The 109067-nt window shown below is 34.0% G+C and overlaps 10 protein-coding genes and 1 long non-coding RNA gene across 15 annotated transcripts; 3 read left to right on the top strand and 8 right to left on the bottom strand.

Annotated features, from left to right (window-relative positions):
- Positions 1 to 17530: 17530 nt before the first annotated feature.
- On the top strand, positions 17531 to 20494 carry LOC112792180 (uncharacterized). Its single transcript, XM_025835311.3, has 2 exons — positions 17531 to 18127; positions 18891 to 20494. Exons 1-2 carry the CDS (start codon positions 18047 to 18049, stop codon positions 19983 to 19985), a joined length of 1176 nt encoding a protein of 391 aa, XP_025691096.1. The 5' UTR covers positions 17531 to 18046; the 3' UTR covers positions 19986 to 20494.
- A 22351-nt stretch (positions 20495 to 42845) lies between these two features.
- On the bottom strand, positions 42846 to 46897 carry LOC112792178 (uncharacterized). Of its 2 annotated transcripts, none has more exons than XM_025835309.3 (14): positions 46410 to 46897; positions 46108 to 46219; positions 45932 to 46024; positions 45740 to 45844; positions 45585 to 45668; positions 45381 to 45496; positions 45155 to 45256; positions 44956 to 45072; positions 44809 to 44865; positions 44649 to 44715; positions 44510 to 44563; positions 44192 to 44266; positions 44085 to 44120; positions 42846 to 43996 (listed from the first exon to the last, which is right to left on the bottom strand). In XM_025835309.3, exons 1-14 carry the CDS (start codon positions 46448 to 46450, stop codon positions 43880 to 43882), a joined length of 1176 nt encoding a protein of 391 aa, XP_025691094.1. In that variant the 5' UTR covers positions 46451 to 46897; the 3' UTR covers positions 42846 to 43879. The 2 variants fall into 2 exon arrangements, with proteins under 2 accessions (XP_025691094.1, XP_025691095.1); XM_025835310.3 differs by having other exon boundaries at positions 46302 to 46439.
- A 798-nt stretch (positions 46898 to 47695) lies between these two features.
- On the bottom strand, positions 47696 to 52727 carry LOC112792177 (uncharacterized). 2 transcript variants are annotated; one of them, XM_025835308.3, is made up of 15 exons: positions 52314 to 52727; positions 50846 to 50967; positions 50606 to 50714; positions 50357 to 50491; positions 49880 to 49984; positions 49511 to 49594; positions 49310 to 49425; positions 49116 to 49217; positions 48870 to 48983; positions 48722 to 48778; positions 48585 to 48651; positions 48446 to 48499; positions 48283 to 48357; positions 48145 to 48180; positions 47696 to 48060 (listed from the first exon to the last, which is right to left on the bottom strand). In XM_025835308.3, the coding sequence occupies exons 2-15, from the start codon at positions 50863 to 50865 to the stop codon at positions 47944 to 47946; spliced, it is 1191 nt and encodes a 396-aa protein (XP_025691093.1). In that variant the 5' UTR covers positions 50866 to 50967; positions 52314 to 52727; the 3' UTR covers positions 47696 to 47943. The 2 variants fall into 2 exon arrangements, with proteins under 2 accessions (XP_025691093.1, XP_072068949.1); XM_072212848.1 differs by having other exon boundaries at positions 50846 to 52180; positions 52314 to 52581.
- A 1090-nt stretch (positions 52728 to 53817) lies between these two features.
- On the bottom strand, positions 53818 to 57594 carry LOC112792174 (chloroplast sensor kinase, chloroplastic-like). The gene is given in 10 exon segments (XM_025835304.3): positions 53818 to 54371; positions 54374 to 54428; positions 54522 to 54795; positions 55083 to 55297; positions 55620 to 55712; positions 55844 to 55912; positions 56001 to 56066; positions 56346 to 56666; positions 56769 to 56942; positions 57021 to 57594. Coding segments are annotated over 10 exon segments (1770 nt in total). The 5' UTR covers positions 57474 to 57594; the 3' UTR covers positions 53818 to 54321.
- Position 57595: 1 nt separating this feature from the next.
- LOC112792175 (GDSL esterase/lipase At3g26430) lies at positions 57596 to 59859 on the bottom strand. Of its 2 annotated transcripts, none has more exons than XM_072212847.1 (4): positions 59719 to 59859; positions 58949 to 59188; positions 58534 to 58743; positions 57596 to 58463 (listed from the first exon to the last, which is right to left on the bottom strand). In XM_072212847.1, the coding sequence occupies exons 1-4, from the start codon at positions 59741 to 59743 to the stop codon at positions 57766 to 57768; spliced, it is 1173 nt and encodes a 390-aa protein (XP_072068948.1). In that variant the 5' UTR covers positions 59744 to 59859; the 3' UTR covers positions 57596 to 57765. The 2 variants fall into 2 exon arrangements, with proteins under 2 accessions (XP_072068948.1, XP_025691090.1); XM_025835305.3 differs by lacking the exon at positions 59719 to 59859 and adding an exon at positions 59314 to 59472.
- Positions 58190 to 59421, top strand: LOC112792176 (uncharacterized). Its single transcript, XR_003197361.3, has 2 exons — positions 58190 to 58328; positions 58550 to 59421. It is a non-coding gene; the product is annotated as an uncharacterized lncRNA (long non-coding RNA).
- Positions 59860 to 69520: 9661 nt separating the features above from the next.
- On the bottom strand, positions 69521 to 73429 carry LOC112792172 (eukaryotic translation initiation factor 4B2). Its single transcript, XM_072212846.1, has 3 exons — positions 71897 to 73429; positions 70084 to 70518; positions 69521 to 69858 (listed from the first exon to the last, which is right to left on the bottom strand). The coding sequence occupies exons 1-3, from the start codon at positions 73066 to 73068 to the stop codon at positions 69834 to 69836; spliced, it is 1632 nt and encodes a 543-aa protein (XP_072068947.1). The 5' UTR covers positions 73069 to 73429; the 3' UTR covers positions 69521 to 69833.
- A 3544-nt stretch (positions 73430 to 76973) lies between these two features.
- LOC112792171 (large ribosomal subunit protein P3z) lies at positions 76974 to 78306 on the bottom strand. The gene is made up of 2 exons (XM_025835301.3): positions 77626 to 78306; positions 76974 to 77319 (listed from the first exon to the last, which is right to left on the bottom strand). The coding sequence occupies exons 1-2, from the start codon at positions 77821 to 77823 to the stop codon at positions 77158 to 77160; spliced, it is 360 nt and encodes a 119-aa protein (XP_025691086.1). The 5' UTR covers positions 77824 to 78306; the 3' UTR covers positions 76974 to 77157.
- A 3164-nt stretch (positions 78307 to 81470) lies between these two features.
- On the bottom strand, positions 81471 to 87307 carry LOC112792170 (uncharacterized). Of its 2 annotated transcripts, none has more exons than XM_072212845.1 (15): positions 86818 to 87307; positions 85696 to 85771; positions 85119 to 85278; positions 84734 to 84991; positions 84419 to 84593; positions 83845 to 83906; positions 83558 to 83721; positions 83316 to 83413; positions 83114 to 83172; positions 82876 to 83010; positions 82527 to 82780; positions 82272 to 82431; positions 82043 to 82118; positions 81927 to 81977; positions 81471 to 81828 (listed from the first exon to the last, which is right to left on the bottom strand). In XM_072212845.1, the coding sequence occupies exons 2-15, from the start codon at positions 85758 to 85760 to the stop codon at positions 81611 to 81613; spliced, it is 1935 nt and encodes a 644-aa protein (XP_072068946.1). In that variant the 5' UTR covers positions 85761 to 85771; positions 86818 to 87307; the 3' UTR covers positions 81471 to 81610. The 2 variants fall into 2 exon arrangements, with proteins under 2 accessions (XP_072068946.1, XP_025691085.1); XM_025835300.3 differs by having other exon boundaries at positions 85696 to 85774; positions 86818 to 87265.
- A 9148-nt stretch (positions 87308 to 96455) lies between these two features.
- On the top strand, positions 96456 to 97022 carry LOC140177779 (uncharacterized). Its single transcript, XM_072210946.1, has one exon. The coding sequence runs from the start codon at positions 96456 to 96458 to the stop codon at positions 97020 to 97022; it is 567 nt and encodes a 188-aa protein (XP_072067047.1).
- A 5875-nt stretch (positions 97023 to 102897) lies between these two features.
- On the bottom strand, positions 102898 to 105059 carry LOC112792169 (protein-tyrosine-phosphatase MKP1). The gene has a single exon (XM_025835298.3). The coding sequence runs from the start codon at positions 105057 to 105059 to the stop codon at positions 103131 to 103133; it is 1929 nt and encodes a 642-aa protein (XP_025691083.1). The 3' UTR covers positions 102898 to 103130.
- Positions 105060 to 109067: the final 4008 nt, after the last annotated feature.

Here is a 109067-nt window from a genome sequence, read left to right as displayed (position 1 = left end):
TGGTTTTTCATAATTGATTTGTTGTATGTATGTTGGTTATGATTATATAATATGCTGCATCTACTTATTTATTCAAAATTGTATACAGGTCAGGCACACAGTCCGGATGACAATGTCAAAGGTTACAATCTACGGATCGATCCGCCACGTCGGAATGCTAATCGTTCCACTCCATCTGTCTTCAAAAAAGCGGCAAAGAAATGCAAGAAATTTGTGAAGGATGTAAAGTGGGCAATGAGAAAGTAATTGTGGAGTTATTTTTAGAGTAATTTGTATTTGTTGGAAATTATGTACTAATGACTTTATGTAATGTTTAGAATAATTTGTATGTGTTGGACTTTGTATAAAGTAACTTCTATGTGTTGGACATTATGTAATAATACATTGCACTAATGGGAAGATTAGTTTGTATGTTTATTGTACTTATGTTGTAGTGATATTATTGATGTATTAATCATCTGGAGTATGTAATAATGTTTCACAAAATCTTAATATGCTCATACAGATATTGATGTATTGATGTATTAACCATCATATTATATAATGCTACAGATAAGTTATATAACTAGATTGTCATAATTTATAAGGTTACATATAGCAGGTCATGTTACCTAAATTTGCTCATTCATGTTATATTATACAATATCATCTTAAAACTGTAAATCTAGGGGGCACCTCTGTTGGTATTTGAACCAGTTGACTGACGGCATCTGCTACGACTATGTCCCTCAGCCCCACATACAGTACATCGCCTAGGACGACGTAACATCTGCGTGTCCATCTCATTTAGAAAGCGTGTCATCCTGGGGCGACCTTTCGTGACCCGTCTCAGGTAGGGATTCGGTATGAAACGAGGTCCGTTGTAAGCAGGCCATGTAGCAGGATTACCTAGTGGCCTAAACCTGACTCGGTACACCCGCCGCACTTGGTCCATCTTATACACATCATGCACATACAGTTGCCAATCCAGTCGCTGGTTGGCACAGCATGCGAACACATGTCTGCAGGGGATCCTGTCCATCTAGAACTCACCACAGTCACATCGTACGCCATGTAGATCGACTGCAAACTCCAGTCCGCTTGGCATCTCACGAACCTCAAAGACCTCATTCTGGCGGTCAAAGCAACTAACCTGAATATTTCCTGATGCAAGTTGGTTTGCATGCAACTTCGAGGTCACTATCTCAGAGAAGACATGGCCAGCATTGATCCGGACTTCCGCCTCCGCTCTTTTTCGGGTGAACAACTCATTTAGCCGGTAGAATGTTGCCTTCACAAGAGCAGTAATGGGGAGATTGCGTGCACCCTTCAAAACAGAATTGATGCACTCTACCAGATTCGTTGTCATGTGGCCCCATCGATACCCACCATCGAAGGCCAATGCGTACTGCTCGCGTGGAATTCGGTCTAACCAGTTTGTGTACGCCTGGCCACGATCCCGTAACCGCTGGTAACGCACTTCGTACTCCCGCACCGTCTTCGAATATCCTATTATATCACAACATATAAAAAGCAAACGAATGCACGTCAATAGATTTTTTTAACGAAAAAATTTTAATAAATTGGAGTAATTTCATAAATGGTTACCGATGTTGACGACCAATTTTTGGAGGTACGGTGCCTTGAACTTTCTCAAAAAATTTGACTCTATATGCCTGATGCAAAACATATGAAAAGCTCTAAGAGGTGACCACGCTCCGTTACTAGTTCCACAGCTGCATTGATGGACTCGTGCCTGTCAGATATTAGACCCACACCATCACGAGTTACAACATGTTGACGCAGGTTACTAAGGAAAAAATGCCATGCATCAGAAGTCTCTCCCTCCACAATAGCAAACGCAATTGGGACGATATTGTTGTTGTCGTCCTGTGAAACTGCCACAAGCAGACAACCCTTATATTTTCCGTATAAGTGAGTCACATCCACCTGGACAATTGGTTTACAATGTCTGAATGCCCTAATACAAGGGTAATAACTCCAAAATACACGATGCATTACCCGAATATCACCTACCAACTCATCGCCTTGATATGCAGGCATAGTCTCAAAATGGACAACAGCCGATGGCTCCTTATGACACATGGCCTCAAACCATATAGGCAACGCTTCATACGATGCTTCCCAACCACCGAATATTTTTTCTACTGCCTTTTGCTTAGCCAACAATGCTTTTCGATAACTGACGGTGTAGTTGAACTTCGATTGCACCTCTGCTATAACCGATTTGACCGTTAAGGATGGGTCAGCCTCAACCAGTGGCTTTATTGCTTCTGCAATTGTGATAGAATCCAACTTCGAATGATTTTGTGAAATGGTGGCTCTTGTACATGTGTGACAACCATTATACCTCCTTATAACCCAACAGTACTTCCTGCTGATCAAGCTAGCCCTAATAAGCCAATCACACCCTGACCCGTACTGTGTACACTTGGCATAAAAAGTCAACGGCTCAGACTCATACACCCGGTAATCTACGCTTCGTCGTATGTTATAGTCTTTTACCGCCTTAATAACAGCTTCTCTGGAACTGAACTCCATACCTACAACAAATTCACCGTCTGCGACAATAGAAACTTCTGCTGGGACAACAAGCACAGGAAAAGTTTGATTAACACGCAGAAGTTTCAAAAACGATTGTAAAGGTAAATCAAATTTCACTTTTTCCAGTATGCTATAACTCCAAACCTAACAACATGTTATGATGTCACTCTAGACAAAATAAGAACATCACCAGCAAATCTAAAAACCAAACCGACCCGGCCGGTTCGACCGACAAACCAAATAAACCAAACCGATTCAACTGGTTCGACCGGCCAATCAAACAAACCGAACCGGTCCGGTCCGGTTCATGGGGTTTGAACCGTACAAAGGATATAGCCTACGCAAATAATAGTTACAGACCCATGCAATTCTTAATAACAATATCGTAGACAATGTAATTATTATTTTCTACTTAATACTCGTAGCATGTAACGGTAAAAAAAATTACACTTTAACGGTTCGAGCACCGGTTCGATCCTAACGACTACCACATTCAACGCATGATTAAATAATGCTAAATAACGCTAAATAAAAAGTAGCTTATTCATAACTCAATCAATGTCTAAATTAAAAAACGCTAATACCACGATTACGTACCTGCAGTCATATATTTCGGAAATTCGGAAACATGCATGGCTTCCAAGTCTAAAACTCGCATGAAAGATGGCTCCTCAAATGGCACTTCGTTCGCGAGTGCATTTGCCACTTCTGTCGCATATGGGGCCATGGTTCCATCACCTTGATCTTCATCTCCATCTGGACCAAGAAATTCATAGTTGCTTTTGAACTCTTCTTCACTGTCACTATTATAATCTTCTTGTAGAATATTCTGGTCAGCCTCAGATTGTTCAAACTCAACATACAACTCGATGAACGAGATCTGAGACCAGTTTTCAATATACATTGAAAACATCTCCTGCATGCTCGCTTCGCCCGTCACATATTTGGTTTGATACTGGACAAATCCACCAAACACGGGTATGGGATATCTGTATAGAATACATGATATCTTTCTTGCCCTCTCAAAATCAATCTTTTCACATATTACACCTTTCAACTCTTCAAATGAGATAATAAAAGGAATAACAACATCTAATGGATTTTCACAAATAAACTTTACTCCTTCAATTGTTTGTAACAAAATCTGACCAAAATAGTATATTTTTAGTAACACTCTGTCATTCATTTTCTTCACTCAGCACAAAAGAAGCATAGCATTACTCTTAACTACTAGATTTTCAAGACTAAATCTGAAAAAACCTGATAGAAGAAATAGAAGAAGCTGTGCCGTTGAAGAACGAGGAAGACACTATTAAGCTCCCACCAGTTCACTTCACACTTTTATATCAGCATCTTCAACGAACTCGCACCCTTCGACTAGGTTAACCATGAAAAAAAAACTTAAAGACTCGAATTCGGACCATCCAAGTTCCCTTACGCTTTCAGAAAACATTGGGTCCGAGTTCATTCTTCTCCAACTCAAATTCTCATCTACGAACTCGGACCCTGTGATTTGCACTCAAATTCCATACTTATGAAATCGTAGGGTCCGATTTCAATTTCAAGAATTCTTACCCTTTCCAAACAAACCGGACCGTGCGATTTGTTATTAAAAAATTGAAAGCCAAAGAACACGCACGGTCCGACTTGTTCTTGCTCACACTGACAAAAAATATGTCCCACATTTGTGTCTGTTCCCCAGGAATCCATATCCAAGCAAAGCACACACATGCCCCCATTTCCAAAAAATTGAGCCCACAAGGAACAAGTTGACAATATTAATAACTACTGATAGATGATGGTTATTTTTATGTATTGTAAATCTTAATATTTTGTGTTATTAGTCATTATAATTAAGACTATAAATTAATATTTTATATTTAGAATGCATAAAACTTTAGACTAATATATATTATTGTATTATTTGTATTGACTTAAATATTTAGTGTTATTAGACAATATTAATATTGATTGTGGTTATACTTTAGTATTGATTGTGATTATGTTTTAATTTTAAAGAATGGTTGGTTCTTGTTATATTTTTTTAAGTGAATTTTACTATGTTAAATAATAGTTAGAGTCTTAAAAATTTGAATATTTTTACATGTTAACTTACAAGAAAATATCAATATAATGTATTGTTAATGACCCGATTTTTACCCGATTTTCATCCAATATAATTATGGCTCAAAAATGTGTTGATTTTATCGGGTCTATAACCAAATTCAAATCTAATAAATAGATCTAGTATATATTTTAAATCACATTAAACTCGATTTCACTCTACTCATATACACCCTAACTTCAAGTACGAACCGATTAATTATGAATGGTTCTGCGTCTCCTCCGCGTAGACATTTCTGCCATTTTGACTCGTATAGAGAGTGGACTTCATTATGACTACTTTTCAAGCTTCCTTAATCTTCCTGTGAACTTCGTTCAGGGTGCTATGCGCGTTTTGCTGAATTTAAACTTCCCCTTTCCGTCTAGATTAGTGTTATCATTTTAATTTTTACTAACTATCCTCTTCATTGTTGAATTATATGAGTGTAAATAAATTATAGGTGCAGATTCTAATTGCAAAGTGGAATAATTCCACGCTGTTTCCCACGTGTTATCGGGTGTAATTATTCTGCCATTTGCATCGTTATTGGAATTGGACCATATAATAAGAATATCAATATCAATATTAGTAGCATTTAAGAGGAAAGATATTTGTTAACGAGTTATAATACAATAAGCATAATTTTTTTATATTCATTTAAAAATCACAAATTCAAATTTTATATCTAATTTTTATTTAAAAAAAAATATTTGTGTATAATTAGTGATGACACTGATCTTAAAATGTGTTGGACAAATTTAGATCTATTTAGATTTATTTGACACTAAATTTTTTTTTTTAAATTTAGACAAAATTCTTTTAATACGAGAGAGAGATTGATGATAAAATAAATAGAAATTAATTATTCTTAAATTAAGATTGAAGTTTAATTTTGATACATGTATAATATAAAATATTTTTATATAATTGTATAATTATATTTAATTTTTTAAATAATTATTTCTATAATTTATAAAAAAATATTTTTATTAATGTATATTAAAATTAAATTCTTAAAATAATTTAATTCATATATAATAAGAATTATAAATTCAACAATAATTAATCAGTTATTTTATTATTTTATTAATTTTTTTACTTTAAAAATCTAAATTCACAATGAGTTGCTGACATGGTAAACAAATATAATTTCACTTATATTTATTTACACTAAGCTTCCGAGAAAATTAGCAGGTATGAAATTGGGAACCAAAGGTTACATTTTGAAAATTTTGACAGCGTTGGCCTTTAATTAATTATGTGTTGTTGCAGATGGACTCTAATTTAATTAATTGTTCCCGTTGAAAGAGTAAATAAGAGAGTACTTATGCGTAGAAATTTATGCATTGACTCGGAGAGTGTGCTAAGTCATTAGTTTCTTTCAATTATGCGATGTGATTTGGAAATGAGTAATACATGGGGGATACTATACTATTCACATAATATTATAATAAACTTGAGAGTTGAGACCACTACAATGTATAACAAATTATATATGGACCCATTCAGCCATTACTTTCCAACCATGCTTACTTTTGCAGCGACAATTCTTCATTTCTGTTTTCTGGTCCTATATGCGCGTATAATTGTATATTTGTATTTGGACTGGGACATTCTCCGTAAATAATTTTAAATGGACTAGTTAAGTGTGGGGTGTCTTTGAAAAGCTTTTAAGGTGAAAATCAAATCAACATCAAACAAAATAGGTGAACACAAAATTATTAATCTTTTCTTTTTTATGAAAAACCCTAGTGATAACTGGGGAGAGAAATCTGGAAAAAAGAGGAGCAGTGTAATAACCTATTTATTAATTCATTTTTCATTTTATTATTTATCTTATGGTATCAAAATTATTTTTTTATGGACAATATATAATTATGTGTTGTACAGTTATATTTAATGATAAATTTTACCACATTTCCTATACCAACTCGCTGGTAACGTGTTGCATGGAAGTAGAACACTTGTCCTTGTCTAACACGCATGTACCGTGATATATGCGATGAAAGTAGTTTTTTTAATAGGAAAAGTATATTTATATAATAAAAATATTAAATAATGTGAATAATAAATATATTAAATATTCATTTCACTAGATGTATAAATAATTATTCTAATAGTAAAATTTAGATAAATAATTTAAAAATATAGTATACTTTTATTTTATTAATAATTGTTTATGTTGTTCAAAAAAATTACTGATTCCTTGTATCATCCGTTTTTAATATGGTTGCTGCGTGTTGTACTAGCTTTCGATTCGTTTGCATTTTTCCAAGAAATTGGTAGCTTTTTAGAGATTTTTTTACCAACACATTACCTGCATGCTGCATGGTGCCCAAATGTTTGCATGCACGGAGTAGCTGCGGCTCCGAAAACACACGAAGACGTAGAGATTGGCCTTTAAAGCCTCCCATTCAGCTCCCTTCCTCACTCACTACTTAACACATTATGAAGAGAGGTGAGAAAGTGTTTAGTTCAATGAATATTAGAGTATGAGTGTTCTTTTGAGAGTATTTTAGTGTATTATATGTGAGATTTATACATAATAAATTTTAAACGCATATTTAGTAAAAATGGTCCGTGATTATATATCGACAGTAAAATATATTATCAACTATTTAAGATAATATAATAATATAAATTTATTATTTTTGCTAATTTAAAATTTATTATTTGATTAATATGTTAAATGTAATTATTTTGGTTAATATTATTATTAACAATATTAGTACAATTAATCATTTGATTTATTATTTTTTTGTAGATTTCATGTGATGATATTATTGTTATTTTTTTAATTTTTTATTATTATTTTTTATTGTGTTATTATTGAATTACTTATTAATAAATATATTTATTAGATATGTTATAATTTTTTTTTCTGCTGTAATATAATATGTTATATTTCTTTTAATTATTAATATTAATAAAAATATACATAAAAGGATTTCAGAATTCTGTATAGTAATTTTTTTATTTTCTGTTATAATATTATTATATTATTTTAATTTTTAATTATTAAAATTAATAAATAATATAAATATTAATAAAAATATTCAAAATTTTTGTAAGTATTTTTTATTTTATTTTGTGTTATAATATTATTGTTTTATTCTAATTTGCATTGGTATTTACTAAACGTAATATATAATATAAATATAAAACATATGTTTTTTGAGTTTATCATAATTATATTTTCTCTTCTGTTTTAATATTAACTTTATTTTCTTTTAATTTAAAATTATTAAAACAAACTAATATTTTCATAAATATTAATAAAAAATTTGAATTTTTTGTAGTTATATTTTATTATTATTTTAATATTAATATAGAAAATTAAATTTTATTCGAATTTTATATAATATTTTTATTTTCTTTTTTAATTTTATTAATTTATTTTATTTTTTAATTATTAAAACTATTATTTTTATAAATATTAATAAACAATTTCGAATTTTTGGCTATTATTTGTTATTTTATTTTCTGTTGTAATTTTATTATTTTTTTAATTGATATTTATTAAAATTAATAAATTATATAAATATATAAAATTAATTTTTTTCTATTTTTTCATTATTTTTATTTTCTGTTTCAATATTACTAATTTATTCAATTTTGTAATTATTAAAATTAATATTTTTATAAATATTAATAAAAAGATACAAGTTTTCGGTAATTATTTTTTATTGTATTCTCCATCATAATATTATTGTTTTTGTTGTAATTGGTATTTATTAAAATTATTAAATAATATAAATATAAATTTTTTTTCAAATTTCATTTAATTATTTCTTATATTCTGTTTTAATAGTATTAATTTATTTTATTTTGTAATTACTAATTTTAATAAATAATATAAAATTTAATATTACTTATTTTTTGTATTTTGGTGAATCTGGCTAATAGAAACATTTTGTCCCAGAAACTTAATCCATTATAGAAGTAACATTTGACGGTTGATCAAACCTTACAAACAATCGGATTCTACCACGTATCAAGAGTTGGAGAGATCAGTGGAAATGGCGCGTTGCTATCTGCTCTTGTAAAAATGTAGAGGCCGGAGACTTACACCTTCACATTGCTAGTGGGTAAGGTTACGGTGATACTCGAAGACGTGACACATACATATGGCCTGCCGATTGATGGAGCGGTTGTGACTGGTTGGACCGATAACAATCATGATTTTTTGGTCAACCACAGCCTAACGATTTTCGCAACAAACCCGTTGTGAGTAGTTTCTCCAAAAGTTACATAAAGTTGTCATGGATTCGCTATATCAGAGACACACAACCTTTAAACATTTAGGAGTCTGTTCAGTGATACGTTAGGTGTTACATCTTCGATTTGTTGGGTACCATGCTCTTCGCGGATAAGTTGTCACATCAAACCGGTGCACAACTATGTTTCCTGCACGTTGCATATTTGTTTCTATCCGTTGAGTGGCAAATTCAGAGTAAATGAATCCAACATGCTTGCGTTGGTGACCCTCAGTACTCTTTTGCGTAAATAGCTAGTTGAACCAATAATATGTTGCTCGGACGAGCGTCAACACAGGAAGATTTTGGGCACTTTTCAACACTGAATTGATGCACTCAACAAGGTTTGTCGTCATGTGACTCCATTGATGTCCCTCATCAAATTTCAGTACCCACTGGAGAAGTTTAATGTTATCGCATCACTGAACATATGTCTCGCCTTGTTCTTGCAACTTCTTTTAGTTGATATTGTATTATTCCACTGTTCTTGAATACCCTAAGTTGACAACAAATTTTTGCAAGTACGGGATGTTAAATTCACTTAAGAAGTGACTACCGATGTGCTGAATACAAAACATCCACCATGTTCTTAGAGATTTTCAATCACCTCCGCTACAATTTATTGCTGCTTAGATTGACTCATGACGATTAGAGATTATACCCACTCTGTCTCTTCTAATAACATGTCTTTGTAAATTACTGAGGAAAAAGCGTCACGCATCAACAATCTACCACTCTGCGATGGTAAAAACAATCGACACAATGTTTTGGTTCCCATCTTGCGCGACTGCAACCAAAATGTAACCTTTATATTTTCCAAAAAGGTGGGTGTCGTCAACTTGAACTAGCGGCTTGCAATATTTGAACGCTCTAATGCATGGATTGAAACATTAGAATATCCGGTGAAATATCCTAACATCGGCCATTTCTTGACTCTCGTTATACAGGGGTCATATTTCTATTTGGACTTATAAACCAGGCTTCTTCTGAACCATGCCGAGAACCACAATGACAAAACTTTGTAAGATTCTTTCCATCCACCGAAAATTTGGCTATCGACTTTTGCTTTGCCAATAAAGCCTTTCAGTAACTAATGGTGTAGTTGAACCTCACCTGGACTTTTGCAATTATAGATTTCACCTTTATGGATGGGTCGGATTCAACCAATGGCTTCATAGTCTCAGCAACTATGTCCGAGTCCAACTTGAAGTGATCCTGTAAAATCGTTCTCATGAAACATGTATGCCTCCCATTATATTTCTGAATCTTTCAATAACCTTTCTTCTATATCAATCTGGCTTGGATAAACCAATCACACTCACGTTCATAAGTCTGACATTTTGCATAGAACGTCTATGGCTCAGAGTCATAAACAACGTAATTGACTCTTATGGAGATAGTGTAACTCCAAATTGTCGTAATAACCGATTTTTTAGAACTCTATTCCATTTCGATCCTGAATTGTCGGTCCTCAAGATCAGCAACACCTATAAAAAAATAAATTATCACTCATACCTATATTCACATATTCGGGAAACTCCAGTGCATGCATGACGTCAAGTTCCAGGCTATGCATAAAAGGTAAAACGTGCATGGATTGACTGATTACGGGTGGAACCACTAAAGTTTCCACGACTGTCTCACCTCCCCATCGCCGTCCTCGTCCTCGTCACCGGCTTCGTACATAGCTTCGAACTCTTCTTCACTATTATTATTCATTCTTTCGTACGCTTCACCTTTGTCATCTTGCACGTCTGACTCATGTTGAATCTCATCCGTATCTATTTGTTCAAATTCAACATATAACTCAATCATTGGATGTTGAACTTGAATTTGCTGGTGAATATGAAACATTCACTGAATACTTGTTTCGTCAACGATCGACATAATCTCAAACTATATTAGGCCGCCAAATACGATAACTGGACTCTTGTAAAAAAATATTGCTAAACTTCTTTAAAATGTCACTCTTTATGCTTTGACAGTGACTGTACTATAGTTCCACGAACGTCATGGTGCATGGAATCACAAACGAAAATGAATTCTCATACGCAAAGCTCACCCTCTCATATGTATTTCATATAATCTCACAGTTGTGATAAACAACTATATTTGCATTGTCCTCCATAACACCAACAAGGCACTAAAAAGATAAATCTCACAATGAAGTAAAATGATAACGAGTTTCAATTTTATAGGCAGAAGACCCACCTTACAGATTACGTATTGAAATCACAACAAATCGGCAATTGACACGTGTACAACACGCATATAGTGTGTTTTTCCTATGTCTGTCACGTGTCAAATACGCATGTATTGTGTTACCTGATGTCTGTCACGTGTCCAACAAGCATGTAGTGTGTTGCTCTTAATGTTGTCACGCGTCTAGCACATTGCAAGCGTGCTGAGTTAGCACGTTTTTGGAGTGTTAGGTCTGTCATATTTGCAGCATTCATCACTTAGTATATACACAAAAAAGTCCATTTTAAACGAAAACACATATATCTTTTTCATATTAAAAAAAAATGAGCCTATAAAAATAGTTTTTTTTTGTTTGCGGTATCTCTCAACTTGGAAGGTTAAAGATTAATCCCCGACACTTGCTGATACGTGTTTCGAATGTTCGAATATGAAGAGTTCAAGTTATTATTTAGAAGTTATCAGTTTATGTTTTCATGATTTAAATTTTTTTGTTTGCTTTTCACAGTAGTATTTTTCAGTTTGACAAGTCAAAAACTAATCTTTAACATTTGCTTAAACTGACTAGTAAACTAATTATTAGACTAACAAAACTTGATTTATAAAAAAGTTAATGAGAAATAATAATAATCAATATAAAACTAATAATATTTTAAATTTAATTATTTTCATAACCAATGGCCAAGATGTAAAACCAAATTAAGTATATCAATTCTCTTTAATTTGTGTATAAACATAGATTATATCAATGGATATCGAATTTTTTTTAAATAAATAAATTTTTTATTTACATATATAGGTAATTTATAGTTTTTTATCAAAGTTTTTGAGTCGCACTGTGTTGCCAAACTCAGCCTCCTTCAAGTAAGGGAGAATGACTTCCGATAATGCTAAAGTGTAGCTCACTCGATTAGGGAGAAATAGGCGAGATCTATGATAAAAAAATAAAAAAATTAATAACAAATCTATTTGAAAAGTAAATATTTAAATGTCGAAACAAAATAAAAGATAAAAAAATATACTAAATAAGTATTTCCTATTTCATAATTTAGTTGAAAACAGAATAATTAATTTTTAAAAAACAAATATCGAAAAAACATATCGAACAAATGCAATAAATATTAAAACATTTAATAAGAGTAAAAAAATTATCTACCACAAGCAAAACTAAATTTATATATATAAAATTCAAATTTAAAGAAATATAAAATGTAATAAACATTTACTTAATAAAATAATTAATGAATAAGTTAAATTATACCTATCAATTAACACTTACTAATAATACATTCTATCACCTAATAGATACTATATCTATTATTAAAGTATCCTAACCGTGATTATGAGCTTGTTTGGGTGTTATTATCAAAAAAGATCTTTTTTATAAATGATATTTTTTTAAAAGACCTTTTACAAAAGTAAAAGTGATTTTATATTTAGATATCTCATATAAAAAGATCTTTTTATTTATCAATTATGTTAGATAAAATAAGATAAAAGTATTTTTTTGTTCATTTATTATGTAAAAAATATAATTTTTTAAGGAAAAAAGATCTTTTAAAAAAATGTAAATTGTAACTTCTCAAAAAAGATTTTTTTTTTAATTTTTTTAGTGCTTTTACTTTTATTATTAGAAATTTGCCAAACATACTAAAAAATAAAAAAAATTTATCAATTTAATAGCGTCCAAACAAGCACTATAACTATATGCTTATTTGACTTAAATAAAAAAATAACAACACTAATTTAGAATTGATTGCTCTAGCAATATGTCACGTTGCATGCAGGCAGTTGATGTCATCATCTCGTGCATCTGTACACATCATAATCTCTGAGTACCTCGATAATATAAATAAAAATAGCTACAGGTGGTAGAAAATAAGTAGAAATAGTTCAAAAGTGACTTCAAGTAACGAGAAAAACGAGTTTAATATATAGATGTGACCATTACTTATCTCGTTTACAATTGGGTATTTATTATTTGTACTGTAAACGAGATAAGCACGTTTTACACCACGTAAACGTGGTATGTACATGTAGAATTCTGTCTTATCTCGTTTACAGTATAAACGAAACATACACAATATTATTTTATTTACATTGTAAATAAGATAAATAAGAGTGTAATTCGATAGAAATGTTATAAATTATTTATATCTATAAATAAAAAATTTATTTTATTTATTTAAAAAAAATCCAATGGATCTCCCAATTTATTGTTCCTTTATTTTCAATATTTTAAACTATTTAGCGTTGGTTAAATATTTGTATAGATTCAAAACTTAATCCCATTTTTTTCATCACTAATATAAATCTAACGCATAACATTATTATGTGAAACATTTCCATATATAATATAATTCTTAATCGATAATATTTTTGTGACCGACCTAAATATTTTAAAGTGATTTTAATTACTTATCATTTATGCCTAATGGTTTTAGCTAATGATTAAGTTAAAATTTAAAAACTAGTTTGTCAATGAGGTTTATATGGATGTCTTGACTGTTGAGAGTGTATTTTATTTACATTTATAAATGCACTCAACTTTTATTGTTTGTTAATTATGACAAGGATTTACCAATTTAGCTATTTTGTATTTTAAAGGCATATTTTAAGATTATAATGCTATATTTTTAAAATTTTTTATGTATTTAATGTATTGAAAATATAAAAAATTATTTTAAATATTTTTTAATAAAATATATTTTTATAATAATTTTAAAATGTGTTTTTAGAGTATATATTAAAAAAAATTATTTTAAGAAAAAATATAAAAAATTTATGATTATATAATTCTTTTGGAGTATATATTATCCTAATAATAGGATTTGAATATTAGTTACAAAGACAAATAAATAAAGTAATTAAGTTTTGGGGCCTGTTTAGAGACGTTGGTTAAAAGTATGGCATGGTTGGCAGTTGGAGTGTTGGCCCACATGCGAACAAATTGGACGAAAACATTGGGAGAAGCTCGTGGTGGGGGCCCACCTCACAGCCCAGCTTCCACCTCATTGCTTGGCTGGGTCCACATCCAAATGTGTTCCAATGTTCTGTTCTGTTTTCTTCCTCCCCCTAACTGTTGCAGATGCTGATAGTACATTAGTAGTTGAATTCAATGTTTTTCTTCTCTGCCTTCTCCTTATCCCCATCAATATTCACTTATACTCTCTGCTAAAAGCCTAAAGGTGTTTGTAGTTGCTTTGGATGAATTTTGATTTTAAGTGTTCAATCTAACTAAACACTAGGTATAAATGTATAATTGCAATAGTTTATGATATGTTTGTCTAGTTAAATTTTAAAGTAATCTCTAAAATTAATTGCATGTATCAATAAATTTTTAAATTTTAATTATATTAATTATATTTTTTAGATTGACAAAATATATTATGTTAATTATTAAATTATTTTTTATCAAATGATACATCACATGAAATTAAAATAGTATATTTTTGTCAATTTTAAAAATATAATTAGTAAAAAGTAAAATTTTAGAAGCTATTTTAATATATATGACTAATCTTAATAGTACTTTAAGATTTAACTTTATAGTAATAATTTCTTACTAATAAAACTTAACACGTGAAATATAGTATTTGTTTCACTCGAATCAAGTTTGTATCAAGATCTCAATTTGAATAGTAGATACGATTTTTTTTAAAAAAATGAGTAAATGTAGGTATCGAAATTGTGAAATTGTGTATGTCAAAATATTTATAATAAATTGTAAAATAAGAAGACAAATAAAGCCAAATAAAAATTTGGAAATAAAATGCTCAAAAGAAAAAAAAATTAGAAAATGACAAGAAAAAAAAAATAACAACAATGCTAAGGAATCAAAAGGATATTAGCAAAAAATCAGCCAAATATCTCTCAATGAATCCAAAATCTCTATGAGTTAATATATATGGATGTTCCTTCTGCTAAGTAACATAATGTTTCTTTTTCATACTAAATGAATGTCTTTTTATATATTTTTCGAATTTTTTTGAATTACAAATGTGAACGTCTCTATTTATTTAAAAATTTCATAATTTTTTTAAATTTTATATATATCTAATTATTTTTGTTAAAATATAACTGGATATTTCTTTTTTTAAATATTAGGATGTTTTTTTTTTCATATTAAATGAATATTTTTTTTTATATTTTTGTAATTGTTCAAGGACTCCTTTTAACTAAGATCAAGTGTGTAGTTTGCAGTCTTTTTAATCATTAACTACAAACGTGAAACGTGACTGTTATCCCTTTAATGAATGTGGTAAAGACAATGTCTAATATTGTTGCTGGTGTAGTGGTGTGCGCCTAGTATAGCTTTTGTGTGCCAGCTGGCACTTGGAAAACCTGGGGTCGCTCACCTTCTTACACTCCTCCTCCTCCATTCCAATCTTGATGAGATCGTCTACCTGGTGGACGTTGGTGTCATAGGCCACGTGGTACGACTCCAAACCGGAAATCCTCTACTAGACTTGGTCGATCCAGGCCTTGTCCTCCTCCAGGAACATGGTGCGCCCGCCGTAGTTGAAGGACGTCCACATGAGGCTGTTGTGGCCCAGGCCGAACAAGTTCAATTCCAACTACAACGGTGGCTCCGGTAACACATCTGGTTCATAAAAGAGAAGCGGTTTTTGTCGATAGTGGCGAATACGACGAGCTAGATGTCGGTGATAGAAGAGGAGTGGGTCGCGGTGGGGAGGTGGAGAGGGCCTGAGGGTGAGAGAGAGGAGTTTGTGTGTGTGATTGTTGGAGGTGGGTATGTTAATGTGGGAGAGAAGATGAAGATTTTTATAGGTTTTAATTAAGTTTACTTAATTAATTATTAATATAAATTAATGTGGTTTTGTTTAATTTTTGGCTGGTAATCTTTTGGTTCCATATACTTTTCCATAAAATAAATAAGAACTGTAACTGAAATAACAAACAAATTGAAGTTTAAAATAAACGAACAGAAAATAAAAGGAATTATCAACGACAAATAAAAAAAAATAAAATAATAAAAATAAAATGAACAAAAAAAGAAATTTGCCTCCACACACTTATACAAACTTGCACTCCATAAATTTCTTTAGTGTCAATGTAATTTTGGATTTTGTAGAGTTTTATATGATGGGATAATGTCCAAATTAAAATCCCTTTTTATTTCTGTTTTTCTTTTATTTATAGATCATAAGAAAATTTAAAAGATGTCCTTCTCTTTTTATAATCTAGTTTTCTCTATTTATCAGGTCACCATATTATTTTGATCATAAAAAATGTTCTTTTAAATTTGATATTTCACATTTTTTTTTACCTTAATCTTTAAATTTCACATTCTATAAAGTATTTTTGGATGAAGTTTTAGTGTAATTTATTTTATTTCAATTTTTAAAATTTACCGACTCGGCTCTTTTCAAGATAAGTCAAATTCTTGTACTAATACTTATAATATAACCTATATTATAATACTTCGACTACATTTTTATGGAATAATTCACGTACTACAAAATTTTGATCAAACTATCATGGTCGAATTATTTAAACTCTTGAAATTTTGTGTTAATAGTATCAAGTTAGATTTTAGTTGTATTGACTTTTAAACACAATTTGTTTTTTCTGTCATGTAATTTAAAATTTGATCAAAACCATTCTGTTGTCAAAAATAAGATTCAATCAATTTTATTTCAAAAAGTTGTATTTTTAACTGATTTTAATTTAAATTGAATAATATTATATTTTAACCATCTTCATTGAATTCTAACTCTCGTATATGGATAGATAAATTGGGAAAAGGAAAAAAAAATCCTTGCCTCGGCACTTTCCTCATCGTTGCAACTACCGTGCCACTTTTGGATTGGTCGATTCTTATTCTACACGCCGGTGCATCCAAAACCGACCTTTGTTCCATACAAAACGACGACGTCACCAACTTTTCCACCCCTAGCCTAAGTCCCTTCACCCAAGTAATCTTCAATATGATGAAGATGATTAAAAATTAGATTAAGATGAATATTATAATGCAACTCCGGGCACCCATGAGCTGGCTGCCACGTGTCTTGTTGGACCCCGAAAAACAACGAAATTGTCAAGAGAATAAATGCCCCTGGTTTACAATTTTTTTTAGTTATCTTAATTATCTAATCTAATCTAATGTTTTTTCTTTATTTTTTCATGATCATCTTATCTAAATTCTAACCGATAATTTGCTGCTACTAAAAGCATTTGTCAACGCGTGTTGGCTATAAATTATAAATTTAAATTTATCTAATCTAATTATTATTTTCACTCATTATCATTAGATAAAATATCTTATCCTGTAAATATATCAAAATTAAACACTTAACTTTTATACCGTCGGACAGTTAAAATTAAAATCATAAATTTATACATTAAAGAAAAACAAATAAAGAAACAACAGCAATATACACAAAGAACCAGTTGTCGCGATCCCGTCAATACAACGCGTGAGGGAGGGACTAAGTAAGAGATATCGTAAGCGGAATGACAATTTAGCCCCTAAGCATAGGAGATGCGATTCCAGGTTAAGCGAGTGCTTTTGCGTAATTGCGGGATGAATAGCATATGTTTATATAAATATTTGGGGTGGCAATAACAGAGGGAGAATATCAATAATTATAATTATAAAAAATTGAAAAGCGGCATCGAGAACATAAACATCATAGGAAGGAGAGAGAGGAGGGGGTTGTGTAATGTAACGGAACTTTTGAGAGTGTGTGTGGAGAAGACAACTGCCACCCGTTCCAAGGAGACAGAAGAAGAGAAGAGAGCCACCTCGTTGCTTGTTCCTCTTTTATATTCTATCTATCTATCAATCGCGCCTGCAAGATTAGATAGTATAATTAACCTACCCTCTAATTTGTGTGTCTTCACGAGTTGAGTTTTCCTTTCAAGGCCCTCATACGGCAACTCGATCTGCTTTTTGTTCATCCGCAAACCCTAACACAAAATGTGGTGGATGATGAACGAGACCGGGGGCAACTACTGTTCAAAGAAGAGCGATGATTTGTGCAGCAAAGTTTGTGGCCAGGTATCTATCTATATATCTTCGATTATACTTTTCTTTTTAAAAGTTTTCTTTTTTCTGGTTCCATCAAAACTTATAAGTTGCTTTCTTTTATTTATTTATTTATTTATTTATTATTTTGTTCTTGCTGTTCCGAATCGCGCTTTATGGTTTCCGCGATTCTTAAAATTAATGATAATGAAAACAAAAATAAAATCGGATGCAGATGGGTTAGTGATTTAATCTCTCAGCGGGTGGTTATGGAATTTTTCGTCTTAGATTTACTATTTTTTCTTTCTCTTTTTGTTCTTTTTTTCTACGACATATTTGTGATCTGAATTTGGGTCCAGGAGTAAGGTGGTGTTTTTTTTTAGGCTTTTAGTATACGCCTTTGCTAATTTGAGCAAATCTGGTGAATTTTTTGTTGGTTTGTATGCAAGGGCACCTTTTTTACCCTATTTCCGTATTGTTCCTATCTTTGGGCTTGGTTTCTGAGAGGGCAGAGATCTCTATTGCTGCCATAGTTGGATTTGAACTGCTACTTGCATTTTCGGGATCTTTATTCTTGCATGTTCTAATCTCTTCATGATGAAGATACTAGTTAACTTGTATCAGAATTGAAAGTTTTGGCCAAGGGAGAGGGTAATTAGCAATTTTGATTTATGCTATGGGTTGTCTGTGTTTGGAGGGCTGAATGAAGCTGCATTGTGTAGTTATTTACCAGTTTTCTTATATAATTCCTTTTAGCTTTGCTGGTTTCATAGATATTTGTTTCTCAATTATGCAGGAATCAAGTCAAGTTTCTGGCATGTCAAGAATCCGCTGCATTTTGCGTGGCTTGGATGTAAAGACCTACATATTCATATTTGCTGTTATCCCAATGTGCATATTTGGAATATACCTGCATGGCCAGAAAATCTCGTACTTTCTGCGACCCCTGTGGGAAAAACCACCGAAGCCATTCCATGTCATCCCCCATTACTATAACCAGAATGTGTCCATGGAGAATCTATGCAAACTTCATGGATGGGGAGTCCGTGAGTTTCCAAGGCGTGTTTACGATGCTGTGTTGTTCAGTAACGAGATTGAAATACTTAACTTGCGTTGGAGAGAATTGTACCCTTACGTTAACGAGTTTGTGCTCCTTGAATCAAATTCTACATTCACTGGATTGCCTAAGCCTCTGGTTTTTAAGAGCCATCGCCACGAGTTCGAGTTTGCAGAGCCTCGGTTAACTTATGGAACTATTGGTGGCAGATTTAGGAAAGGAGAAAACCCATTTGTTGAGGAGGCATATCAGCGTGTAGCATTGGACCAGCTCCTCAGGATAGCCGGTATAACAGATGATGATTTGTTGATCATGTCTGATGTTGACGAGATACCAAGTGCCCACACTATTAATCTCCTGAGATGGTGTGATGAAATTCCTTCAATCATTCATCTCCAGCTGAAGAACTATCTATACTCATTTGAGTTTCGTTTGGATGATAAGAGCTGGAGGGCTTCGGTTCATAGGTATCAGACTGGGAAGACAAGGTATGCTCATTATCGCCAGTCGGATATCTTATTGGCAGATTCTGGGTGGCATTGTAGCTTTTGCTTCAGGCGCATCAGTGATTTTGTTTTCAAGATGAAAGCCTACAGCCATTATGATAGAGTCAGGTTCTCTCATTATTTAAATCCAGATAGAATCCAGAGTGTTATCTGCTCTGGGGCTGATTTATTCGACATGCTGCCTGAGGAGTACACTTTCAAGGAAATCATTGGCAAAATGGGACCGATACCCCATTCCTATTCTGCAGTTCATCTTCCTGCTTATCTCTTGGAAAATGCAGATAAGTATAAGTTCTTGTTACCCGGAAACTGCATGAGAGAGAGATGATCCTGGAAACTCATCCATGAGACTGATTTTCTTGCTAAGCTTTTTGTTAGCTTGTGCAGCAGCTTAAGGTGGTGACTCCTCTCAGGTGTGTGAACTGAGGTTCTGTTCTGGTGATTGTGTCACTTCTATAGGGCTGTATCATTGTCCAGTGAGATATTCTTTGAGAAATTCCTTGAGTTCAGACAAATTCTTTTGACTTTGAGGTGAGGAACTCTTGTACATAGCTTAGAGGTGTACCTCATTCAAGGGGGGGAGCAGTATCTATTCTTCTGAAGAGCGATTTGAAAGTGCTGTTTAGGAACATGCTTGCCATGATTGAACTCCGTGTTTATTTGGTATTTTAGTGTGGCTGTGATCCCCAAATATACCATAGAGTAGCTTAAAGTTTCCCTACCTTTTTCCCGGTTGGGAATTTTTGTTCTGCCAGACCAATTCATTGTCTTCTATTCTTTAGTTGGTTATCATGTTAAATATGTCGCTAATCTTATTGCTTGTCCTATATTTTACAACAGCACTGACTCAGTTTTTCTGAATTATTTAGTATAATTCATGGTTGCTATGAAACTTGCATCAGCTTACTTGCTTCGATGCTTGTTTGGTGAAAAGTAACAAAAAAAAGACGCGTTTAGAATAATTCAGTGTACTGCAAGAAACTAAATAGAGAGAAGTAGAAAACTCTAGATGATAGATATCCTTTATCTTGTACCTGTCGCAGTGCAGCAGAAGTTGGTATCTTATAACGAACCTCATGCCTGCTTCTTGAATCTCAGCCACAAGTACTGCAGTTCCCTTCTTTCCTTCCTCTCTTCCTTTCTCTCTTTCTTTTTTCTCCTTTGTTTTTTCTCTCCTTTGTTTTTTTTTTGTGAAATATCAATCCAAAAGAATTTAAACAAATAGTAATTTTTATTTTGTCATATTAACAAAAGTAATAATAAACTATTTTAAAATAATTGTGCTATGCACACATAAAAAATCAGTCATTTATATAAAATGTATATTAAAATATAAATTTATATTAAAAATAAGTTAAATAATAAATATATTTATGCATAAATATATAATTATTGATTTGATAGTTATTTTTTGTGTGCATATAACATTTTTACTTAAAAAATCATATGAATATATGAATTTTATTAGATGCTCGTATAAAGTTAAATTATATTTTTAATATTCTATCCGTAACTAAATTAATAAATGACACTGAAAAGTTACCAATAGAATAAGCTATTTGAATTTGATTAAATTTCTTTTAAAAATTTGATCTAATTCATGCCTTTCATTTTTTTCAAAGAGGAGCTAATATTATTTGAGCTTGTTATTCCTTTGACCAAATCTAAAAGGGTCATTCTATGTTTTTTTTTTTGTTGATTACGCTACGGTGTTGACACTAATTATAGTGCCTATAGCGTTTTAAAATATATTACTAAAATTAAAATAATACTTTTTATCGTTAAATAATATTTTTTTAAAAAGGTTGTTAAAAAAATATTGGGCAATTTATGTTTTTAAATTGTTTCAACCCCAAATTTACGCAAATGCATTGTTTTAAAAATGGCTACACAATTACGTTGTTTCACTATATTATATAAACCGTTACTGGCAGTAGCGGTTTATAATTGCACAGAAACCGTTAGAACCTGCAGCGGATTCTGTTTATTTATGGTTCTTCATAAACCGCTGCTGCCAGCAGCTGTTTATGTTTGTTGAAATGCGTGCGTAAACTGCTGGTGGTCATAGCGGTTTACGTGTATTCTGTGTTATTGGGTTCTCTATATAAACCATGGAGGGGTCAAATGTGGAGAGGTAGAGTGTTATTCACAAATGGATGGGGAGGATAGTTTTGTGGCTCTGGTCCATTGCTCTGGAAAAATTCAAAAAGAGCAAACGCCACGGTGTGAAATTCACAGATAGAGAACCGGTTAGTATTTTTATTCGATCTTCAAGTACATTGGTAGAGATTAAGCTCAGCATACTACAGAAGCTTGGTACCTGTGGTACGAAGCAGGTTAAAAAGTTGTTTTACAAGATTTCCATTACCGTTGTGTCAACCGGTGTATGGTTTGAGACCTTTGTGATAGGGTCGGATGAAGACCTGCATGTCTTGTTTCACTGCAGGTGTAGTTTTCCGGAGGTGAGGATACCTGAGATGTTTGCGAAGTTGGAAGATCGTGTGGATAGCTCTGGGGCATCGGCACCGGGTCCTCAGTCGACCACACGGGGCGGTGCATCGACATCACTGCCTGTGGTAGCAGCGGTAGTTCTACCTCCCGAGCCAGAACGTGCTGAGGTTGAGTTTGAGGTTGGACCGGATCGAGTTGAGAATGCGCTTTGTGATGATGATTCCGATGAGGAGCCGCTCGATATTGGTGGGGACAGTGAAGATGATATACCAATAGGTGCAGCCCATGGAGGTTCCGGTTCTGGAACACAAGAGTACCCTCCGCACCTGTCGTCTTTGAACTTGGAGGCCATCGGTCAACACCAGAATGTTGAGGCAACATTCGATGGACAGGGTATGCATGATGGGACAGGTTTGACTGAATTTCAGATTGGCCAATCGTTCCAGAGTAAGGAGGAAGATGTGCTGAGCGTGAAAGATTACAGCATTCGGCGTGGAGTTGAGTACAGGGTTATGGAGTCAGACAGTCTAAAATACCAAGGAAGATGCAAGGAGTTCGGTAACGGATGCATGTGGTTGATCCGGATAGTCATGCGAAAAAGGAAGAGCACATGGGAAGTTAGGAGGTACAACGGACCACACACGTGTATGGCCACATCGATTTCGAGCGACCACAGGCAACTTGATTATCATGTGATTTGTGCAAGAATCTTTCCATTGGTTAGAGCTGATGTGTCGGTATTGATTAAGGTGTTGCAAGAGGCAACAGAGGCAACATATGGTTTCAAGCCAAGTTATCGAAAAGTGTGGTTGGCAAAGCAAAAGGCAGTAGCACAGATCTACGACAATTGGGAGGAGTCATATGCGGATCTGCCCCGATGGATTCTTGGGGTGACATCCACCATGGACGGTTCCATTGCCCTGTTGAAGACCTCCCCGATTATAGTGGGTGACCAGGTTGATGAAGATAGAGTCTACTTTCATCGCATGTTTTGGACATTCCCTCCATGTGTTGAGGCATTCTGCCACTGTAAGCCACTCGTCAGTATCGATGGGACACACCTCTATGGTAAGTATGGAGGGACCTTGTTGTAGGCGATTGCTCAGGATGAGAATTCGAATATTTTGCCTGTTGTGTTTGCACTAGTGGAGGGGAAAATACTGAGTCCAAAAACCACTCCCAGGCTGGTCGACCACCCTCAATGTATGTATCAAACTCACCAAGGCAACCACTCACAGCCTCCCCATCGACAGGCAACCCAAGCTGAAAAGCCACGTCCTGCAATGTCACTGTGCACTCTTCAAAAGGCATGTGGAACGTGTGCGTCTCAGGACGCCACCTCTCAACGAACGCACTAACCAATGGCTCATCCAACCAGAACCAATGGCTGTTTAGCCTGGCCAAATGGTACAATCCAGCCCTCTCTAAATACGGGATGATCCTATCATGCATGGGCATATTCTGTTGCCGTCTCACACTGTATATACACCTAGTGGGCTGCAAAAAACAGCACAATAAATGCAGGATACAATTAAATTCTCCAATTCATAACGAAATTCCCTATCTAATAATAACACATATCTTAAAAATGTCAACAAATTTTTGACCGGTAAACAAATTAATCCCTAAAACCTATAAATAAGTAGTCAATAAACCAACGAAATTAATTTGTAAAATACTTACTATAATAGCACAAATGACAACAAACTTAACTTATTAGATAACACCCACAATTATAAAAGTATTACAAATCTTAAACAATAAAATTCCAAAAAAAAAATTCTTTATATTCTAACCTTCATACTATTTTTAAAACTAAAAGGGACTAATTTATAAAATCCGTATATGCTTGTGTTCATATCATTTTTTCTAGCTAAAAAATTGCTAAGCCTAAAAAAATACCAAAATAATTAACTAACCTCGTCACCAATGGAACCGGCAACATGCGCAACACCGTTCAGTCGGTACATGCTCCTTCTGTCTTCTGCCATGATATCCCGCCGGAAGTCGCAGCTCAAATACCTCGGACCCCCTCTCAACTTGCTCTGACCTCTCTCTAGAATTTCCTCTCCCAACCTCCAATTGCATAATCTGCGGCTGGCTCAGCGGTTTATATAGTCATGCATACTTAACGTAAACCACTATAGCCTCTAGCGGTTTACGCACACATCCCCACGCACATAACCGCTGCTGGCAGTAGCGGTTTATGACCAACTTCTCTCAAACATAAACCGCGATGGGCTGCCGCGGTTTTCATGCTGCACTTTTTGAACAGAATCCGCTGCAGGCTCTAGCGGTTTCTGTGCAATTGCCAGTAGCGGTTTATATAATATAGTGAAACAACGTAATTGCGTAATCATTTTTGAAACAATGCATTTGCGTAAATTTGGGGTTGAAACAATTTAAAAACGTAAATTGCCCAAAAATATTTGCATAATCACAATAGCATTGATATACTAAAATTCACTGTTTAGATATCGCTAAATCTAATGGTATATTATTAAAATTTTTTTTGTACGGTTATCATTTATCATCTTAAAAGTTTCTGAAATATAAACACATATGTGGTTAGGGTAGTAATGGGGTAGATAGGAATAGATTTTTGCTCTATTCAACTCTGTCTCGTTGTACAATAATTTGTGTAGAATTCGTCTCGTTTTTATCTACGGATAGTAAAATATTGAATTCTAACCTGCTTCTGCGGGTGTTTATTCCGCCCCTATAATTATTAAAATTCAATAAATAAAATTAAATTTCAAAATTTATATAACCATCATCACATACATAACATAAATTAAAGTAAACATTTAAATATGATACAATATTATTAATCATTTACTAATTATTTTACATGTATTATATATATTATATATTAAAATTATATATATTATATATATACTGGGGCCGTGGGGCGGGTATTACCTAAATCCGATCCCGTCCCGCCCCTCCTAAAAATCCGTCCCACTAAAATCTCGTCCCGGTACGGTGCGGTGCGGGATACTTATCCGCAGATTCGGTTTCTGTCCAATCTTACGAAAAATAAAGTAATTTCTATAAAAAATAGATAGTTTGATCCTCAATTCTTTTATTTTGAGATAATATAATTTATTTATTAAAAAATCTGTTAAATAATAAAAAAACAAAAAATAGTTTTGTGGAAATATGTTATTTTATTATATTTAAAATATATTATTTGAAATAATTATATTATTTTAGTTAATATATATTATTTAAAAGAATATTTAAAATTTATTATTTTGTATTAAAAATATTATTAAAAATATATTATTAATTTTTTTAAAAATAATATTTTTTTGTTCAAATACTATGACAAAAAATTTTACGTAGAAGTTCGTCGTCAAAGAAAGAAATACTCTTAATTATATATTAAATAAAATAATTATTTATTAGACTCATTTTGATACAAATAAAATTTTTTATTAGTTTTATATTTGTAATATTTTATACCAATTAACTTTAAAGTTTAATTATTTTTTGAATAAATTAATAAAAAAGTAATACAAATCATTGTTTAAATATAATTGTATTTTAATTTTTCATTCTATTACGTGCACGTCGAGGATAATTTGAAATAAAAAATAATGGACTTGTTGTAATTGTCATGTATTTTGTGCTTTGATTGCGTCGTCATCTGAGAATTATGGTATCTTAATAGAGACCGGGGTTATTTACAGAATAATGGAAGAATTCGATCAAGTTTTTCGAGTACTTTTGTGGTGTAAAGATCGCCCGGTGGAATTAGTTTTTTTTGTCAGTGTCAATCTGTTTATTCAGACCATGACAAAAAAATAATAATAACAATAATAAATAAATTTAATTTACCTGATAACTTTTGATAGTAGGTTAATTTTTAAAGAGTACTGCACTCTCTATTTTACCTGGAGTGCACTAGCTTTCGCCCTAACTATGACTATTACTACTATTATATTTTTCATCGTCATCATTATTTACTTCTACCTCTATTATTTCTATTGTGTAATTATACTTTATTATCATCGACTCATCGTTATCTCCTCTACTGTTATCATCACCAATACTAATATTATCAATATTAATGTTCTTTCCTTTCATTTCTTATTCAATATTATTTTTTCCTTTAAAAGATATTCGTACTACAATTACTTTTTTTCTTGCGATATTATTTTCATCAATGATCTTTTTTCATTTAATCACCTGCAGAAAATTTTCAAAAATAAATTTATTAGTAGTTTATGAGAATTTAAAACTCCATAAAATACAGATAAAATCTCCACAAAATTAATTTTTGTTATTATCGTGGGAGTTTAAAATCTCATAAAAAATAAATAAAATCTCCACAAAACTAATTTCTATTATTATTTAACGAATTTTTTAACAGATAAATCGTATTATCTCAAAATAAAAAAGTTGCGAATTTCTCTTTTTTTTAAACAAAAATCACTTTATCTTTTATAAAAATAAATAAGGATCGAATTAGATATTTACTCATTACTAATAAATAATAGGGTAAAAAACCCAAATGAGCCAAGGGAAGCTCATTTTTACTCAAATCCGCCAAAACAAATTTTGATACATCAATCCACCAGAACACATTTTTATATAATTCGAATCAATAGGATTCGAATTAGCTTTGCACATAATTCGAATTGATTCAATTCGAATTATGACCAAATACTCTTCCCACGTAGTTCGAATCAATTAGATATATCAATTCGAATCTAATTGATTCGAACTACGTGGGAAGAGTATTTGGTCATAATTCGAATTGAATCAATTCGAATTATGTGCAAAGCTAATTCGAATCCTATTGATTCGAATTATATAAAAATGTGTTTTGATGGATTGATGTATCAAAATTTGTTTTGGCGGATTTAGGTAAAAATGAGCCCCCCTTGGCTCATTTGGATTTTTTACCCTAAATAATAATTCTCTCTATAATCAAACTAATATGATATCAACTTGAAAATACGAGGGCTAAACATATACTTCTGCATTAAAATAAGTGTCTAATTTAAAATGTTAACTTTTTATAATTTAGTAACTAGCTAAGGAATTAATATAATATTACATTTTTCTGCCACACCTCTTATCAGAGAAAAAAATGGATAAAACAAATTATTTTTAATTTTTTGCAACTAACACATTCCAATAATTCTTTCCTCAATACAAGTAAACATTTAAAAGTAGATATTTAAAAACAGAGAATATTATAACTACAACAAATCAACAATAAAAAAATAATATACACAAAAACTCAATTATTAAATTATTTATTTATATAAAATATATATTAAAAATAAATTAAAAATTATGTATTTATACATAAATACATTATGAATAATTTGATAGTTAATTTTTAGTGTAGTACGTAATAATTTTTAAAAAATTAGGTAATTAATAATATTTTAATCAATAGGTATAAGTAATTTTATTTTCACTCTTTCTTATTCATAAAAAGAAAAAAGGAAAAGAGAGAAGACATATTTGATTAGTTAAATTTCTTATATTGACTTATATATTATCATATGACACGACTAATGAAAAAATCCTTTGATAAATTCCACTAAGGAAGAAGATTGAAGAATTGTTACATTGGTAGCTAAGTTGTAAAAGCGTTCCACCTAATAATAATCTGGAGTTTTCGTCAAAACAAACGCTGTTAAGTGGCGAGTCCAGAAGTGCAGATCCAACCCACCACATGCCACATGCCTCTTAACCATCGCTATACTCCAATCTTCTTTGTTTTATTTTTTTTTTTACATTTCCTTTTTGTTCGTTTCTTATTTTGAAAAAGATTAAAACACCACTCTATCTACTGTTGGGTTATCTGCAATTTAGAGTTTACTATACTGATGGGTGATGGTTGGTGAAAAATATTATGATTGAAGGAGGAGAAGAAGTAAACTAGGATAGTGTTATGAGAAAAATATTACTGTATCCAAGTATATATTACCATAAGCTAAGTGCCAGGTAAGAAAATACTACCTATATTCTTGACTAAAATTTATTTAAAATATTCACAAAACGAGTTATTTATTTTTTATGCTTTAATTATTTTAAAAATAATTAATTTGATACAATATCAATACTATGATTTAATTGTATAGTTTTGTTTTTAGATTTTTAAGATGCAATTGAAAAATTGGATAGTTTATTAATACGATAATACATAAATTATTGTTACATGTTGAAACTATATTGAGTAAATTAAAATTTTTTGGTAGAAATTAAATACTTGATCGGAAAATTGATTAAAAAAATAACAATATATCATAAATGAAGAATTTTAAGAGACTGGGAATTTAAATAGGAGGACAAAACATTTATGATTTTTTTTTCATTTGATAAGGAATGCCATGCGTTTGAATCTATCCCTAAATTAAGAAGTTATATAATTTGGGGCTATATTTACACAAAATAGATAGACTTACTTGAATTTAAGAATTTCAAATTCAACTTCTTAATCAATGAATATTTTGAATCTAATTATATAGAAGAGTAAAGTATTACGTTAATTCTTAATGTTTGAGCTAAATTTTAATTTAATTTTTAATATTTTTAAATATTTTATTTTTATTTCAAAAAATTTTAAACAAATTTAAATAAAGCTTTTCACAAAAGTATTTGTGCTTTTTAAAAATATAAGTAAGTTTGTTTTTGTATTTGATAAATAAAAAGCTCATGTATTTATGTTTAATTGTTTATAGCTTTTAAAAATTAGGAATATTTTTGAAAGTACTTAAGGGAGAGTCGTTCAAAGTTAGCTTATACTTATCAAAATTAAAAAATCTAATATAATCTCGTACATCAATTAATATTCAAATTTAATTCTTATATATATTAATGTCTATTATAATATTTTTAAATTTTAAAAGTTATTTTACCGAACACACTTGTTGCTTATGTTTATTAAAAAGTAATTTTTAATTTAATTTACCAAACACAGATGCTACGACTTTTAAAAAATAAAAATTTTACCAAACTAAAACTTAATATTATCATACCGTTAAATTTGACATGAATAGTTAATTGAGCAAGTGATATAAATTATCTAAATATTAATAACTTTATTAGTTAAATCATATATATTTTCTTCCATACAATAGAAAAACATAATAAAAATCTTCTTATAATACTTCTTTCTTCTCAATTTTTTTGGGTACAAAATTTTAGATTCTAATAATCAATTATCAACACTCTAAGATTAAAGAAAAAACTTTTACAATGGTAATTGTTAATGGGTTAATTTTACTTACATACTGAAATCGAATGTTATTAATTTTTCAATATGCGAATTTTTTATGTTAAATTTAACAATAAAATAATATTGAGCCCGTTTATTTTTTTTTTGGAATTGAGATATGGTCTTTGAAAGTTTTTAGAATTAAAATAGAATGTTTGAAATGGTGAAAACCAAATTTAAATTTAATCCAAATATTGGAAATTAAAATAATACTTTATCTCTACATAAATTAAAAGAAGGAGTATTATTTTTTTAAATATTCTATTATAATTGATTATTTAATAATATTATATAATTGTGGATAAAATAAAAAAATAATGATAAAAAGAAAAATATGCATTAATAAATTAAATAAATTTTTGACAAGTATTACTTTTATAGGATTAGAAGAATAATTAAACTTTGTCGGTCTTTCCAATCATGTGGTAGTGGGAATAAATTGGTATGCATGTCTTGAAGAGAATCAGACAATAATTAAATTAAACTAAACCATGTAAATTTACTTTATATTATCATCGTCCGAGCCATCATTATTATTAGGGCAATTCACGTTGATAAGTCAAGGAAGGAAAAAATTTATATAAATTCGTTAAATTAAAATCTGGTTCATAAATCAATTAAATTACGTTTATATGTAGTTTAAATTAATTAAATTTAAACTATATTTACATATAATTCGAATGATGTTAATTTGAATTATACTCAAATATACACACCCACTAATTCGAGTCAATCTGATTCGAATCAGGGTGATTCGAATTACATTCACACACGTTGCACATAGTAATTTGAATTGGCGAGATTCGAATTATTCATAATTTAATTCTGTCCATTTTTTTATTAAAAAAATTAATAATTAATTAAAAATATTAAAATGTATATATATTTTATTTCATGCATTAAAAAAAAAGCTAACAAAATATTTAATTACGAGATTTCTTTAAAATATTAATGAGTTATCAATTCGAATTTCATACAATACTCTTTTGCTCATTTTTAATAGCTCATGAATATTTTTTAATAAAATTTTAAAATAAATTTATTTAAATTATACCACAAAAAAATATTTTATTCTATATAAAATAATTTTAAAAAATGACTTAAAAGATGTTAAGAGTACTATAAAAATTTGTAATGCCCTAATGACTTAGGACATTAAAAAAATACTCTACATAGTCAATAATAATTTAAAAATTAAAAAATATAGTTATAACCAGTATTTACCTAAATTACTAGAATATTACAAATTTTTATAGTACTTCTAACATTTTTTAATTCATTTTTTAAATTATTTTGCATAGAATAAAAGGCATTTGAAGCCATTTTAAGCTATTTTTATGCAAAATAATTTTAAAAAAGGACTTAAAAAATGTTAGGAGTACTATAAAAGTTTGTAATATTCTAGTAATTTAGGTAAATACTGATTATAACTATATTTTTTTAATTTCTAAATTATTATTGACTATGTAGAGTATTTCTTTAATGTACTAAATTATTAGGACATTACAAATTTTTATAGTACTTCTAACATCTTTTAAACTATTTTTTAAAATTATTTTGTATAGAATAAAATATTTTTTTGTGGTATAATTTAAATAAATTTATTAAAAAATTTTATAAAAAAATATTCATGAGCTATTATAAATGGACAAAAGAGTATTGTATGAAAGTCGAATTAATAGCTCATTAATATTTTAAAGAAGTCTCGTAATTAAATATTTTGTTAGTTTTTTTTAATGCATGAAATAAAAAATATATTTTTTTAATTTTTAAATTATTAATTTTTTAATTAATTATTAATTTTTTAATAAAATAATGGGCAGAATTAAATCATGAGTAATTCGAATCTGGCCAATTCGAATTACTATGTGCAGCATATGTGAGTCTAATTCGAATCACTCTGATTCAAATTATTGTGTGTAATTCGAATTCGAATTAGTGGGTGTGTGTATGTGAGTATAATTCGAATCAACATCGTTCGAATTATGTGTAAATGCAATTCGAATTTAGCTGATTTGAACTACATATAAATGTGATTTGGTTGATTTATGAATTAGATTTTGGTTTGGTGGATTTGTGTAAATTTCTTCCTCCCTTAGTTTATCAACGTAAATTACCCTTATTATTATTATTATTATTATTATTATTATTATTATTATTATTATTATTGTAACATCCTAAATTTTTAAAATTATATAATTAAGTTATTTATGAATTATTATATTTGTTGAGATTTTATTTTTAAGAAAATTATTTTATCAAAAATAATTAAATAGAATTTTATGATTATTATTAAAGTTTAACTTGATTATATTTATTCTATTAATCTGAATTATTTCTTAAAAATTATTTTATTAGACAAAATTAAATTAATTTTTATAATAATAATAATTTATTATTATTATCATTTGAATTTGGTTAAATTAAAATTATTATATAATTTTTTTATAATAAAATATTTCACATAATTGATTTTATGATAACTAAAATTTAAATTAATTAAAATTTTTATATAATTTTTATTATAATAAGATATTTTGAGAAAGGATAAAATTATTATTACTATTATTAATATTTTTTATTTGCTTTGATTAAAATAGAGTTTAGTTAATAATATTATTATCGAGTTTAATATTCACCGATATTAGTAAATATCGGTACTTTTCGGTGAACTTAACTTTACTAATACTTCATCGTATATCTTTTGTCATTATGTTACTAATGTCATTTATATTATTAGTGCTCATACCCTGACCCAATGCTAAGGCCCAAGTTCATGTAGCGAGATCCAACCCACTACTTGGACTCCTCAATATACCGACTTTCTCTCAAGAGGTCGGTGCTCCCTACGGCTTGCTCTAAGGAAGTCGGGATCAATGATTAGCTGGCAGATAATAAATGTCCCTAAAATCTCTCAACCCATTTTCAGGAGTCATATCGTAACCTCCCTAAGATAAAGGGACAGTTATCCACCCTAAAAGGTGGAACTACTCCAACGGTGGTTATTGGTTCACCACTATAAATACACTGACAGCCCTCAGGTATCTCTAAGTCCCAATACTCTCTAGACCTGCTCACACATTTGCTAACTTAGGCATCAGAGTGTCTTTGCAGGTACCACCCCCCATTCTCCCACGCTCACAAGTCGGAAGGAGTCTCTAGAGGCACTAACCCGCTCAAAGGCTTCCTCCCTCATACGATTGGGCCAACCTAACGAGTCCAACCCATTAACCTCCGATTACCCAATGTAACATTGGCGCCGTTGCTGGGGATTCGAGGGATCAACCCATAATGGCGGACAACTCACCAGAAGATGGTCATACAGCATCTGATTCCGAGCAAGAAAATCCAAATATCAGAAACAATGACGCAGACCTGACCCTTCATCAAGGAACCAGCGACAAACATATAGAAGGCACCTCTGGGCTCAAAAACCCAAAGAATTTCATTTAAGAAAAGTATTATGTTTTAAGGTTGATTTTTAAATATGAAAAGGGCTTATGTTTTGAATTTGACTTAAGAATTTCATTCAGAGGAGTTTTAGTGAACTTTAAAAGTAATTTAATTTTGATTGAATGATTTCGTTTTGCGATGTCTTAGAAAAGGTTAAAGAATTATTTTTAAGGATAAAACTGCGATTGGTTTTGGTTTTGAAATTGGTTCGAAACTTTTGATTTGTATGATTTGGTTTTGATTTGATTTATACACTTTATTTAATTAATACAATTTAAGAAAATAATGATTGTTAAGGATTTCTAATAAATTTAAGAAAAATGAGATTAATTGTTGCTCCGTTAAAGTCTAAAGGCCTTGTTGAGAGGTTTAACTAATAAATGGTTTTTCTTTATCTTTTGAAAGAAAAATTAGTTTAAGTGAAATTGTTTTAAAGGTTTTGGTGAATGTCACAAAGAGGTGGTTTTGATTTTAAAAGAAAAAGAGAAGATAAATTGGCACGTGCGATTATGGAAAGTTCACGAGAGGGTGACCATAGTATGGTTAAGGTGCCGAATGATAAATGTTAATAAGCCGTATGCTTTTTTTGTGATTGTGCGGGGACACCCGTAAATATGGAATGACTTCCAGGAGAAGGGGACATATGCTTCAGTTAGAGAATCAGCACCTGCAAGTACTTGCAGAGGTCATATTCGACATACTTCAGCTGGAGAATTAGCGCCTGCAAGAAGTAGAAACTTGCAGAGGTTATGTCGGTGGAATGCCTTATTCGACTTGCGAGTTGGATTGCGTCGGGTGCGGGTCAAAACCGACAAATGAGCTCATTACCTGCGATAGGAATAGGCATGCATCATCCTTGTTTGCATATTTTGCATTTAGTTTGGTGTTGTGAATTGTTTGTGATTACTTGAGTGTGTTTGTGATTTTAATTGCTTGCTAATTTGAACTTTTATGACTGGTTATTGTTCTGGATCCTTATGTTGGGTTGTGAATTAAACTGAGGTGTGATAATTCTGACTTAACTAACTACTCCGACTCTATTAAGAACTCCCCAATTCTTATTCTCTATTTTCACCCCCTTTTAGCTATAGGGTTTAGTGCGGAGCTACAAGAGCATAGAAGATTATGTTTACAAGTTGAGTTGTTAGATCTTATTTTTCTCCTCGTCATTTATTGTTTTTAGTTTTTAGAGGGGTAGGATTTATAGTTGAGGATGATTGATTAAGTTTATGTATATAACGCTATGTGGAAGTAAAAACTATTTCATTTTTTTAATTAAAGTTTCGGTTCGTATTCGCAAAGGCTCAATATTAAATAAATATAGTATATAATAAAAAAGTTTAGAGGTAAGTAGCACTCAAACTTTTAGTACGATCATGAGGTGCTAGAAGTTAGGGTATTATTATTATTATTATTATTATTATTATTATTATTATTATTATTATTATTATTATTATTATTATTATTATTATTATTATTATTATTATTATTATTGTATGTTTGTATCAATATAACGTAGTGTACATTTACAGTAAAATATGAAGAAATTTTTTTATTGTTATATGTTTATTTAGCTGTTAAATTTCTTGTATATCTTTTTTCGAAATGGAGCTTTTTGTTCATAATTTCAATGATTTCTTTCAAAAAAAAAAAATTCTTTGAGTAATTCTTCACTTGATTTTCAAAATACTCATAAAGATAAAAAAATCAACTAAGCATATATATTTATGCATATTTATAGTAAAAGAATTATTTATTAAAAAATAAAATTTATTATGTAAAAAATAAAACCTTTTTAAAACAATCTAAACAAATTATATATATATATACACACACAAGAAGCGGGTACAATTGCTTCCAATATTTATTTAATAAAAATTATTATGTATACATAAAAATTAAATATTAAATTAATTATTATATATTTATATATATAAATATATATCATTTAATTTATTATATACGGACATGGTTGAAAATTTAATTTCATTCTTCAAGGTAAATAATAGTACGGAATCAGTTTGAATAACAGCTAATCACCAAAAAAATAGAGTCACCACAACAATATTGAATAACAGTTCTTTTTTTTTTGTTGGTTGACTTATCTTAAAACTGAATAGGCATTGGATTTGATGGTCCAAAAAAGTTTGACCGTATTTCCCTAGGGTGGATTGACCGTTGCAGTCTTATTGATTTGGGTTTTAATGGCACAAAATTTACTTGGAGAGGACCAGTTTGGCAAAATGGGGAGCGTATTTTCAAACGTCTGGACAGAGCTTTGTGCAATGTGGATTGGAGACTCAGATTCCAGGAAGCGGTGGTAGATACTTTGCCAAGGGTTAGGTCGGATCATCACCCTATCCTCATTAAATGCAAAGGTACGCACAATCACCCTAGGGAAAAACCATTCAGATTTGAGTTTATGTGGATGCAACACCATGACTTCCAACCCTTTATTAGACAAGCCTGGCTCGGCAACCACCATTTGACTAGTGCCATCAGCTCTTTTGTGGAAAAAATTAAATTGTGGAATCGGGATAATTTTGGGCATCTGTTTAAGCAAAAAAGAACCATCTTGAACAGGCTTCGAGGCATCCAAAACTCACCCAGATATGGGAAGAGTGAATTTTTGGATAGTTTGGAGGAAAGGCTCAATGGCGAGCTAGAAGCTATTCTTGATAGGGAGCAAACGTTTTGGCTCCAAAAATCGAGGGAGAACTGGATTGTGGAAGGGGACCGCAACACGCGATATTACCACACCAAAACCATCATTAGGAGGAGGAGGAACAAGATTTTAAAGCTGAGGGATGATAGTGGGGTCTGGATGGAAGACCACGAAGCTCTAAAAAGTCATGTTTGTCAGTATTTCCAAAACCTTTTCCAGGACAAATACCCTAGAAGAAATAGTGTGATCAACACCACAACCTTCTACCCCCCGATGGAAGATGGGGAGATACACAACCTGAGTCAATTCGTCAACAAAAAGGAAATTGAGGATGCAATTTTTGCTATGGGATCCCTCAAAGCTCCCGGAGATGATGGACTCCCGGCAGGATTCTTTAAAGAAAATTGGCAGGTAGTTGGAAGCAGTGTCATTAATTTTGTATTGGACTCATGGAGGAACCCAAGCGGCATCAAGGATGTGAATAACACTCTCCTGACTCTCATTCCTAAAGTGGACCACCCTGAGTTTGTGAATCAATTTCGCCCAATCTCTCTTTGTAATGTATCTTACAAGACCATAACAAAGATTTTGGCTAATAGGATCAAAACCACCTTGAATAACCGTATATCTCCTGCTCAGTCTAGCTTTATCCCGGGTAGAAAAATTCAAGATAACATTATTATCGCACATGAGATCATCCATTCGATGAGGAAGTCAGCAGCTAAGCATGGGCACATGGCGATCAAAATTGACCTAGAAAAGGCCTATGATAGACTTAGTTGGAACTTCATTGAGAGATGTCTTCAAGATTACTCAATACCTCCAGAGCTTATCAGTGTCATTATGAATTGCATTAGGTCGACCAGCTTTCAAGTTTTGTGGAATGGGGAAAAAACTAATGTCTTCTCTCCAACTTGCGGCATCCGCCAAGGTGACCCTCTTTCACCATATATCTTTGTCATATGTATCGATAGGCTGTCTCATCTGATTGAGGACATGGTAAATGAGGGGCAGTGGATTCCTTTCCGTGTTGGGAGAAACGGACCTCTTATATCCCACTTGATGTTTGCCGATGACATCATGTTGTTTGCTGAAGCTTCTCAGGGACAAATTCGTAACATCAAGAAATGTCTTGAAATTTTTTGTGAGGCCTCGGGTCAAGTGATCAATGCCCAGAAAACACAAATCTTCTTCTCAAAAAAGGTGAATAATGAGTGTAGAGAAATGATTGTTAAAGAGGCAGGCTATAAAGAAACAAAAGAGATTGGAAGGTATTTGGGATCTTATATTGTGGAGGGACGGGATAGCAAGAGAAATTATGGGCACATTCTAGACAAGGTGAAGAATAAACTCAAGGGATGGAAGCAGAAAAGCTTGTCCATAGCGGGAAGGGTAGTGCTAGCTCAATCTTCTATTGGCCCGATTGCCAATTTTGCGATGCAACACAGCAAATTGCCAAAAGGCATTTGCAGCAAAGTGGAGAAAGCTCAACGTAATTTTGTTTGGGGTTCGGACGAAAATCACCGCAGGGTGCATCTCATTAGTTGGGAAACCCTCTGTCTCCCGAAGGATGCTGGAGGCTTGGGGTTCAAAAGGCTGGAAGTGATGAATCAAGCCTTCTTGTTTAAAATTTGTTGGAATTTGAACGAAGATCCTGACACTTTGTGGGCGAGGGTGTTATGGTATAAGTATTGTAATGGGGACACTAATAGACCTCATAACCCTACAGTGGGATGCTCCAACCTTTGGAGAGCTTTGCAGCAAGTATGGCCAACCTTTGAGGAGAATATTGTTCACAGAATTGGCAACGGGGAAAATACCAAATTTTGGAAGGATAAATGGCTTAACATGGATGGGTGCCTTGCGGACCATATTAGGCCTAACGTGCAAATTGAAGATATGGATGCAAGTGCCCAGAATTATGTGAACTCAGAGGGAGAATGGAACTTGGAGGTGCTCAACTCTGTAATTGAGACAGAGTGCATTCCCTTAATTAAAGCCATCCCTGCCCCTAGACCCTCAGATCCTCCTGATAGCAGAGCATGGAAGAATTCCTCAGATGGAAGATTCTCAGTTAGAGAAGCTTATAAAGCTATTATCCAACCTCCTATTGGTACCAGCAATGTGTGGAAGAAGATTTGGAAATGGCACGGCCCTCAAAGAATAAAAATATTCATGTGGCAAGCCATACATGGTAGATTGATCACTAACTACAGAAGGAGTAAATGGTATGGGACTTCCCCCCTCTGCCATTATTGCACAAATCAAGTTGAAGACACTATGCATGTTTTGAGAGATTGCGAGGGGGCAAAGGTTATCTGGAAAAAGCTGGTTAGAAGCGAGTTAGCGTTGGAGTTCTTTTCCATTCCAACGTCTGATTGGTTCCATGAGTGTTTGAACAAGGATTGGGGTTGCTCGATTCAAGCGGAATGGATTAGTATCTATATGGTTGCTTGTTGGAGGATTTGGAATTGGAGAAATATGGAAATATTCCAAAGATCCTTCAAGAGACCAGTGGTAGCGTACAATCTTATTCAGGATTATGTTAACACCATTCAAAAAGCCTTTGAGAAGTATCTCGTTGGGACCAATACTCACAGGAGAATGACTATCAGTATCAAGTGGCAACCCCCACAAAGTAATTGGATTAAAATTAACACAGATGGGGCAGTAAAAGATAATCCAAGGAGGGCGGGATGCGGTGGTATTCTAAGAAATAGTGAAGGAAGATGGATCATGGGTTTTTCCAGAAATCTGGGTGTCTGTTCCGCACACCTTGCTGAGCTTTGGGGGGTATACACCGGCCTGGAAATAGCCTGGACGATGGGGTTCAGAAGAATTTGGCTTGATTGTGACTCAAGTGCAGTAGTAAACAGTGTAAAAAACCCTTCCTTGAAGAGGAATTCTGGGTCGGTCCTCTACTACAGGATCAGCGAGCTCCTTGACAGGGGTTGGCAAGTTAGGATTGAGCACGTTTATCGCGAAGCAAACGGTTGTGCAGATTTTCTCGCCAATCTTGGAGCGGCACAAGAACAAAGCCTCATGGTATGGAATTCCCCTCCTCCAGGGAGCGATCTTTGGGTACTTAGTGATATTACTGGCACCTCTTGGCCCAGAATGATTAATTTAGTGTAGTTCCTTTTGTTGTTTGGGCTTCTGGCCCCTTACCTTAACCAAAAAAAAAAAAAATAGTTTTTATTTAATTTTAATTATAAATTAATACTTTATATATTATTTAATTATAAAATTTATTTTTATTTTATAAATTATTATTTTATTATTCATTTATCAACTTTATTAATAATCAAAAACAAAAACAGTAACGAATTAGATCTTCTATTAATCGTAATAAATATTGGAAAAGTCTAGGTGCCAACAGTTTTATTGAATTTTGGCCAGCATGTAACCAGCAGAGGAAGGTGAGCCATTGGATGAAATTTCACACAAATCTCACACCATCAAATCATCATTGATGGTTAGTTGATGGCTAACAATCACAAAAATTGCTGGCCCCTAGCATTACTCATAAATATTTTGGCAATCCTAATCAATTAGAATTTTATCCTTAATTAGTTATATCAACGTCGGTAAAATCGTGTTTCTTAAAAATTTAATCGATTGGATATACAACACAATCGATTGCATGTCTGTGTTTCCCAAATTTCAATTGATTGAAATTGCTATACAATTGATTGAATTTTGTAAGGTATGTGAATTTTTTCTAACAATCAATTGAAGTCATAAAAAACAATATAGATTTTTACAATTCAATTGATTATTTGTATTATCCAATCGATTTAAGTTTTCTAATTCTATCATTAATTACTCAATCTTACCATTAAAATAGTTTATCTTGATTATCAATTATTTGTTTCATGATGACTCTCACCACCATCTTCAGCCAAACTCGACTCTTCTTCATCGCTTAATGAGTTTTTGTTTCTATCTCCCTTACCAAACTCAGCCATTGACAATTTGACATAATGTGACCACACATGGTTCCCATTGTGAGTGAAAAATTCGAGGACTTCCCCGAAGACTCATGGCAAGGAAGATTTTGATTCTGGGTCATGGTATGCGGCACATGATGTGATTGGTGATGAAGCCGCAGGAAAATCAAAACCACCAAAGGAAACTCCACCTTAAACCGTACCACTCTGTGGCAAATTCCCTTTCATTGCTTCACAAAGAAACCAGCCACCAGAATCAAACCAATGAACTCATTCCACCTTAAATCCTATAAATGCTGTTCATCAAACCTACAGATTAAAATCAACAATCCAATATCAATGAAATCCATCAAGGTCCAAGCAAACCCTTTTCAATCCCACCACACCTACAATCTTCTAGAATTTCAGCTAAAAACACACCATCTAAAATCTACCTCCCAAAAAAAAAAAGGAACCCTTTTCCAAAACACCATTTCATATATACCAATATTTGCAGCCAACAAGAACTTAAATTTCATAAGTCAACACCAGTTCCACAAATACCCAGAAACAAAAATTAGAAAAAAATCAATTTGGTAACACAAACAATCTATTGAATTGTGAAAATTCATATTGTTTTGATAACTTCAATCGATTGAGTAACACGAACAATCGATTGAATTAGAAAAAATCCACATGCCTTGCAAAATTCAATTAATTATGTAGCAATTTCAATCAATTGAATTTTGGAAAACACAGACATTCAATCGATTGTGTTGTATGTCCAATCGATTGAATTTTCAAAAAATACGATTTTATCATGTTCACGGATATAACTGATCAAGAATAAAATTCTAATTGATTAGGATTGCCAACATATTTATTACGATTAATGGAAGATTTAATTTGTTATTGGTTTTGTTCTTGATTATTAATAAAATTGATAGATGAATGATAAAATAATAATTTATAAAATAAAAAATAACTTTTGTAATTAAATAATATATAAAGTATTAATTTGTAATTAACATTAAATAAGAACTATTTAACAGTTATTAAAAAACATGTTTTGTTATAGGATCATTTAATGGTCCAAACGTTTTGAGATCATCGAATCCGATGCTAACCGAATGCAAGGAAAGCAACTCAGATAAATTTTTCTTGCTCCTTCTTTGGTGGAAAGCCGGAAACCATAAAAGGTCCAATGTGTATTAAAATTAAAATTAAAATTAATTGTTACTCAACTCAATTTTTTTAAATACTTAAAAATAAATACTTTAGATTTAATATTATTTTTATAATAAAAGTAGAAAATTTATTTTTTTGGAATCGACAAAATATTCTTGAAGAGAGGTGAATTATAGAGAAAGACATTAGTTAAAAAGTAAGTTCTGATAATATCCGAATTTTTAGTGGATTATGGCTCCTTCTTCCTTACTCCTTCATTGTTCCACCATTTGTGGTACTACTATCAGATAGTTACTATCTGTTATGAGTGAAAGACCTGTTTTTTGTCAAATAAATAGTAGAATCAAGTATTAATTTCAATTTTTTTTCCTTCAGAAATTGCTCAATAAATTCGCTCCATAACCCTAGAAAAAAGTGAAGACACAGTTCAATGGGTAATGAATAGAGCAAAAACATATGATGTTACATTAGGATACAGAACTGCTTACCAAATTTATCATATCTCGATTGAATTTTGTCCAAATTTCATGCAATAAAGGCCTGTTTGGAGCCATTTATGAAAGCTGAAAATCACTCACAAGATTTTATTCTTTGCGTGGAAAATCCTCTATGGTAAGTTTCATGTTCTGCTTCTCATCCACCAGTGATTTCCATTTACTCCGTCGACTTGTCTAATCTGCAAGTCAACTCCAAAATCACTCATGCACAATCTATTTTTTTGTAGAGATGCTAATCTAACGTGGAAGAAGAGTCATTTGGCTTACCTCATTTCATATCATAGATGTTCCTTGTTCGATTGGTTAAGGGATTCGGTGTTACAAACTAAATTTCAAAGAACAAATCCTCAAAAGATATCGACTGGTTTTAATTATAGCTTGGAATATCTAGAAAGAGAGGTGTCGGCGCGTCTTTGAACATGTCCAAGAGCTTCCGAAAAAAGTACTAGTAACATCCCTTAAGTTGAACTAAGAGCTATCTATTTTATCTTATGCACAGTGTCCTAAAATTTTTTTTTTGTCTATTTTTCAATGTTATTTTCTTTTTACAATTTCACCTATTCCTGAATATTTAAAAATCTTCTTTTTTTTTTTGTCCTGACTTTTAGACATTGTATTTATTTCTGTATTGAATAAAATATTACTATTATCTATAAAAAAATTAATTATTAATAAAAATAAATTAAATAATACATAATAACTCATTTTAATATACAAATAATATTTTTTAATAACAATTCATCAAATCACATACACAAAATATTGCTACGCCATAAGCGGTATGCCATTTTAATCAGTAGACAATTAAGAATATGAAAGAATTTATATTTTCCCAACTCATGTCACACAAACACAAAATACACCTAGTGTATATCATAGCTTTGATATATTCAAATTTGAAGCCTATTATTTATATCCGTTTTTGTGTATATCTCTTTTATACACTTTTTAATTTCATAAATAAAAGTATTTGTCTTTAACACCATGTGTATAAAAAGAAATACAAAATATCGTTATTCTAAAATATAGATATTTTTAACAAAAGTAGTATATATATATAAAAGAATATGAAAACTTTTATATATATATTTTACAAAAGGATAATATACAAAACTTTAGATAATGTTGGGATATAATTATATATATGTTATAAATTTTTTTGACTTTACAAAAACCAAAATTTCTCTTTATTCTATCTTTTAGAACCGTATGCTTATTTGGACCATGAATATTTTTTTTCCAGAGGGGCTAGCTACAAACTATTCAATCTGCCAGGATTATGCTTGAAATAATTTGATGATGGGACTGAATCATGGAATATAATGGAAGTGATGCATGCATGAGGAAGAGATGGAGTAATTTGTAGAATTACTCACCATATTATATTACAATTATATATAGCCCATCACCAATTTGTACAAGTGCAGTTACCGAATCCAATTCCATATTAAAGTGTTACAAGTTAAACTGAAATTGAAAGGCTGCGCTTTGTTACGAATCTTTGAATTATGACAAAAAAAAAAGTATTGGATTCTCCATCTTTTGATCACTTTCAGATATTTCTTTCCGTTCCTTAATTCTCCTCTTTAATCTCTATATTAAAGGGAGATATAGAAGAACTAGATTCAGTTTTATCTATCATGCATTATAGAATAATCTTGATTATTATCATTATTAATTTCTTTAATGATCAACAATCAGTCACGTGCATATATAAAACTATAAATAAGGCGTATATGAAACACAATCAAGAACATTGCTTGATAACACAAGAATGGCATACCACCATAACCAAAAACACCATAATAGGAACCATTATGGTTCATCGTGGAACGTTGAACCCTACGTTGAAAACGTAGAGCAACCAGTGCACCATCATTACAAGGGTTTCAGCACCATCTATGAGCATCCCATAGAAGAAGCATACCCAACAAGAAGGGTTCGTGAGCCAAAGAAGAATGATGAGGACAACTTCATAGAGAGGTACCAACGTCCCAGGTTTGAAGATAGTAATTCCTTTGGGAGCGTTGACCAAGAAGCTGATGCCTTCATTCAATATGAGCACAAGAGAATGGAATTGGCCAAGCTCATGTCAATGGGTGCTTTTAATTAATAATTATGTATTATTGTAAGTAAGGGTTTCTTTATGTGCATATTGTCTTTTTTTGTGTACCATCTTAAAAATGGATACAAGATTTTGGGATGTATATGAATAAGTTTTGTGAAAAAAAAAACTCATCCTTCAATCTTTATGCTCCATTTTTAAGATGTATATCAAATTGGCTCATGCCCATGTTTTAGCTAGAATAATCAATACCTCGATCGAGTATATAATGACCTTTTTTTTTTCCACTTAAATAATAATGCATCATAAAAGCCCTCATTCTCTTGTATATATGGTTTGCTGTAATTTGCGCAGTTTCAAGTTTGTTATAAATAATATTGTTTAGAAATCATGAATTAGCCAATAAGTGATTATATAACTCTATAAGTCCCTATGAAATTTGTGGACTTCCTTATGTGTATTCTGTTCTTGGAAAAACCGTTAACGACATGAAAGAAGTAACTTAAAAATCTTATCTAATCAAATAGAAACTGTGCATTATATCATTATTCTTTTTATTTGAGAAACCTCTCATGTAGATTAGGCATATCAGAACTAACAGAGTGGCTCTTATTGACTCTGCTGTCCAAATATGTTGTTGTAGATTGTAATGTAATCTCAAGTTTCAACTACACAATGATGTATGTATGAAAGAATAACAATTAAATGTAAAAATTGTTGATCCGATCCCCCTAATTATGAACGAGCAAATGGGTATAATTAATTCCCTTGGATTTGTAATATGACCTCTCTGCATTTGTCAACCGGCCCTGGAACATCCTCCATTCCATTCCACACCTTTCCTTCACCTGCCCAAACTCCATAAAAATATCATCATCATCATTAATTAAGCCTCTTGATCAGTTAAGTTAATCATTAATTATATATAAAACATACCGCTCGCCATGCAGTTTTCCCAGCTTGTGCTTCTCCCTACCAAGCACACAAGTTTATTGAGTGTAAATTAAAGTGAAGTAGATTCATTCATGGGATCAAATTATTACCTGATTCCCTAATGAGGGAACACCTTGGTGAACAATCCACTGAGCATCAACAACTCCAATCTTCTCATGTGCAGGCTAATATTTCATCATATACACACCCTTTTAGTATTATCATGTTCAAAAATGCATCTATGTATTAAAAATCAGTCACTATATATTTGTGTATAAATGTATGAGTTGTTAAACTCATTTTTAATGTGTATTTTGTATTCCAATATAGATACTGAATTAGTAACTTATGTTTTGTGTATACCTAGTATGGTTGTATAATGTTATGTCAAATGAAGTAATATTATTATTATTAGGTAATTCACTTACCTCAACACATTTTCTAAAAGCAAAATCAAGACCCCAGCCATGCACAAATTCATTCTGCAAAACCCAGTCTCACTATGTTAAACTCATAACTAATTATTGGAAGCAAGATACCAAAACTAATCAATGGAAACCACTGAACCTGAATCATATGCCACACACAGCGCCATGCAGCTCGCGAAAACACTGGAGCCATGATCTCTACAAATCTGCATGCATACATGGACAGCATCACATAATAATGAAAGGAAAAGAAACAGGAACAGACAACAACACTTGAAAATTCAAAATGTTCCTCTTACGCTGCACAAGGAGGCAAAAGAGGGTACTTGCACTTTCCTGGTTTCTCCTGAGCTTCTCTAATACAAGAAATTAAGGAAACAGAAAACAGTTACTCAAAACACATACTTGGACAAGAAAATCCGTGAGGATTTCCCCATTGTTCTTACTTGTGAACTTCATGACCTTCTCTTCTCTTTGTCATATTCCAACATGGCGCTCCTTTACTTTGTTCCAAACCAGGCTGTGAAATCTCCAACTTATGCTTTCTCACAAGTTTTATGTATCTGCATTTGGATTTTGGAATTAGAATGACAGCATATGAAACTTCCTTAATAGAACCAAAACTAAAACTTTCATAAGACTCACTCCTCTGCATTAAAATGTTCAACACCTAAGTCTTCATCCCACATGAAAATATACTCATATGGTGCCACAATATCTGGATGCAGAAATCGCTTCGCATACCACCTAGCAGGGTAAATAATAGGCCAATTTTACCTTGACAAACAGCTTTAACAGCATAGGCTATACTTATAACAAAGAATCATCATCCAAGCGAAACATGTGAACAAGCAGAGGAGCTTTACTTTACCATTTGGTTTGTTTGTGAACACTGATATGAATGGCCCGTTTGGACCATTCAAACTCATCCCATTCAGTTGTTCGGCCATCATAATGGAATAGAACAATTGTGAAGTTCTCTGAAAGCTGTTGAATAAACATAGATATATAGTTCAAGGGCACATAGAAGACACAAGCCTGTGTAGTGTTAACTTGAAAAGAAAGAAGGGAAGACCTTTTTCACTGCTGCATCAATATTCATTCTCTGCTCATACCCAACAGTGAAGGTCACAAGGTATTTAGGCTTTGAGGTGAAATCCTAAAAGTGGCAACAAAATGGTTAAATTCTCTGGTTAGAGCTGCCTTGAACAGTGAGCACAAGATACACACCTCACTGGGAAGACCCCATAATTTGCGCAGAAAGAAATCCGATTCTGCTTTGACAATCCCAGGAGCTAATCTTTCTGCACCTCTTGGATTTGTTGGAACCCAAATCTGATAAAAGTTCATTTTAACTCTCTTCAAATCACTGTAGAGAAAGCAACTTCTAAGTTCTAAGTTATATGCATGAAGGATGCATACCTTGGATGGATCATTTAGTAACTTGTCTTGTGATGATATGGTTTCTGTAAATTTTTGCTGAATACACGAGAGATTAATGGATGGAAGATTGAACTGCACAAATAATCCAACAATACAAAATGGTCAACATGAATTCACTCAAGCATAAAAAAGAACAACATGATGAAATTCAGCACCTTTGTTATTGACAGTGTTGGCAATGATACTCCAACAATTAAGCCTAGAGCAGTTCCAACGAAAAAGATCACAATAATCCTCATACTATCGCTTGGTTTTCTCTTGGCACAACTGCAGCAAAACAATATGCAAATGTCACTTGAAAGGGAGTTGCTGAAAAATCAGAATATATATCAAACTCCAAAGATTGGACCTGTGAGTGCGAGTAATGATCCCCATTACATAAAAGTTTTTGTAACTTTTTCATCCATATAAGAAAGAAAAGAAGAGAGAAGTATAAGATATGGAAAGGGAGTATTACTATATCTTTGATTGAGTAGTATTCCAGAACCAAAGTGGCATATTTGAATAACGTTGTTGTTTGATGAATTCTATGTTCACTTTTAGTGCGGTCTAAGCAGCAGTATGATCATGTGCTTTATGCTTCATCCCCCAATATCCCTCCGCAAGTTATTATCTTTAAACAAAAAATGATACGCAATGCTAATCACATGATATCTCTACCACGTGACACTTTCTCCTCATTACAATTCAAAACACAAAAATATACTGGATTCCTGGTCAACTTTCTTTCAGGTAAATGAAAACCCAACAAATTTGTTAAAATTAGTTAACAAGTCACTTGTGGCCTAAAAATCACCCCTTCTTTTTTGGTGCAGATACAATTCATCTTCTCTTTGTTGAAATCGTACAATGGAAGTAAGCTTTTTGCTGCAGCAGCAACCTTGTATTATACGTATCAAGTCAACGTGTCATTGGAAACCCAGTCTCCGTAATTTGGTCAAATCTAGTGTATAGTTGACCATAAGTTTACTTATATAATTCTACAAACTCGGCCGCGTCATCGTCCAAGATCAATTTTTTTGTACCAGTGAAGAATTATTACCCTAAAAGGATAGCATATATAAATTCCTATGAAATTAGGCAGCTTTTTATTTTTAGGACTGAAACTAGGACTCAAAATTGAGACTGAGTACTGTATTTGGTGTTTAGAGATTAGATATTAGAGATTAAAATTAAAATTTTAATTTTAAAATATAAAATTTTAGTCTTTTCACTATTTTTAGAAATTAAGAACACAGAGACTAAAATTTTTAAACACAAAGAGTAAAATTTTAATAATATTTTTTTTAAAATATTTTCATTTAATTTTTTTAATTTTAAATTTATTTTTTAATTTCTATATTTATTATCTTTAATTACATATGCTACTGAAACATAACAGTCATGTAAATTTTATATAAAACACAATATAAAAACTTAATTTAATCTTTGTCTCTTAATTTCCTGTCTCCCGATCTATTATCTCTCTTCCAAATACAGTCCTGGAATTTAGGCGATATTACATTAAATCCAACTAAAAATAACATATTACATTGACGACACATTGTTCCAATGAAAGGTTTGATGAAATTAGTGGTTAACGTACGATTCCAACTATCGTAGTGCCCGTCATTGTCCACCACTAACACCACGACGCTTGTGATTATATTAGTCTGATTTTGGACCAATTCAATTTTGACCGAAGTTAAGCATATATTATTTCCAAGTGCCCACGCGCAGATATTGAAAAGAACTTTATAAGAGTTAATCGAAAGCATAACTATTATTTACCTTCATGTATTCCCCTCACTTTTAGCATTAGAACTCTACATTGAATTGGTTCATCCTTAGCTAGACTATAATCTATAAATTCTGATCCCAAGCATCTAGTGCCAAAAACTTAAAAACCAATTATATGAGAAGTGTTCAAAATTAAAATAAAAATAAGAATGATATGATGATAATCGAAGTTGAATGGCGGGCGATATACATTTATAGAGTGTCCTCTAGGCCTATGGAGTGGTGGAATTACTGAACATATCAACCCCAACAGCCTTGAAGTATTCGCTTTCTGCATTCGCCAACCGACTTTGGAACATCGTCCATTCCTTTTTACACCTGTCCCTCACCTGCCACCAACAAAACACATTAACTAACTAGGCTGATGTTATAGTATCAAAATCCATCCATTTTATGCAACATGAGTGACATACCCCCATCCATGGTGCTTTCCCATCTTTTGATTCTCCCTACCAACCAAACACAAACAAGAAAACAAATGAGCATCTTACAGCTGCAGTTTTAATGAATTAAGATGAGCTTTACGACAAGAATCATGGAAAGGCACTTACTTGATTCCCTAGTGAGGGAACACTTTGATGTATAATCCACTGAGAATCAACAACTCCAATCTTCTCATGGGCAGGCTATATATCATATGGCCAGGATCTTAGTACATTAGTCATATATCAAAAGATTATTCAATGAGTTTCAGTAATGGGAGGATGGACTCACCTCAACACATCTTCTAAGGGCGAAATCGAGACCCCACCCATGGACTAAGTCATTCTGAATTGCAAAGATTTGGAATTATGCGCTATCAAGTATTTAAAACAAATATTGAATAGCTTAGAAACATAGTGAACATTCCTACCTGAATCATATGCCACACACAGCGCCATGCATCCCGTGAAAACACCGGAGCCATAATCTCAACAAACCTGCATGCATCAAACAATGAGGAACAGCTTGGAGGGAGCAGACAGCAGAGTGCGCGACAATAATACTTACGCTGCACAAGGAGGCAGATGAGGATCACTGCACCATCCTGGTTTCTCCTCCGTTTCTCTAATATGAATCAAATAAATAAACAGTTAAGACACATTCTTATCTTTTTACTTAGACACCCAAAGAAATGGCACAGGATTCTCATCATTACTTGTGAACTTCACGATCACCTCTTCTTTTCGTCATTTGCCATGTCAACCCTTTATTAGGTTCCAAACCAGGCTGTGATATCTCCAACCCGTGTTTTTTCACCAGTCTTATGTATCTGCGGTTAAATTGAAGAAGCATATCAAACTTCATCAGTAAATCAAAATAAAAGTCACTCTCACTGTGTGTGTGTGTGTGTGTGTGTGAGAGAGAGAGAGAGAGAGAGAGAGAGATAAATCATAATACTCACTCTTCTGCATTAAAATGCTCAACGCCCAAGTCTTCATCCCATATAAAAATGTAATCATATGGTGCTACAATATCAGGATGCAGAAACCGCTTGGCATACCACCTAGGAGGGAAAACAGTATTAACGTTAGAAATCACAATGAAGAAAACTAAACCAAAACTTACAAGTAATGGGTTCTAAGTTATTTATCTTACCATTTGGTTTGCTTGCGGGCACTAACATGAATAGCTTTCTTTGACCATTCAAATTCATCCCATTCAGTTGTTCGACCATCATAATGAAATAGAAGTATCGTAAAATCATCTGAAAACTGTTCAAAGTGACAGATCTAGTTTAAAGACAAATTACACAAATATCTGCAGTGAGAGGACAGAAAAAAGGAAACAAGAGATAACCTTTTTAACAGCTGCATTAATATTCCATTTCTGATCATAACCAACAGTAAAGGTCACGAGGTACTTTGGCTTAGAAGTTAAATCCTGTAATTGGCAACTTAATCAGATCCGCTGTATAACCCATCACCAAGAAAACACAAAAGGCCCCAGCATTCGAAGACAATATTAGCCTAACAATATAAGAAGAAAACAGAACTAGAAGAAAAGTGCAAAATGGAAGCCACATAAGTTAATATGAAATTGGATTTGGTGTTTTAGAGCAAGTTTCCCTTATAAAAGTCAAGCAAATGATCTTGTGAAAGAACTTTACTACACATTATTTCCATGATAGCAGAAACTATGTATCGCTTGGTTCACTTTTATACACACCTCACTGGGCAGACCCCACAATCTGCGGAAATACAAGTCTGACTCAGCCTCGATAATTGAAGGAGGTAATCTTTCAGCACCTCTGGGATTTGATGGAACCCAAATCTGCAGAGAAAGATGAAAATGAAAATATGCAACAATGATTATATTTAACCTTGGAAAACAATTCTCCCCCAATATGAAAAAAAAAATACATGATCATGCTCAAAAGCATTAAAAAAAAAGGAAGAAACACACTGAAGTTTGAAGATATAGATTGAAGGAAAACCTGCCATTTTTATCCATTATTCTGCTACATCATTTCAGATTACTTAATCTAAGATCCTACATGCTACAACTCTTTTAGGCAAACTTCTAAAAACCATAAGGATTTTCATGCATAAATTAACTCTAATCAAGGCTTACTGCATTTCTTGGATCTTTGCAAACCCAGTACCTTTAACATTCTTTCCAAATCTGATAAGGTGAGATGTGTACCTTCATTGTATCATTTAATAACTGATATTGTGATTTATTGTGGTTACTCTTCATAAAAGACCGCACATTGCCACCTGTGTTCTCTTCAGCAAAAGGAACATCGATGGAGGGGAGCAAGCTCGATGGGAGATTCAACTGCAAGCGTTAAGCATTGTTAGAGTCCGAAAAGTTGTAATACATCAAATTATCAATAAAATTCACTCAGATACAATGTTTCTCAAAAAGACGAAGAAGATACTCAATCTGCACCTTAGTTGACAATGCTGTAAATGATACTCCTATAAAGAAGCCAATAAATGTTCCAACAAAAGTTGTCACAATGAGTCTCATGCCTTCACTTGGTTTTCTATTTGTAGAACTGCAGTCAATAGTACGCAAATGTCATGTATAGATTTTTGACATTAGATACAAAAAATCCTTTAAAAAAAAGGAAGGGAAAGAAAAAAAAAAAGACAGAACAGCAAAGTTAGTTATCTTCAAAGAAGAGACCTGCGAGAAGTGATCCCCATTATATCCAAGCTTTTCTGACTGTTTGCTTGTAAGAACTGAACATCTATCAAGTGGATTTATCCCCAGAAGGAGAAGCAAAGATGAGTTAAACAAAAAAAGCCCTGCAGAATGTACAAGGAAGTGCTAAACGTGTTAATAAGTGCAACCCACGATGGTTTAAAAGAACTAAAGGAGAAAATACACCAGTATGTGGGAAAAAGACCAAAAACAATACTCTCTGAATATCCCAGTTGGAAAACTACGACACCTTGGTGCACTAGAAGTCTAGAACACAGTGGTAATATTAGTAATCTGACTAGGTTGGGCTTCTAATATTTGTATTACACTAATACTTGACCTAGATTAGAAGTAGAAATAGGAATTAGTGCTTTGTAGCCAACACATCATATCAATCAAACATCAAGTAAGGAGCTTCTCATTTCCTCATTACTGTCTGAACCATAACTACAACATGTAATCACTGCACTGCCACTCCCATGCCACAGCCTGCGCTGCTACTATTATGCTGCAAGTTCCCAAAAGTTCCCTTAACTGTACTCCACTACCTTAGTGTGGTTCTTGTTTCCTCTTGGATGTTACAACTTCATCCACTGCAAAAACTTACTTTCCTGCTACTTGTGGCTCTAAGGAGAAGTTTTTTCTCAACCCTCACATGAATTTGATCCAGCCACAACCAATCCCACCATCCACCTCGGATCATCCAGATGCCAATTTCTTAGTCACTAGAGATTCCATGCACCCATTGATGGAAAATAGCCCTCGCTGGCCTTTCCACCGAATGAGGGTGCTTTCTTTGTAGCTGCTCCTTAGATTTTATCATCACCCATCCACCAGAATAGCATTTTACCTAAATTCCTAACTCAACATAGCTAAAGCCATCGGCAACTTCTTTTCTATATATCCCCATAATTCCAACTCAACTTAATCTCCTTAAAAGCTTCTATTATGAAAATATCCCGCTTCCACAGCCCAAATTATTGATACAAATAAACCACTACCAACTAAAAGCATGCGTCTTCTCCCCAGAACAGAATCACCCAGTAACTTACGCAACCATGTGGCACTTCCCTTAATTAAAGGAATCGTCATTGAAAGATTCAAATAAAATTAAAGATTAAAAAAAACTCAAATCCCCATAAACCTAGGAAACAAAAAACAAATTCCCACTTCCAACTAAAAAAACCGGCAAAAGTCAAGTTAGATTCAATCATTATAAGGTATAACAGATAACAATCCTAATCTCTCGTAGAAAGAACCTTCGAGAACCTCTGGCCACAAAAAACAACACCCATACCGACCCTGCATATACTTCACCTTTGCCAAAAAAAAAAAAAAAAACCGTTCTTGCAATGAGCAAAAATCAGAAACTGAATATCGAAGCATCTTCAACGAAAACAAGGATCAAACAGTTCATCTCAGTAAAATCAATCCAAAGAAGTGGTTATACCTGGGAATGAAGGAGCCCTACAAGCACAGGAAGCAAGATCTGGCAGAATAAAGAAGTTAACTTGTTTTAGTTGCTGCGTATGAGCAGAAAAAGAAAGAGCTGTGGGTACTGACAATGGAGGAACGAACGTGAAAGACAACGAATTAAAGAGGGAATTTACAGCTGAGGACACAGAAAATATAAAGTAATTGAAGGGATTGGTGTCTTCTTGTCTATCACTCTCAGGTTTGGGTTTATATATATCACTGCCAAACGCATAAAACAGTTTAAAAATGAATCAGGGATTTTGTGTTGTGTTTTAAGATGCTGGATCACAATCCCTTTCTTCTAATTGTGATTAATATAAAATAATAATGATAATTAATCATATAACTATCGAGTCATGCTCTGAAAAGGTTCCCTTTTTTTTGTTTTATAGGTAAAACAATTTGAATTTGAATTTATAATTAAATTACCTGATACTAATGTTGCAGCAGGTCTTGTTTTTAATGGAAAAGTCTCGTGAAGTAAGAAGATAATTTTTAGTTTAATTGATTTTCTTTTTATTATTAAGTAAAAGAGATTATTTAAATATTTTTTATAATATTTAAAAGTGCATGGAAATAAAAAAGATTAGATAGGGTGAGGTTGAGGTGGTGTTTCGTGTAATTGTCAAAGCAGGGATTTAGGTGGGAATGAATGTTAGCTGACTTCTCAATCTCAACCAATTCCTAATCCCTTTCTTCTTTTTTACGGCTCATCTTATGGTAGTGAAGTAAGTGAGTCAGTTATGCTAATATGGAAATATATAATAGGAGAAACCCAAAAAAGAAAGAAAAAAGGAATCCTAGTTAACGGCATATTCTAACTTGTTACATATTTACATCAGTATTTAACCAGCATATTAATTTGTTCATGATGAATGGTACTTGGTAAATTAATTATTTAGGAGAAATAAGTTGTAGAAAATATGGGAAACCTGGTAGCGAGGTGCTTAAAATCAACGAGGTTTGTCACTTTGTCTAATATTAGGCGGCTAATCCATGAGTACCATGGACTGAAAATTGGTTGAAAAGTCGAATATTTTAAATGCCGACACTTCTTTCAAACATGACTATAATTACTGCGAATCGGAAAATACTTGTAGAAAAAAAATTATATAAAAAACTTAATAGGAAAGAAATGTTTAGATTCAACTCAACTCATTCAAAATCAAGAAAGGAATTCTGTTTTTTTTTTTTTTTTTTTCTGGGAAAAGATATGATCAAGATTAAAAGAGGATGTTGGACTATGAATCCACTAGTTATAATAATAATAACCATAACAAAATGTTAATTAGTTTAACCATAACTAGTATATTAAATGCCATTAAATGCACAATTAATAATTTTTTTTTTCATATTATAACCTACATGAACTGATATATATGTGTGTACTAAAAAATTGAAAAGCAAACTTTTATATATCCACGAAAAATCATTATTTCATTTAATTATTAGCTAATTTCTCTTGAACACAGGAGGGCTGCTGTCAAATTCATCATCATTCTTCAGACAAGTTCATCTATTCTTTAAATCCGGTACAAATGCTGAAGCGTGAGGCGCATGGTCTCAAACCACAACCAGTGTTTTCTTTTCTATTATGCAATACATTGTTTATTGTGTATATGGCTAACAGTAAAGTCACAACGAACTGAACTATGTACCACAACGATGTTTACGAGCTATACACAGGACCAAATACACATCACTGATTCATTTAAGAACTACCAATATAATATGTACCACCCCTTATTTTCTTACTGTAATTCATTCCACTTTGTGAAGCATGATCCTGATGCTGAATCTTTTCGAATGCATTCTGTAGAACTTCAGATAGAGGCTATACCTCTTGGGATGCAAGGCTCAAATCAGTGCTTTCAATTGCAGAGGGAAGCCAGAGTTCTACACGAGTTCCACCAGCACCAAGAGGAGCATCTTTGGTTCGAGGTGATATAACACGCACCACACACCCATAGCTCTCTAGTATCTCACGGGCAACACTCAGCCCAGCAACAAAGTTCCATGTCATGTTGTCTTCAATCATGTCTTCGGCCAAGAGTTCTTGTCCATATGGTGTGAGTGAGTGCCTTTGTGTCTACAGAAAAAAGATCGCAACCAACACAAAATTTTTGAATAGAACTAGAAGCCAGTATGAATGGACTCAAAATGAAGAGATTCAGTAGTTTACCATATAGTGCATATCAGGCCCATCATCATCAATGAATACAAGGGCACCTCCTGCCGGTGCAGCAGTAGACACGATTTCAACCTTTCCCCCGACATGTGTGCGTAATAAAGCACCTTCGATAAGATTGCTGAAAGCCTGGCGTAAAGCAGGTTCTTCTACAGCAGCTAGCAAATGTGATGAGAGCTCATTTAGTTCTACTACACGTTTTTGATTCTGGGCTAGAGGTTTCACAGCATCAACCAGGTCTGCCAATACTTCAGAAACACTGCATGGTCTTCCTGACATAACAGAAAACCGTAAGCAAAAGAAAAACAGAAATAAACCAATTGTAAAAAGGAGAGAAATAAATATCTAAAGGCCAAAAACAGAATACCAAAAGAAATAAGGAAGTTAAATTAAATATACAAGATATTATTGATGGGTTTATTTCCATCTTGAAGGGGATATACACCAAATGGACCAAAAAGAAAAAAAATATACACAGGAAGAGAACATAACATCATCGAAAGAAGTGAAGAACCACGTGCATTATTAAATTAATAATCAACCAACTAAACCTACCTGATTCCTGGTTGTAATGGAGCTAGAGCCAAAGGTGGAAGGGGCATCTCTATATCATGGGCAGTAGCTAAAGAATGCGACTCATTATTCATTTTATTTGTTGACCCATCCCTTGGAAAACTATTTAATAATTGAGATTTTGACGACTCAGCAAGTATGTGAGTTGAACCATTCATTTTCTTGATTGCTTCTTCATTGTATCGTACTATATTAGCCTGCAAATTGGACAAAAATCTTCATTCAGTACAATATATACATATAAAGAAATTTCAAATAAGGAAAGAATCATTTTAAAGGGCATACATGCTCAAACTCTAAGTCAAAATCTCAATGTAGAGGAAGGCTCGTGTTCTTATAGATCAATTGAGCAATAAATTATGTTTAACCAGTCTTGGATCCTTTGTTGTGGGAAATAATACAAGAAAGCATAAGGCTTTACTAAATGATAGAGGAAGAGACAGTAAAATTGTCAAGTTTGAAGATATCCCAGGCTAAATTAACAGGTTATCAGCATATAGAAATTACAGAGAGAAGTACCTTTGTCAAATAGACAGCGTCTTGGAGTTGCTCCAAAACATCTCTTAGTCGATCACCTTGCACCAGGATATCCTCAACAATGTCATATGAAATCTGCCAAATTACTGATTTAAAAGACAGTTTTCTTTCATAGAACAGATTTCAGCATACTATTGGCATCCTATAACCATGCTTAGATAGGACGTGTAACGTTTCCATCAACTATAATTAGAGAAAGTACAAACCTGACTTTTCTTTGTTTGAGTAGACAGGATTTTACTTAAGGTTTGAATGCTCGATAGAGGACCACGAATCTGTTTAGAAATTTAGTGGAAGAAATGTTAGTACAGGCCAAAATAGGAAGAAAATAATGATAAAGTAACAATCAATAATAACTCATACTTGCTCGACCAGGTCACCCATCCTAACATTATTTTGCCATGTTGATTGCTGAAGTAACATTGCTTTCTGTAAAAGGAACAAAAAGTTGTACAGTAATGCAAAAATCAATCAGAGGCAGTTACACTGCATGCCTAACGCCTAAGAGTCAGTCTCACTCAATAAAGTAATTGATGAATGATTTTAAACTTATTTAAAAAAATCATATTTTCAAGTAGCATATGTTTAGCAAATTGGAATAAGGCAACTCCAGCAGTGCACAAGCAATTTAAGAACATCCTAGCATTTCATATTCAAATAGTAATGAGCTAGAGTCATGTTCAAAAGAGCAAGATACAGTATGCAAACCTGATCCATTACATACGCCATGGCCAGAGATTGTGAAATGTTGATGGCATTCGATCGTTGTTCGGGAGTGAAGTTGTACATACCAACCGGCTCATCCTGGACTCGAAGAGTTTGAATTTCCCACGACTTCTTGTCTATATCCAAAAAAGGAGGCAAAGAATAAGCTTCCTCAACAGAGATTCGGCTATCACGAGCACCACTTTGAGGCTGGTCACTCCTTTCCACCTCCAACACAGGAAGCTCGGCAACCAAGAAACCAACAACAAACGGATGTTTCACCATGGGAAGAACCACAGCATTACATTCCGGAACAAATTTAACCTACAATGAAATAACATTCACGCACATACAACAATGAAGAGCACCCTAATAATAATTATGAATAGAAGCAGAGTGAATGATAATGAGTATAAGGCAAGAAACCTGCAAGTTGGAAAGTGCAGCCTCGGTGGCGCGCAAGCCGGCAGGGATGTTGAAATGACCAACAAGAATGACAACGGCGCCGTCTTCCTCAGGCTGAGGATCTCCAGGGTAGAGAGCAACCCTCCGTAGCTCCAACTGATCCATCACATAACTTCCAGCTGGCCTTACATAAACCTAAACAAACACATTATCATTCAGTAATCTCTTCCAACATTGAATCCGAAAGTGAATATAGCAAAAGGGAGAACGAACCGAGAGAACAGCTTCGGGGACGATCCTGCGGAAGAGGTGGAGCTGCTGAAGGCAGAGCCTCTGGAAGTCGGGGCTGGGGAGGAGGAGTCCGCTTCGGTTGTCCTTGTCGAGTCGCTGAGCAAACTCAACGGGCGAGGTGGAAGCCTTGCGGATAGCGGCGGAGATGGCGGCGGCGGAAGTAACGGTGGCGGGGGAGTCATGGGAGTCGTGGACGTCATGGCGGAGGAGGTGGCGGAGAGAGTTGTCGGAGTCGGAATTAGGGTTAGTGGTGTTGGGATTAAGAGTGGTATGGAGGAAGCAGCAGGAGGGTTTAGCGAGGGAAGTGGAGGAAGGAAAGAAGACAGAATTGCGGAATAATCGGCTACGGTTACTGTTACTGTTATTGCAGTTACAGTTACAGAGGGAGGATAGCGTGGTAGTTAAAGAAGATGTGGCTATGGCAGAGACTGGCATTTGGATTTTGATTAGGGTGCTCCTTGCTACTTCTCCTAAGCTTTTTTGTGTTTTGCAGATGCAGTTTCCGTTGCTGATTGTTATAACCACACAACACTTGATATTATTTATGGTTCTAGATAAGCAAGCAAAATAAACTTCATTTATGAGCCACTTGTGGCCACAAAAGTTACAATTTGGTACGGTTTGTCAGCACTTGCCAATTCTTATCGAAGTTTCTCCTTTTAACATATCATATCATCCCATGAAAGCTACGTCCATGGTAATTATTAGTACACATACAATAATAAGATCAAAATTTACAAGCCATATTTAAAGGCAGGGGTGGATCTGAAAAGGATCCATTGGCAATTTGTTGGAAGATCCAGTAATTGGCAGCTTCAGTGTAATGGATCCCATCCCAAATAATCCTGACACTTGGATCTTTGCAGGACTTGGCGATCAGCACCTTCTTTCCATTCTCGACCTTGGTGGCGCCACATCTTGCAGCGTTATTGTAGTTGTACTTCCCTCCCTCCCCACAGCATGCTATCACCCCATCCTTGAAACCGTATTTTTGGGCATTGCTTATGAGACTGTACTTCACTCTGTACACGTCAACATAGGTGATTGCTGCCTCGGGCAGCTGCTTCCTCAGCTGCATAACCGTGTCTTTCAATTTACGGTTAAAATACTGTGCAACCTGGTTGAAGGGTTTTGCGCATCCAGATTTGTCTATTTGATCTGAACTCACTGGATAGCGATCGAGCATGTAAGGTAGGCATCCGAGTGGGCCTGTGTTGTGGATCCAAAACGACCTTCCACCTTCCTCATACACATTCCTTATGACATTGGAGAACTGGGTCAAAACATCAGGTACGTATGCCTTCACTTGCTCTGAGGTCATATTTAGCTTGTAGCCAGCAGTGATATCATTTTGGCCAATGTCAAAGGTGTATAAAGCCTCAGAAAAGTACTCCTCCTTGGGCAACAATTCCCTAAACACGCTTCCTATAACATGAGTCAGATTACAATAGATGGTTCCGTTAATAAACTAACCACTTTAATGTTTGCAAATCACCTCGCTTGCGAGCCAGTTTGGATCTTGCTTTGAATTCAGAGAGCTGCACAGACTGAACATCAAGGGAGATGGGGCTATATCCACTCTGAAACAACGTGGTATTCTGACGTCTGACAGTGGATCCGGCGGTTGCGAAATTCACTCCGTGAGTGAAGTTTGAGCCGACAGAGTCCAGGTAAGCACTCAGATAAGGCAAATCAAAGCTTTGAGCTGGAGAAATATGGAACAAAACAGCACAGATTCTGATTAACAAAAGACAAGATTGTCAGATCTAGATCAGACAACTGTAATCTAGTAAAACATGTGATCCGATCCATATCCTCTTATTATTTCACAGAGGCAACACAAAGAAGAGAAAAAAGGAAAAAGAAAAGAAACATAACGGATTAGTGTAATTAATGAGAATCATAGTTACCTATGAAATCAATGATGAGGCGACCGTCGGAGAAGCGTCCAGCAGGGGAGTGGAAAAAAGTGATTCCATTGGGGGGCGGCGCAGGTCCAAAAGCTGCTGTGAGGCCACCCGTGTCTGAATTGGAGTCCCCTAAGTTGAATATGGCTGGAAAACTGCACTCTCTACCATCCACAACTGCAACAACGAGCGTCATTGATATTGCAATCCATGACAAAATATGTCTCCATTTCTTCTCTCCCACTGGATCCATATCAAAACGGTGAGCTCCAATTTCAAATGTAAAAAATGCAATTATTCGCACACTGGGCTGTGTTGACTTCATCAATTATTTAGTCAAACAAAAGCACACACAAAGAGGTCCATACCCTTGATTGTCTTCACATGTTTGATCATTGAAAAATATTCCTGAGGGTCATTGGAACATTTATTTATCATCTGCTCTTTTTTTTTAATATAAAAAAGAGTTGGCACCATATCAATTGGATCTTTCATCTTGACAACAAGTTAGAAAAATGGATTTATGCAACTGATCTTATAATAAGTGGCTGTATAGCTACGTGGCTAAGGGCATCAGGGAGAATTAAGTCGTTATCAATTTTGTTCTATAATCCTGGAAAACACAATTCACTCTTCAGTGAAAAATTGATTTTTTTTCATAAACAAATAATTCAAAACATTCTTTTAGTACTTTTCTTAAACAACACCAACTACGTTCTTTTTAGTACTTTTCTTAAACAACACCAGCTTGTTCGTAAGTTTCGTAAACATACCAATTAGGTAACTTGGCCTCATCATTTTCTGGTGTAGGAACTGGAGTTGGTACTTACACAAACACACCAATACCTAAATGAATAGACAGATATTTAGTAATGATTGATGTAGATTTAAATTGTGTACCTCTTTTTTTGTCTAGCTCTGTTTATAGGATCAATATATCTAGATAACTGCTTTATGCCTTCATTAGTTTGTTAATGAAATATAAATTTCTACAGTATCACAAATAACCGTTTTAATGAATTTATACATTTTCCTTTAATTGTCTTGATTCGTGTAACTTTCTCAAGATCTCTTGAGTTACAAAATTCAATCCATATGAACCTTAGGACTTTATGTCTTCGGCTTACATAAGTCGTTTATTCTTTTTGTGGACTTAGACTCGGTTCAGAACACAACTATTGACATAAACAATTTTAAGATGACGGTGAGATTCTTATTTCGAATATGAAAGTACATATTCATCGTATTCCATAATATAAGGTGGGATAAAGTTAGATAACTCTATGTTGGAAAAGATTTGGAACTAAGAAGCGTATTTCCGACAAGAGAATGAGGGTTTATTTGGGTAAGTTTATGAAAAAAAAAATTGAGTTATATTTTTTTAAATCATATGAAAAAATAAAAGTAATTTATGTTTAGATATTTTATGCAAAAGATTTTTTTATCTATTAATTATGTTTGGGTGTAATAATATAAAAATACTTTTTTTATTTATTTATTAGGTAAAACATATCATTTTTTAAGAAAAAAATCTTTTAAAAAAATATAAATTATAACTTCTCAAAAAAATATGCTGGTATTTTTACTATTAAAAATTTGTTAAACACACTAAAAAATAAAAAAAATTATTAAAAAAATATATTTTTATCAAAAAATAGTACCCAAACAAGCACCCAATCATTCACAATTTTTGTGGATAATTTACTGGATAATATTTTGAAAAATAAATTGTTTCATATATTCAAGTGGACAGGAAAGATAAATGACATCTCTTTGACACGTAAGAAGAGGTATGGTCAGATCCATCTATTTGTTTTCATCAAGTATATTACAAAAAGAGGAATACTAAAGGCCATTAGGTAGTGTTTGTTTTGAGGTAGGACAAAGACTGAGAGACTGAAACTCAGTATCATGTTTGTTGACTCAGAGACTGATACTAAAATTTCTGTCTCTGCCCCTAAAATTTCAGTATTTTAGTACCTCCAAAAAGTGAGGACACAGGAGACTGAAATTTTTAGAGATAGAAACTGAAACTTTAATAATATTTTATACATAAAATACCCTCATTTCAATTAATTAATTCCAATTTTACCTTTTGTACAAATTAAATTAGAGTTTCATTCTTATTTTTATTTCTGTCTCTCACTTTGCACCAAACAGAATACTGAAATTTATTTCTGTCTCTGTCTCTTAGTCTCTGTCTCTCGGTCTTAGTCTTTCAATCTCTGTCTCTCCACCAAATGCTACCTTAAGGAGATGAATGGAATGCGATTAAGGAGTAGAGAGATTTTTGTGGACGAGGTTAAGTATAGATTTGAGCTCATAAATTAAGGAGTCGAGTTTGAGTTTGGATTTGAGCTCATAAATTAAATGAGCCAAGTTTGAGCTTGGATAAGCTCAACTCATTAGCTCGTGAACTGACTCGATTATATATATAACATTAAAAGTATAGATTAAATGCATATAGGATATGCGTATTAATAATTATATATATATATATATTGTAAAATAGTAATATATAATTTTACATATATATTAATGTTCTTAATTGTTTAAAATTTTATAGTCATTTTTTATATATAATTTTGATGTAGAACATAAATAAAAAATTTATAATGATAAATAGACAATATATTAAATTTATTTTTTTAATATTTTAATTTATATAAGTTATAATTTATTGATATAGAATTATAGATTATGTTCCTATTATTTGAGTCAACTCGTGAGTTTTCGTTGAGCCGAGTTTGAGCTTACAAAATAGGCTCAATTGTTAATGAGTCGAACCGTGAGTCAAGCTTAATTTTCGTGAGCCGAGCTTGAACTTGGTCTAACTCACTCAACTCGACTCACTTCAAGCCCTAGGAGGAGGATTGATGTCCGAAAAAAAATCATTGTGGACGATGAAGATGACAGGGAGTCTCCTAATTGAAAACTGAAATTAAAGAAAAGGATATTGAGGTGAACGGAAAAGGGAGAGTTGTCTTGAAACACCATGGAAGTGAAGAACTAGAAGAGAGAACGGTTGGAGTTGGGATGGGATGCGGTGGTAATGATGCCGCAGGGGCTACGGGAAGGAGGCAGAGGCAGAGCATGACAAGGATAGAAAAGTAATTGCCGTTGACGATTTGGATGAGTGGCACGAGGGGTTTTTTGAAAACGCAAATGGATAATTCTTTTGTGTATCCGACAGTTATGGTGAGTGTTGAATCTATGGGATCTCAAACAATCAGTGACGAAGCAATTTTTGAAAGAACGAAAACTTGGTAATATGGGGATAAACGGATATAAGGCCCAATATGTTAGTGGGGGTGTGGCAGTGAAGTGGCTGTGTGGTGCGACGGAGAGTACGTCGTTGTGTGTTTTAAAAGGGCTTCATTGCTGGTTGTTGCAGGCGACCGTGAAAAGAGGGGCATGGCTGGTGATGGAGTTCATGAAGGGGTCAATACCACGCTGAACAACGCAGACAAGGCGGATCTGTGAGCAGCACAAAAGTTAGCTGTTGGTGGTGAAGGTGATAATGTCCGCGCTGAGTTTGATGGCGTGAAGGGTATTGAGGAGCGTGAAGCCCTAATGCACCTAACGAGCAAAATCAAGCCGGGAAGAAGATTGGCAGAGGTGCGAAAAATTGTCCGAACAGCACAGCGGATGGAAACATTCCACCAAGTGTAGTTAATGAGATCCATGCTAGCATGGATGGGTGTGGTAAGCAGCATATTGGCATATGCCTGATGAGGGATGATGCGGTGTATGATTGACATTTAGAGGATGAGAATACAGTGGTAGAGGAAACTATGTTGGAGGATGAAGGGGCAGTAAGGAACTTGGAAGATTTAGGGGACTCAAAGCAGGATGCAAACGATGAAACTAATCAAGATGAGTACGGAGGAAGTTGGAATAAAGATATGGCTGAAACCATGATCGAATCAGGAGCTGTTTTATATGATGAGGATGAGGACATTATGGCTATTCTCCAAGCTCAAAATGAAGTATTGGCACAAAAAAGAAAGCAAGCAAAACAGAAAGAGAAAGCAAGAAAGAGTCATCCCAAAAATCGGAATAAGGTGTGTAATAAAGTTTTTAAAAAATTTTAATTCATGGAATGTGAGGAGTTTAGGGGGTCTTGAAAAGTGGAGAATGGTAAAAAATTTAAGTTTAAAAATAATGTGAATATGTTAGGATTGATAGAGACAAAGAATGAGATGATTACTAAGTTTGATGTAGTGCAATTTTGGGATAATGATGCGGTAAGTTGGAAATTTGTGGGATTGGAAGGTGCTTTCGGAGGTTTATTATAATGTAGGATGATATGATGTTTAGGTTGAGTAATTGTTACAAATGGGAGAGATGGTTGTGTATAGAAGGAGAATTGACAAACAATAATTTTCATTATGCGATTTGCTTGGTATATGGTGCACATACAAGGGAGGAGAAGTTTGCTGTGTGGGAAGAGTTGAATTTTTTATCGAGAATATGTCAAGTTCCTCTTTGCTACATGGGTGTTTTCAATGAGGTTGTGAGGTTAGAAGAAAGAAAAGGCGCTAGTGTGTTAGTAGCAACAGCAGAGGACTTTAAAACATGGACACAGGATATGGAACTGGTGGATATAAAAACTGAATGACCGTAAGTTTACGTGGTTCAGGGGTCAATCGTGCAGTCAAATTAATAAAATGTTGGTGGGTTTGGTTTTGTTGTTATCATTCAGAGTACTTGGTTGAAAAGGAATGACAGAATCTTCAGGAATAAAAAAAGAGTAAATACCCATTCCGGCCCCTGTCCTTTTTGAAAAATGACTAGCTGCACCCTAACTTTTAAAAATTGACAAATCGGCCCCTATTTTGCTCCGTTAGACACATCGACCCTTCAGTGGCTCCCTCACTTGAAACTCAATGGAAAACGCTGACCTGTAACGGTGAGCAGGTGACCTGGCATGTACACATCAACTGAATTTGTTAGGACAATTTGGCCCCTACCTAGTTATCAAAATGTCGTCGTTTGAAGGAAAGGAGAGACGCGCGTTTTAGTGGCCTTCTCCCCTTACATGTAGCTTCAGTAGGGAAATCACCCCCACTTCGAACACAAAATTACATCCTAACCCTAAGAAAGCGAAATGTTTCCCTCCAACTCAAGCTGACTAAGAGTTCCAGCGAGGAGGTGGCGAAGGCTTTGTTGACAGAGCCGTTGACAGCGCTACTAAGGTTAGTGTGATTTAGTTCGTTCGCTACTTTCTGAGTTGGTTGTAATTTGTAAACTTGGGTTTTTGTAATCTTTTTTTGATACCCTTAGTCACTGTCATTGGTTATGATTGGTGTGGATGATTATAGTAATTAGTTAATCAAAAGTGTTGCACATTTTTCTTCTGGCCAATGTCATATGAAATTGTCCCTATTTTTCACCATGAGGGTTGGTTCGAAAGGGATTCTAATGGAGTGTTGCACTACTTTAATGGAAAGGTGGAGACATTTCCTCTGTTAGATATAGACTATGTTAACTTCAAGGACTTGGTGGAAATGTTTACGGGTTTAGGGTATACTAGCTACAAAGAGGTTTATTGGTATGATGGTACTGCCCTGACTTGGAATATGGATTGCATGTTCTTAGGGGGGATAAGGAGATTAATCAGATGTGTGATAAAAAGATGGAGGATATGGAGTCTAATTTGCTTGTGATCTATTTTGAACACAATGTTAGCAAGCCAAATTATGTTGCTAGAGGCAGGACAATGGATGAAGCTGTTGAAGTTGATTCTTCCTCTTCTGATGATGGATATGAGACCACTGAAGATGAGCTCTACAAACCCCCTCCACCTGGTTTCGAATCCAGTAGTAGCAGTAGTGGTGAAGAAGGTAAGGCCAAGAAGAAGCCTGTGAGCAAGAGTAAAAAGGGTGGAATGAATGTGGAACACAAGTCTGCTAAGAAGAGGAGTGTTGAAAAGCCAGATACTCCTAAGAAAAAGAGTAATTTGCCACCTAGTGGTATTGATGACAAGGAATTGTCTCCTAGGACTAAGAAGAAGAGGGCAAAAAGATATGTTGAAAGAGTCAAAAAATATCTTGTCTCAAGAAGGAGGATGTAATGTGCCAAGTAGTGGGCTTAACACTAAAGCAGGTAATGGGCCAGGTGGGGTGGATCCAACTCCAGAGGCAAGGGATAGGCCAGTTCAGATCCTAGTAATGAAGATGTGGACTCAGACATTGACAAGCCCTATGAATATGAATCTGAGGCATTTAACTCTCCCATTTCTAGTGAAGAGGATGAGGATAGACCAAGATATCCTGATTTTAGTGAGGAAGCTGAGTATGGTGAGGTTGAGTTCCAGATAGGCCAGCAATTTACTACTATGAAGCAGTTTAAGCAAGCATTGAAAGACTATTTTGTGTTTGAGGGTAAGGAGCTGCAATATTTGAAGAATGAACCTAAGAGACTTAGAGCTAAATGTGCTGAGGAGGATTGTCCTTGACTTGTGCTCTGTTCCTATAACAGCCAGAGTCTTTGCTATCAGATTATGACACTCTATGGAGAGCACAACTGTGGAAGAAATATGAGCAGTAATATGGCAACAAAAGCTTGGGTCACAAGCAAACTGGTTAAGAGGCTGCTAACCCAACCACTTATGACACCAAAAGAGGCATTAGAGCATATGAAGCAGGACTATAATGTCCATGTAAATTACAAGATGATTACTCGAGCTTTAAAGGCTGCTAGAGAGGAGACAGTTGGTAAGGAGCGAGAACAATATGGCAAGCTTCATAACTATATGAATGAAATTCATATAAGCAATCCGGGGTCTACTGGAATGGTTGATGTAATCCCACAATCAGAAGGGCGTCCACTTTTTAATAGGTTATACATATCTCTTGACGCATGTAAGAAGGGATTTAAGGCGGGTTGTTGGCCTCTGATTAGGTTGGACGGTTGTTTCCTAAAAGGCTACTTTGGTGGACACCTACTATCTGCTGTTGCACAGGACGCAAACAACCACTTTTTTGTTATATTCTTTATTGTGGTTGAATCTGAGAACACTGACTCTTGGAGATAGTTCTTGAACATATTGCAAGATGATATCGGGCCAGTCACTAAGCATAGATGGAACTTCATGTCTGATCAACAAAAGGTATTAAGTTTCCTCTTCTCAACTGTTTGATTATGTTAGCTTGGATGGTTTTATCTAAATTTGCAATGTGTGTATCTTTTTAAAGGGACTGGCTAATGCATTGCATGACATTATGCTGTAAGCACACCATAGAAATTGTGTGCTCCACATATGGAAAAATTTCATCAAGTATTTTAAAGACAAGCATACTAAGGGGTTGGTCTAGAAGGCTGCTCGGAGCACAACAATGAAAGACTTCAGAAACTCAATGGAGCTTATCAAAAAGGTGAACAATGCAGCCTATGAGTATTTAAACAAGTTCGAAGCAGCTGCATGGAGCAAGGCATATTTTAGTCACGGCCCTAAGGCAGACAACATTACGAACAACATGTGCAAAGTGTGGAACGCAAAAATTGTCGAGTACAGGGGCAAACCGATTTTAAGTATGTGCGAAGAGCTTAGGAGCTACATTATGCGCAAGATGGCAGGGCATAAACACAGATTAGGCAGGTGCACTAGGAAGTTGGCTCTAGTTCAACAATTAAGATTAGATGAGTATGTTATACCAGAGAACAACAAATGGACTGCAGAATGGGCTGAGGATGATGCCAGAGTGTTGTTTGAAGTGCAAAGACACCAAACTAGGGTTGCTGTCAACTTGCAGAGACAAACTTGTGCCTGCAATGTCTGGCAATTAACAGGTAACAACTAAACTTGTCCTTCAATTTATAATTTATTTTGCACAAATTTTGGATGGAGTTGAATCAAGTGGAATCAACAACGTGGTTGTGACACCCCTAGACCCAGTGGTACCCCTTTTTGCTATTCTAGATTTAGTTTTTTTGTTGGATAGAAAACTGATATGGACTGAAGTCCTACTTGAAAGACACTTCTTTTTTTATTGTCCATATCAAGCTAAGGCAAAAAAAAAAAAAAAAAAAAAAAAACAGAAGAAAAACTTCCCAAAGTGAGGACCACCCTCACACAACTTGAAGAACCAAGAGTGGAGATCCCACTTTCACAGTCTGCACCACTATAACTAGAGATCTTTTTTATTTGTCAAACAACTAATGCACTGTAACAAATTTTTAGCCCTCTATTCCAATTATGAATATGATTTTTGGTGTTTTTCATTAGAGAATTGATGCCAATGCTGGACCTTCAGTGCCAAGTAACCCAAACCCTGTCAACCATGGAGCACAATCCGAAACAAGGCAAACAATGGATGTGAGTAGCAACAAAACACCACAAGGTTCGAAACAACAGAACAATACGGCTGAGACTGGTTTAGGAACTGCACCAACCTTCAAATTTGTCCCCACACCAAGACTGAAAAACCTTCTGTATCCAAGAGAAGATATTGCTTAAGGCCACCAGCGATAAAATGACCAACTCATACATATGGTTACAGCAGCATAGGATTGGTGTCTTTTATTTTATTTTATTTTATTTTTTTGTTATGGATCCACAATGTATTAAAGACTAGACCTGTTGTTTAATGACTTAAAGTATGTAGCACACTACTAGTGACCTTTTGTTTAGGGAGTAAATATTTAGCTCAACAAAACATTTTTTTGTTTCCAGCTGATACATCAGTAGACTAAGCTATGCCTATGTGTATAGCATTACAAATGAAATTCCTTTGCTTTTGGATATAAATCACACTGTCTAGGATTTCATAGATCCGTAACTATTACACAAAATTAGATTATCATTAAAACAACAAAATCACAATCCATCCAAATAGAACATAGTAACTACATACCCAAAAGCAAACTTTCCATATATTAACATTAACCATACATCCCATACTACAACAACATACAATCTATGTCCTAGAGTACAACGTATTTCACTACTGCTAATACAATCAACATGGCTACCATGACATAGACCCTAAACCCAATACTCCATTTCTTTGAATTTCCTTCAATTGCCAAACCCACATTGTGCTCCAATTGCCCAAACTTGTTCTCTAGCATCAACATTCTTTCATTTACATCAATGTCTTCCTCATATGCAAAATGACAAAAAATCAACTCATCCAGCCACATGAAGTAATTGCAGTGAGGTCGTTCTGTCTGCAATTGCAGTTATCATGAAGACTATTTGTTCAAGCACAAAGGCAAATTGACTACAATAATCAAACATGGAGGAACACTTACACGATAATGACAACAACCGAGGAAGATCCTGTCTGGATTTTTGGCAGTTGCAGATCCTTGCATGATTGCATAACTTCCACACTTGCATTTAGAGTGTTGAAACTTCACCTTCTTCCCTCCACTAGGATTACTCGAACCCATCCTACCCTTCCTCCAACCACGACGGGTCTGAGCGGTTGAGGATAGCTCTGCGTCACTCATGATTGCTACTTGAGTTAGGGTTCGAAGAGGGGGAGAAGGTCAGTAAAATGCGCGTCTCTCCTTTTCTTCAAACGACGACGTTTTGATGACTAGGCAGGGGCCAAATTTTCCTAACAAATTCAGCTGATGTGTACATGTCAAGTTACCTGTTCACCGTTACAGTTTCAAGCGAGGGAACCATGGAAGGATCAATGTGTCTAATGGAGCAAATAGACAGGGACTGATTCGTCAATTTTTAAAGGTTAGGATGCGGCTAGTCAATTTTCAAAAAAGACAAGGATCGAAAAAGATATTTACTCTAAAAAAATAGGTGTTGTAAAAGTAATCAACAAGTTATTAGAAATTACAAAAAATTGAGTGATATTTAATCTTTTGGATTATTGATGACATTACCAAAATAATTAAAAATTAATTTATTTTATCGGTACTTTTTTTTTATGCTCTATTTTATTATATTGAACTTTTTGTTTAAAAAAAAAGAAAATTTAAGACCGCGGTTACTCGAACGAAAGTTTCCAAATCGTCTTCTGCTGAAGATAGAAGTCCACGACCGTTTGATTAACTTTTGAGGTGGAAATTATGTAGGTATAGATGTATTTCACCGGACCACATGTGTTGCACTCTCTAAATTCTATCTCAGCATCAGCATCATTAGCGAAAGACAATTTCTAAATCTTCATATTAGTCATCACCTTTTAAGATATCATACTTCAAAGTTCAAAATCCTATATGTGATACAACCGCCACGACAACCATGTACAGGAACTCACGGGTAAACAATGGTAACTCATTAGTGTATAGACAGACGGGGCTGTGGCGAATGCTATTGGCATTGAGATGCAATTATCATGCTTTCATGGTGGAACCAGACGCGGGAGACTGTACCACGCTGTAGAATAAAAAAGACTGCTCGCAAAATACTAACTGACATCAAGACCGCTTGGGAATTGCTTGAATTCCGTGATCATACAAACCAATTTTGCAAAAACTGAATGAATGGGAGGGAAAAAAGGGGAAGAGAGAGGGGGAAAAAGGAAGGGGGGGGGGGGGGGTGTTAATGTAGTAATATCAAAACATCAAATAAGAAGATATAAGAAGAGGGAAAAGAAAGTGGAATATCAGAACAAAATCACGTTAACTAGCAAGTTTCATAATCTTCAATAAAATGAAGTCCTAATAAAATTACAGGCTATCTGCCTTCAACCAGACACCCAAAAAATTACCAGAAGGGGGGCAAAATCAAATTTACAACGTTTCAAGATGTAACAATAGACAAGGCAAAAGTTTCAGTGCCAGTACTCAATGATTGTTGCTCCAACTCCTGGAGTAATGAACAAAACGATTAGAAAGGCAAGTAAAAGGACAAAATAGTATCAGCTTCTGGTGATCAAAAGTTGAGGATAACTCTTAATCCACACAAAACTGCTGTTCACCATCTCTCTCTTGACCTTGACCTGTAAGATGGCAAATATCAGCACTTCTTGGGCCCAGAGCAAAAATGTACAAGGCATATATGTATGAATAATGAAAGTCACAGACAAAATATGCAAAATTCAAACATGAGTGGCAGGACTGAATTCTGAAAATGTGTACTTGTGTCTTGAGAGAGAGAGAGAGAGAGAGAGAGAGAGAGAGAGAGAGAGAGAGAGAGAGAGAGCAATGCAGCTGTGTATTCTCACCTATTCACGTCTCTGCTGCTCAAAAACCCTCTCCTGTCCTTGCTTCCTCGATACGATCTTTGGTCATCATTAGGACCCGCCCATGTATCACTTGTGCCACGGGATTGAGGTCTGTCTGCAGACTCACCTCTAGAATCCTCAATTGAGATTGAGCTTGATCGAGAATGTGGCCTATCAGAATAAACAACAGACCTTCCTGCCGATGAACCTGGCCTTTCAACAGCTTTCTGCCCAAAACGAACTTTGTCATCCAAATCACGTATAAGATGTTCAAGCTCCCTCTCTTTCTGCAATAATATTTCTTGTGTACTGCTTTGTTCTGCATCAGTCTCATTTGAAGATTCTTTATTCGAATTTATAGTAGACTCTTTCTCAGCTTCCTTCCTCAAACGATCAATTTCTTCTTTTAATAATTTTTCTTCCTCTGTCTCAGGCCTGAAATGTTCCTCAAGAAGTCAAGGATGTTAACATAACATGTATATTTGATAGATCAATAAGTTGCAAATAAAGCACGATCTAATTCATTATACCCAACTTCACAGCAATTTTATGCATGACAAGATGGATAACCAACAGTGAGAACAGTATAGAAGATTCAAAACTAAAATTATTAGTAATTTGTGGAATAATAGAGTTATGGCAAAAAAGGAGTGCGAATGATGACTTAACAATGCACTGAATACTCATATATAGAGGTGATTAAATAACTTAATACAATACTTCTATATTTATTTCAATAATTAGGCAGTGTTACTGCTTCTACAAGGTCAACCCCACTACCAGTAACACTAAATGACCTTAGCATACTCTGACCAAAGAAAAGCCTTAAATCCCAATATTTTCTTTCAAGCTTAACCATACTAGTTATTACACATCTTAAAGCTTGATACAAATATAACCAGCGAAAAATAACAGAACCCACCAAAAAGAAGTCACATGACCTTTGTTTTCCCCACATCATAGTCTTTCACGTAAAGTATAATGATCCAAATTGTTTATAAACAAGACAAAAAGAGTATTAAACATAAGGTTATTTTCAGAACAATAAAAAGTAAAAACACACACATTGCTTCATTAATGGCAATTTGATGTTTTAAAATTGAATTTATTTTTCGGAACCACAAAAAACACAAACATTGTCTCATTAATGCCGATTTGATATATCATGAATCATGTTTATTGTTCAAACTATTAAATTTTAGGTCTCTTTTAATAGCTTAAGCAATGTTTCTCAAGGTCTCCCTCTATCTCAAGTTATTGGATTATCCACTATCTGATTTACACTCTTACGTGGACTTCTATGATTCTTCTCCATGCAAGAGTTAGTGTTCTTTAACCACACGCTGCTACTGAAAGCTGTTGCTGGATTATCCTTGATATTCCAAAATCTCTAATCCCTAATCTCTCATTCGACCAAAAGAAATCCACCTGAAGTGAAACACTACTATCTTCCCAACAATTTTCTGTGTATCCATAATTCCATACCACCAAACATGACAATTTAAATTCCTTAGAGCCTGTCAAAAAGTTTGTCATTATCACTAATAAAGCAAAAGCTGATGAAAAGGCTAGCAACTATTACAAACTTACACTACAATTTTGAATGAAGACATGGAAAAGACAGAAAAACATATTAAAATATGAAAAGGCACAAAAGATGGAGCAACACTGTCCACTGTTCTAGAAAATGAAACCATTACCGCATCACCAGTGCCAGTGTTGAAATGCACACTCAATCAACTATTGCTAACGAAAATCATAGCATGAAGATCACTGGCAAACAAGATATAAAGAAGGGAAATGCAGCACAAACCTGTCAACAGCGCGATGCTCCAAATCAAGATCAACCTTCCGCCAATCAATACCTCGCTCCCTCAGCAAAAGCTCCCTGGGTTTGGCGTCCCCAAAAGGATTCACCTTGGGTTTGGGCTTTGCCACAGCTTCAGCAGGCCCGAGACTTTCAGAGCGGTTGGATTGGGCGCTGGAAGGCCTACTGGAGTGTGCACTCGAAGGCCGACTAGTAGACTTCTTCGCATCCAAATCTGTTTCCAGCTTCTTCCAATCCACTCCTTTCTCTGCCAAAACTTCCTCCCTCGGCCTCGCCGCACCGAAAGGGTTCGGCTTATTACTTTTCACCACCGGTACTTCATTGGCAGAAGCATCGCCTCTCGGTGGTTCCAACACCAACTTTGGCCGCTCCTCGCGCACTGGTCCCCTCGACCAGCGATCCGACTGCTCCCCTCGTGGTGGTCCCCTCGACCAGCGATCTTGCTCCCCGCCAGAATCGCGAAAACCGGAACCAAAAGTTGAAGATCTGGCGGGAACAGGCTTCTTTCCAAATGTCCAATTATCTACCTCGTCAGCTCTAGAGCTACCACCAAATCCACTACCTCCGCCTCCGCCACCAATGCCACCACCGCCTCCGCCGCTGCCAAGAGAACTATATCTATTCTGCCGGCCGGAATCGAAAGACGAGGGCAATTTCTTCCCCGAGGCCCAGTTATCCACCTCGTCAGCCCTGGAAGGTTGGTCGATATCTGAAACCCTAGGACTCGGACCCCTGCGCTCATCTTCCAATCCGCCGAACGATCTCCTCCCTCCGCCCCAGGAACCCTCGCCGTTCCCTTCGCGGTCCCTGGAGCGACCCATCGAAGACCCACCGGAGCGACCGTAGGATGAGAACCCGCCGCCGAGCCGGTTGTACTGCATTTCGTCTGCGGACCGCTCCTTCGGCCCCGTCGGGAGACTGAGCATCTCGTCCTGCGTCAAGCGTTTGGACTCCAACGCACCACCGCCACCGGAAGTATAGGTTGCGAACTCCGATAGCGTCATCTTCTTCTTCTTAGGCTTCGCGTTAACGGCCTCCTTGAGGCTTGGGAAGCCCTGCGGGTTGGCGGCGGCAGCGGCGGCGGCCTCCCGCTCCTCCGCTTCGGCCCGTTCAGCTTCCGCCGCCCAGTTTCCGATATTGCCCCAAGGTTTGGACATGTTGGGTGAATATCTCTCGCGATCTGATAAAAGAAAAATTAAAGAAAGGATAAGAGTGTGTGTTATTTGTCTTAATTAAAGTTTCTTGGGTTAAGATGTGAAACGGGGCTCCGTTAGTTGGAGCCGGTGCTCCGAGAACATGCGGAGAAGATGGGAGATGAGAGAACGAACCAAAAAGATGATTCGATGAAACGAAAACAAATGAGAAAATGGAGGGTGCGCAAGTTGAGTTCTATGTGCCTCAAATGAAGTGACGTCACGCGCGGATCAGGTAATGGAATCACAAACGCAGTTCCTTCTATTTTGGAAAAAGAAAAACACCATTTTACGGGCCTTAAACAGTTAAACGTTAATTAAAGATCCTCCTACCGACCTTATGAAAAACGTTATTATTGATATTGATCTACTGGTAATTTTCTCCCACAGTTTTATGTTTGCTTCTTTTTGTTTCTTGATATTTTGTGATAGTGTGCGTTTAACGCTCTGGCGCCTTTAGCAACCGTGCTAATTAAAATGCTAACTACTTTTGGTGAGCATAAAAGGCTAAGTAGCGTAAATGAATGGGTGAAATGGAAGTGAATACTAGCATTAGATTTTGATTATTGGAGTGGATTGCCTGATAGATGTTGCCCTTTTTATTAATTCATGATGATGACCTTAGGCTTTTAATATTATTAAGTCATAGTTTTTTATATCATAGTGCTTGGTCTTCATTAGTAAAATTAACACCCTAAATTAGCACAGGGATATTTAGAGCTAACAAATTCTCTAATATACCGTCAATCGTCAAATAAATTATTTTGTTTAATGGATTAATAAATAGCTTTCTTCCATTGGTTTTCTTGTTTGACCGATGGACGACAATTTGCAGCAACATGAAATACTATATGAATATATAAAATTTTATGCGTCCTTCAAAAATTAGTTATTAAATTAATTATTATATATTTATATATAAATATATATTATTTAATTTATTTTTAATATGTATTTTATATTTTAATATATATTTTATACAAATAGTTAATTTATTAGTTGATTTTTTTTTTGTACATATAATTTAATTGATGAATATATAGATAAATAATATATTTCACAGAGAAATAATTTCAAAGTAAGTCTATTTTGGGAAATGCTAATTTGATTATAAAAAAAAGGCCAACCACCAACACTTATAATAAGAGAAAAAAAGGGGGGTGTAAACATTGTTACAGTAACAATATGAGAAAAGAATGGTGAGACAATTCAAACCTTTTTCCATATAATTATTAATTATTGGCTCCCTTCTAATGTCAAATTACTGACAATTTTTACTTTAAAAACACCCTCCTTCTCCCAAAATAATGTAAGTTTGGTCTTGAAGTGGATGAATTTAAAGTTAACAATCATGATATATGCATATCAATACATGTTAAAGTATAAGAAATAACATATTAACAATGAGTTAAATAATATTTATATTTATATATAAATAAATAATAATTAATTTAGTGATTAATTTTTTTTACATATAACATTTTTATAAGTCTAAACTATCTGGTTCATTGCCTCTGTTATGTCGAAAAAACTTTGCTCCGTTATTATTGGTCACCAAACTTGCGGTCTCTTTAATTAGCAAATGATTAGTACTCACCATCAAACCTATGATTTTCCAGTTTGCTAATAGTACTCAATTATAGTTTATTACCTGTCACAATATTTACCTGCTGAGGATTGGTTGCAAAGCCTCTCAACTAATTCCAACGTAATGCCTCAACAACAAGATCATAACATTCACCAGGAGAATCTCAAGTACTCCACAAAAAAGTTACAGTAATGTAAATTCTTCTTGTAGAAAAAAAAAAAAGGACAATACTTTAATGTGAGAAAGGTTATACTAGCACTGGGCTTTGGATATGCTTTAAAAATAAATTTCTTGCTTAATAACTTATTAGGCATTGATTATACTGGACATTATTATTTGTTTGAAAACTTCACATACCTCCCCCACCACCCCCGTTCCTTCCCCTTTTCTCTCCTCGTCTTAGCGTATGTGATGATTCAACCCAAATTGGTTGAAAACTTGAAATCCAGCTTGCAAGAAATCAATAGCATATTCGTTGGGAATATTCTTGGGGTGGAATCAGGTCGAGTTTTATGAAAAGAAAGCAAGGTGACAAACCGACCAATACGTCAGATTGCTTTTGTAATTTTGTTAGATTCTGCAATTGTTCTTACCCAAAAACAGGGCATCAAGGCGAATGAGAGGTAATAGAGAGCGAAGTAGTCGCCACTCAGCAAATCTACTGAAACTTCCTTTAGTTACTTGAACCATAACCTTCTGAATCTGATCTGGTTGTATTCAAGTTACTTGATTTGGCAAAAAGATTATCATCAGTGAGGCAGGTGATACAAAGGAGAGAGTGGTCATAAAAATTTCATGGCAATGGATAGTTGGCGACCCTTCAAACTTTCAAATATCTCCCTTCTTTCCTCAGGCTGGGCTCTCTTGGTGAAAATATACATCCAATCACTTTGCCTTCAACCATTTGGTGACATACACCATTGAAAATAATACGGAGCATAAAAAAAAAGTCACCCACATTAATAGTGAGTGGCAATTTGTGAAAAAGTTTGATTGATGTCAACCAAACATTACTCCATTACATCACACGCTAACTTAATTATATATTTTACGAAGATCCGTATGACCGTACTACATTCTTCCTTTTATTTTCAATCATATTGGCAAATACATTTGCCACGTAAAACAAAATACATGGAGGGTCATATCAAGAAAAGAGAATGATATAAACTATCAAATTTTATAAACATACTTCTGAATAATGAATGTAGTAAAGAGCAAGTATTTTCTATTGTCTAGAGATCTTAAAAAACAATCAATTCTTACAGTGATTGTTCAATGATGATATGCAAATGAACAAAAATACATACAAAAGACTGAAAGAGTATATAATAGACAAAAGTACACACTCAAATGATTATAAATAGTACGACATACCCTAAATATTATTTCCACAAGTCAAAACTGCCCTTCGAGTGGTGTTCGAGTGGTGTATTAGACTTTGTAATCCCTCGAATCACTATGCTGACAGCTCAAAAATATTATATTTCCAGTTGCTGTATTGGACTATTTTCTAATCTTTTAAATAGGGCTGGCAATGGGTAGGATAGGGTAGGGTTTGGACTCTATCCTAACTCTACCCGCTGGTTGAAAATTTCTTTAAAATTCTACCCTACCTACCTGCGGGTTGAGAATCTTTCAACCCTAACCCTACTCGCACCCTAAAATTCTAAACCCTACCCTACTCTATCCGCTAATCCGCATAAATTTTAATTTTTTTTCAAAGCAAATATAAAATTCAATCTTTCCAAATTTCATACATATTAATAAAATAAAAAATAAAAACTAATGCTTTAAATTATTAAATTAACTAACTAGTTTAGTAGTTTCTCACTTATTACAAATCATTACATGAGAGAGGTAGGTTTAACTCTCACCTCCTTCACTATATACTTAATTTTTATAAAATATTTGTTATATATGGGGTTGCGAGTAGGATAGGGTAGGATACACCCTAAACCCGTATCCTACCATACCCGCAAACATACCCGGACCGAGCTCTACGCTACCTGCAATGGGTTGGTTGGCCTACCCTATCCGAGGGTTGGACCGGATTGGGTACCCGCGGGTAAGGTATATATTGCCAGCCCTACTTTTAAGATGTACTTTTGTCTTTTCTACGCTCTTTTCGTGTGTATTTTTATCTATTCACTCTTAAGACATTTTTCTTAGGGAAATCACATCAATATAGTTCAGGAGAATACTAAAATGTAGAAGGCATCAGCACGAATCGCAAAATTTCAAGTTTCCAGGGCGCAATGGTAAAAAGCACAGTTAATCATTTTGAGTAAAGAACATTAATAAAGCACAACAAAATTGTTGGGATCACAGCAAAAATATTTGATCGAAGAGTATAAAATCTGTTGCAAGCCAATACACAAAAAATGGTACTACGATAACACAATTAATAGCATTGAAGATTAAAGACCTTTTTGTGAGCTAAATTCAGGTAAAACGAGAATTCTTTAATCAAAGAGTGACATTCCAAAATCTTCATCTTCCTCTTCCTCGACCTTCTCTTCTTTCTTCTCGGCAGCAGGGGCGGCAGCGCTCTCTGCGGCAGCACCACCAGCAGGAGCAGCAGCAGCAGCACCACCTCCAACGAAGACTGCACCACCCACAACCACCTGAAGAGAAACAACACAGGTACCAAGAATTTCACAAAAGCATCACACTCTATTAGTCAACACAACTCTCAAAAGAGAATGAAAACCACACTATATAACCAAAGAATTAAAGATCAAGCATACTAGAGTGTAATATATGTAAATATATGAGTAGGATCTAACAAATGACATGCACATTAATCATCAAGTATAATGTTAACCTAAACTAAATTAGCAACATCACATAAAGTCACTGCATTATAATTCTAAGATTGAAAGGAACACAAATATAAACCCTAGCTTTTCGCTTCGGATGAAGGTGTATACCTGGAAGACAGCAGAGGAGGGAGAAACGAAAGAGAAAGAGGACTGAACGGCGCCGGAGGAATCAGCGGCGCGAGCGGCATTGACGAGCTTGCGTTGGAGGTCGTAGGTGGAGGAGGCGGAGTCCTCGATGTCGCCGGAGTGCTGCTTCGCAGTCCACTCGGCGCCGGATTTGCGGAGAACGAATGTGAATACTCCCATCGCTGATGGCGGATGGCTTCTCTGTGTGTTCGAAATAATCAAAACCCTAATTGGAGATGTTCCCAGTGAACGGCACTCTCACTTGATTACATGGTTTATTTATCGGATTTTGGAACCCTCATTCCGGTTTTACCTGAAAAGACCATTTCGTCCCTCAAGAGCTTCTTCTTCCATTTCTAACCCTAAATTTGTTCCTCAAATCCGATTGATAAATTAACCAATCAAGTCAGACCCAATAATTAGCTCCTTTTTTTTTGTATTTGACCAATAATTAGCTTTAAAGAATAAAGGTAAAAAACGCAGATTATTTTGTTCCCAATTCAGTATTTTTTTCCTTTTTTTTTTTGGGTGATTGGCCAAGTGTGCTTTGTTGTGTAGAGCACACAAGAAATTTTTGCACATACACAAAAGAGCTTGGCACGAGTCAAAAACTAAAATTACAAGTTTAGCAACAAATCCGTAAATTTAAAACCTAAATCCGTCAGGTTTCTGTAACAAATAAAACAGTGTTTCCGTTTCATTTATATTTGGGCTTATTACACACAATGGGATGAGTTTGTAAGGGGAACAAAAACAAAATTAATGTCTTTAGATTTCAGTTTCACTATTTCAGCTCCTTGCTAGAATACACAACCAAAATAACATGATTTTATTTTATTTCATTTTTTTGCCTTCTATTCTAATTAAAGGTGCTTAGTATTTTCATTTTAAGAAACATTATAAGAAATTTTTTATTTTTTTCATTTCTTACATTATCTTTCAATCCTAATACTAATAAGTCAATGATTAGTTCATCATAAGACATTTAAAAATTTACTACTTATCAAAGAGTTATTATATACACAAGACATAATTTAATGGAACGGTCTAAAATAAGCCCAAACATTCCGAGCTTATCTGATGCACCATAAAATTTAAAACATTGAATTAGATTGATAAACGATCTAATAGTTTATATTTAATTTATTTATAATTTGTTAAGAATTACAGTAAAAGATACAAATCTTTTGATATTTTAAAATTGCCTCATAGAATTTGAGAACTAAGCCCTCGTTTTAACTGCTTGCTGTTTCTTTTCGTGATGACCCTCCGCTTCTTTCTCTATCTTTGAGGCTTTCCTCTCAAAAATGCTGTCGTCACTGATGACGACATCACCGCTATTGCTCCTTTTTATAATCATCATACTGTTCCTCATTAGTTCCTGCAAGTGTCCGCTGTTGAATGTTCATCCTCCTCCGCGGCTAAGCCTTTTGCCAATGGAATTCATGTTGCAGTGGCAAGTGGAGTCTCAGCACCTTTGCCATCATTAGGGAGAGGAGGCGGTGATGGTGAAGGAGGAGTGGCAGCTGCGGTGGCAAAGAAGAAAAAAAGGGTGATGGAGAAATTAGTGGACAAGACCACTCTTCAGAAGCAGAGATGCATGATCAAGAATCGTGAATCTGCTGCTAGATTCAGGGAATACAAACAAGTACTTATCCCTTTTTTCAAAAAATTTTTTAATAAAGTTTTATTTTTTATATATTTTTATTTGATGTTTGAAAAATAAAAATTCTTATGTGGTAAGTGAGGTTCATTCTTCTTGAAAATCTCACTATTGAAGGGCATTAATAGTTAAGTTGGAAGAAATAGAAACATATACTTAGCCTGTATTAAATTGGCTGACTGCAGGATAAAAAATAAAATAAAATAAAAGTTGAGATTTTTCTTTTCAACATGCAGTCATCCAACTTAATCAATAAGTAAGACAAAGGCTAAACATAAAATAAAAGAGAAGAAAAATCTCAATTTAAATTTAATTTATATTTTTTTTAACTCAACTTTTAAAACCCCCAATAGTGAGATTCTCGGAAATATTAAACCTCATTTAACATAAGAATTTCCATTTTACAAATATCAAATAAAAATATATAAAACATAAAAAATTTTTAAAAATTTTTGAAAAAGGGGTAAGTATTATTTGTTTTCCTTGAATCTAGTAGCATACTCACGATTCTTGATCATGTTTTGAAGAGTGGCCTTGTCCACTGATTCCTCCATGCTTCTCTTCTCCTTTGCTACCGCAGCTGCCCCTCTTCTTCTACCACCCTGCCTCTTCCTGGTAATGATAAGGGTGCTGGGACTCCATTGCCACCGCAGCATGAATTCCATTGACGGAGGCGTCTTGTTATCGCTGTCGTGCGCTGTTTTGGTCCTGCATCCCTCTGTTCTAACCTGTCTCATGCTGCTGCTACTGCGGTTGTTGTGCCCCTGATTTCCGAAAAACCCCTCGGAGCTTCCAAACTCGTCGGCAGCACCGCGCTTATCCTTGTTTTGGTCCGATCTTCCATTCTGTTTCCATCTTAACTCTGTATCCAATAATCATTTTCTGTCTTTCCATTTGTTTTACTTCATTGTGAGAGGCGTTCAGTTGGATGTGAGAATGTTTGGATCTGTTGGAGGAGTGTTTTTTATTGGTTGATGATGTTTGAATCTAAGATTGTCTGAGAGTGTTTTGCTTCATCTCTTTTTTATAGTGTGTACAAAAATAGTAGATCTGTGGAAAGAATGAAAAAAAGCGTGTTTCTGTGAGAGGGTAATATTGCGCAATATTTAAAAAAAGGACAACTTTCAAATCAAATTGAATCTTCTGGACTAATTCAAACGCAGAAAACTTTTAGTTAAACCATAGGGATCAAAATCTTGGTTAACCTTTTAAAAAACCACCCCTATCCGTTTTATTGTGATCCCTTTATGCAATGTAAGATTAAAAATAAGGGAAGACTAGGCCACTAGGGTATCAAAAGAAAATTGTAGTGGAACATCTCATGTATAAAAATGACTTTGTTGGTTCCTATTATGGCAGTATTTTAAAGGTTTAATTACTCTATTAGTCTTTATAGTTTTGTAAAATTTTCAATTAGGTCTCTATACTTTTTTTTTTAATTGAGTTCTTGTACTAATTTTTTTTTAATTGGGTCCCTACACTTTTTTTTCTTTTATTTAGGTCCTTATACTAATTATTTTTTTTAGTTGGATTTCTATAAAATTAAGTCAATTACTACTAAGAGGGATTTAATTAAAAAAAAATTAGTATAGAGACCCAATTAAAAAAAAATATAAAAACCTAATTAAAAATTTCATAAAATTATATAGACCAACAGAGTAATTAAACCTATTTTAAATAAGAGGCATCTAACATTATAAAGTCTCGCAGAAAGGGGAAAAAAAAGTAACTCATTTTTCACCGAATAATACAACTACCATACATATTACCTACAATTTTTGTCTTACAAGATACCATCCAATATAGTAACTCATTGCACTGCATTATTATCATTCATATGATATAAATAGAACAAAAAATAATGCTTAGCATAGATATTTCTCAATAATTGGGGGGTGGAGGTTGGTTTAAAGGACAAATCCAAAAATTTTAACATGAGACCAAAATTTAGATGAATTTTTTAATTATTCTTTTTTATTATAATTTTCATTACATAAAAATAATTTAGATATAATATATATTTAAAAAAAATCTAAGATATACAATATAATTACTAAAATATAACGATCTAAGTCATTACTAATATTTTATATAATAATATAATATTAAATATGTTAATATTTAATATTATTTAAAAAAATAAATTTTTTTATAGAAAGACTAATTTGAAAAGTATAAAAGTGTTGAGTTTATGATATTATATTGATTAAATAATTTTATTGGTAAATGAAACAATTGAGATCTAAACTCATTGCGTGGTTCTTTGAAATTCTAGGGGGTGGAGGGTAGGACTCTTTTTCCAAACTAGTGGCAATTGAGAACAAATAAGGCACATCCGTGAAGTCCCACTTCAGCTGATAAAGTTCCTTGAGTTGTTATGACTTGCTTTCCACTCCAAACTTCCTTGCCATGGCAGGAAGTGATGCTTGTTCTATCAGCAAAAGCATTACCCAGAGACGATGTCTTTGTACTTATCACTGTCTTTTGTTCACTTAAATTGAAGAAAGCAACATACACTTCACCTAAACACGTATATAAAGTAAGGAATTAAGACTCTATTAAATGCTTGAATGATATATTGATTATTGACATTCATCTAAAGTGTTGGTTGGCAATTCACCTCTTCTTCCTTTTGCAATCCAAGAGCGAATCCCACCAGGACTAATACCATCTGCATGAATGACCAATTAGAAAGTGGTATCCAATTGAGAAATGTTTATAATTTTACAGTTTTACCTTTGGCAGATTCTGCTATTGCACACAGACCGGAGTAACTGTTTACCATGGTCCCATTTGGATTCAGCTTCCACATCTGTTGGAACACTGGATAGATCAGCTTTCAATAGAATCTATACATATATCAATCAACAAAATACAAATTGGGCCAACGCAGGCTTCTATACTTATTTCTAGAGATTAAGGGCCACATGCAAATCTTGTATGTGAAATATGGAGTGAAGCATACCTGATTTGCATCCCATCTGCAAGGAGAAAATGTACCACTCTTGAACTCCTTAGAAGTAAGCTTTTGTTTTGGGGAAGCATCCAAGCAGAATTTCATTTCGTTGGTTGCAACTAAATGATGTTTACTCCGATAGTCCTCTTGATGCGTACTCTCGCCATCTCTGTATCGGTAATGTAACAAGCTATATTGTCAATGACGAAAAACAAATAATAGAATAAGTAGTATATGGAACAGAGAAGGATAAAGTATGATTACAATTTGAACTGAAATTCTCTCTTGTGTACACAGAAAGGAGGAAGCTGGTTTTCTAAACTTCTTTTCCAACAGATTCTTTCAAGATCTTCGTTGAGACTTTCAACAGACCAACCCATTGCCTTTGGTTCACTGCAGCCAGTGAGACGTAATGCATGTGTATATGATGGCTTCCCTCCTCTCTTAGATCTTCTTTTCTTCACTCTAAGATGATGGTCTTTATGATTCAAGTTCTCAGAACTTGTGACATCAGGAAACTGTTATTGGAATAAAAGGGATATGAATCATTATAAGCTCTTATTATGCCAAACATGCCTATTAATGCAAGATAGAACTAAGATGGCTCACATGCCTCCCTGTTACTTGAGCTGAAAGAATTAATTTCCAGCAGGATAGGATTCGTGATAAGACTATATGTGACAATATCAATTTTCCGCAGATCTCCACCATACATGAGGGGCGACTTGGCCATGGACCACAATGTCATCTGTGAGAGAAGAATACATTCATTATAATCTATGAATACACATTAAATAGGTCTATGAATTTATATGAAGGAATTCAGTTGTCCATTTTAGTTTTAAATAAACCTGTGTCCTCTTCTCTTCTAGACTGAGTTTACTAAACCTGTGTGGACCTTGATTGGAACCTACAAGAAAATAGAGGGGGAAGTAAATTTTTAATTCACATTCCCATAAGCCTTAAATACAGAAATATCTTGGCAATTCATTCACAGTATGAGGGTCATCATATTCATTCTGGACAGAGAAAGTAGCAGCCTAGTACTGTTACCTGGATCAGTTAGCCATCCAAATGGTAGCATGTCCAAATCAGGCCATGAATTCCCATTTAAACCTTTTGCTCCTATCATACTAGCTGCAGATAAATCCCTGATTCAAAATTAAGTGAACTCGAGTTACATAATACGGTGATGGCTAACAGAACCCAGCAAGAGAAGCTGCATAATTGCAAAACATTCTGAATACCAAAACAAATATATATTGAACAGAAATAAATGCTAAAAACTTAATCACCTTGATATATCAAAATGAGATTTGACATCACCCCAGTTATCCCAGTCATCTCCTGTTATACGATACATGTTTACTAGCCCACTGACATCCTTGGCCAATGCTGGTGTCACACTAGTTCCAGGAGATAGAGAATATACAATGGGACGGTTAAGCTCCCGGAGAACCTGGCATGACGGGTCATATGTAAGTTTGCCAACAAATCTTTGTCAAAATATTCGAAATCTCAGAGTTGATATGAGAGTGGGAGGAAGAAAGCACAGAAATTGGGGAGAGGAAACTTCTTGTACCCCTGATACATAGGTTATTTCATTTAAATCCAAGTCAGCACCAAACACACAATCATGTTTCACTGCAAGGAAATCAGAAAATCTATCAAAATTGCAGCCAGAGAATAGGTAAAAATGCTCAGAAGCTAAAATAAATAATGCAACATATATCATTGAAGAGTTCACAGAGAACTAATATTCGTCTTTTTTTCACTATTATTTTAAGTATGAGCAAGAATTAATATGTGAATAAATAATCATTCAATTCGTGACGGCTACACTTATTTGTAAAAGTATAGAAGGAATTGAGAAGAAACAATGCTGTCAACTAAGTTTGGAGTGTTGCCCAAGGAAGTATATGTGTGGATTTCATCTCAACTTGCACTACTAATTGGTAATTAGTAGAATATAATTACTGCCTCTACATTCCTAAGTCTATGGGGGGAAAAAAGTACTATTGCTTCTCTTATGCAAACTAAGGTGAAGATAGTGTTGCAAATTATAAATTATTTAAAATAATATTGATCGATGTCTATGAATGCATGTTGTGGTAATTAGATCTCAGTAAGCAGGATATGAAAAGTAGTCTAAGTACCAAAATCAACACCCCATGCAGCATACTGCTCATAAAGGGATCTCAAAAAGGCTCTCCCAGCCCCCAACTGTGTATTCACACTCATGAAACCATGAGGCATCCATGCACAAGCCCTTCCCGGCAATGCTATGTCTTTTGCATGCCATACTCGACCAGACTCTTGATAAGCACCCCCCTAAGCAGTTGCAAGAGGAAAAAAACAGCAAGAAAATTTAGACTATGATGTAAAGTAGCCCCATATTCTGCTTGTAATGTAGTATTTTTTATAGCAAAATAAAGATATCTTCAAGTTTTCGCAGAAATACAAAGCAATACCTTTGTTGTGTCTAGGATAGGGGTGTTTGCATTGACTGCTTGTGTGCTTATCCCTCTCATAACATGAATTCCGAACATCAAACCCATGTTATGTACTTTATTGGCTACTTCACTGAATCCCTTCCCACCTGTGGACGAAGGCCACCTTCCGGGGTCAGGGATCATCCTTCCCCACTCATCAATCACATCAAATCCAAGAGAATCCGAATAAGCACCTTGGACATTCTTCCTATACCAGAGGTAATCCACAACAACATACTACAAGGATTGCGATAAATTAAAGAAGTAAGTCTATATCCACTGAAAGTACTAGTAACATGGCTAACAACTAACATTTTCAAATTATGCATAAGATCAGTTAAATAGGTCCTTGCAGTATCCATACCTTGTATCCATGAGCTTTGAGGCTCCGAGAAACTATTCCAGCATTCTGTAAGAATTCTTCTTCAGAAACTGTCCAGCCAAAGGAATCATATGAATTCCAACCTCTTGGTGGGAAGCTAGCTTTCTGTAGGTAACTTTCAGACACATTTCGAGATGACACACTGAAATCACACATTCAGAAACATTATGTTGCACCTTGGATATGATTGAACAACTTAAGCTTCAATCTGATATAGTTACCATTCTTTTCAGATTAATAAATTCTACATCCAAACTAACATTAAGTGAATTCAGTTGGTATAAGTTGAATGAACAATGAAGTGTCATTGCTATACTCTAACTTGATCTGAATTCTGGGCACAGATCCAGAAACCAATGTAAACCAGCCCCAGTGCAGGAAATGGCAATGTTCAGAAAGAGCAAAAAACACTTGGAAAAAAAAAGAAAAAGAAAATGGAACTCAGGCTTATGTTTCCAATGTCCAAAATGTAGCATCAAGAACCACACAAGTAAAACTCAGAATCAACTAAAGAATAGCAAGAGAAAAAGAAGACAAAGAAGATTCCATGGTTATATACCTCTGAGCACAGAGAGCAAGGAGGAGTGGGCAGAGAGAGACGAGTGACACTAAGAAACAGTTCATGATTGCTGGTACTGCTGTTCCACCAAACAAGAGTTCCCACACGGTTAAATACTAATAAAATCTCCAACTTTATTGTACACTAGTGAATAATGAAATAGGAATATCAGGTAAAATATAATAATGAGGCCTAGTTGAGTTGTCAACCACACAAACACACAACACAAAAGAACAACAGCACAAGATAATGAGAGAATTGGAGAATTCAAATATCAATTACCAACATATTAGGATAAGTGCAAATCAAATTCATCAATGCTAATAAGAGTAAAAAGATTATAGAAGATTATAAAAATGACTAATTTTTTTTCTGATATAGAAAGAATGGGTATATAATGCATAATTATTAGAAGGATTGATATTTCTCTTGAATATGGAGTTAATTTTTTATTATTATTATTATTAAATAAATCAAGCGGTCAGATTTTTATTAAGGAAAGAAGAGAAAAATGAATTATGAGAGTCCAATTTGGATGAGGATTAGATTTGTGGCATTATAAAAACTTTAAAAGTTCAAGAACACAAATTTGACTCTCAGATTTATGTTTTAAATAGCAAATCTATTAGTTCAATTTATGTCTTTGATAAACATCTTATGCTCCAACAAGGCAACAACATTGCAAAACACCATTATCCCTTCAATATCAAAATTAAAAAGTGTATAAAAATTATACCAAATTTAACATTAAATTACAAAAAAAAATATATTATTATTTGAGGCTAGAGTTTATCATAATTATATCATTATATGTTGGTATGTTTATTAAGTAGTAAAATAAGTTGCAAATTTACCAGACTAAAATCTTGTAGAGATATTAATTAGAGTTGATTAGAAAGTAATTAGGAAAATTAACATATTCAAAGCATAATATGCAATAGTATCAAGTGAAGTTTATGAGAAATATGAACTTAGATAATCATTTTCTTTCTAATATATGGTTATGTTATCGTTATTAAAATTGTTGTTGAAGTGTTTGTGTGAGTAAGGAATTGTTGGACCAATCCATAGTTGGGTTAATAATTCCTTACAGATAAGGGTGACGCTTATCTTGTATTTTACCTGAATACAATTGTGGGGTTGTTCCTAGTGGCAGTGGTGTTGCACATTGTTGTTCCTTTGTCGTTACGCTCGCTCCTTGAAATTCACCGATTACCACCACTTCACCGCACGACACTTGTTTGCGTTACGAAGTTGTAAAATACAAGAGTAAACGTACACGTTCCGCTGCCACTTTGACTTCTCCGATTAACTCACCCCATTAATCATTCGTATAGGAACAAACGAATCTTCAGAATTTGGATAAACTGCATGTAGAGGGAAACAACCAATGCGCACGTGTGTCAGTTAGCATCCACCACTTTGGTTCATTTCATACATCACTAACTAGTTATGGGCATTTTGGACTTGGACCGAAAGAAATTCACTTTTTGTTCTTGATCTGTGGTGGCTTAGAGAGAAGAGGGGAAAGAGCGATAGATGAGAAAAAATGTTACTATAGATAGTTGTTGAAGACTGCCGGTTTCTGAGAGGGATTCTTCTTGAAGAGACTGCATACGATGGACTCTTTCTTACCATACAAATGTACATTATTTTTATGTATACTTTTCTTTATTTAAAAGTTTAAATTCTTCGCTGTTTTTTTTTTTTAACACTAATAATTTTTAGTATTTTTTATTATTATTTAATTAAAGTAAATATTAAATTATTTTTAATAAATAAATTTTATTAATTTATAATATAAATTTTAAAAATTTTTAATATAAATTATATTAATTTATGTGTATAAATTTTATAAATATATATATAAATTATATTTTTTATATATAAAATTTTTATAAATATATATAAATTATTATTGGATAAATAATAATTAAAAATAATAATATTTATTAAATATATAATATTATTTTTTTAATTCACAATAATATGATAAAAAAGTTTTTAAATATATTTAATATATTGATGTATTAATAATTTTAACTGTTAATTTTAATTATTATAAAATATATATAATTTTTATAGTTAACATTAACTGTTAAAATTATTATAACACTGTTTGTATTTGATATACCTAAAATTTGTTTAATACTATATTTTAATTAATAAAAATTAATCCATAACAAAATTTTGCTCCACACGAGAGGATTCTGACATGTAGATTTGTGAGAGAGATGCGGTGTTTGAGTGAACATGACATCATGTGCTTCATCCCGAGCAGGTACATGTCAGATTCCTAGATATACGACTATACGAGTAAATCTTAAACTATTAATAAGAATTCACGATGAATTCACCCTTTGTTTTTATTAGTTGATAATATATTAAATATTAATTTTATATAATTATAATAAAAATATTTTTTAAATTAATATAATTATGTATTATTCGTTAAATATTAATTATAATATAATTATAATAAAAAAATTTTTAAAATAAATTTTAAAAAAATAGTAATTTTATTTTAGAAAAAAAATAAGTTAATGAAAAATTGACACTTCATTTTTATTAGTTGAAAAAAAATAAATATATTTTAAAAAAAATATGTTTTAGAAGTATAATAGTCCGTATCATATACATGATAAAAATTTAAAAATATAATGACACAAGTGTAAAATTAAATTTTGTTAAATTATTTATTTAATCATAATTAAAAATATGTTTTAAAAAATAAAAATTAATAATAAAAATGTAAATTATGAATAAAATTAAATTAATTAATAAATTAAAAAATTTAAGAGAAGAAATAATTAAATTATTTAAATTAATTATTCTAATTAACATTAATTTAAATTATTTTAAATTTTTTAAATTAATATAAAATATTTTTTTAAATCTCAAATCTACAATAAATTTTATTTAAAAAATTCAAAAATAAATAAAAAATTTTAAAAAAATAAAATAATTAACAATAAAAAATCATAGATTAAATATACATCTTCAAAAAAATTATTAAAAGAAATATAAAAACTTTAAATAACAACTGAACTGGTAAAAAAATTATTAAATTCGTAAAAAAAATATTAAAATGATAATATAAAAGAAGTAGAAAAAAATTATAAAATTTATAAAAAAATAGAAAAAAGGCAAAAAAAATTTTAATAAAATTTTGGGTTAAATACGATTTTGGTCTCTAATGTATAGACCGATAATTCTTTTTGTCTCTAATTTTTTTTGCATGTAAAATTATCTCTAAGATTTAACTTAATTTTAAAATCGTCTACTTTAGAGACCAAAATCATACTTAATCCTAAATTTTTTTGTTACAAATTTAAATTTTAAACAAATTAAAAAATTGGTGTCAAAGCTAAAATAACAATTTCAAGAATATACAATAACACTTTTTAATAATGACAATATTTTTAATCTATGTCACGTATCAAAAATCTAATACATAATAATCTAGTTAATAAACGAAATCAAACGTTTTTATTTAAAGACGTTTTAAACATTTTTATCTAATTCTTCACTATAAAAAAAAACGATGTGTTTTGTTGTATTATTAAATAAAAGATATATTACGAAATGATAAAAAATAATTAAAAAAAATTGAGAGTATAATTTTTTATTTTTTAAAATTAAAAATTTAAGCATCAAATTTGTATTTATAATTTTTTATTATTTTAAAATTTAAAATTTGACCTTCCAATTTATATACCTATAAAATTTTATCATAAAATATGACCCCCTAGATTTTTTATCTCCATATTAGAAAAAAAAACACTTAACCTACCTATAACATAGATAATACGCCATGTTGGTCCATTTCTAAAACCTAATTTTGCAGGTAAACATTTAAAATGTTGACATATTTATTACAAATAAACGAAATTAATTTTATCACACACAAATCATCTTTAACTCGAGTTTGATAAAGTGTTTTGGAAAATTATTTATATTTTTCAAAATTATAAATACTTTATTTTATATTTAATAAATAAAAAGTTATGCACTTCAAAAATTTAAAAGTTCTAAAAGAAATACTTTCTAAAGAAATCAAAAGTTTTTTATTTATTTTCATTATGATCATTTTAAATTTTAAAAAGTATTTTATTAAATAAAATTATTGTTAGATCACCGAAAAAACTATAATTATTGTTGTTTGTATTTATTTATTTAAAACTACTTTTAATATGATTTATTAAACATAAGCGTTACAAATTTTATGAAAGTTATTTTTTAGAAAACTAATTTAATAAATTACTAATAAAAAATAAAATTTGTATCAAACCAAATTTTAATGGATAAAAATTAATTTTTTATTCATAGATAAATTTATTAACCTTCTCAATTTTCATTAATAAAAATAATAATTTAGTCTCAAAATACGGTAGTGTTTATTCCTGTCCTACTCCAAATATGTACCTCCCTTTGTTTTTGTTAAGCTCCCAATTAAAAATGTTTGATTTTGAAGAAAAGGCAAATATTATGGTGTAGAAGAAAAATTTTTTCTACACATATAAAAGTTACGTGTAAGAAAATGAATCTGTTATAGTGGTACAATCGAATTACAAAATGTAATGTGTGACTTCATTAAAAAGGAACAAATTCTGTGTGTTGCAGGAGTAGGACATATAGATAGTAGTGATTAGTAAAGTTATTTTGCCGTGTAAGTAAAAACAATTAAATTAGGATTATTATGTTAAGTTAATGGTACATTATAAAGTATAGATGTAAGTTTACAGATATTTTTTTTTATAGAATAAAAGAAAAATTGATAAAGATAAGATCTACATTTTGAATAACAATAAAATAATAAAAAATAACTATAAAAAATTTATATTTTTTCTCTATACCATTTTAATCTATATAATAAAGTGCCTCTAAGTTAATATAATAAGTCTGTAATTAATCGTTGGGATTTTACTTTGTGGACCAAGTTTCTTATATTATTAGTACCAATGTGAGTTAAACATCCGACGTGTACAGGAGATTAAAAATTTGTGTCATAGGGCGGATATGCGGACATACAGGGATATCGGAAGTAGAATATAGGGTTGGGCCTATAAGTGGTGAAGAAATTGATTACATATATTTTTTTTTGGGTGGGCCAGAAGTTAATGAATATGGTTATATGTAAACAAATAAAATGTCTTCCAACTAGCTTCTTTGTTATTTGAAACTCACCGGCATGATGGTCTTCATCTAGGTGAAGAACTTCTCCTCTTAAAATAGCCATGAGTTTGAAGTACTTCCTAGCAAAGAGGAGACTTGGCCTCGTACACTTCTGATAGTTTTGGTTAGTATTTCTATTTTTTTTTTCTTTGCGAAAGCTCCGCTGCCGGAGATGATCCAGCTTCCTGCTGAAGTAGTCGCTCTAGCTATCTAGAGAATATGCTCTCCTTGCGAGAGAAAAGATGATGTGGGGTGAGCCTCAAGGATTGATCATCTCAAATATGGGCACAAACTCATATTTGTTCAATTTTAAAAATGAAGAGGATGCTATGAAGTGTTATGAAGAAGGTCCATGGAGGGTGGACGGGCATATGCTCAGCTTGCAGTGGTGGAGGCCAGAGCTTTCCTTTGAAGAGATAAGTTATAATTCCCTTGCTATTTGGATTCAAGTTCATGCTTTGCCTTTGGAGAAGCTAAACAAGAATATTGCAGAGAAGATTGGGGCCTCATTGGGCAGAGTGTTGGAAGTAGAAGATCCATATGTTGATGGAAATTTGCTTAGGAAGTTTTTGAGGGTTAGAGTAGAGGTGAATTCTTTGGAGCCATTGAAGACAGGATTTTGGTTTAGGAGAAGTGATGGTAGCTATTCAAGGGCATCCTTTAAATATGAAAGGTTATGTGATTACTGTTATAATTGTGGAAGGATTGGGCATGATAAAAGAGGATGCAGAGAGGTGATAGCAATGGATAGTGAGAATTCAGGTTTACCAAAATATGGGCCAGACCTTTCAGTTCCGGGGCTTAGGTCTATTACTGCAGTGGCTGAAAATGTGGGAATCAGAAAAAAGGTTGGTGGTAATAACAGTTCAAAAGGGAGTTCATCGGTGGCGCGTGGTGAAGACACAGAGAATAGCGAGTGGGTATGGGAAAGAGATAGAAGAGAAAGAGAGGCAGGTCAGGAGAAGGTAGATAGAGCCAGAGCTAAGGGTATAGGGACAGGACTACATGCTACTAGAAGGTTCTCACAACAAATAGGATTTGTACAAGTGGAGGAGGCCCCATTTTATCAGCAAGAGCAGCAGATGGAAGTAGAAGGAATGAGTGAGAAAAAAGATACCCAATTTCTCGAAAATGGTGATACTCAGCACTTGGAAGATGAAACGAAAAAAGATAATGATAGATATGATGGGATTGTAGGAGAAGAGATGGATGGGAGTAGGAACCTTTTAAATGTGGAGAAAGGGCCTAGTGATATAGAAATTGGGCCAACTTTGAATGGCCCACTTAACACTTTGCAACAGAAAAGGGATGGAGTAAAGCCCATACAAGGGATCCATAAGCAAAAGACTTCAATAATGCAGGAGACGGATCACATAGACAGAAATGAACAAGTTGAGGAGATCTTTCACAAGAACCAACAAAGTACAGATGGGCCTGGGAGAAATGATGAAGCATTAGTATTCAAGAGGGCTGATGTGCACCAAAATTCAACCAAGAACAATTTTCAATTAAGTAATGAGAAAAGGGCAATCAGGAAAACAAAAAAGAGCGAGAATGAGCAGGAATTGGATTTAGACAGAGGAGAAATTGGAGGCAATCAGGAGGGACACCAATTTGAGAAGATCCGAGCACAATGGAGCCAAGAAAAAATGCCAGAAAAAAAGGAAAAGCAAATTCACAGAACTGAAGATGGACGGAGTTACATTGTTGAACTTGCAGATGAAGAAGAGGAGGAAGAAAAGTACAGCAACCATGCAACGACAGTAACATATGAGTATGAGATTGACTTGATTCAGAGGATTGTTCATAGCTTAAGACTGAAGAGAAAAAGAGAGGAAGAGGCATAGGTACAATTAGAGGACATTACTGAAGAAGCGAAATACTTGACACAGATTCGGGGAACAAGTAAGAAGAGCAAAATGGTCCAAACAATTTCATGGAAAGGGCAACGAATGCGAGAAGAGCATGGCAATGAAGAAGCAACAGAAGATACGAAGGCCGAGGAGGCGGGCCTAATCATGCCCCCAACTCAACCATGAGCATCATAAGTTGGAACTGTCGCGGGTTAGCGGCTCCTGCGACAGTTTCGGAACTACATAGTCTATGTAAACAGATTAAGCCGACAATAATCTTTTTAATTGAAACAAGAGCAAAAGAAAAGACTGTAAGTAGAATTAAGAAGAGACTTCATTTTGAAAATGCCTTTTGTGTAGAACCCCGGGGTTTGTCCGGCGGTCTATGTTTGTTTTGGAATGCAATATATAAGGTTGATATTTATTTTTGGTGTGATAACTATATTAAAGCTCGAATTGTGGATAAAAAAGGAAATATGTGGTTATGCAATTTTGTATATGGTAATCCTAATTTTAAAAAAAGACAACAGCAATGGAGGGAGATCACGGTCAGTTGCAGAAGTGAAGGTGAACCTCAGCTCTTCATAGGAGACTTTAACGACATTTTGAGTCAAGTGGAGAAGGTGGGACTGCATCCGAAGCCGCAAAACCAGGTCAGAGAATTCAGAAATTTTGTAGATTCAAATGCTCTCATAGATTTGGAATTGAAAGGAGGAGGGTTCACATGGTTTAGCAATCCAAGAAATGGATTTGTGACAAGGGAAAGAATAGATATGGCTTTGGGCAATTGGCAGTGGAGGATGATGTATCCACATGCCTATCTTTCGTCAATGCCTGCTACTAGTTCAGATCATAGTCCTCTAATTTTAGATTTGAACCCTGTGCATAATGTTAGAAGGAGTTTTAAGTTTGAAGCTTTTTGGGCAGACCACGAAGATTGTGAGAATGTAGTGAGAAGGGGATGGAGTAAACGAGAACCTGATGGCTGTGAATGGGGGAGATTAATTAATAAAATCAAGAGTTGTAAGGATGAGTTAAGAAAATGGAGTAAAACTACCTTCAAACGGGCAGACAAAGAAATTCATTGTTTGAAGGAGGAACTTAAAAAATTACAAGCCTCTGATTTTTCAGAAGAAAAACAAGAGCAGATGCAGAATATAAAGGAGAAATTGGTTAATTTGTGGAGCCAAGAAGAGAAGTATTGGGGACAAAGAGCAAGGGTAAAATGGCTGTGGCTAGGGGACAAAAACACCTCTTTCTTCCATGCAACCACCATTCAGAGAAGAGATAGAAATAGTATTCAAAAATTGAAGGATGCTTTAGGACAATGGTTGAATAGCAAGGAAGAAATAATGGAACACATTGTTAATCATTTCACGAATTTGTTCACTTCAACAAGAAGACAGAATTTTGATAGCACCATTAGAAAAATCCCTAAGAGGGTTACAGAAGAGATGAATAACGAGCTGCTGATGGAAGTTTCAGATGAAGAAGTTAAAAAGGCAGTATTCAGTATGGGAAGTCTCAAAGCACCTGGACCTGATGGTTTGAATGGATTGTTTTATCATAAGTATTGGAATGTCATTAGCAAGGAAGTGTGTGAAGCAGTGAGAAGTTTCTTCAAAAATGGATACATACCGGAGTGTATTGGGGAAACTATAGTTGTATTAATACCCAAAACCAAGAACCCTGAAAGTCTTAACCAACTAAGACCCATTAGCTGTTGTAATTTTATTTACAAAATATTGGCAAGGGTCATAGTGTTAAGACTTAAGGGAATAATGGAGAAAATAATATCATCGATACAGAGTGCATTCGTGGGAGGGCGTCTCATTCAAGATAATTTAGTCATTGTGCAGGAAATATATCATAGCCTCAACAAAAAAGGTAGAAATGGATCTCAAGATATGGCGGTTAAATTAGATATGAACAAAGCATATGATAGGGTGGAGTGGGACTTCTTGGAACGGGTCATCACAGCTTTCGGGTTTCATGAATGGTGGGTAAGATTAGTGATGGAGTGTGTTAAAAGTGCCAACTACCAGTTCAAAATCAATGGGGACCTATCAAGGAAAGTGAAACCACAAAGAGGATTACGACAGGGAGATCCGCTTTCGCCCTATCTTTTTATTCTTGTAGCGGAAGTGTTCACTATATTAATGGAGGAAGCACAAAAAGAAGATAGAATTTCAGGCCTAAGAATTGCCCCTACAGTCCCAACAATTACACATCTTTTATTTGCAGATGATTGCATTATTTTTGCCAAAGCAAAAGAAGAAGAGGCTTATCAGATAATAACAGTCCTTAACGAATATACAGAGGCCTCGGGGCAAAGAATAAATTTAGATAAATCTGGTATTACCTTTGGACATCAAGTCTCAATACAAACAAGAGTATGCATTGAAGAAATACTAAATATGTCATCGTGGGAATCCCCAGGAAAATATTTAGGACTACCTGCAATTTGGGGAAGATCTCTAAATCGGGCTTTGTCGTGGATAGAAGAGAGAATTTTGAACAAGCTTGAAGGATGGAAAGAGAGGTTACTGAACCAAGCTGGCAAGGAAATTCTGATTAAAGCAGTTGTGCAAGCCATACCATCTTACGCTATGAATGTGATAAAATTTTCCAAGCAGTTCTGCAAGAGAATTAATTCAAGAGTAGCGCGATTTTGGTGGGCGACATCCGGAAAGGAGAGAGGTATTCATTGGAAGAATTGGAATATAATAACAAAGAGCAAGATCGAAGGGGGATTGGGCTTCAAAGACTTAGAAATGCAGAATATAGCGCATCTTGCAAAACAAGCATGGAGAGCTTTGAAGAATCCAGATGCAATTTGGGTAAAAATTCTACAAGCTGTCTATTACCCAAAGGGCAGTTTCTGGGAGGCGCAAGTTGGGAAGAATTCTTCGTGGATATGGAAAAGTATTCTGCATGGACGAGAATTGCTAAGGAGGAAAGGAAAGTGGAGTGTTGGAAATGGGTCAAAAATTAATATATGGAGGGATAATTGGATAGCTGAAGTAGGTAAGGTGTTGGGGAATGGTAGACAAGATAGTCAGAAAGTTGAAGAGCTCATTGAAGAGGGAAGGGATTGGAATGAGAGCAAAATCAGAAGCATGTTTTCGCCAGAAATTTGTGATGCTATTATTAGAACCCCAATTAGTTTTGTGAATAAGGAGGATAATTTATACTGGCTTGCAAGAGATGATGGTATATATACTATAAAGACAGGTTATTTCGCAGCAAAAGGAGAATTTCAATCTCGAGATAATGGAAACCCATCCACAAGTGATGCTAGGAGGGAGTTATGGAAAGAAATTTGGAAAATGAAAATTCCCGCTAAAATCAAATCATTTTTGTGGAAGGCAGCCCATGATATCGTGCCTGTAAATTCAAATTTGTTCAAGAAGAGAATTGCTGGGAGTCCTATATGCCAGATTTGTAATAAAGAAGTGGAGACAACAGAGCATGCATTATTGCTATGTGAGTGGACAAGGGCTGCATGGTTCGGAGCTGATTGTCAGTGTATTCCAACAATAGAAACAGTTACTGAGTTTGGAGACTGGTTTATGACTATCATACAAAAAATCAAATCAGTAGGGGGAGGAGGAAAATAGAAGAATCAGTAAAATAGGATTTCTGGTGTGGGAGATATGGAAGACTAGAAATCAGAAAGTGTACCAGCAGCAAGAAATTAATCCTAGCTGGACTATAAAGAGGGCTAAACTAATGGAAAATCTGTTTTGGAGAATAGCGGAAAAGAAGATAAATTTAAAAGAAAGACAGGTTCAAAAAGGAACGAGAGAGGTTCGTTGGAGGCCACCCCCTGCGGATTGGATCAAGGCAAATGTGGATGCTTCTTTCAAAAAGAATACAGGCAAAGGAGCTATAGCAGTGGTGTACAGAGATAATAGAGGAAGGATTTTATTAGGTTTCACAGGATTAATTCAAGCAAACTCAGTCACAGTAGCAGAAGCTTTAGCAATCAGACAAGCTCTAATCATTGCAAATAATTTGTTCATGGGAAAAGTTCTCATTGAATCAGATAATCTAAAAATCATACAAGCAATTAAATCCAAGAGTCCAATTGGTGAAGCATGGGCAATTAATCAGGACATTCAGTTGTTATTGGAACAATTACCTGGTAGGGGCATAACTTGGACTCCCAGAGAAGGAAATCTTCTTGCACATAAAGTGGCCAGAGAAGCAGAATTAGGGAACCTTCATTCAAATTGGAGCATGCAACCACCATTAGAAATTCTGCGTATTATGCACAATGAAAGTAAGAAGCAATAGAATGAGCAAGATATGTGAAGAGACGAGCTATATAGAAACATCACCTGTTCTCATATTTCATTGATAATACAAAAAAAAAGAAACGTCTCTTAGCCAGAGCATTTGTGATCTGAGGCAAAAGCTCTAAGTGTTACCCAGAGTGACTCAGTCCAAAAAGAGGATGGCCCAGGTTTTGGCGTGAAAACAGGATTTCAGAAGTGAGTCGGGTATCGCCGAGCAGCAAGGATCCCATGAAAGGTGCATGAGCCATGTAAACGATCGATCAAGCAGCTTAGGTGGCGGTCAAGTGTAGAAGATGGCGGTCGAGCACTGTGTCCGTTGATTCAGGGGATTCGAGTTCGAAGAAGTTGCCGTCCACCTCGCCAGAGCTCAAATTCAATGCAGCCTGGCATCCACCACCCAATGATTGGATAAAATGCAACATTGATACACAGGCAATGGTTTTACATGGATCCCAAGACAAGAAAATTCACTGGCTCATGAAGTAGCAAAAATGACTTACACATGCAACCTACAAACTAATTGGAGCTTCAACTCTCCAACCCTCCTCAGGCTATAATAAAAATCATCGACGAGGAATCACAACTCTGCAGGGCTTAACTTCATAGACATAGGAGGGATCCAATTTGAAGCGCGGAGCGTCGAGATTTTGCAAGAGCTTCTCATTGCTTCTAGCAACTTTCACGGGTACAGAAGAAGGACATCAATCAGCTTCATAATCCAATGAATCCTCATAGTTGGTGCTGCATCATTTGAAGGAAAAAGATAGGAAGATGTGTGTGCGCTTCAAAATAGATTGAATGAATTAGGATTTTTAGGTTGGGTTGGAATTGGGCAGATTGAATGAATTAGGATATTTAGGTTGGGCTGGGATTGGGCTGTGTTGTTCTTTTGGGTAGCTCGGTCCTTAATGGCCCTTGTCCAAAAAAAAAAAAACAAATAAAATGAAGACTAACAAACCGATTTGAGGTAGTCAAGTGAGCACGATTTGAGGTAGTCAAGTGGTATGCTCACTGTCCGTTTAAATAAGTGTTGGATATTCGAATTCTATCTTGTATATATATATTGGACAGCAACAAATACTTAATACTTAAATAGAGTTTAGATCTGCGATATATAATAAATTTAGCTTAATTTGATTTTGAGGTATTTTGTGCGTACTGAGTAATTAATTGTAATTGAATTAGTTAATTGGGATAAACATTATATTGATTATATTCAATAATAGACATGAATAATAATTTTTTTTGGAGATATTATGGATTTGTTCAAATATATTTTAGATTATGCAAAATTAAGAAAGATGCAAAATAGGACAATAAATTATTAATTGAGTAATAAAATTTATTATTATTATTTGTGGAAAATTGCAAAATAATAATTTTGAATTTGAAATTCTAGTTTTTAAAATAGAAAATCCAAATATATTGTTTAGAATTGAGTTGAGTTTATCATAAAATTTGAGTAAAATGATCATGACCCTCGTATTGGTAGAGAGACCATTCCTAGTTTTTTTTTTTTTTTGTTAGATGACTTCTCTTAATTTCTTTTTTTTTTAATAGGCTAAACCACTACTTGTGTTTATTGTAATAAAAGTCTAAGCCCAAAACATAATAACATTCTAAAAAAATATTAGTTAATCCTCTTCTAAAAATTTAGCAAATCATAATCTCTCTTTAATCATTATACTAACTATCTACTGATAATATCTTTTAGCACTAAAACAAAGCGATATGTTACCTATAATACTGCTATTCTAGACTGCATTGGATCTCACAGTCCTAGTGATTATTTCTCATCACGTCTCATACATAATACCATATCATTCTTTAGCTCACTCGTCCGCTTAAACAAGTGTCGGGAGTTCGAATCCCGCTTTGTACATGTAACAACTCATTAACCAGCGACAGACCCTTAAATAAAGTTCAGATCCGTAACAAATTAGTCCTTAACCTATCGAGTTGGGAGATACCGTTTGAATAAACAAAAAAAAAAACAATACCATACCACTCTCATATCTCGACAAGTGGCATTTACATGTGTAAAAAAAAATATTCGTTCTACACCATAGCACTCACTATTCTTTTAATCTCCTCTCTTCAATTTTAACATGATCAAAGAGTCACAAGAAGTTAGTGCATGGATTGAAGTTGCGTATTACATGATACAAGAGTTAAGTTATATATAGAGATATTACAAACTAACTTCATAAATATTTATCTACTAACTATTAACCATTACCAACTACTTATTATTACTCTAATATTTTCCTTCAAACTCAAGTGGTAACTTGAGTTAAAAATTTATTTAAAACAATGAAATAAGGAAAAATTGCAAAAAGACAAAATTGAGTGCAGACAAAACTGGCAGAAAGAAGCGCAGATAAAACTGTTAAAAAGAAACACAAACAAAACTACTAAAAGAGTACAAATAGAACTGCCGGAGGAGCATAGACAGAACTATCAAAACAAAAACGTAGACTAAACTACTAGAAAAAAGCACAAACAAACTTGCTAAAAGAGTAATGAACTACCGAAAGAATGGAAAACAGTCGTAGAGATAGAAAATTATCAAAAAATCTCAAAGAGATAACAAACTTAAAAATGTGAAAACAACAAGATCGAAGCAGAAATTGCAAAAACAAAAGACAAAATAAAAAAGAGAATACCAAAAAACCTTAGAAGAAGTCCTACAAAAAGAGTCACGTCAACAATAAAGTAGCATTACCATTTACCACGTCAGTATCACTTGACACATGGCAGCATCATAATGGAAGAGAGAGCCACGTCATCATACTGATGTAGCCCTAGTCAACGCATGGGTCAACGCAAAATCAGGTCAGGTGAATGCGCGAGCCATTGAACGGGTTGGGCGTGGTCAACCGAATCAAAAGGATGGATTGTATCTAGACTATTGATCTTAGCATTCGAAATGAGCAGTCCAGATTGAATATGGAAAACTGAGGATGATTGCTGGGCCGCGGGACATTGACCAGTGTGTGGAGGTACATCCGGTGGCCAATGACGGTAGGACTTTGTTGGTTGAACTTGGCATGGTAAGATGAAGACCATATCAAAGGATGGTGCCTCAAATATAGTGTCAAAACGTGAAAGAACAAGTCGAAAAAAAGTCTCTGCTAAAACCAATCAATAGAGGCAAATAGGAACTTGTGACGGCATGTGACAACGCGTGACTTGGCTGACGTGACAAGGTTTGATTTGTTGCACTCGCAACTGAGAGACGAATACAATGATGGAGTTGGTTATGCACAATAACATCAGAAAGAGGAGAAAAAAACTCGGGTTGAAGGAAGGAGGATGAAGTTTGGCTCATTCAACTCGGGACGATGCAATGAAGAGGAAGGGCTAGCCTTTGTGGTGAGAAAACATCAATACGGTAGCAAAAGAGAAAGAAAAGGAGGCGAAGCAAAAAAGGATTCCATAGTAAAGAAAAAATTGATGTTTCAATAGAAAAGAGAAACTAACTTGAGCTCTTCAAAAAAGATACTATGATAGAACTCAAGAAAGGGGATTAAAGAAGTAGATCGTATATATTGAAGTTGCATGATACAAGAGCTAAACTTTATATCGAGATATTACAAACTAACACAAGAGCTAAGTTATATATAGATATATTACAAACTAATCTCATAAATATTAATCTTCTAAGTAATTAATTGTTATGATTTTTCATATGAAAGATGAAGTTGTGTAATACACTAATATGAGTCTAAACTGATATATTCTGCAAGTGTGATGACAATGAGTCAAGTAATACAAATCTTGGATATTGATTTGTATCTAAAAATTTGTGACTAAATATTTTTATAAATTACAAATTTTTTTAAGTTAAAAAATTAAAATTATAACTCAATTTCTAATTACCTTTTTCAGATTTGGTCTTAATGATTTATGGTTAATTTTTTTAATTTTTTTTGTTTTATTTAAAATCGTTATTCACAATTTTTTTTTTTTTTTTAATATCCACATCAAGGTATTACACCAAATCATCATAACATAACATTAGTGAAATCACCAATAATAATTTAATATAAAAAAGTCAACCACTATTAATTATTACTAACTCTCAACTACTTATTATTACTCTAACAAATCAAAATTATTGTAACCATATACAGTACAAAAGTTAAAATAGAATAAAATTTTAACAACTAATCAAATAGATCGTCTGCAGATTCTTCAAACTTTTAAATTATTAATACGAATTTAGCAAGCAAATAAAGTAATATTATAATATACAAAAATTATATTAATTTAAGAAAAATGTTAGATAATTAATATTTTAAACTAATATTAGCCAAATTTTTATATTTAATAGTAATTATATTTGATTTATATTAAAATTAGTTATTAAAATTAGTCATTAGTATAAAATATATATTAACATACAAAATACACATTAAAAATAAATTAAATTGGACATATATTTATATAAATACATGATGATTAACTTTAATGAAAATTAGAAGTCTTCATATATATATATATATATATATATATATATATATATATATATACACTTGGCAATTGGTATGGTAGATTATCTGTCACTAAAGTGTGAACTGCATCGTATTTGTATATGGATATGGATAGTCAAAAGTCAAAACCACTAATAAGTTGTAAATAGCCATGATTTTCACAAAATTGTCTTATCCATAGCACGTGCTGTGACTACAAAAATGAAAACCAGGTATTAGTCAAGGCTCGTCTATGCAGGCAATGCAGGTCACTATCACCTTCTCCGTGTTGCTATGATGAATGAAATTGCTCTAATCATAATTTCATGAAAAAGTTTTAAGTTGTTTTGCCTGCATTTACAGCTTATAAAAACTAGTCTAGTAATATAATTAATGCCTAACAAAGAATTTCATTGCAGTGAATTCATTCTAGTGATGGTGGTAACCTCTTCCATTCCTCAGCCTCAGAAGTACCACGATTTCGCTGACAAACGCACTTTCTTCGGTATTCTTTTTATTTTCTACAATTCAACTTCACACCAACTTAATAAATTGAATATGTATATGTCACCTTAACTAACTTTATGGCATGTTCAAATTTGCATCATGCATTGTCATACCTCTAATGGCTTATTTGTTCCCTCCAACCTACACTCGTTCATCGTTTTGCCTCTTGGCTTCAGGTTTGGAATTCTGATGTAAATATGTAATAGTACAATCAATACTCGTTTACAAATATGATACATCTTCCAGTATTAATCTTTTGCAGGATTTTACCCTCTAGCTATGGGCGCTATGGCTCAAGAGAGCACGGACAGGGCATATTGTGAGTGGTCACACCGCACACGCTTATGCACTTGTCTGCTGCAATGGCTCCTGTCATCACAACATTCATGCTTGCAAAGAGGAGGCCTTTGCATGTATGTAACACTCAAATCCTTCATGTTATAATGTTCAACGAATTTGAATTATGCATTGTAGTTCCCTCTTTGATTGCTAAATATCTTATTAATATTGAGTATAATAATTTGATTAATATGGCTGTGGTCATATGCAGGCAAATTCTGTTTAACGCATGCAGCATTTCCCGGACCATGTGAAGCGAAGCCATATTTTCTCTCTTGCAGAACTATAGCAACTAATAAAAGTTCATAGTAACATATTTATTAATGGAACCAATAAGTAAAGGATGATGCTAACATCCATGATAATGTAAATTATAACTGTTGCTTTGTTTCCTTCTTGTTGCCAAGATGACTTTCGCACCAATTTTTTTATTATTTAGTGCTTTATGGATTGATAGCTAGCTAGCCTCAACCACCAAAACCAGCAATGCATTTCATACTCATATGGTAGCTGGACCTAAATGAAGAAAAAAATGGCAGAAAAGGAGAAAAATAGAGTTCAATAATATTCACTTAAATTTAATGATGATTGTTATGTACTTTGAGCCTTCAGGTGCTATCAGGGTAATTATTATTCCTCATCCTACACTACACCTTGCAACATTCAAATTCAAACAACCCCAGAGCAAAGTCACCTCCAAAAATAGAACATTTGGACTACACAAAACGAAACTCAACTATTGTAATCAATCAAGTTAACTTAATCTTAAATCTCAAGGATAGCCATTATTTACATGAAGCAGGATCAGCTTGCTTGCAATCAACATCCTTTAACAAGTTATCATCCAATTCCGGCAAAGAAAATGACTTTGATCTTACATGAATCTTGCTCCTGTGAGGATGGGATGACTCGGTGACTGAAGAAGGTAGCAACATGCGAGGTGGTGGATTACTACCTCTGCGCTCTGCAATGGAGGGTATAGACCCTTTCAATGGCAAAAAGAAGGTGGACCCTCCGGATGTTTGATCAGCCAAAAACACATCACCCTTCTTGTGAAACAGAGAGGAACTGTCCAATACAGAAGCATCTTTGGCATAAATAGTTTCGGTTGAATCCATGCTAGAAGTAGAAGGTGATGGCTGCTGAGAAGACAAATTTGTTGAGGAAGGTGAAAATGTAAATGAACTTGCATAATCAGAACTGGAGGGCGAGAGCGTTGGTGACTTGGAACTGCTGCTCGTGAAACAAGGAAGATAATCTGATGATGTTGGCAATGATGAATCCACATCCGTAATGGGAACAAAATGATCCAACACTTCAACATAACCTTTTTCCCTGCCTGAGCAATCATTGGGATCAACATTAACAGCAAAATCTTCCATGACAAGAGCAGCTTCTTCATTAGTAGAGTTCCTTTTGGATGAAGTGAACAATCCTTTGATGAAACCGCTGGCGAGTTTCCGGCGCAGTCTCCCCCAACCGCTTTCTCTGGCTGGAAGGCAGGTCTCTGAGCCTGCATTAGACACAGAGAAAGGTGGAACAACCCCGCCAGCAAGTGCCTTTTGGAAAATCTCATAATCCAAATCATATTCATCAAGCTTCCTAGGACGAACAGCTTCCAAGGTTGTGTCCTCCTTCTCCTGCTGGTCACAATCAGCAGAGGCAAGAGCAATCCAAAACTCCGGTGGCTCGTCATACTCATGGATGGTAAGAACAGGAGCCGTAGCCCTCTCATAGCGAACAACCTGAGATGCCGCGCCTCTTGCATTAGAAGACATAACCGAATTGCAGTTGTTGCCTGTCCAAACATAAATAGCAGAAGGAACATGCACAATGAAAGCACCACGAGAATCAAGGGCCTGTGCAGAGGGGTGGTTGACAATCTTAGGAACCAAATGAAGAGGATCATAAGGTGAATGAGGAGCCATTCTATACATCCGAAGAATGGAATTAGGACTAGCGGGAGTAGCATGTACCCGTTTCTGACACTGCAATAACTGACACGCAAAACCCATGTTAGGATTGGTGACACCCCTCGCATTTTTCACGTACTGAAACGCGTCCTCGAAGCTCTGCCCTTCCCTCCACATCAGATACGCGATCACCAGAGACGTCGATCTCGAAACCCCTTGGCAGCAGTGAACCAACACGCGCCCACCTTGCTCCCTAACCTCCTCAAAGTAATCGAAAACATCGTACAGGATGCTGGTGATGTCTTCTGTGGGACTGTCCTGCAACCACAGAGTCTTGTAAACAAAATCGCGCTTGAAATATTCAGGGCAAACGAAGCCAACACAGTTGAGCACGTGAGTGATGCCGTTCTGCCGGAGCAGGTCATGGTTCTTGGCCACCGTGTCACTCCCGAGGTACACGTGCTCCGCAATCCGAGAACACTCTTTGTCGTAGAAGGCCAGCTTCTCCCTCTTCAACTGGAACTCCGATGATGACCCCACCACAGACACGGACCCTCTTGGAGTCTCCGGGAGTGGCCACACGCCGAGATCGTCAGATCCGGCGCTCGGCCACTCCTCCGCGCCGCGCCTTCTGATGGCCAGAGGCTGAAGCGGCGGCAGCAGCGATCTCGGCTTATTTCCCGACGGCGGCGGCCTTGGGGTAGCCGGAGAGCGATCATTCCAGGAAGCTGAGCGGGAATATGGCATACGAGGAGCGGCGGGAGCGGCAGAGCGGTCGGCGGTACCCTCTTGACCAAGCATGTTAGAATCTGAGTAATGAAAAAGAAATGAAGTTTAGTAGAAAGCCATAAAAGGGTAAATGTTGGTGGATGTTACGGTAGCTAGCTTAGTTAAGCTGACTAAAACCCTTGACCGTGTCAAAGGCTTCGGCAGAGGAAAATTCAAGAGTGTGACGTGTGGTGGATCTGAAGAGATGTTGCTTTAAATGGTTGGAACTTGCAAGCTGAGAAAAAGGAAAGAATACCGAAACCTTAGCGGCACTCGGAACACACAACAGCAGCAGGATAGACGCCTCCTCCTCGTCTACCACTTTGACCACACCATACCTTCTTTATTGTTAAATACATACATACATACACTCCTCAAATTATTACGAATACAACTTTTTTATTTTTTAGAACAAAAAGTATATCCATATTCCGTCCTAACAATCTTTGTTTTCTTTTTTATTTTTTTAGGTAATTCCTTAAATTTGGTTTGACGACCAATGACCAAAATTTGCATTCACTAACGTTTTTCCTGGTCAATCATAATAAAGGAGAATACGTTTCATTCAAATAAGTTTATGGATTATATCCATCCCAGAATGCTGGTCACATACCAGGAAAAAGGGAAATTTTTATAGAAAAAATTTATTTTTGTTTTATAGGTATTAAATCAAGTATATTTTATCTTTTAGATAGTTGTTTCATGATTAAACTACTTTAATGGTATCATTTGACTAAAGAAAATAAGGGAAATAATTATTATTCCTCCGATTTATATATAATACTTTCTTTTAAATGATTGCGCACGAACTAAGAGACTAAAATTAAGTGTTGCTGGTAAGATTATTGACCAGAATAATTGTATTTAATAATTTTGTTTTTTGTGATAACATTTTGATTTCTTATTGTATATGTTTGAACTGTGTGAAAGGTAAACTTTTAGAAGTTTATATATATATATATATATATATATATATATATATATATATATATATATATATATATATATATATATATATATATAAAATAACAAATATATCGAATTATTAAAGAAAAATATTGAACCCGAAAAAGGTTGTCCATTTTAATTATAAATTTAATATATACTATGTGACGAAAATTCAATTAATATATGTAATATTTCTTAAAAATTTCTTTATACACGTTCATTTACGGCTCGCAATTAATCAAAGGACTAGTCAATTTAAAGGATTTAGAATGTTAACATTATTTATCTCGGTCTATTTTACTTTATTTTATCTAGAATTCATCTTATTTTTATTTGTGAGTATTGAAAATCTATACTTCTTCCATTCTTATCTATTTTTCTTAAATATATTTTTATTATTATTATTTTGATATTATCTGTCTTTGTCTATTTTATTTTATCTTATTCATAATTCGTCTTATATATCCTTATTTACGAATTTTGAAAATCTATATCCGTTCCATTTTTGTCTATCTTTTTTATTTGTGAATTTTGAAGATCTATATCCATGCCATTTTTATTCATCTTTCTCAAATATATTTTTTTATTATTATTTTGATACTATCTGTTTCTAGTTATTTTATTTTATCTTATCTAAAACTCGTTTTATTCTTATTTGCGAGTTTTGAAGATCTATATACATTTTATTCATATTCTTATTTAGGATTTTGACGCTCTTTATTTCTGTCTATTTTACTTTATTTTATCCAAAACTCATCTTATTCTTATTTTCAAATTTTGAAAATCTATTCTTGTTCCATCCTTATTCATCTCTCTCAAATATAATTTTATTATTATTATTTTGACACTATTCGATTCTGCCTAATTTATTTTATCTTATCCATAACTCGTCTTATTTTTATTTGTGAGTTTTAAAGATTTATATCTATTTCATTTTTATCCATCTTTCTCAAATGTATTATTATTATTATTATTTTGACATTATCTTTGTCTGTTTATTTTATTTTATCTTATCCATAATTCGTCTTATACTTATTTACAAATTTTAAAGATTTATACTTGTTTCATTTTTATTCATTTTTTTATTTTCTCAAATGTATTTTTATTATTATTATTTTGACATCATCTGTCTCTGTCTATTTTATTTTATCTTATCCAAAATTTATCTTATTTTTATTTCCAAATTGTGAAGATCTATGGACACTCCATTCATATTCTTTTTTTCAAATGTATTATTATTATTATTATTATTTTGGTTTAGATCGTAAGAGGGAGAGATATAGAAAATGTAGTTGCTTGAAAGTAAAGAAACTGAATTGCATTAGAAACTAATGAGAAAGTAAAACCTTATAAAACCTTATTTACTTATGTTAAAATGTACACATATATAGTCATAGATGAATAAAGGCTAACGGCTATGAGAGGAAAATCAATTACACAAACTAACAAACACTCATAGCACAATTCAAGAATTTGATAAGAGATTTTTGTTTTTATAGTCTAACCTAGATTAAGAAAATTTAGTATGTAGTATTCAAATATGTATATGAATGAATGACAAAATGAATATACGTGACTAAAATTTTAATTTATAATTTTATATCTTTTTATGTTTGTTTTTTATTTATAGAGTGATAATTATTATTGTAATTATATATATTATTTAATTGTATCTCTATTATAAGAGCTTAGACCACCCGCTAGCACGATATTATCCGTTTTGGCACACAAGGTCTCACGGTTTTGTCTTTGACGATAGGGATGATAGTCGAAGCCCCCCACACTCACTCATCAAAACATGTCATGCTAGGGAGAGGTATCCACACCCTTATAAGACATGCTTTGTTCTCCTCCCCAACCGATGTGGGACCTTACAATCCATCCCCTAAGGGAGCCTAGCACCTTCGTTGGCACATCGATCCGGGCTTCAACTCTAATACCATCTGTAACATTCCAGACCACCCGCTAGCACGATATTGTCCGCTTTGGCACACAAGGCCTCACGGTTTTGCCTTTGACGATAGGGATGATAGCCGAAGCCTTCCACGCTCACTCGTCAAAACGCGTCATGCTAGGGAGAGGTATCCACACCCTTATAAGGCATGCCCCAACCGATGTGGGACCTTACAATCCACCACCCTAAAGGGGCTCAGCGCCCTCGCTGACACATCAATTCGGGCTCTGCCTCTGATACCATCTGTAATAGCCCAGACCACCCGCTAGCACGATATTGTCCGCTTTGGCACACAAGGCCTCACGGTTTTACCTTTGACAATAGGGATGATAGCCAAAGCCCCCACACTCACTCGTCAGGCATGCTTCGTTCTCCTCCCCAACCGATGTGGGACCTTACAATCCACCCCCCTAAAGGAGCCCAGCGCCCTCGCTGGCACATCGATTCGGGCTCTGGCTCCGATACCATCTGTAATAGCCTAGACCACCCGCTAGCACGATATTGTCCGCTTTAGCACACAAGGCCTCACAGTTTTACCTTTGACGATAGGGATGATAGCTGAAGCCCCCCACACTCACTCGTCAAAACGCGTCATGCTAGGGAAATGTATCCACACCCTTATAAGACATGATTCGTTCTCCTCCCCAACCGATGTGGGACCTTACATATGTTCCCATCGGATACACGTTCGGCCATTGCATATTCAAGATGGAAGAAGTGAAAGGTAGAAGCCCTTATAGAGCAGTGACTTATGCTGGTGATGGAATAAGACAGGTTTCTGAGATTGAATTGCTGCAAGCATTCCACCAGGAGAATATTCTTGCCACCATCACCAAGAAGCTCAAGGATGCTGCATAAAGCATATAATATTTTTTTCTCAATGAAAGAAACACTATACCACCACAGTGATCGAAGGTTTTTGGCAATTTTTTTCTTTTCAAGGTAATATTGATTTGTATGGAGTTCTATTCTAGAACTTTTTGTCATCTTTTGCATTCTATATTTATCTAGCACACAAATAGATTAAACTTTTATTTTAGTCCTTTAAACTTTATGAATTAGTCACTTGTCATGGATGAGGTTGAGAATGAGGACTTTGTATTTACTTTTGAGACAATTATTGCCAAATTTAGGGAAGA

This window comes from Arachis hypogaea, chromosome 13 (genome assembly GCF_003086295.3).
Source record: "Arachis hypogaea cultivar Tifrunner chromosome 13, arahy.Tifrunner.gnm2.J5K5, whole genome shotgun sequence".
Lineage (NCBI taxonomy): Eukaryota > Viridiplantae > Streptophyta > Magnoliopsida > Fabales > Fabaceae > Arachis > Arachis hypogaea.
This window is presented reverse-complemented; position numbering and strand designations above follow the sequence as displayed.

Coding starts and splice junctions, on each gene's coding strand:
- LOC112792170 (XM_072212845.1), bottom strand. CDS start 85,760: ATGAACTGTTTCTTAGTGTCACTCGTCTCTCTCTGCCCACTCCTCCTT. Junction 83,414..83,557: donor TCTCATTTTGATATATCAAG/GTGATTAAGTTT, acceptor ATTTTGAATCAG/GGATTTATCTGCAGCTAGTA. Junction 82,119..82,271: donor GCAGATGGGATGCAAATCAG/GTATGCTTCACT, acceptor GTGTTCCAACAG/ATGTGGAAGCTGAATCCAAA.
- LOC112792172 (XM_072212846.1), bottom strand. CDS start 73,068: ATGTCCAAACCTTGGGGCAATATCGGAAACTGGGCGGCGGAAGCTGAA. Junction 70,519..71,896: donor GAGCATCGCGCTGTTGACAG/GTTTGTGCTGCA, acceptor GGAACATTTCAG/GCCTGAGACAGAGGAAGAAA. Junction 69,859..70,083: donor AGCAGCAGAGACGTGAATAG/GTGAGAATACAC, acceptor GCCATCTTACAG/GTCAAGGTCAAGAGAGAGAT.
- LOC112792177 (XM_025835308.3), bottom strand. CDS start 50,865: ATGGGGATCACTTCTCGCAG. Junction 49,218..49,309: donor GCCCGCAAGCAAACCAAATG/GTAAGATAAATA, acceptor TTTCCCTCCTAG/GTGGTATGCCAAGCGGTTTC. Junction 48,061..48,144: donor GGAAAGCACCATGGATGGGG/GTATGTCACTCA, acceptor TGTTGGTGGCAG/GTGAGGGACAGGTGTAAAAA.
- LOC112792175 (XM_025835305.3), bottom strand. CDS start 59,440: ATGAAAGATCCAATTGATATGGTGCCAACTCTTTTTTATATTAAAAAA. Junction 59,189..59,313: donor ACATGTGAAGACAATCAAGG/GTATGGACCTCT, acceptor ATATGGATCCAG/TGGGAGAGAAGAAATGGAGA. Junction 58,464..58,533: donor CAAACTGGCTCGCAAGCGAG/GTGATTTGCAAA, acceptor CTCATGTTATAG/GAAGCGTGTTTAGGGAATTG.
- LOC112792180 (XM_025835311.3), top strand. CDS start 18,047: ATGTGGTGGATGATGAACGAGACCGGGGGCAACTACTGTTCAAAGAAG. Junction 18,128..18,890: donor GCAGCAAAGTTTGTGGCCAG/GTATCTATCTAT, acceptor TCAATTATGCAG/GAATCAAGTCAAGTTTCTGG.
- LOC140177779 (XM_072210946.1), top strand. CDS start 96,456: ATGGAAAATCTGTTTTGGAGAATAGCGGAAAAGAAGATAAATTTAAAA.
- LOC112792178 (XM_025835309.3), bottom strand. CDS start 46,450: ATGCCACTTTGGTTCTGGAATACTACTCAATCAAAGATATA. Junction 45,497..45,584: donor TTGATGCAGCAGTGAAAAAG/GTCTTCCCTTCT, acceptor TTTATTCAACAG/CTTTCAGAGAACTTCACAAT. Junction 44,716..44,808: donor CTTTTGCCTCCTTGTGCAGC/GTAAGAGGAACA, acceptor GTATGCATGCAG/ATTTGTAGAGATCATGGCTC.
- LOC112792169 (XM_025835298.3), bottom strand. CDS start 105,059: ATGCTTGGTCAAGAGGGTACCGCCGACCGCTCTGCCGCTCCCGCCGCT.
- LOC112792171 (XM_025835301.3), bottom strand. CDS start 77,823: ATGGGAGTATTCACATTCGTTCTCCGCAAATCCGGCGCCGAGTGGACT. Junction 77,320..77,625: donor CCTCCTCTGCTGTCTTCCAG/GTATACACCTTC, acceptor GTTTCTCTTCAG/GTGGTTGTGGGTGGTGCAGT.